This window comes from Sinohyriopsis cumingii, unplaced genomic scaffold (assembly GCF_028554795.1).
Source record: "Sinohyriopsis cumingii isolate HCF-2022 unplaced genomic scaffold, ASM2855479v2 utg001397l, whole genome shotgun sequence".
In the NCBI taxonomy this organism is placed as follows: Eukaryota; Metazoa; Mollusca; class Bivalvia; order Unionida; family Unionidae; genus Sinohyriopsis; species Sinohyriopsis cumingii.
In genome coordinates, this window is record NW_028315993.1 from 2,115,001 (window position 1) to 2,242,500 (window position 127,500).

Here is a 127,500-nt window from a genome sequence, read left to right on the forward strand (position 1 = left end):
TGTTATGAATTAGGTCTAGGACTATATGGTTATTTTACTGATGGTTGGAATTAGGTCTAGGACTATATGGTTATTTTGTTGATGGTTGGAATTCGGTCTAGGACTATATGGTTATTTTGTTGGTGTTAGGAATTAGGTCTAGGACTATATGGTTATTTTGTTGATGGTTGGAATTAGGTCTAGGACTATATGGTTATTTTGTTGATGGTTGGAATTCGGTCTAAGACTATATGGTTATTTTGTTGGTGTTATGAATTAGGTCTAGGACTATATTTTTTTTGCTGATGGTTGGAATTAGGTCTAGGACTATATGGTTATTTTGTTGATGGTTGGAATTGGGTCTACGACTATATGGTTATTTTGTTGGTGTTATGAATTAGGTCTAGGACTATATTTATTTTTTGCTGATGGTTGGAATTAAGTCTAGGACTATATGGGTATTTTGCTGATGGTTGGAATTAGGTCTAGGACTATATGGTTATTTTGTTGATGGTTGGAATTCGGTCTAGAACTATATGGAAATTTTGTTGATGGTTGGAATTAGGTCTAGGACTGTATGGTTATTTTGTTGACGGTTGGAATTAGGTCTAGGACTATATGGTTATTTTGTTGATGGTTGGAATTAGGTCTAGGACTATATGGTTATTTTATTGATGGTTGGAATTAGGTCTAGGACTATATGGTTATTTTATTGATGGTTGGAATTAGGTCTAGGACTATATGGTCATCTTGTTGATGGTTGGAATTAGGTCTAGGACTATATGGTTATTTTGTTGATTGTTGGAATTAGCTCTAGGAATATATGGTCATTTTGTTGATGGTTGGAATTAGGTCTAGGACTATATGGTTATTTCGTTGATGGTTGGAATTCGGTCTAGGACTATATGGTTATGTAGCTGATGGTTGGAATTAGGTCTAGGACTATATGGTCATTTTGCTGATGGTTGGAATTAGGTCTAGGACTATATGGTCATTTTGTTGATGGTTGGAATTAGGTCTAGGACTATATGATCATTTTGCTGATGGTTGGAATTAGGTCTAGGACTATATGGTTATTTTGTTGATGGTTGGAATTCGGTCTAGGACTATATGGTTATGTAGCTGAAGGTTGGAATTAGGTCTAGGACTATATGGTCATTTTGTTGATGGTTGATATTAGGTCTAGGACTCTATTTTTTTTGCTGATGGTTGGAATTAGGTCTAGGACTATACGGTTATTTTGTTGATGGTTGGAATTAGGTCTAGGACTATATGGTCATTTTGTTGATGGTTGGAATTAGGTCTAGGACTATATGGTCATTTTGTTGATGGTTGGAATTAGGTCTAGGACTGTATGGTTATGCAGCTGATGGTTGTAATTAGGTCTAGGACTATATGGTCATTTTGCTGATGGTTGGAATTAGGTCTAGGACTATATGGTCATTTTGTTGATGGTTGGAATTAGGTCTAGGACTATATGGTCATTTTGTTGATGGTTGGAATTAGGTCTAGGACTGTATGGTTATTTTGTTGACGGTTGGAATTAGGTCTAGGACTGTATGGTTATTTTGTTGATGGTTGGAATTAGGTCTAGGACTATATGGTTATTTTGTTGATGGTTGGAATTAGGTCTAGGATGATATGGTTATTTTGCTGATGGTTGGAATTAGGTCTGGGACTATATGGTTATTTTGTTGATGGTTGGAATTAGGTCTAGGATGATATGGTTATTTTGCTGATGGTTGGAATTAGGTCTAGGACTATATGGTTATTTTGTTGATGGTTGGAGTTAGGTCTAGGACTATATGGTTATTTTGTTGATGGTTGGAATTAGGTCTAGGATTATATGGTTATTTTGCTGATGGTTGGAATTAGGTCTAGGACTATATGGTTATGTTGCTGATGGTTGGAATTAGGTCTAGGACTATATGGTTAATTTGTTAATGGTTGGAATTAGGTCTAGGACTATATGGTTATTTTGTTAATGGTTGGAATTAGGTCTAGGACTATATGGTCATTTTGTTGATGGTTGGAATTAGGTCTAGGACTATATGGTTATTTTGTTGATGGTTGGAATTAGGTCTAGGACTATATGGTTATTTTGTTGATGGTTGGAATTAGGTCTAGGATGATATGGTTATTTTGCTGATGGTTGGAATTAGGTCTAGGACTATATGGTTATTTTGTTGATGGTTGGAATTAGGTCTAGGACTATATGGTTATTTTGTTGATGGTTGGAATTAGGTCTAGGATTATATGGTTATTTTGCTGATGGTTGGAATTAGGTCTAGGACTATATGGTTAATTTGTTAATGGTTGGAATTAGGTCTAGGACTATATGGTTATTTTGTTGATGGTTGGAATTAGGTCTAGGACTATATGGTCATTTTGTTGATGGTTGGAATTAGGTCTAGGACTATATGGTTATTTTGTTGATGGTTGGAATTAGGTCTTGGACTATATGGTTATTTTGTTGGTGTTATGAATTAGGTCTAGGACTATATGATTATTTTGATGATGGTTGGAATTAGGTCTAGGACTATATGGTCATTTTGTTGGTGTTATGAATTAGACATATGACTATTACAATTATGTTGCTGATGTTAGGAATTAGTTAGGCTTTATTCTCTATGATTATTTTGTTGATGTTATGAATTAGGCATAGGACTATTATAATTATGTTACTGGTGTTAGGAATACGTTTGGCCTAGGACTTTATCATTATTTTGCTGATGTTGGGAATTAGTAAAGCCTAGGATTGTATCATTACTTTGCTGATATTAGGGATTCGTTTGGCCTAGGATGGTATGATTATTTTGTAGATGTTAGGAATTAGTTAGGCCCAGGATTGTATCATTATTTTGCTCATGTTAGGAATTAGTTATGCATTGCGCAGATGTTAATAATTAGTTAGGTTTAAGGCTGTATGGGTATTATGTTGGTGTCAGGAATTAGACATCGATATTCATAATTATTATCACAATTTCTAAGATCTTTTTTAGCATCACACTGCAATTTAATAACATGAATATGCAGCGAGTTTCGAAGTTAGATGCTTGTGTGGTGCAGTACAATGTCAACAAAATTCTGAGGTGTAAACAAGTCAATATTTTACTGTTTTTTTTGTTTGAGATGATCGTATTCAAACTAATGACTTGACAAAAGGTACTCCATTAAAACTATATATTTTTTTTTCTTAGAGTGACTGTTATTATTGTCATGAGGTAGGTGGGCAGCATTAAAAAATGACCTTGACATAATTACACGACACCATGAGTAATCATTCAGAATTGACGAGAAAACAAAGATCTTCTCTCATTGTTTTATCATCTGTACAAATATTTTGATGCTTTCCAATTTTTTTATTTAATGTGTTATCTTTTGTCTATCCTCAAACATCCTGAAAGACTGACAACTTTATATCAGGGTTATACGTCTTGTATTACAAGTATATTTTGTCTATCTTATAGCATCCTCAAGGACTGGGAACTCTTATGTCAGGGTTAAACGTCTTGTATTACAAGTATATTTTGTCTATCCAATAGCATCCTCAAGGACTGGCTACTTTATGTCAGGGTTATATGTCTTGTATTACTAATATATACTGTTCATGCTAAAGTATCCTGAAGGACTGGCAGCTGTCTGTCAGGGTTATATGTCTTGTATTACTAGTATATTTTTTCTATCCTCTATCATCCTGAAAGACTAGCAACTTTATGTCGGGTTATGCGTCTTGTATGACTAGTATATTTTGTCTATCCTCTATCATCCTGAAAGAGTAGCAACTTTATGTCGGGTTATACGTCTTGTATTAGTAGTATATTTTGTCTATCCTCTATCATCCTGAAAGACTAGCAACTATATGTCAGGGTTATATGTCTTGTATTACTAGTATATGTTGTCTATCCTATATCATCCTGAACGACTAGCAACTATATGTTAGGGTTATATGTCTTATATTACTAGTATATATTGTCTATCCTATAGCACCCTGAAAGACTGGCAACTTTATGTCAGGGTTTTATGTCTTGCATTACTAGTACATTTTGTCAATGGTAAAGTATCCTGGAGGACTGGGAACTCTATGTTAGGGGTATATGTCTTGTATTACTAGTATATATTGTTAATGGTAAAGTGTCCTGAACGACTGGGAACTTTCTGTCAGGTTATATGTCTTGTATTACTAGTATATTTTGTCTAGCCTATAGCATCCTCAATGACTGGTAACTTTATGTCTGGGTTATATGTCTTGTATTACTAGTATATTTTGTCAATGCTAAAGCATCCTAAGGACCGGCAACTTTATGTCAGGGCTATATGTCTTGTTGTTGCTGTTGGTGTGGGGTTTAACGCCATTTGTCAGCACAAAATAGGCTATTATTACGGCTAGTATTAATGGTGGAGGAAGAACCCGGAAAAACCCCGTGAAGAACCACCGACCAACGAGAAGCTACTGGCAAGCTTTCTCACATACCCACATTGGCTGAATCCTAAACTCGAACCCATGCAGGCAGAGGTGAGATGACAGTGATCTGTAATGGACAGCGCTTTAGACCACTCAGCCACTTGGGGCCCCACGCTATATGTCTTGTATTACTAGTATAGTTTGTCAATGGTAAAGTATCCTGAATGCCAGAAAAGCTTATGGCATAGTTATATGTCAGTTATGTCTTATCTTTGGTATATTAATTATCTTAATAGGAAAGTCCATGACAAATAATTAAATGTATATGCTAAGATGAATGTGTTTGTATTGTCTTGGCCGGATATAACTCCCTACACACAATTCATATTGATCATCACAGTGCACACTAATTATGTCTTGGCCGGATACAACACCCTCCCTACACACAATTCATATTGATCATCACAGTGCACAGTAATTATGTCTTGGCCGTAAATTATATCCTACACAGAAATTAGTATGATTATGTCTTGACACTAAACCTAATAACATAAGCGGTACATGCAAACACTACTATTTACTTTTTAAGTGAACTTGAAACAAGGTTGTGGGGTCCTTGCCTGTACTAGGTACTTATAGCAACACAACTGTTGAGGAAGCAGATATTACAAATATATCTATTTTGGTCCATTCTGGGGTAGAAATGACGAGACTATTAAGAAGGTCATCATGGAACCAAACTCAATGTATGACTGACACCATTTTCATTTAGGATCAGCTAGGTATAAACTTGCTGGTAAAAACTCCATGTTCGTAAAGTCATCAATTAGCGGAGGAGTAGAGATAACAAGATATAAATTTACATTCAGCAGAAGTAGCAATAACAATATTTACAAGTCATCTTTTTGTGGCTGCAATATTGGACATCAGATCAGTACCATTCTAATTTAAGAACAACATGACATTCTAGAAGTTTTATGGTGTTAACACATTAACCCCCTGGCAACAAGTTTATTTGGCAGGAAGTAGTAGCCTACCGCCGAGCTCTGTAGCACCAAGATCATGTACGATGCAAAAGAGTGGGTCGTATTATAGAATGGCAGAAAAATATAGATCTACAATGATGCCAAATAATCTGGAAGTTATTATTGCACAACAAAACACAGAGGGAAAACTTGATTTTTGGACCCAATTTTGTTCCACCCAAAATTCGGAATCTGATTTTGTGTCCAGATTTCAGACTTTTTGGTCTCAAATCTAAGGCAGACCAGCATGAACTGCAAACAGATGAACTTTTGTAAAAAGTAGGATAAGATGGTCATTTAGAATAAAGAGTGGTCTCGATATGAAAATACTGGGTCTGTTAAACAAAAAAAAATAGAAAAGAACGCCAACTTTTACACTTCTACACATGAATGAGCCAAATAGCCATGAAAAACGATGTTTCTAACACAACAAGGCATTAGGTAATTGGAAAATCACCTGGAAGTTGATGCATTAGGATGTATTCAGAACTGCTTTCAAAATGTGTTTCCTACTTGTATTTCAGAGGAAAACGACAAAAACCTGCAGGGGTTAATGTGTTAGGATGTTTGACATGACTAGAAGTGTTATGGTGTAAACGTGTTTGTCGCCATTAGAAGCTGTATGGTGTTAACATGTTTGACATCATCATATCAGCACCATTTTAATTTAAGAACATGTCATGCTAGAAGTTCAGACTATACATCATTAGAAATCTTTTATTAAAAACCACAAGTTAATATGACCATCCATTAAACTAGCCATAACAATATGTTCAAAATGGATACCATGGTGGCCATATTGGATGTCAGAGCAGCACAATTTGATTTCAAGGTCAACTGGAAAGAATGTATATAAAGCTTGAAAGGCAAGATTCCAAGTAGTTTTGGAGGAGTGGGGATAGCGGTCTCACGTGAAGAGACAGATGGAAAACCAACTATCCCTTAAGCTCCTCTGGTATATTACCACTAGCGTTAAAAACAGCTGACATGCTTCACAACTCATGATTAGGCAGATTTTTAAACAAAGTTAACCATGAGCTTGTTAAAGGTAATGACGAAACAACTTTAATCTCATTGGTCTTCTGGTGGTAACAATCAATCATTTTGCTAACTGTAAAATCAGTATCATCATCATCATTTAAACTGGCATGTGGTTGCATGCTTCTTTCATATTTACTATTCAAGAGCAAACAAGGAAAGAACTTCCTGCACATCAACAAAGTACCTGTTTTATTATCAATAAGTAACTGTACTTGGAGGAGATAAAGGAACTTTCATTGGCTCAGTCAAACATCATGCAAGCTCACTTTGGCAAAAAAAAAAAAAAAAAAAAAAAAAAACAATGAACCATAATAGCAGTCATTGGCTATGCAGGCTTTTTCACCTTTACAGAAGGTAAAGAATTCTCTTCGCTTTCAGCTATGGCTGGTAAAGGAGTGTAATGGGTTGCTAAAAGCAATGACAACTCATGATTTGTGATTGTGACCCCCTATACCTTTACAGTTCATTGTTACAACCATCAACATGTCATACATGTTGTATAAAAATGCAGGCATCTAGTCAATGAAGTGCATACGAAATGAACATTGTACAGCTCTGATACAATCAGAGTCAAGATGGCTGAAACTCTTATTTAACGAGAGTTTTATATTCTTCACATACAACCGTAATATCAGACAAAATTGAAAGAATGCAGGATATCAGGGAAAGAAATGCAAGAAAAGTTTACTGACAGAAATGAGCAAAGAGATGACATAAAAAGATCATATCATTATTCTTAGCTGCAAACCCCAGAGTAAAAAAAAATATTTATGAAAAAATACTGATTTTCAGGAATGTATATGTAGTAACAGGACCCTATCTCCAGGCACTGGTTCTGTGATCTCTAAAACCTCATGTAGCAAAAATGCTACAAATATATTCCCCAAAACCATGTAGCAAGATTACCCTATTCTTACGTAACAGTAATACAATGACTTTGTTTTTTCCAAACCATGTAGTAAGATTACCCTATTCCCAAGTAACAGTACTTCAATTGAGTTGTGATCTCCACAGACATGTAGTAAGATTACCCTATTCTTAGGTAATAGTACTACAATGACTTCGTGATCTCCAAACCCATGTAGTAAGATTACACCATTACCAGGTAATCCTCTGGATTGGATGGGATTGGTCCACAAATTCTTAAAAATGCTGCACCACTAATACCAAACTCACTAACGCATAACATAAACTTAAGTATAATGAGTGGTAATTTTCCAGAAACACTGAAATGTGCACAGATTACACCTATCTTTAAGAAAGGAGGAAAGGACGGTCCAGGGAATTACAGACCAATATCAATTCTTCCTATATTGTCAAAATTATTTGAAAAGCTTGTAGCCATTCAGGTCTATAATTTTTTGTAAACACTCTCTATTTCATAAGCGCAATCAGGATTTTGAAAGTACCACTCGTGCCAAACAAAACTTACCAAATTAATTGATTTTTGGTTGAAGGAAATGGATAATGGACATATGACTGGGATTATTTTCCATGCCTTCAAGAAAGCCTTTGATCTTGTTGATCATGAAATTCTGCTGCGAAGGTTGAACTGTTGCAGGTTTGACAATCCTTCTTTAAACTGGTTTAGATCATACCTAAACCAAAGGTCTCAACAAGTAAGCATTAGCAATATTAGCTCTCAAACTCGCACTGTTCATTCTGGGGTCCTTCAAGGTTCAGTTTTGGGCCCTCTCCTCTTCCTTATCTCTCTCAATGATTACCATTAAATAATGAATCCACAAATACAGATTTGTTTGCAGATGATGCAACCTTGTATACATCTAGTTCTGATAGTGAAGTTACCCAAATGAGATTAAACTCAGACCTTATTAGATTCCAAACCTGGGCACAACAAAGTAGGAAGGTAATTAATGAAGGTAAAACCCAGTAATATATCTTGCAATAAATAATCATCCACATTAGAAAATGGCAAACATGAAAAGCTTGTAGTTGTCAACGTAGATAATAATGTATTATGGAATGACCATATTGATAAGCTTTGTAAAACACTGTCATCCAAAATTGCCCTACTCAGCAGAATCAAGAAATATTTACCTATGGAAACTCAAAATCTATACTACAAGTCATATATTCTTCCAACAATGGATCATTGTTCTAATGTATGGGGAAACTATGCTAAATCTGAGCTTGACAGGATGTATAAACTTCAGAAACGAGCAGCACATGTAATTTTAGATGCATCTGTTGATCATCCCTCAAAAGCATTATTTACAGAACTCAAATGGTTCACAATGTATGACAGGATAGATTTTCACAAGGTGGTTCTTTTATATAAATGTCTACATGGAACGGTACCAGAGTATCCTCAGGATTCATTCAGGTCTGTTTCAACACAATATCAGTTGAGATCAATATCACAAGGAAACCTTCTAGCACCAAAACCAAGAACAGAGCAATTTAAGAAGAGCTTCCAATACTCTGGTACAGTTCTGTGGAGCAAGCTTCCACTACATGTAAAATCTGCTGAAAATATTAGAGTATTTAAGAAGAGATATCATGACCATATTTGTGTTTCTAATAGATAATGGAATTTAGTATTTTAATACTAAACATGTTAAAATACACAATAATTATTGCTGTCTTCATATAATGTGCATTGTTATACCTTCCTTAAGAGGGTTTCACGGTAGAGTAACGAGTCACCCTCTATAAATAAAGCATTCTTCTTCTTCTTCTTCTTCTTCTTCTTCTTCTTATTATTATTATTATTATTATTATTATTATTATTATTATTATTATCATTAGTAGTAGTAGTAGTAGTAGTAGTAGTAGTAGTAGTAGTAGTATTAACAGTACTACAATAGCTGATCTCCAAAGCCATGTAGTAAATTTACCCTATTCCCATGCAACAGAATACAATGACTTTGTTATCTCCAAACCTGATATAGTAATTTATAACTATGGTGCCTCAAATACATATAGTACCATCACCTTGTGTGTGTGGTGTGTGTGTGATTAGGATTTTTAACGTAGCTTTAACAATTTCTCAGTCATATCGCTACAATGTCTACAGTGTGGCAGTTTATAATCATGTCTAGCACTGGGGCATCATGTTGCAGACACGTAGCATGACGTCCCACCCAGTCACATTACCTTGACATCAGGAAAACCAGTCCTAACACTAGCCTTATAACGCTGAGTGCCAAGCGAGACAGCTGTTAGTACCATTTTTGTAAGTCTTTGGGATGACTCGACCGGGGTTCAAACCCACAACCTCCCGCTTCCAATGCGGACGCTCTAACCACTAGGCCACCGGAGTGGTCACCATCAACATAAACATGATGTAATAATATTGCTACGAAGATGAAGTTTAATAATATGCATTAATAATGTTTGTTAATACAGTAAAATTAATAGTATCATGTGGTAAATATAAAATAGCTGCTTGATGAACTTCATAAGGAGTGCTGACGTCAGAATGTGCATGCAGAATTGTTTTGGTGGTGGTAGCTAAATTGACCTTATTGACTGTTGTGCTAACCATTTTGCAGCAACAGAATGTGTAACATTAGCTGTATCAGTGAGTTTACTAATCGCTGCTATACCTTTTCAATATCCTCTTGGGCTATAATAAATCAATTCTATTATTTCAATAATCGGTTGATTAATTACTGGCTCCGAATAATAACTTACATTTCATTGCAGATCTTACCAACCAATTAGCTAATAATTCTCTGAAAGATTTATTTTTTATGGAATTAAATGCATGAATCAAGCTTACATCTACAATATGTCTTTGTTGCAGATCGTTACTTTTATAAGCTACATCATGAATATGACATGCTTTATCAATCGCGTTTATTGAATATTCACCAGGGCTTGGTTGATCTCGCTCGTCAAGTCGGATATCAAGTCGGGTACCAGGACCACAATAATTATATCCAGGAAGATGTTTTTCTCCTGGGTATTTAGACCATGGAGTTCCTGGTAATTTTCCTAATGAAGCAGCGATATCGCCACCAATTTTTCTTGACTTGTCAAGGAAGATAAATTTATATTTATTTGTACCACATTTAACACGTTTACCTGTAAGTGCACGCTTTTTACTTTTTGTTATTATTATTGTTAATCCACTTGTGGGGGTGGATGGTCTACACCGAACACAATATAGATCCATATTATTTATTATATTTCTACAACACAGATTTATTTGATTTCTCAGCGACACGAAAACAAGAGCCAGTCAAACATATTTCAGCATTACCAAATTCCATCAATATGATAACAATAGGTCCATTTGGGTCCAGTAAAATGCAATTGTTACTTAATTTGATAATGCGAGGGTTCAAGTGGGACAAGTTATGTTTAGTAGCTCTGATCATCAGAGATGTTATTTTGTACTTAAAGATTTTAATGAAAATTCAAAATTGTTAAATGGTGATGACATTATTAATTTTATAAATGATATTGATGAAGCACCATCTGTAGACGACCTTGATGGATTTATGAATAATTTAGCTGTGTATGATGATGTTATGTTTAACAAACAAACCAATCCAGCAAGAATATTAAGCCGTGGAAGGCATACAAGTACAGATATTATCTATGTTACTCAACGATACAAATAAATACCTAAAGTAATCAGAGATAACTGTAATATTTTAGTTGTTTTAAATGGAGTTGATACACATACTCTGCAAAATATTCGTCAGACTTGGTGTAGTGGGATACGGACATGATTCAGTTCAAAAATTTATTTTCAAAAACAATCTGCTCCACACGGATTTATAACAATACATTAACATGATCCCAGAACAAAATATCATATAGGAATTAATAAAATATTTGGCTGATATAATACTGATTTAAATATAGCAGCAGAGAGGGTGCGACCTCAATGAAACATCCGGTTGGTAAACAAAAATGCACATACAAATTTAGAAAAACAATAACAACAAAAATAAAGTAACAAACTAAACTAACCCAATTAGAGAAACTCTCTGTAAAGACACTGGTTTGACATTATTGACCTTATTTGTTTCATTTTCTTAAGAAGCTTTATTTTTCAAAAATGATGTTTCATCAAAAGATCTGTTCACCATCTCTGCTGTTTAAGTCTTGGTGCTTCATATCTTTTCCCATGTAAAGTAAGCTATTAATTAAGTCTTGTTATTTTACACTGTTGCTATGTATAGTATGCCACTTCCCTAACCGAGTCTTGTTGTTTCACGCTGTTGCTATGTACAGTATGCCACATCCCTAACCAAGTCTTATTTTTTCACACTGTTGCTATGTACAGTATGCCACATCTCTAACCAAGTCTTGTTATTTCATAATGTTGCTATGTACAGTATGACACTTCTCCATCGAAGTCTTATTTCACACCGTTGCTATGTACAGTATGCCACTTCCCTAACCAAGTCTTATTATTTCACACTGTTGCTATGTACAGTATGACACTTCTCTAATGAAGTCTTATTAGTTCACACCGTTGCTATATATAGTATGCCACTTCCTAACCAAGTCTTATTATTTCACACTGTTCCTATGTACAGTATGCCACTTCCCTAACCCGGTCTTATTATTTCACACTGTTGCTATGTACAGTATGCCATATCCCTAACCAAGTCTTATTATTTCACACCGTTGCTATGTACAGTATGCCACTTCCCTAACCCGGTCTTATTATTTCACAATGTTCCTATGTACAGTATGCCACTTCCATAACCCCGTCTTATTATTTCACACTGTTGATATGTACAGTATGCCACATCCCTAACCAAGTCTTGTTATTTCATGCTATTGCTATGTACAGTATGCCACATCCCTAACCAAGTTTTGTTATTTCACACTGTTGCTATGTACAGCATGCCACATCCCTAACCACGACTTGTGATTTCATGTCTGGTGTTACATTAGACTAGTCACCTCCTTAACTGGTACAACCATTATGATGTGTATATAACGATAATGGAACAGGGGAATGGGCATAATGTAAAATACAGTATGACAATTTATCAAGAAAGAATCATGGCATCATTTATCACACACACACACACACACACACACACTGTCAAATAGCATTATCATGCTGATCAGAAAATTTTTAATTCATATACTATGGAGATTATGGCACTCATTGCCTTGCCTGCATGCACGAACCTCTATACCCCTCAACAATCCACACATCACTAAAATATGATTCTACGAAGTCACTTGCATATGAATTCATGTGTGGCAGACACGCATATCGACCTAGTAATTAATTCCCATCTAAGCACAGTCGCTGCAAATACCTATGACAGAAATCAAGATATATAGAGATTATTATATTTTTATTAAGAAATAATACTATCATATAACTTAGAGAGTTTTATATACAACAAACAAAGTTGAATGTGTTATCCCTGGATCCTACAGAAGAATACTTGATAATATGAAATAAATGTCTAAATATCATGTAGGTTATAGAATTTCCAAAGTTCTCAAAATGCATGGTAACGTCTCTTCATATTTATAAATGCACTATCAAACATTCTGCTATGGGATCCACATATCATAAAATTCTCTCTCTCTCTCTCTCTCTCTCTCTCTCTCTCTCTCTCTCTCTGTACACTTTTTTATACAAACTAGAATAACAAATACTGAAATGATGGATGTCAACAATTTTACAAATTGTTCTATTTGCATTTTAAATTTCACATGATGGTCATTTGCAATAAACAATATTTGTGTACAGCAGAATGTCATTTATTTTGCTGCTGTATTAGGATTTAATGCCACTTTACAGCACAATATAGGCTATACATAATGGCCAGTATAAATGGTGGAGGAAAATCCCCGGAAAACCCTGGAAAGAACCACCCACTCATAAGAAGGTACTGGCAAGCTTTCTCACATACCCATATTGGCCGAACCTGAGACTCGAACCCACGCAGACAAAAGTGAGATGGCAATGATCCATAATGGTGAGTGCTTTCAACCACTTGGCCACTCTGTGCCCCACAGTATATCATAGGAATGTACCTAATATAAACAAACCTGTACAATTCATTGCAGCCTAAATCCACAGAGTCCTGCATGTGTGCCTGTAATAACATTGTGTAGTTACCATTACCTTGTTTGTCATCTTCAGCTTCCCCAGGGACCAGTCCAGAAGGAAGCATTTCTGTAGCTACACTTGACTGCCCTTGATCTACCTAGACAAATGGAAGAAATTCTTGGTAAACTATGGCAAAACTTAATTGTACATAAGAACAATGGTCTGTAATACGATACTGGAGTCAGCATCAACAATTTCAATTTTGCTCATATAACTGACTTGAGACACAGGCATTTCTGAGGAAACACAATAGAGCATTACTGTACTATAGTTGAGAAAATCATTCCATGGCATTTACCTCTGCATATTTCAAGACTGAATTAAATTAAACTGGCTCATTAGGAAATAAAAAATGACATAGTTCTGTAATTGAAAATCAGTTTAAAAGATTTTAAAATTTTAGTTTCTGATTTACTGTCAAATAATAAACACAAAGAGTAGTCATGTTAGTTTTTTGTTTTTGCTTCATCGAAGAAATTTTTTTTTAAAATGGAGCAGCAAATGTTGTAAATTGTTCTGGTTTGAGGGTGTCTTGGAAATAAACTTGTGGAAGGTAAATAAAAATATTTCAGTGTCGAATCGGTTCTAGATGAATAGAATAATAATGACAGACCTTTATTAATGTGCACAGTGCGTAATACACTTGTGAAAGTGTCCCACATGGCTGACCTTTATTTGTGTGTACAGTAAGTGTGATTTTCCAATGATTCATGTGTGAAAGTACCACAACAACTTCATAGTCTAGATCTGGCACATGTCACCAAACATACTAATATGTGCCAACAACTGTCCTCTTCATGACCATCATAATCATACAAATTGCTATTGTAGCGTCACTAAATAAAAGGGACATAACTATCAATTGTGTTTGTAATTGTTTTCCCTCGATGTGTACTTTTAACCTACACCTGGGTCATCTCATGTTTTCTCCATATCATGTACAGCAATGATATAACCAGATTTCAAAAACATGGTATGAATATTCATGAGAAATCTATGAAGTTATATATCTGCTCCTTACACAAAGACTGGTGCTAAATTCAATGCATCATGTATCGATACTCAGCAAATGCAATGTAGCAATATTATTTTAGAGGGGTTGGGAATTGCTATTCAGTTTTCTGACATTAATCATTTTAAATATAAACATGTTCATGAAGAAAACTTGGTATAATGCATAAGGGAAGTTTATGTTACCAGAATTATTAGTATAATCACAGAAACAGAAGCTGTCTCCATTAAGTAAAATGAGCTCAAGAACTACTGAACAAGTGGTTCTTTTGTTCCATAACATCACATACAATGTTATATTATTTAAAAAAGATATTCATGAACAAATGTGTCTTTTAGAACCCTATCTTGTACTACATACATAGTAGACAGCTGTATTATTGAAATACATGTTCTCCAATGTAATGTTTATAGATCATTTTTATATACTATTTCTAGTTGGCCAAACCTATCCCACAGCTGCATCTGGTACAGTCATGCACATTTGACGTAGGGCAACTTGAGTGACCTCCACTACTTACATGAATAGAACTTTCTTCCTAGAAGACGACAAATGCCTCGAATAACTCCATCAAATATTCAATTTTAAAATAAAATAAAAATTACTATTAAAAGATACAATAATTGAAACGGGAAAAATAAAAAAAAAGAACAAAAAAATAAATAAAAAAAAAAATAAAAATTACATTATATATATATATATATATATATATATATATATATATATATATATATATATATATATATATATATATATATATATATATATATAGATATATATCCAGAAGATGGTAAAACACAAAATAAATAAAAAGAATACAGCACAACACAACCACAAGTAGGGCAGGAGGGCCTCCCCAAATGATCTGAAATGATCAACCGGGGAGACCACCCCCTAAAAAAGAATTGAACATTTATCATTATAGATCGCTGCAGATAGTAGTAAACAATAATATGCCAGACCACAAGTATAAGAGTTGAAATGTACGTTTCCATCAAGTATTTTTAACAATAAATGAGTATCTACTGCTTTATGTTACTGCATCGTGACTCTCATCTTAACTCCGCCCGCCCCTCTCTTATGACTGCATGGTAACGAATAATCCTAAAATAAACAAGTCAACTTGTCTAACTAGTAGCAAACAATGAACACCAAAGGCGGCACATCACATATTAAGCAGTTTCCTCAAATATTTGCCATTTAGTTAATAAATTAAATGGGAATGAATGTGAATCCCAAAACTGTTTTTGATACATTGGATTCACTAAGAAATTTACTCTCTCTCTCAATCTCTCTCTCTCTCTCTCTCTTTCTTTAGTTTGCAAATTCCTTGAAAAAAATATAGATAATACTGTTGAGTTAGCTCATCCTGCGATACATTTGCAATGGCCAGTTGCTTCAGTACTATCATCTATGTGTAACTCATGTGGCTTCTCGGATTGGGCTTGGGATCATATGACGTTGGCATTGATGATGCTGTGTTCACCTGTATGCATCCATCCACTATGAAATTAATTACATGCAGCGAAGAGATTTGTAAGTCATCATGTTTTCGTGAGTATATAGTCTTGAAAAGTCACCTAAATACACGCCAACTTGTACAAATTGTAATTCTGGTCACAAATGAAAATCGTCCACCCACCCCTTTCCTTTCAGAAATGGATCATACAACTTTTAAGTCCTATTCAGGACCGCGGACATAATAGGACAAATTCCTCGGGACCACAACAGTCAGCGGGTCCACCATTGTTTCAATTTGTGATTCATTTGGGCCTGCTGGATAATTTTTAGTAGGGCCCACAAATACTGTCCGCTGCCCTGGTCCTCTCTGATGCCTTTTGTGCTCATATCTACTTTTCTGTTTTAGGCAGGTCACTGAACTGTGTACTCATGGTTTTTAAAGAAACTTTATGTGAAGGGTGTCCAGATAGCAAACCTTTACAAATTTGTTTGAAACTTTCTTCATGAACTTAGACTATGTTCATGACAATTGCTTAAAAGTTGCCCTACGTTGATTGTGCATGCGTTAAATATTGGAGTGGAAAAACCCAGATTCGACTTCCTGAAAAAGGTCTATAAACATGATATACCGTTATGCCTCTATGCGTCCTCCAGTCAGCTGATTTCAGTCACACATTGTTATTGCAGTTGTGCTCGTATATTTTGGGTCTTGAGATGACCCCTGATAAATATAAATGTGCACTCCCCTTTCGCCTTATTTGTACAAATGCAATGTAGTAATTTTATTTTAGAGGGGTTGGGAATTGCTTTTCACTTTGATGACATTAATCATTTTAAACATACATATATTCATCACGAAAACCTAGGTATAATACATACAGGGAAGTTTATGTTATCAGAACTATTAATATAATTACAGAAACAGAGGCCGTCTCCATAAAGTAAAAGTGAGTTCAAGAACTACTGAATAAGTGGGGCTTTTTGTTCCATGACATCGCATAAAATGTTACCACACTATTAATTAAAAAATGATATTCACGAACAAATGTGCCTTTTACAACGATATCTTGTGCTACATACCTAGTAGGCAGCTGTCATATTGAAATACATGTTCGCCGATTTAATGTTTATACACATGATATACTGTTATGCCTCTATGGATCCTCCAATCAGCTGATTTCAGGGTCACACATTGTTACTGTAGTAGTGCTCAGATATTTTGTGTCTTGAGATGACCCCTGATAAATATAAATGCTCACTCCCCTTTTGCCTTATTTGTACAACAATGAAAGAGTGTCAAATAAAAGTGCCTGCTCAAGCAGTCAAAGACTGCATCCATATATTCGGGTATGGTTGTCATTACAGACATTGTCTCCAGTTATTGTACGAATTTCGTTGATTTCATATCACAGGTGCTCGATGCGAGCTTGATGTTAAGAAAAAAATAATAATCTAAAGGAAAAAATCATAGAGAGTGACAAAACTACCCTAGATTACCCCGATGACCCGTTCTGACATACGACCCTCCCTAACATAATATAAAAGAGAGAAGGTACGGAACTTCCAAATACTTCGCTCCACCCATGACCCTCGATTTCCTACTGCTGTTTTCGTTTTTAAAGGCACGCGACCATACTATATGGCTCGTTTTACTTCTGAAATATTTATCTATCCATCAAGCCATCATTGACTTTTCTGCGTTGTACCAAACTGAAGTTACGGGCTCCGAAACGATTTTCGCGAAGTTTTCCTTTGTGGACACTTCCGTGCTCATCCTAAAACCAGTGACAAGAGCGATATTGACAATGTTTTTAACTCTATGGTACATCCCTTTTTGAATTAGAGAGCAGCAGTAGATTCAAAAGTAAGTTTTTTACTTACCATTAACTCGATTCAACTTTAGGAATCCTGTTCCATGCAAGTATTATACATTGTCTTCTTCACTGCACAACACATCGTATACATCTCTATTTTCAAAATAGGCGGCACTAACGTCAACGCCGAAATATGATTGGCTCAAAAGATTATTCTTATCATCATAGGAGCACGGAAGTGTCCACAAAGGAAAACTTTGCGAAAATCGCACGTTTCGGAGCCCGTGACTTCAGTTTGGTACAACGCAGAAACGTCAATGATAGCTTTATGGATAGAAAAATATCTCAGAAGTAAAACAAGCCATATAGTATGGTCGCGTGCCTTTAAAGACGGAAATAGCTGAAAGAAATCGAGGGTCATGGGTGGAGCGAAGTATTTGGAACTTCTGTACCTTCTCTCTTATATATTATAATAGAGACGGTCGAATGTCCGAACGGGTCATCGGGGTAATCTAAGGTATTTGTGTCACTCTGTATGATTTTTTGTCCTTTAGATTATTATTTTTTTCTTAACATCAAGCTCGCGTCGAGCACCTGTGTTTCATATCACAGAATTTGTAATCACTCGCAAGCTTATCAACGGCCAAGTCGTTTTGGACTGGCTGACATTGGAATGCACACAATTCCATGCTTCGTTTACCACAATATTTGCACATGCTTGCTATCTAGCTAATCAGTCTGAGTTCAAAATTTCCCCCAACGTATGTATATCGACCTGTAAATAACTCTTCAAACCCAATGCTGCTTGTACGCGGTGTCGACAACACCTGACTTCCCAGTGGCATAAGTATGCGTATAATAACACTGCTTGAATATATAGTGCCTCGCAAATGTATACCCCTTTACCGGTATGTTGACTAAACGTTGATTGGTTAACAGGTACAAAGATTATACATCTTTGATTATCATAACCAATGAGAGGGTTGTTTACTCAATATTTTGATAAAAAGTCTGAAATGTAATATGTTAAGTTTAGTCACACTGGAAGGGGATTTTCCGCACTTTAAGAAATGTGTGTAGTTAAGATAAACAGAGATGGATTCAGGTTGAGATGTGAGCGAATTTGTAGAGTTTAATGGTAGCGATATACAAGAATGAAATGGATAACTCTTAGAAAGTGGAACAGTCATTGATGTTAGTCCAGTTTCAACACCATATGCAAGCAACTGTAAATCAGATGACAAGGATGCCACAGGACCAATTACACAATGGAGTGATAAAATCGCTGTGTTCGAGATCAATGATTTTGATTATGATGTTGAGTGAACTGATTGGAGTGATGACGTCGCCTTGTTAGAGATCAACGATTTTGAAACTGACATTGATTCAGACCATCTAAGTAAAGAGAATAATTTTCTCTAAAGTTCTTTTATTTTTCTCCCATGAATGCAGCAGATATCCATCAACCCCATTGCCTGGATTGCATCCATATATTTTGGGAACCCAGGATTACAAGAAATCATGACAAAAGTAGGCAGATATTTTCATGCTAATGGTAGAACACAGGCATTGGAACAAACTAATGTGTACACTTACCATATAACATGAGTTTACCCAAGAATCGAGTATTATGAATTAAAGTAGTGAGAGACCTTACAAGAAAAAGAACAAATTGTGTGTGTGTGTGCGGACAACGTGTTATCAAGTCTTCTGTTGTTTCAAGATATACTTCAATATGGACTCAGGGTGGCCTACTGGTTAGAGCGTCTACCTCAGATTCGGGAGGTCGTAGGTTTGATCTCCAGCCGAGTCATACCAAAGACTTACAAAACTGGTACTAACAGCTGCCTCGCTTGGTGCTCAGCATTAAGAGGTTAGTGTTAGGACTGGTCGGCCTGGTGTCAGGATAATAACTGGGTGAGACATCATGCTACATGTCTGCGGCATGATGCCCCAGTGCTACCCATCACTATAAACTGCCACACTGCGGACATCGTAACAATATGTCTTAAAAGGAAAAAAGACAAGGCGCCCAGCCAAACGGAATCATGCATGGATTAGCCATATAACAAAAGATAAGGAAACTAACATAAAATAAAGAAAAATCTTGATTCAAAATTATGTTTTCCAAATTATTTCTATTTTTGTAGATAAAATACCCAATCATCAAATAATGGACAGGGAAAAACAGACATTAATTTCAGAAAACATCAGGGGCATCCCTGAAGCTTTATGTGCTGGGATGGGGATGTGCGGTGTCTAGGGATAAGGAGCTTACAGATCTAAAATCTGAAAAGTAAATTTCATCTACAAAATTTCATAATAATTAAATTTTGGAAACTCCTAATTTTTCATTTCTAAAGTAGATGAACTCTTCATGTGAATTTCGTGTTTAGGTATTTGTACTTTAAACTATTTATCTTAAGTATTAAATTATCTCAGAGTATTAACTATTTACAAATAAGTCAATTTGTTGTATGAAGTAGGAATTCATGAAACTTTAGAAAATGTACAGATTTTCATGATAAGTTATTATACATAACATCTAACATTATTAGTATTATTATTATTATTATTATTATTATTATTATTATTATTATTACTATTATTATTATTAGTATTATTATTATTATTTGTTTTTACCACTCCGGTAGCCTAGTGGTTAGAGCAACCACTTAGGATGCAAGAGGTCGTGGGTTTGAACCCCGGTCAAGTCATACCAAAGACTAATATAAAGAAGGTACTAACAGCTGCCTTGATAGGTGCTCAGCATTAAGAGGTTAGTGTTAGGACTGTTCAGCCTGGTGTCAGGATAATGTGACTGGTAGGGACATTATGCTACATGTCTTTGGCATGATGTCCCAGTGCTAGACATCACTATAAACTGCCACACTGCAGACATCAAAGTGATATGACTGCAAAATTGTTAGAGCTACATTAAAATCCAAATCACACACAGATTATTATTATTAATTATTTCTATTTTATTACTATTATTATTATGTTATGTATGTTTAGTTTAATTGCCTGTCTGTTAGTTTTAAATTTTTTATGCAATTACATGTTATTGTAATGTAACATTGTTTACAGGAATTGACATTGTCCAAAATTGAGTTCAGTACTGTTTGACCTTATTGGCTTTCTTGTTAATTTTTTTTTTAAATTTAGGTAAACAACTAATAATAGCTTCATGATATTCTATGTGTGTGAGCTCATTGACCAAATTATTATTCACATAAACAAGAAGGCGTAAACATGTTGATCAGAGCAAGGATTTGAAGATCCCCAGGTGAACTGAATAAGCTGTTGTATTGTAAGTAAACAAAGATCATTCTATAAGTTATTTTCCATTAGGTAATGGTTGTTTGTAGAAAATGACAATGTGACCTGAGGTCAAGCAGAGAAATTATTATCTTGTGACTAAGAATTTTACTAGTTGTGCTTTAACATCTCTATCAGCAGAACTGATCCAAGCTGGGGAGAAACAATGCTCTGCATCATCACAAACATCTGCAACAAGATATGGCAAACAGGAGTATGGTCCTCGCTATGGACCCAATCACTGATCATCACCATGCCCAAGAAAGGAAACATGCACAACAGTGCCAAAACCACAATCAGTCTATTAGCCGTCCTTGCAAAGTCATGTTGAGGATACTGCTGAACAGACTAAAGCCACAGGCTGAACATATCATTACCAAGGAGCAGGAAGGTTTCAGAGCAGTGCGCAGCACAACAGAGCAGATCTTCAACCTCAGGATATTGTGTGAGAAGTACCTCCAGCACCAGCAAGATCTATATCATGTCTTTGTGGATTTCAAGGCATTTGACAGGGGAGCCTTGTGGGAGACCATGAGACTGTACAACATCAATGCCAACCTCATCACAGTAATGGAGCACCTCCATGACAAGGCCACCGTGGCAGTATGCTTCAACGTCAGCATAGAGAACTGGTTCAGAATGACAGTCAGAGTCAGTCAAGGCTGTCAGCTCTCTCCCTCGCTATTCAACATCTTTCTGGAGAGAATCATGGCTGACGCACTTGAAAAGCATGAAGCGACAGTCAGCATCATAGGCTGAAGGCTGAACAGTCACTAACTTGCATTTTGCCGATGACATTGATGGACTAGCAGGAACTGAGCAAGAATTAGCAACCTTAGTAGACAGCCTTAACATAACCTCTACAGCCTACGGCATAGAAATCAGTACAGAGAAGACCAAAATGATGACTTGTAACACTAAGGACATCAGCACTAACATAAGAGTCCAAGGTACGAAGCTAGAACCAGTCTATAGTTTCAAGTACTTGCGGGCAAGTGTAACAGATGAAGGATTGAAACCTAAAGTATTCTTCAGGATTGCACATACAACAGCAGCGCCGATAAAACTGAAGCCCATCTTGAACGACAAGAACATCGCACTCAGTTCATAAGGTCAGACCAATGCACTCACTGGTGATCTCCATATTTCTCTATGTCTGCAAATCATGGACCATAACATCTGACTTAGAGGAAAGGATACAGGCCACAGAGATGAGGTTTCCGAAAGACATTAGCGTCACATACAAAGACCATATCACCAATGACGAAATGCAACAAAGGATAAGACAAGCCATTGGGCCTCATGATGACCTCCTGATTCTAGTGAAAAAACATAAACTGCAGTGGTATGGACATGTCTCACGATCATCAGGACTTGCCAAGACAATCCTACAAGGCACTGTAGGAAAAAGAAAGAGAGGCAGCCAAAGAAAGAGGTGGAAAGGTAACATTCAAGAGTGGACAGGCTTGACATTAAATGACTCACTCAGAAGGACGTAAAACCAAGAGGAATGGAGGAAGCTGGTTGTTTGGTCTTGTGCGATGCCCCAACATTCTAACAGACTACAGGACCGATGATGATGCTTTAACATCTAACACTGTAAGTTGTGTTATGTTGTGAAAAGTGAGGGCTGAATTTTATTTTCTTCAAATTAAAAAATTCAAGTGATTATTTTCGCTGGAAATATAGAGGTGACTTGACAAAATTCTGGGATAAAGACATTCACTGGAATTTATGCTGAATTCAAACTTGGAATAATATTTCTGTGAGTCAGCAAGAGACTGTTGACACATTACTTTGCTGACTATAAGAGCCATCATCACCTTCCAATTTTGATCTCTTTCGGACTTGAACGGAGTTTCATTCAGGGCCTTTATTGCTTGGACTTATATTTTTAATTCTTGGTTTATTTTTGGATCTAATTTGCAATATCGTAGGCTCTTTTTTCTCATTTTTCACGTTGTATTCTAGGGAGAAAAATTATTTGTTAAATTTTACACAGCTTATTGTTTTCACTCTTTTCTGTTACTTATTTTAAGAGCATAGACTCCTAACAGAAAATTAGGTGCTCGTCCTTGTGATACAAACTTTACTAAAATATTTCAGAAAACTTTGCCTTTAAAATTTAAATTCCCCCAAATTTTGGAGTCTTTTAAATCTCAGGTATTATTTCACATTTTAGAAATCTTTAATGAAATCAGCAAGCTTTTTACAATGTCATCAAAAGTGAAGATCTTTATTTCAAATCCCACTCAGCAGTAGTTAGACTGTTTAGAAAAAGATGAATTGCTTCAACTCGACAAAAAGTATAATCTTTCTGAGGAAAAGGCTTCTTTAATGAAGCAAGAAAAAAAAATTGGTACAATATTTGGTGGAAACGTGTTTTGGTTTCGATCAGTAAGTATGTATCAGACTCTAACACAAAAGTAAAATAATTAAAATTAAGATACAAAATGGAATTAGAGTTAAGAAAAGCTTGAACTTCAGAAAGACAAAAGTGCTGTGACAAAATTCTTGGATAAATACATTCACTGGAATTTATACTGAATTCAAACCTGGAATAATATTTATGTGATTCAGCAAGAGACTGTTGACATATCAGCACTTTGCTGACTATAACAGACATCATCGCCTTCCAATTTTGATCTAATCAGGAATTTAACTCTGTGTCATTCAGGACTTTTATTACTGGGACTTGTGTTTTTAATTCCTGGATTATTTTTGGATTTAATTTGTAATACCATAAGTTCATTTTTCTCATTTTCACTTTTGTATCGCAGGGAAATAAAATTATTTGTTAAATTTTACAAAGCTTGTGGTTTTCACTCTTCTATGTTACTTACTTTAAGCGCATGGACTAATAACAATTATTATTAGCTTGGAATTATATTTCTGTGTTTATGACTGAACTCTTCATGACAAAATTGTAGAGTCAGTTTTGTAGCTTGAAGTTCTGTAAAGTCTAAAAATCCTGAATGATTTTCAAGATCAGAGAGGTTATAACACAAAAACATATTAAAACAGACAATGCTGGACGTAACATTGGAGTTTTGTTTCAAATTGCCATTGAGATGAAAAACAAGTGTCATTCAAAGAACTGCTGCTTTACTGACCCAAAGTTATTTACAGGAAACCAAGATAATACCATTTGACAACCATACTGGATTTAAAATTTTCACCAGTTTGACTTAGAACCAATTAAATATCATAAGACATCTTTCAGTGGAAACCAATGTCAATGTTACTTTCAATTAAGGAGTGTGTGTGTGTGTGTGTGTGTGTGTGTGTGTGTGTGTGTGTGTGTGCTTTGGATTTTTAACATAGCTTTAACAATTTGTCAGTCATAACGCTATGATGAGTACAGTGTGTTAATTTATAGTGATGTCTAGCTCTGAGGCATCATGCCACAGTCATGTAGTATCATGTTCCTCCTAGTCACATTATCCTGACACCAAACTGACCAGTCCTAGCACTAAATTCTTAGTGCTGAGCGCCAAGCGAGGTAGCTGTAAGTACCATTTATGTAATTCTTTGGTATGACTCTGTCAGGGATCAAACCCACGACCTCCCGCATCCGAGGCAGATACTATAACCACTAGGCCACCTGTGCGGTCACAATTAAGGAATATAAAGATTTTGAAGATGGCTATCCAGGCAGCCATATTGGAGGTCTCCTCTGTTTCACTTTCGTTTAGAACCAAACATTCATCATAAGAGGTCTTCAAGTGAAAATCGTTCGAGTCTCGGGCTCGGCCAATGTGAATGTGTGAGAAAGCTTGCCGGTAGCTTCTTGTGGGTTGGTGGTTCTTTCTGGGATTTTCCTAAACCATTAATACTGGCCCCCATGTTTAGCATATCTTGTACTGATAAATGGCGTTAAACCCTATAACAACAACAATTGAAAATCCCAAGTTAATAATTTTGATCCATTCATGAAGAGTAGAAATAAAATTTTCAAAATGGCCACCCAGCTATATTGGTCGTTATTACTGACTAAATGGTGGTATTGTGTACATGTATGCAATGTGTTTTTGGCATTTACAATACAAATTACAATGCTTGTAACTCGGCATTGAAGTCCTAAGTTTGTTTCAGTGACTTTAAACAATGCATCATTCCATTAATACTTGACTCCATTTGTTGGTTACAAGGTTTCAGTCATTACACAGACTTGGCTAAATTACTAAACCATGTCTAAATACAATATTGTACATGGTTTATTGGCTAAATTACTAAACCATGTCTAAATACAATTTTGTGCATGTTTTATTGGCTAAATTACTAAACCATGTCTAAATACAATTTTGTACGTGTTTTATTGGCTAAAACATTATGCAAACTTCTCAGAAAGGATGATCTGATTAAGGATCATATCTTTTTGTACACTAGCAACTTAACTAACAACAGTGTAATATTTGCTTGACATAATGCAAAATGTCTCGTGGTACATACCATGTGGACTAGAACAGCACTGTGCTGTTGCATCTGTACTGGGTTAAAATGAACTCTTACTGTACTTTCAGCCTGAAATTTAGCAATATTAAACTCGTGGAATGACTTAATATGCCCAAACCAGCAGTTATTAGTATCTGTTCTTGAGCTGTTAAAAAAATAGCTGCCTATGTTTAGTGGGGTCCTCTTATTAACAGTAGGGCTATCATAGTTGTCTGTACACATTAAACATGGGTTCAATTACTTTTGTCAATTACAATTAGGATGTGCTTGCAGGTGTCAGTCGCAATTACAATTTCAGTTACTGAAAGTTATGATAGTTCAATTACAATTGCACCATACTGGTGATGTTCAATTACAATTAAATTATTTGTAATTGAACCAAATTCTGAAACCCAAAGTATACCATGTAAAATCATTTCCAGTTTTCTTATCTAAAACTTAGGTTTATTGTTCATTCTATGTTAATTTCTATATTATTAGTAGAACACCTGGCAGTCAAGATAAATATGTATTTTTTCTCAATTTTCATAATTTGTTTGGATTTAAAAATGATATTTATTTTTTGTTTGTAACTGACATGTAATTCAGCAATTGCACGATTCTAAACCTAAATTACAATTATAGTTGAACCATATAGTCCTCATTTAGGATGTTTACAGCAGTGTTACGGGTGTGGGGGTGGGGCGTCCCTATGTGATGAGCATGTTTTTAAGAACAATCCAAGGCCGGCGCTACCATATAGGCAAACTAGGCAACCGCCTAGAACGCTGATTTCAGGGGGCGCTTTTCTCCAAATCAACAACAGTTTTGAGAAATAAATAAATAAATTTCGGTTTTATGGAGGGTCGTTTTTTATCCTGGTTTATTTCATACAGGGACAACCAATCGGGTAGATTCAGTCTGACCAAAACACCAGGTTGACCGGAACAAGCAAAATGAGTGAGTGAAAATCGCGCGTATCCGAAACTTTCGGGACGTAATAACGTTCGCGTGTTTTTATAGGCCACGAGATTTTCCGTGGAATCACGCACCTTCAGTTTGCCGCGGAAACCAAATTGAGGGGGGTAACTCCTTATTTTAATGGTATAAAGAAGGAAAGAAATGGCCTGTGTGGGGTATTTAAATATCCGTCTTTATGTTTCTTTATTCTTGTCTTAATATTGCAAATAAAATAGTATCAAGTAGCTTTTTGGGGGTGTCTGGACATTTGAACACAGAGGGTTAATTTGTTTTAAAAAGTATCCTTGGTCTGTGCTCAAATGTTGAAATTTTTTAAATTGTGTTTAATTGTTTATAAATTTTGAAATTGATATTTTCACTTCCGGGCCATTACTAGTTTTTGCATCGCGCCTCCGAAAAGGTTTTGTAGTAGGCTTTGTTTTCTTGTGGTTTTTTTAATGTTTTTTTATTTATTTATGTATTTATCTATTTATTTTGTTTTATTTCTCCGCAAAGAAATTGTGCTCCATGTGAGGTAATTATTATTTAATAAATATGTATTAAGTTAACGTAAAAATTACGTTGTTCTTCATTGAATATTCTTATTTTCTTAAATTCCGTAGTTGAGGTAAGATTTTTCGCGGTGGTTTTTCGCAGAATTCTGTATGAATTTTGCAGAATTCCTTATGCCTTACAGGATTTCGTAGGGTATATAAGCTAGAAGCTTGGCGGAATTGGGAGGATGTATTTTAAGGAACCTTTCCCATTTTATGTCAGAAAGCAAACATTACAGGCAAGAATATTAAATTTACTAGAATTTCAACTTGTACTCAATAAGACTGATTGTATTATAGTCTATTTTAGATAAGGTAAAGGGCAGTAACAAGTAAATTGACTGCATGTAAATGATTTCTCTAATAGTTAACGGCGGGAATGGCCACTTTGATTCAAATCCAGCAATATGAATTTGCGTCTCCAAGATTTAGCATTAAAATGAAAGTGCACCAATGGTAGGATATGAAAAAACATACATAAGGAAATATTTTAAAATTTAATTTTAGAAAACTGAAAGTCATTGAAAGAGATTTCCGTGAAGATGATGCAGACAATGTCTCGTACCTATCAAGGGAACATGCCATGTGAAACAAGTTCTGAAAAAGTGAACTGGATGACCAATGGAATCAGTACAATGATGGTATATACAAGAAGAAGTTGCATAGACAACCATTTGCCTCAAAGTACAGTTGACGTTGGTAACAATCCTACTTTCTAAGCTACAGCTATAATGGACACTGTGATGCCTGCTGGGGAACGTGTATTGTGTCATTATAGCTGTTTATCAAATCCAAGAGCATCATTATATTTTAGTTATAGTGATACTGGTGTTATTCCTTGGGTTACAGATGCAGACAATGTTGAGGCTTTCTTGTGACAGTATATGGAACAAGCTGTCTAGGATTTGGACTTAGCCAGAACTATGAAAGCGATAGAAAACAAGTTAGAAAACACTTTTATGGCTGTTGCAGATGAGCTGCTAGTAGCTTTGATAGAATTATTGCTGATGAAAGGAAGGTCACGGAGAAAGCCCAAAAGAGATAAAACCTCCAAAAACAGATCCGAGTTAAGGGCATTCAGCACAGGAAAATGTTTAAACTAATGGGAAGTTATTCCATTGGCCAAGAGACAGTCCAGGTTTTAAAGGAAAATGGCCTGATTAGTTATTAAATTCAACAATTGTCCAATGAAGAACCATTAATATACCCGTCAATATACCTATTCGTAGAGGTATAACAAAGTCAAATGGCGTATATGTTAAGGGTTTTGTACAGGGAGTCCCAGTTACATTTGTAGTAGACTTGTACCAAGAAAACTGTTCTAGCTGAACATGCATACAGGAAAACAAAGGAGTCTCAAAGACCAGCATCAAGGAGCAAAGGATGGCTTGTACAAGCAGCAGGAGAACCACTTCTGGAGTATGGGAAGTGTGAAGTCACCTTAGAACTAGACACTGTCAAAATGTATGAAGTGACAATTGTTGCTAAAATCGAAGATGAATTTTTCCTTGGTACTGATGCATTGAAAGGATCGGATCAGAAGCAAGCAGACATTTTTAGTGAGAATAAAATTTTCCTTGATGGCAAAGAGATAAAGTGTCAATAGATTGTTAACAATCAGATTAGAAGTGTTTGTTAATGTAGTAGCGCCTTCTTGATGTCACTGCGCTGTGGGGAATTAGTCACAAGCAAGAGGGTTTCTTCTTTTCTATATTTAATGGCATTCTTTTACCTCAGTTCTTCATGCTAGCTCCCTGCACTATGTTTGACCTGGCCTTCTAAACAATCCAAGCGGACGTCAGAGAAAACTTTCCAAAAGACCTATTCTAAACTAATCTTCTGATCTGATTGTGTTAGGTACAGACCCTTTATCTAACTCTTATCTACATATCAAAATGCACAGAGTCTAAATTATTTAATCCAAAATAAAGCCATATATGTACTCTCCATACACATTCTTTTCCCACTGATGCTGTGTGTTAGAATTTACAAAAATATTATTTTAAGTATGAAATTACTTGTAAACTTTATCCTTTTTGAGCAAATTAATTCAAAATTAAACTATAACCACCCAACCCTCTTTTAAGCACTTGATACCTACTAAAAGAGATTCAAATTTCCCTTCAACTGGTCACTAATTTTAATGTTTAAGTATTAAGGCAAACTTGCTATTATTGATTTTAATTAGCTTTACAAACACATCTTTCCAACTGTCCTACTGATTCCTTTGTTTCAATTTCTCTGGACTGTAGCTTGACACCATATCATTTGAATAGCTGCTGGTAACATGGTATTGACACCTAATCTCTGCCTCTAAATCTAACAGCAGACTGTAGAGTTACTCCTGTATCATAGACATATTGTTATTAAATTTATTTAGAGAATTTAGAAAAGTTATACACAAATATATCTTCTCTTCGAAAACTAATGTAAATACCATAGCACCTGAAATAAATAAATTTAGCCATATAAATTTAAGCTGATCATTACATAATACCTAGTTTGAGTGAACAGATTGTATATGTTTGTTAATTGCCATAATACTGATGATCATAAAGGTGAATGTGATGTTTTTATTGAATCAACACTGCTTTATGGAAAAGGTTATCCCCTTGTGATGGTTTCCAGCCTTGCTAATCTTAATGCTACTGTTACGTATATTGAATTTAATTGTGTGTCTGTTAGTTGTAATATTTGTTTTATTCCATGTTTTTGTAATGTAACATTGTTTGCTGGGACTGACCTTGTCCAAAATTGAGTTCATTTCTGTTTGCCCTGATTGACTTTTTTCTTTATTTTTTTATTCATTTAGACAATTAATAATTTCTTCATTATTCTCTTTGGGTATGAGCTCATTAAATTTATTATTCAAGTAAACAAGGTTTTGGACATCTCCATGTGAATTTAATAGGTTATTGTGGTGTAAGTAAACAAAGCTTATCAGATCATGCTAGAAAGTTATTTTCCCCTGAGTATTGGTAACAAATTGTGATTGTTTTTAGAAAATGCAAATTTGTGACCTGAGGACAGACAGAACTATATTATCTTGTGACTGTCAGGATTTTGCAAGCTGTGCATTAACATCTAGCTCTTTAAGTTGTATTATGTTGTAACCAGTTTGGGCTGAATATTTGTTTCTTCAGATTATTAAATTCAAGTGATTATTTTCTCTGGAAATACAAAAGTGCTTTGATAAAATTATTGAATAAAGACGTTCATTGGAATTTATACTGAATTCAAAAAGGAATAATACTCTGTTATTCAACAATAGACTGCGGACACATCAGAACTTCACATGCTATAGCAGACAAGACATCGCCTTACATTTTATATCTCTTCAGGGTGACTTGAACTGAACTTTTATTACTAGGACTTGTGTCTTTAATTCTTGGAGTATTTTTGGATTTGATTCGCAATACTAAGTTCTTTTGTACTCATTTTCCACTTTGTTTTCTAGGGAAATAAATTATTTGTTAAATTTGAAAAAGCTTGTTGTCTTCACTCTTTTCTGTTCTTTATTTAAGAGTATAGACTAGTAAAAATATATCTACCATAAAGGTAGGGGTCGTGAATCCTTTCCTGTCATCAGTCTCACTGAAAAAAACTGAAATACAAAAGCGCTCCTACAAAATTCTTGGAAAAAGACATTCATTGGAATTTAAACTGAATTCAAACCTGGAATAATATTTCTGTGATTCAACAAACGACTTGACACATCAATACTTTGCAGACTATAACAGACATGTCATCGCCTTTCATTTTAAGTCTATTCTGAACTTGAACTTGGTTTTAGTCAGAACATTTTATTACTAGGAATTGTGTCTTTAATTCTTGGATCATTTTTAGATTTAATTTGCTATACTGCTTTACTGATCTTTCACTTTGTATTCTACGGAAATACATTATTTTCAAAATTTTACTTAGCTTGTTGTCTTTACTCTGTTCTGTTACTTATTTTAAGAGCATATATTTGTAACACTAAATCTACCATAAAGGTGGGTGTTGTCAATACTTTTTTATCATCAGTCTCACTGAAAAAAGGAGCTGTGATCGTCACTATTGAAAAAGTTTCACTTGGATTGGTTATAAAGATGTTAACTTTAGAGGAAGATGAAAATGAGAAGGGGAATGACATTACAAACAGATGTATCAAGCTAATGGAGAGAAACATAACAGATACAGTGACCATAAGCAAGCTTCCAGATTGTACAAAATATAATTGCAAAGAATGGAAAACTTTAACCAGGAAAGCAATACAAGCTCAAAGAAGTACACAGTAGAAAATCCTACAAAAAAATATACCTGAACATTTGAAAGCCGTTTTTAGAGAATCATCAGATGGGAAGAAGTTTCTACAACATAAAGAATTGGCAAAACTACTCCTTGATTTCCAAGATATTTTCTCTCAAGATGATAATGATTCAGAACTTACTAATCTTGCAGAACACACGATTGACACAGGGTACACAAAGCCATTCAAAAGAGTAACAATAGCATTTGCTACTGAAGAGAAAGAAGTTATTGATAAACTGAAAGCACAAGGTGTAATTATTGAATCCTGTGCTCCATGGGAATCCAGCTCTTCATTGGCATCTCCAATAGAGTTGGTCAGAAAAAAAAATGGTACTATCCATCCATGGGCAGATTACAGGAAACTGAATGCTGTGACAAAAGTTGATGCTTTTTCTATACCAAGAGTAAATGAACGCCTTGATGCAGTTACAGGTGCAAGTTGTTTTTGTTATGTTAGATCTTACAACAGGATACCTTCAAGTGCCATTTTAGGGACAAAGATATCTCTAAGACTGTGTCTGTGACTAAGCATGGTTTATTTTTGAATTTACAGTTATGTCACTGGTTTGACTAACGGTCTGGAAGTCATGGCTTTTCCAGAAGATGATGGAACTTTTATCCTTGACACAGATGCATGTGATGCTGGAAGTGCTGTCCTGTCCCAGATTTATAATGCCCAAGAAAGTGTCACGGCTTATGCAAATCGGTCAGTGAGCAAACCTGAATGAAACTGCTGTGTTATAGGTAAGGAACTGCTGGCCTTGCAGTATAAGAGTCAGTCATGTTCCAGCTCCAGCTCAGAGACAACAGTATTATCCTATTCAAATAAACTGATGGACAAGGTGGGCAATGTTATCACTAGCTTTAGCAGGGCAATGGGTAAAAGATGGGCTACAAGATTCAGCCAAGGTTCACGAGAGGTGGCAGAAGCTCTAAGGGAGCAAAGGAAAATGTTTTATGAAATGAAGGCAACCATGTTACATATGATCAAGGATAAACCATGTGAGAGTGATGAATTGACAGAATAGAAGAACCTGGTAGAGAACAGATCAAAAAGCAAAGAAGATGGTAGAGAGGAGAAATATTAGATGAGAGAGATTCAAAGAAGAGGAGAGATAAAAGGCAACATCATACACATTAAATTAACATCACAATATTACTATACATAGAGAGATTAAGTGATTTGTTTTGTTGTATCATATCTGACTGGGTCTTATCCTAAAGTTCATTTAATTTTATTATATACGTATTGTAATCATTGTTAATCTGGCCCATACTGAAAATCACAACTCTAATGATTTTGACAGAGTGATATTGAAATTTATACATAAACCAACTTTAAGGAATATTTATTTAGGGCCTTTGCAAAGTAACTGAATTAAGTATTCCCATGTAATATATCCTATGACAGTGATTAAAAAAATATATTTTGTTCTAAATGTTTTAATTAATGTGCACAAGTTATTTTCCATAAAAGCGATATTTAATTTCTCTATGCATTTTGGATGATGGTATTCAATGTCAAGTTAATTTCCTTGATCAGTGGAATAGTAAATCGTGTTCATATTGTACACATTGGATCAATGGAATAGTAAATCGTGTTCATATTGTACACACTGGATCAATGGAATAGTAAATCGTGTTCATATTGTACACATTGGATCAGTTTATGTTGGAAGTTATATGCTCAGTTTCGTTACATATGGTTACAGTTGTCATGCTATTAATATAACTATTGCATCTTATCTGTTGATGGTTGATACTGATTGACTGTTTCATTTAACTGCTGTATTAGTTTATTGACAGTTTGTGTTCTTGTTTTTATGATTATGAATATATAAACAATTACATTTGTTGTAAAAGGTGATCAACATATTTTTACATGGCTACAGTTATATTTACGCATGATTTAAGTTCACAAGACAGTCAGTACCATGGAAAACTTTCTCTTATTGTTGATATTATATAGATACTGATTTATTTCTTAAAGGCTCACAGTTGTTTCTGTTTGGGATGTCATGATAATTGTATAGAACATACTCAATTATATATCTATTTAAAAGTTTATTTGTATAACCATGGCATAAATACTGTATTGTAATTTTTTATGTTTGTGAGGACACTTCACATTAAGGAGAGGGTAATGTGAGGATATAGCATGCTTACAGCAGTGTTACATCTGTTGGGGGGGGGGTCCCAGCGATAGGTGATGATCATGTTTTAAAACAATCCACATCAAAATTTCATTGGCAGTGAATGCAAGCAACTCTAACGTTATAAATACCTGTATCTGTTATATAATGTTCTTACTGTCTATTGTTTTAAGCCTCTGGTTGGCATTTGTTTTTCTACGGTTACTTCTTAGTGTAATCCAGTGCTTGACCTTGTTAGGGTTCACTTCTAAGTCATCCCTAGTTTTTTGTTCGCAATTCCAAAATTTCTTAAGTTTTGTAGAAAGCTTTGTTTTTATATTTCTCCACAAAGAAATTGTGTCCCATGTAAGGTCATTATTATTTAATGAAAATGTATTAACTTACCGTAAAAATTACATTGTTTTTCATTATAAGTATACAGCTTTAATTTTTATATAGCAAAGATTGACTGCCCATTTGAAAGTTTAGTGATTTGAAATTTTTATATTGTTTTCAACTGGTGTAATTGAGATTTCAGTTATCAACCAAAGTTGTATTTTCTCTGTTTTACTGTGATATTCACCCTTGTGCCAGTATAATCAAATAAGATGATAGTTTAAATTATTTTTCAATTCTTTGGGATATTGTTTAATTACATATTTACATCTGTTATTGTTGAGTTTGAATAAATTCTTTTTGCAGTAAAACTGAGGAATCTAAATTCAGAGTTTGGTTATTCAATTAATTTTAAGGTACCTATGCACACATGCATTCACTTGATTGCACTACAGTTACAAGTAACTACATACATCCACAATGCTGACAGTCACTTGTACACATTCTACCAAAGAACATCACAGTATTGGTGACTTGAAAATACAGTGTAATTGTAATTAATTACTCAATTACACCACTTACATTGAATCCAAGTCCGCTAGACACATTTATAACTCTGGTCTCTCTATTCTTGGAAATATCTGTTACCTCCATGTATACCTGCTGTAAAAGTGTGACAGAGACTGGGCTAATGGATATTGATTGTATACCAGTATGTGTATTTCACGATGCAGAAACATGATAAACAAAAGAGACACAGTGATAGTAAGATAACTGGTTCTCACATTCTTGATTTCATTCGCTGTATAGCCATGTTGCTATTGTTGTTATTGTTATAGGGGTTATTGCCACTATTCAGCACAAGAAGAACGAGGGAAAACCCTGTAAAGAACCACCAACCCATGAGAAGCTACTGGCAAGCTTTCTCATGTACCCACATTGGGAGAGCACAAGACTCTAACACACGCAGAATGAGTTAACTGTGAGCTTTTTAGACCACTCTGCCGCTCAGGACCCTGTTTATCCACGTAATTTGTTCCACACTTTCCCCTCTCCTGGATCCATGGGTTGCTGAGTGGTCTATTGCTTTCACCTTTACAGATCACTCACACGTTTCACCTCTGCATGAACTGGTTTCAGCTCAGTCAGTTTAGGGTGTGAAAAAGCTTGTTAATAGCGGTCTATGTTATTCCTCCATCAAATATACTGGCCAGCACGTATATGCTATCATTACTGAAAAATAGTGTTAAAGCCCACAAACCAAACCAATCATGTCTTCCTCTAACCTGAACCCCCAGGTCCTATACTAGGTTTCCTGGCTAATGGCTTATATGGAACATGGAACAGATACCATTCACCATGCAGCTATGTTACAAAGCAGGTTAGCATGAAAAAGATGGCGATTGAAAGCCAAAGTGTGAATAAGAAATCAAAAAGCAAGTATGTTGTAAATTGCATATAATTAGCATGGATTTTATCTTTGATGAATAAAATGGTTAAAAATGAATCTGCTGCAGACAAAACCCTATCTACAGTATACATTGTGTGATCCGCTAACTACATGTACAAACAATGATATATTCAACATAAAACACGCCTTTATTTATTAATAAAGCAAAACGAATACATTTTTATGCATCAACAAGTTAATCTTATTGGCAGGCAAAAATCAAGTCACACTCTTTAAAAAGTATGTACAGAAATATTTTGCAGCATTTCTTTCCAAAATGTTTATCCCAGCCATGCCATGTCTGTCTTCAATTCGTTGAGTACTGTTTATGAAAATTATATTTCAATAGCAAGTAGACCAAGTAAAGATTATAATGTCTTCAAATATTTGTGTTCATTATGGCATTTGGAAAGCTTCCAGAAATAACAAACAAGGAGTTATGAATTTTATGTCAAATAAAATTTGTCCGCAAATGGATATGCAATATAAAATCCAAATGATAATGGTCAAACTGCAATGGAATGAATATATTTCAAGTACGGTATTATATCATAAGTCAATTCATGTATGTGGTGAGTAAATATGATAATGCCATATCTATTAACCAAAAATAGGTTAATATATTGTAATGGACAGGAAATCTAGCTTATAATTTTTGTTTACAACAGTTACAAATCAATTGCATTGGTTGTACAGCTTTCGGTTGTAAAGCAGCATGAGTGGTAGTACTAATACTAGTGTCTCTACTTCGTAGACGGGGTTACGACATCGGAGCTAGGTGGGTGGGTGTTGTCAACATTGATAGACAATATTAATTTATTCATAAATATCCAATGTTATTCAATACCAAATTACGATTGGTATGATTCTCAGGTATATTTCATATTCCCATATAAATTGATAATAAATTATCCATTTAACTCTTTCATTTCAAGATGTTATTATGCCAGGAATGCATGCATAACTTTCCTAGGTATTAGTCTCGTTTTGAATTTTGGCACATTTGGAATACACCCGTCGTTATCTAGCATTATAGTTAGGGGGCGTTTATGACATCACTTATTTTAAAGCTAAAATGTGTATTCGTACGGAATAGGGTCACAATTAATATTTCCAGTTCAGTACCTCACGAATATAGTTCTAGTCTGCTTTTAGAACATTTTTTCCTCTCTCACATAAAAAAATATCCATACTTTTTAGAATGTTTGGGATCGAAAGTTTACATTCAATACATCACATAGGCTGACATTGTACCTATAGTGAATCTGTAAGGCACATTCTGGCTGTATGCACTGAAAATATCCCAAAATGTTATTTTCATCATGAATATTCTCATGTATGGAAGCATATTTCAATTTAGTACTTTGACAGAGCGCAGTATTGAAGCATCAGCTGATGTCTGATTCCATTGAATCAATGAGCTTAATAATTGGTAACCAACACTCTTAAAAGTACACTACAAATGTTCAAACAGATCATTTTAATTATGTATGCACATTTGATCTTGACAAGCACTTTGTATGTGTCCCACATATGCAAATTTCCGTCCTTGTTTACAAGTTATGGGGATCAGAATTTCACATTTAGTTGATGATATAGGATATATTGGTACCTATAGTTGATCTGTGTGACCACATCTGGCTGTATTCACTAGCAATATCCAAACTTGTTATTTCCCTCATGAATAAGATTGCTTATAGTAATGAATCCTAATTTAGTACATTGCCACTTCACTTTCCTGTATACTGGTATGTACTAATGTTTGCATCAATGATCAAACCTCACCACCCCAACATTGCCTTAAACTTTATGATACATAGTCTACCTGATTAGTTATTTGACCTGTAAATGGCTAAATATACTTTTGGAAACCTCATATTTTTAGGATGTATTTATCACTTTAATACATGACCATTGCTTCGCACTTCTGAGTGTCACTCAATTAAGTTTAATATTTTTATTCATGCTTGCAACCATAATGTTATTTTGAAATCACCGTATCTAACACATTTAACTTCATTTACCTAGATCTTATTGTTTTCTAGAATTAAGTGAAACATATTGTATCTTTTCAGGTCTAGCCTGGTATCTGGAACAAAGTGTTAGAGTTGGATCAGCTTTTAAGCTCTCCAGTAGTCCAGTGGTGATAGCACGGTTTCATAAGGGCATGTGCAGTGTAATGCCATAAGTGACCAAGATTAGTTCATATCACCACACTGATATATAGCACCTCAAAGACATGGCTTAGGTCTTCACGAGAGAGATCGGCACCATTTTTCAGTAAGGTAGAGCCTCCCTAGAAACAATTTTCCTATCCCATTGTCACCTTTTGTAGTTATCGACATTGAAATGGAATGCATTTTTGCTATAAAACATGGTAGTGGTCCCATCAGAACTTTAAATCTGAATGTGATATTAGTTATGGAAACAACTGCATAAGTACCGGACACAATAAATGTGGAACATAGCACCTGTCATTGTTTCTTTAGTGTGTATATCTATATGCATCTGGACAGGCATATTGCGGTTTGCTGCCAAAATCACTATGAGCTATGTTCCTTCACTATCCCTGGGAAAAATGTTATCAGTTGTACAGACCCAAACTACCATTTGTTGTAAATACCATTCATTAGTCAACTTTGCTGTCTAAAATTTGTCAAACTGTGTTTTAAAACTTGTATGAAAATTTAAGTTTTCAATAAAATTTAGTTTCTAAAATTTAAATGTTTATTTAAATTGCCATTAAAATTTAATATATCAATATTTGTAAACTTCAAACACATTTTCAACAGGTTTTAAGCTTGAATTAAAATTAGGTTTTTACTGCATTGAAAAATTCGTATAATTAAGGAAGATATAGCAAATTTAGTTTTGGTTTCTCAAAAGCACTTGGACGAAAACTTGCACCCTGTAGAAAACCAGCAATGCATACATTCTGATAGGTGTCACATGTTTTGTTTGCAATGAAATTCACAAAGACTTCAAGTTTTTTCATATTTCGGGCGCGATGTCGACGATCATAATTTCTCTTTTGAGTTTGCTTTTGATAGTTTTCCGATTTCTTCAGTTTCATTAAGTCTGGCCATTTCGGCTCCAAGTTGTTTGGTGCCATTGCCAAAGTAGTTTGTAATTTTCTTCCCATCAATAATTCGGCAGGGCTGTATCCCTTTGGCAATGGTGTTGCGCGATATGTCAAAAGAGCTATGTAAGCATCGTTTGCTTTTTTAAGCATTCTTTTAATTGTTTGAACAGCCCTTTCGGCGAGACCATTGCTCTGTGGATATTTTGGACTACTTGTTATATGCCTGAATCCATAACTTATCGCAAAATCTTTGAGTATTGCGGATGTGTATTGCGGACCATTATCTGAAACTAAAACTTCTGGTATACCGTGTCGCGCAAAGATCGATTTGAGCTGATTTACAATTGCTTTTGAACCTGTGCCTTGCAATTTTGCTATTTCGATGTATCGTGAGAAATAATCAATCGCCAAGATATATGTTTGACCATTCAGTTCAAACAAGTCTGAAGCGACTCTTTGCCAGGGTCGACATGGAAATTCATTTGGTATCATTGGTTCAGCTTGATCTCTTGAGTTTTCGATGCAATTTTGGCAAGACTTTACCAAGTGTTCTAGCTGAGTACTTAGTCCTTTCCACGAAACTGACGTTTTGGCGCGTTCTCGGCATTTAACTGTGTCTTGGTGACCATCGTGAATTCTCTCAAGGATTTCATTTTGAAGTGATTCTGGTACAACCAGACCTGTACCTTTCATTAAAAGACCATTTTGAATTGTAAATTCACCTCTATCTGCCCAGAACGATTAAAGATTTCCGTCAATAGCGGATGTCTCTGGCCACCCCGTTTCACAGAATTGTACAAGTTGTTTGCAAATCGAATAATTTCGATATTCAGACTTTATTTGTTCAAGTCGAGTATTTGATGCAGGCAAATTACTAACTAGGAAATCAACGAAGGGGTTATTTTTAGCCTGAAATTCTCTGTCACACTCAGAGTGATAAATTAAAGGTGCTTTGGACAGAGCATCAGTAGCTAATAGATTTTTGCCAGCAACATGAACTATACAAAAGTTGAATCTCATCAAACGCATTCAAAGCGTTGAATCCTAAGGGGTAAATCTCCCAAGATTTGTATGCTCATTAGTGGTACTAATGGCTTATGGTCAGTTTCAAGTTTGAATTGTGACCCAATTAAATAGCTACTGAGGCGTTCACAAGCCCAAGTGATTGCAAGGGCCTCTTTTTCTATTTGAGCATAGCGTTGCTCAGTTTCTGGCATACATCGTGATGCGAACGCCACCGGTCTCAGAGTGCTACCGTGATTCTGCCGTAGCACAGCACCTAGTCCAAATGAAGATGCATATGCAGATACAACTATTTTTCTATTTGGATCATAATGTGCTAAAGTTGGTGAATATATCAGTTCTTGCTTGATATCTCTAGAACCTTGTTCTTGATCTGGACCCCAAGCCCACGAGTTTTTACCTTTCAAAAGCTCTCGTAATGGTTTTGATTTTTCTGCCAAATTTGGACTAAATTTGCCAAGCTGATTTGCCATACCGAGAAATCGTCGTATATCTGTTACGCATTTCGGTGTTTCCATTTCATTTATAGCTTTGACTTTTTCTGGATCAGGTCGGCAACCATTTTCGTCAACAACATGCCCAAGAAACCTTATGGAAGGTCTCAAAAACTCACACTTTTCAGCATTCAAAGTGACGCCGGCCTTTTTAATTGATTTCATGACCATTTCTAGTCTTTCGTCATGCTATTTCTGCGTTTCCCCAGAAACAAGAACATCGTCCATGTGATAGAGTGTTCCGTCAAGTCGCTTCAGAGTTTCTGACATCCTTTTCTGAAACATTTCAAGCGCAGAACTAATTCCGAATGGAAGGCGATTAACATAAAACCTACCAAAAGGAGTAATGAAAGTCGTAAGGCAGCGTGAATCTTCTGACAGGTTTATCTGCCAAAAGCCTGAGTTTGCATCAAGTTTGGTGAAAAACTTTGCACCTGCTGGTTTTGCAAGGGATTCTTCAACTGATGGTAGTGGGTTGTTCTCTCTTTTAACTGATTCATTCAGTTTAGTTAGATCCACGCAAATTCTTACCGTACCGTTTGGTTTCGGAACAATAACCATTGCCGCGCACCACCCAGTGGGCTCATCTCCTTTTGAAATAACACCCATATTTTTTCCATTCTATCCAACTCCTCTTGAACTTTATTCAATAAATGGATATGAACCTTTCTTGGGGTACATAAGGCATAAGGTTTGGCATTTTTGTCCAAAGTTATGTTATAGAACCATTTTGTTTTCCCTAGACCTTTAAACAAGTTTGGAAGTTTCTCGCGATAATCCATATCTAAATTTATGGATTTATCGTAAATTTTGCTTGCATTTTGTGAGTTTAAATCTGAGGTATTTACTGAGGATATATTTACCTGTTCAATAATCTTGAGAGCCTGAATCGCGGGCCTGCCCAAGAGTGCTGATTGAGTCCATTTGCAACAAATATGTCTTGTACACTGAATGCATTGTTTGATTCCAGACCACATGTAAATTTTTCCAGTACTTTAAGTTCAGGTTTTCCAGGTCCATACAGTTTTCGATCAGACTTTGATAGTTGATGGTCTCCGATTATTCGTAAATCCCTCTCAGGAATTACAGACACATCAGCTCCAGTATCAATTGTGAATGCAAGTGAAGTGTTGTTCAATCGAACACGTGTTATCCAGGGCTGACCCTTATTTGTGCTAATAGTCCCAAGAAATCCAGATTCCGCTCTAGATTCTATTATACGAACTGTTGACTTTGGCAGACAGCATTTTGCATAGTGTCCTCTTTTCTTACACTTGTGGCATTCTGCTTCTTTTGCTGGACATTGGTCTCGAGAATGATTAACTTTCTTTCCACATCTCATGCATCTTTTTCTGTTGACATTATTTTGTTGAACATTTGGGATTTTATGTTTCTGTTTCCCATATTTCAGTGAAGACGATTTTACTGCATACATTTCATATATTCGTTCTCCACTTGCTCGTATCGTTGTTTGTTGCTTTTTCACAGCCTCACTTTGTCGAGCTTGACTTACGGCATACTCCAGAGTTAGATTTGTATCTAACTGCATTTTTTCTGGACAGTTTTGAATCTCGCAGTCCAACTACAAGTCGATCTCTCATCATTTCATCATGTAGTGACCCGAAATTACAATTATCTGCTAACACATAGATAGCTGTAACAAAACTGTCCACTGTTTCTCCCTCTTCCTGTTTTCTTTGATTAAATTTTGCCCTTTCAAAAATGACATTCCTCTTGGGAATGAAATATCGCATGAATCTATCTGTCACGGGCTTCCACTTCTTTTGATCTTCCACTGTCAGGTTGAACGAAGACAAAATGTCATCAGCCTCACTTCCCATAGAATAAATCAAGGTATTCACTTGAATTTCTTTTTTCACTACGTCCAGACGCTTGATGAAAGCGTTCAAAGCGCTGAAACCACTTTTCCCTAGTTTCAGGTCTCGAAAAGTCAAATTTGTCCGGATTTGTAAATTGAAATGAAGCCATTTTCAACTCTGATAAATTTCAATCCTGTGTTTTTACCGCTGCCAACATGTAATGTTTTTTGTTATTGAAGAATAACTGAAGAAGGCGTTCTATAGTATTTATTTTAAAAAAAATTGACACTCCATGGCCCCATCCCAGCATGTTTGACTGTTTAGAGACCTCGAAGTGACACCCTGATTTTCTAAAAGTGTGTATGCTATATGATTCCCTTTCTTTCCCAAATGTCTGTATGTGTCGGTGTTTCAAAAGCAATAATGCGATTTCAAAATTTTGCAGGGTTGATCTTTTTTCTATTCACCAAATCATTTGAGTTTTAAATTATCCCAATGAAGCTAAGTGGTGTACTCTCTTCCCTTTGTCCGGGCTGACAGTGGGCCTGATTTCTAGCCGGTTAGCTTCGGAATTAGGGCTGTACTCTTACCTCAAGGGCTATTTAACCCTGGGATAATTTCCTTCCCTGTTCTTATTTTTCTTTATTTTATTGCTATAGTGACTTTGCCAGAGTCATATGTCCATAACTTGTGTTGTTTCTTTCTTTTCATTTTCATCATCATTTGTTTTTTTGTATTATGTTTTGTATGGTGAAGGTTTGGACAGCCTAGCTATATCAAATTCTATGAGTTTCTTCTATCGAACTTCCCAAGAATAATAAGTGTATTTTTTGTTCTTGTATTATGAGTGCTTGTGTTGCGTCTGTGATATATATATACCTTAGCATATATTAAAGGGGCTTGTTGTGACTTGGTGTTGTATATTTAAGTTTGACTTGATTGAGCCTTAGCACGTTCTTTGGTCAAATTATGATATGCAATTCTCCATATTAATAAAGCATTTAAAGACTTTCTCTTAATTTGTAACATTCATTTGGGTATAGTACTGGCAAAAGTGACGGTTATACCCATAAAAACATATTGCTGAGTTATGAAGTGAAAACAGTTTTTAGTACAGGGTCACCTAAGACCAGATGATAACATTTTTGAATAATTTCGTATTATGATGGGAGGCCCAAGAACAGAATCTTTATTTAAAACTCTCTGCTTTGGTTCCACATCACGTCATTTTTGTTCCTTTAAATTGGAAATATATGGCCTCAAAGAAAAGGACTTTTACGATGAGTGCTCTCTCTACAAGACATCAATACAGCTTGGATGGGGAGTAAAATCTGCCCTGAGAGTATATTTCCCATAGAACTTAAACTCTAGTGAATGTATAACAAGCCAGCTGTTGGTGTATATCAGTTCTAGTCAAGTGTGGGATATCTGATTACTTTTACTGTCAATTGATATTTCAAAGCTAATTAGATTAAGGCTTACACTACATAGTTCTAGTCTATTTTTAGAACATTTTTTCCTCTCTCATTTTGGTGGTGATAGAAGAGTTTTATTTATGCATTTTTGGTAGGGATTTAAAGGTAACTGTTTGTTCTTGATAATATGAGCTCAGGGTGTTGTTGTCTGTGTGTATTTCGGCGACAGTGCACAGTGAGTAATAAGGCCTTGGTGATGATCCAGAAGTGAAAACTGTGCTCTGTTTACATGCTGCTATGATGACAATCCAGCATCTCAAAAAAGAGCAGGTCAACCTTTGACAAGAACTTCACAGTGAAGTCATCTTTGAAGGTAGTTTAGATTAACATATGATTTGCATTGTTACACAGTGGAAAGGTCAGTAATGAGAAACAAATGTAGAGAACATATAGTAAAATTAATTGTGTTCTATGTCCGTAATGCAAATTTTGACCATTGAGGAATCAATTTGTTGTATGCACACTTAACTAACATTGGGTTATATAGGGTTTCAGTTACAATTTTTAATTTAAGTGTAGTTTTGTTGCTGTCGGTAAGAGAGTACGGTTGCTCCTGCAAGCAAGCGCTCTGAAAATTTTTCCCCTGCAGTTGCTACCCAGCAAATGGCAGAATTGTTCCGGCAGAATTCCGCGGGAGGTACAAAAGGGTTTTCAGCATCTCTACCAGGACGTGTTCGGGTTTCCGAGGGTCACGTTAAGATCTCCGTACGTTTAAACTGAGCATGGGAACAAATATTTTACTATTTTTTTTTACTATGAATACCATATAAGGAAGTGCACAAAGAAAATGTAACTCTTTTATTTATTATTTTGCGCGAATCAGAATTCATAGTTATTTCACAATATGTACATGAATGAAATAAAATAATGGTTTTTTTTTATAGAAAAGTTTGGATAGATCTGAAACAGTTTTGAAATCTACATCTGTGTAATAAAACCTTTATAGATATTGTATTCATTGTCAGGATTTAAATCAGCAACTTCAGCTTAGATCTCTGTTCATCAGTTAAATAGTATTCAGACAGTATATTTTGGATTCTGTGAGGTCATGTCAAGTGTTTCTTGCAGATTTTGTTCAAATAATGGTGTATAATACAATTCAATATAAATAGGAAATATAATAATAATAGTAATAATAATAGCAATAAGTGCAGGTTTGAATATAGAGCAAATGAGTATTTATCAATGCTCTTTTCTAAAGTTCTTTGTAACTTTGTAAAGCTGTCGAGTGTTTCTCAAGGTTTTGTACATATGCTATTAGTTATTTGTGTTACAGCCATTGATTGTTTCTCACGGCTCTGTTTGAAATTAACCTAGATGAATTTAATGAAAGGTTAGCCAATGTTCAAAAAACTATATCACTAAACAATAATCTGAACATTAAACTTTGACACTGATAAATGCTATTATCAATTTCTATCATACAAACTGTTACTTAAATTACTTATGTTTTTCTAGTTGCACACAAACACTGTGATATAAAATCAACGAGTTATTACTTGAAAGTGATGCACCTGATATTTGAGTCTTGAAATGTTAATGCCATACAAGTTTGTGCATGTTAATAAACCAGATGAATCTTGAATTTGAGTCTGCATTTCATCCCTAGTCCCATTCTTATTGTAAGGGTTCACCACTTCATCAGAGAATAGGAGACTTCTTGGCAAAAAGGTCCAAGTTTAACTGGGCCTTTATTCAAATGAGAGTTAATAAGCCACAGAGAACATAGCAAGTGTTGAATTTTCACTGGAAGTTTAACATCCAATGCTACATTGCAAGTGTTTTAGTGAAAATCCCATGCTGCTATGATCATCTATTCCAAATTTCAGGATGGCAATTGTGGTGGCAACATTATATATCCAAGAGGCAATGCTTTTATATAAGATCAGCTAGTGTTGTTCCGATTATCAGTTATAATCGATCATCAGTTGCTTGAGCAAACTAATAAGATAATCAATTGAGACACTCCCTAATCGATTGTGTGTGAAGGGAGAATACTTATTTTAAGTTTGTATGCAAAGCGCAAAGGCTAGTAAAACTTCCAGCCAGTAAAGTTGATATGAAGTATTAGTTGCCTTTACAGCTATAAATATAAAACCATCGGATATTCCATAGGTGCAAAATTTCATAATTAGGAACATAATGTCATGATTACATTATCAAGCTGTTAAATTGTTGAGTTAATAAATTTAAAGACATTTCGATGATTTGTTTCATAATCGATTACCAGTTGGTTAAGTGAAACCGATTATTGATTGTGAAGTTCTGTCCAATTCCTATCACTAAGATCAACTAGATCTTGTCATGAACGTGTCAGTAAAGTTTCATGGCAATTCTCTATGAAGTTTAGGAATAGAATCAGATGATGGAAAATGGGCCATCCCATAAAATCTTATGGTCTATAAATATACCAGTAGACTGCTATACAAAATCACACCAAAAAACTGACCAAATGAAATTCAAGCAAGGTCATTATTTTTCAGCTTTAACTTTGTCTTCATTTACAACCTGTGTTATTTTTATCAAATGTTCCGTGACTTTCAAATATTAAGGGAAATTACCTCTCCTCCTAACTTTTCAGTTCTACTGTAGAATAGACCCTGATTCAAAAGTAAACATGCTTGATTAGTAGTAAAGGTGTATCATCAAAGCATCTCACACTTCAGAAGTTATGTTTTGTGATAGAGTCATACTGGAAGTGAGCTACCAATAGTGTGGTAAACTATATGAAATGCACGTATGAAACACTTACATTTCTCTGTCCTATCTGTGTGGCTGTCTCCTCAATGACAGAATGTCTTCTTTCATCGCTCACTAGGACTTCTGAAGCTTTATGACTTCCTACAGCAAAAGAAAATTTGTCACAGCTAATTAGCAATATAGCAAAACATTGGATGTGAATGAGGTATTTATTAAAATATATACAAACTAAAGTTTACAGTAACATATGTCTGGGAATAATTCAATTTTCATAACACAGCAGGGGAACTACTGGCCAAAAGTATTTTAAGAAATTCCAGATCAGACTATTCTTTCTTGTTTAAACTGCTTAGTACTGAAAGCATCTCAGAATGACAGTGGGAACTGGGGTAGGGTGGGGGTGTCTTGAAATAGCTCGAATTTCTTGATCAGCAAGATTTAAGGCTACTGGGCTCAACCTCAATTACGTAAACTAAAAACCAAATTAACAGCAGTCAGACTTAACTTTACAATGTTCATATAAGTATGTGTTTTATTTTCATTAAATTATACCTTACGTTTTCAAACTTAAGTCAGTAAGTAAAAATTTTAGAAAGTGACTGGTGGATATTCTTTTCTTTCTTCCTATTCTCTTGCAACTTTTTTTCACCACCCCACTGGAACATTACACGATGCTTCTCTGGTTTGGAGGGAAGGGGAGAGTACAAAAATTACACGTGTGTGTGTGATTTGGATTTTTAACGTAGCTTTAACAACTTTTCAGTCATGTCGCTACGATGTCTGCAATGTGGCAGTTTATAGTGATGTCTAGCACTGGGGCATCATGCCGCAGACATGTAGCATGATGTCCCACCCAGTCACATTATCCTGACACCGGGCCGACCAGTCCTAACACTAACTTCTTAATGCTGAACGCCAAGCGAGGCAACTGTTAGTACCATTTTTGTAAGTCTTTGGTATGACTCGGCTGGGGATCGAACCCATGACCTCCCGCATCCGAGGCGGACGCTCTAACCACTAAGCCACCGGAGCGGTAAAATTACACTTGTAACTAGGTTGATAAAGTTATACAAAACTATGACTTCCCTTTATATCTCTTTATACCCCGACTCAGATTCAATGTTTTTAAAAAAGAAAGAAAAACGTCATATAAATACTGCAAAAAAATGCTAATTTTCTGCATCAATTTCAATTTTCTAATCTGGGCTCAATGCCAATTCATTCACAAAAACCAGCTTAATGAAAATCAAACTTTATTTTGCAATATATCATTTAGGTTTGTTTTATTTACATCAATTTATTCCCCACATTTTCAAAAAAATTTTTGCCACCACTGTAAAATTGTATGATAATTCTCCAGAGGGGTAACACAAAATAATGTCATCTAGCATGACAAAAATTGTTGTTCTTTTTAAAAATTAAACAATCCATGCTTTTTGCATCATAAATCTAAATTGCATCAGAAACAAAAATTCCATTATTTTTTGTAAATCAGAACCTTAAAATGTCCTTATGTAATGTGGCAAGCATACAGTATCAACTATTAGTTCACAATTTCCGATGCACACAGAAACTGATCATTTTATTTAAAAAATGTAACAAGATGAAAAAGTTTTAAAATTATGGATGATTTCCCTATATATCCAACCTAAAGATTTTAATTAAATAAAAACGGGGAATGGGGGGGGGTCAGAAAAAATGTCATAGTCTTAGAAACAAATGTACAAAACTTGCTCATTTTATAACCTGACTGACATCATAGCACTACACAGCATTTTCCTTACTAATACAGCATCATATTTACGTGAGCGAGTCCATATTTTGCAAGACGTGAGATATTGTTCGCCGTCTAAGACAAATATTTCTTTTATTTTCGTACCCTTGGTAATTTTATTCTTTTAGTACACGCGTACACATGTACACTTTTTTAGTTTGCTCAATTCTTCTTACAAATGGTGTTAGAAATATTAAAACTAAGCATTCAAAATATTGGAAGTTTTTATTGCAAACAGAAACTAGGAAAGGAGCATCTTTCTGATTTTTGGCAACATCTTCCGTTTGGTTTTAAAATCTGCCTATTTAACCGATAATACCCCTAACATTATTTTTGTTCTTATTTTTTTTTTCACTGACAGTTAACTTGTGATATAAATTTCCAATTGCAAAAAAAAAAAAATTATAGATAGAAATTCGTTGCTAAAGCAAGGAAATATTAAGACATGGGTGTATAGAACAAGTGAAGACATCCTGCGGCCATCTTTGTAATCTATATTTAACCATATTGAATGGCACGCGCTTGGAATGAAAGCGAGACCTGGTGGATAAACTCGGTACAAAATGTCGTCGTTCTTTTAAGCCGTTGATAAATTATGTCTATAAAAAGTATATTATTATTATTTACATATAAATACATATATTATAAATAAATAGTACAAATAAATTTAAATTACTTAACAATATTAAAGTGTAAATAATATAAATAGTATAACAACAAAATACCGTTTTATGTATATCTAACCATATCAACATGACTAAACTGTCTTATTTGACATATTGTTTTCTAAATTTAAAATTAAATCTTTGAGAATTCTCAATAAATGAAGTTTGTAATTTAATTTATGACGTCATTAAAAGTTTTCAATGTCAATAAAATATAAGAAATATGAATTACCTTGATACACGGGTTGGAATATAGTAATGTCACTACTTTTAAAGCATGTTGCATACAGACATCCATTGTCCCAGAATAATGCATTGAGATTCCGTGGAATTCCTTGTGTGAAAATGGCGACAAGTTCACATGAAGCTGTAAGTTGATAAATACTGGAATAACGGAATCCATAGTTACATACGAAAATATTCCCGTCTTCATTTATAACGATTGATATCGGGTCTTGTAGACGTTGATGTTTGTATGTATATTTACATTGACTGGGATTCAACATGTCGAATCCATAGACACCAGTATTTGGGGATTCATTACCAACATTACACAAGACATAAATAATGTTATCTTTTGTTGTCACTCCACTCAATCCGTCCCCTTTACAAATCTGGTGAATTGTGCCAACATGTCCGTCGTCAAGTGACACAACACACCAGCACATCGTGCCCTGTTTTTCACCAGTGACAACAAGACTATCATTCAATCTGACAAAACCATTATATCTATCCAATCCTCCCTGTATACGTAATCTCTTGGTCGTTTTAATACGACGTGACATGACTTCAGAATCGATGGACATAATTTTTATCAGACCGTCTTCATGAATGACACAAATTGTCATGACGTCCATCAGACACATGTCACGTGGTATTGACTTCAGTGTGTCTGACGATGCCAGGAATTTTCCATCTTTGAGTCGATGGATCCGAACTTGATCCGTGTTGTCGTCTAGGACGACTATCTTGTCTTGGCAGGCGACAACAGAGTTGTAGTCCGGGGACTTGTCGGCTGTGGAAATAAAGTGATATAAACATGAATACACATCTACACAAAAATATTAGACATGTATAATTATATTAAAATATGAAATAACTTGAACATTTGAAGTGTGTAGGTATTAATACATTAATAATAGTTTAATTAATATATCTATGACTTTCAATATTCATTAATGTTAAAGTTGTTATACTTATTATATTGTTCTAAAATTAGCTCTCAAGAAACATTGCAATTGTTATGGTTGTTGTCGTATATTTACTAAATTTGCATATGTATATTTATATTAAAATACTAAAATAACTTGTATATTTACGTGATATAAACATTAAAATAATGCATTATATCAACACTGACACACATCTACACAAAAATACTATACATGTATAATTTAAATACTAAATGACTGACCATTACAATCGTCGTAATGGCGTCATCATTTTATTATTGTTATTACAAGATAGATTTACAGCAGACATCACACAGACCCAGTAATCACACTATTATAGTTCTGTACAGTATTTCAGTAAACTGAAGATACTAACAATAGTGCGTTAACAGGTTCTGTCTGGAAACTGCTATAACCCCTCATTTTGAATCATGTTACGTACGTGCAAATGTATATTTACATTAAAATACTAAAATAACTTGTTCATTTACGTAATATAAACATTAAAATAATGCATACTATAAATGTTGAGACACATATATAAAAAATTACTATAAATGTATGATTTAAGTACTAAACAAATGACCATCACAATCGTCGTAAAGGCATCATCGTTTTATTATTATTATTATTAATATTACAAGAGAGATTTACAGCAGATATCACATAGACCCAGTCATCACACTATTATAGTTCTGTGCTGTATTTTAGTACACTGAAGATACCAACAATAGTGTGTTAACAGGTTATGTGTGGATACTGATATTGTCCCTCATTTCTAATCATGTTACGTACGTGCGTACGTTCGTGTGTATTAATCTTATACTCCTCCAAAAATGGACAAGACACATTAAGACATGGTGTCCATTCTTACATTTTGTAACTCAGGCTAGGTGTCATTCCTTGAAAGGATTAGAATAAAGATCTTCATCCCACTACCGCGTAATAACTGTACGCAAAACAGGGACATACATCAAAATGAGGGGGAATAAATTTCTATGAAAAAAAAAGAATTTTAGTCAAAACGAGGAAACAAACTGATAGACTAACAGTTTTGCACATATAATAATGGCTGTCAATTTTAATGAGTATAACTATGAAAAGCATGATCTAAGACTAAATTAAACACAGTTAACTTAAGTTTGAGCATCAGAGAAGGTGAACCCACCTATTTTTCAGACAAAAATAAACGTTCCTACATAGGGAAAAAGATACAAGCATCAATAATGCTAAAACAGAAAGCGAATAGACCAATTTTAGAACAATTTTAGAAGCGTCCAAACACCGAAATAAACCTTCCTAAAAGAAAAGAATTACAACCTTAAAAATCAAAATAACTAACCACGTTGAGCCTATATTGGGATTTTTTTTCGGACTGAAAACTCGATGGAAAGGGTCCAAATGGTGATAATAATCACTAAGGAATATATTACAAAACTGAACCAACTTGAGATCGCGCATGCTGCCCGCTATTAATCAAAAAATTGTTATATTAAATAATGGTTCATCCGGAATCTTATACTGCCCGGTTAGCTCGAGAGCGACTTGAAGCAATTAAAAAATTCATCCCCGTGAGAGATTCTTTCAGGAAAAAAACTTACAAGCGCGGCAAGAAGAACAAGTTGAATTCGCAGAAGGTGCAGAACAGCTATGTAAACCCGTCACAAAAGTTACTGAAAAAGTTGCAACAGCTACTGAAGGTCTTCTTCCATCGCTTAAACAAACCGCCGAACAAAGTGAAAAACAAGAAAACAAAAACGATTTTACGAGAACTTCCAACTGAAATTGCTGCAGCTCAACCTCCACCTGTCGATGAAGAAATACTTGAAGGTATGGCAAAGATCGTGCTGAAATAGGGGATATAAAAGATCGCATAGAAGAAACAGAAACAGAAGCAGAGCAGGCCAGGGATAAAGTTGATGCAAGAGATAAATTTACCGAAAAAAGTATTAATTTAATAAGGAATATTGTAGGTACAAATGAACTAGCTAAGTTGGCTGCGGAAAGTTATAATCGACGAAAAGAATATTTAAAAGATGAGGATGCCAATGATGCTATAGGTCGCGAAAGTTGGTACTTCGTGTATACTTTGAACTTTATCAGGCTAGAAACAGTGATAGTAGATATATTGCATTATCTAAAGCAATAGATGAATATTTTACACGAATACAACAACCACAAATATAACTTTCCTTACCGCAGCAACAGACAAAACAACAGCCACAACCTCAAGCGCAGAAACGATAGAAACAAACTACTTGACTACAATTTCCGAAAGAAGAATTTGATGATGCACCTAGTGCCACTGGTAATGGTTTGGGAAGCGGTCTTGTTTGTCCTGATAACAACCTCGATGACGTACAACGGTTAGAAGTTCTCATAGGAGGAACGCGCGCTGGTAATAACTCACCAGAAATAATTCATGAAGCAGCTGATATTTGTAGACGATTATTTCAAGGTGGTATCATGGATGTTGGCGTTTACCGAGAACTCATCGATGAACTTGTCGACCATGACTAGTCATTGTTACAGTGATTAGACGTAACGATAACAAATAAAATGATCAGACACAAAAGTCAGCTTAGACCTGTAATGGTTAGGGTAGTAAACTCACGATTACCAACCTACAGAGCAATTTATGGAGATGGATTTGGTAACGTTGTTCAGGGATTATTCGCGAGGTTAGCTCCAAAAGTAGCACCTGTTGCAAAATAATTATCAATGAAGGCTATTGATGAATTTTCGTGAAAAAGCTCCTGGTGCAATTGTCAATTTTTTGGTAAGGAGTTATTGGCAATCAAAGAAAGACTAGCACGATTAATGCGACGAAAATCACAGCCGGTGAAATTACCACGGACTGTTTTACCGTCTACTGAAGTTATGCCTGCAGATGTCAGTAAAGTAATAAATCAAGCCGCAAATAAAAAATAGCATCCTTGATGGATCAAGGATCTGACGAAATACAAAAAAAAATATTACTGCAAATTTAATAGCAGGGAGTGGACTTTGTAATCGCTCGACAAAGTTAGCGCGGCGTTGTTTAAATCGAAAGTATATAATACAATGTTTAATCGCACGTCCGACCCAGCATTTGACATGGATGAACCGATTTACAAAGATGAATCATTACGATATTATCAATTTTACTCTTATGATGCAAGACAACCAAATCAAGGCGGGCGAATTGAACTTCAAGTTCAAGATAGAAGCTGATATTTCTTGCCCTGCGAGGCAATAATTGAAGTAGAATGTGAACTTGTAACGAATGTTGCGAATAATGTACCTTACGCAGCCAATTTGCGAGTTGGTTTTGTCAACAACGGGATTATGGCATTATTTCATAACGCTACATATATGATTGATGGAAAAAATATTGAATCAGTTCAGAGAGATGGTGATGTTGCTACAACAATAATTGGTCTAGCGAGATATTATGATGATTATACAAGATCAGCCAGTCCATCAATGATGTTTGCTAAAGATGTTACTGACCGCGCTGATCATGTTCAGTATATTAAGGTACGGACGCCACAAGATACTGCAATTGTCGGACAACCAGCTGATTTTGAACACGAAACTAGACCAGGCAGTGAATTTGATATTATAGGAAACATTAGTGCAAATTACAACTTAGGATTAGCAACAAGCCGAGCAATGCTGGAACGAAATAATAGACGATTTTCGTGCGCGATTCCATTATCTCACATCTTCGGATTTTGAGGAGGTGTTAGAAAGGTCATCTTTGGAGCTAAGCACACAGTTGTGCTCGTGAGAAAAGGTGATGATAATGATGTAATTTGGCGAGGTGCTGGTGTTGCTGAAGCTGGCAAAGTAAATATAACAAAACTCTCACTATGGATGCCCGTAATGACTCCATCAATCGTAAAGGAACAAAAATTAATATCATTCATGGATCAAGGCGATAAATCATTGCTATCATGGTAACCACAAATGCTATTCAAAGTACTGTTCAGGGTTTATTTACTTGGCATATAGCATCACAAGTTGTTTCTGCGCCACGACATATTTGTATTACGTTTCAATATACTAATCGGATCAGCAATCAAGAACTTTCTCATATGATATTTGATAATTTTAAGGTTACCGGGATTTCGTTGAGAATAAACGGACAACAAGAACCGTCTGAAGATATATCATTAAATTATGACAACAATCATGAGGCGCGCGCTTTTCACCGTTTGATGACATATATGGGTCGTGATCAAAACCTAGATACCGGTTTGCAAATATTACAGCTGGATTTTACAAAATTATATCCGATCTATTATTTTTCACTGGAGCATCTTGATTTATGTAAACAATCTGTTGTTGATGTACACTTTCGAGCTCAGGTAAACCAACCTCCCGAGGTTGCGTTTTGTCCACCAGGTCCTTACAGAGCAATCGCGGTTATACTTAGCGACAAAACGATGTTACTTGAAGGTGGTAGTGGTCGAATAATGGTCGTTGATGCACCAGTAGAAAATCTGTAATTGTACTATTTAAAAACACGAGTATTATCATAAATGTCATATCATCACGTTAGCGTTAGACTGACTCCTGGTCAGATTAAAATAAATTCAATCAGATTCAGCAAAGAACTGCGGAATGAAAATTTCACTAAATCAAGATCAAATAACGGGTGATCAAAATAAACTATCATTGACACAACGTCAACTTAAACGTTTTAATGACGCTAAACAATCAAAGCAGGTATCAACCTTAGCCTTTCTGCGGGCGCGATTAAAGACACAATGAAAACAGGTGGTATTTTTCCACTTCTCGCAGCTATTCTAGCATTAATTTCAGGAGCCGCACCTGCCGTAGCGAAAGCAGCAACATTAGGTGCTGTTGGAACAGCTGCTGGAATGGCATTAAAGAAAGCAACATGAAGAGGATTGAAAAAAGGGAAAGGGTCTAAGATTACTAGAATTGTGTTGGGGAAGAGGTCTAGGGCTTGCAGCAACACCTTGTTAACTATTCCAGCATCAAATTTTGATTTACCTGATGCTGCTAAACAACTAAAAATAAAAACTTCAGGGGTATTTTCATGCAAGATCGATTACAACAACGACCAAACAGCGCTTAAACGGGTATTATTAATCTCGATGATAATTTAGGACCTGGAACTCTGGACCGCATACGCAATTGATCCACGTGGAATCGTTTATTTCAATTCATACGGATTAGCTCCACCAAAAGAGTTTATGCATTATATATTGATCAGTTAAAAATTCCAGTTTGGTATTCAACCCTACCAACACAAACAACGACAGATCCGCCAATATGCGGCCGTGAAGTAATAAAGTACTTGACGCTATATCAAAGTCATCCGCGGCACCTCATGAAGTCGTGCATGATCATACGACTAGCAGCTTCGTTTTAAACAGATCTCGAGATCGTAGATAAATATAATGCTTGATATTTGCGGAAGATCATCTCACAGCATCGCTAAGGTTAAGAAAAAATCCCATGGCATTGATCTATCCAAGTACGCAACTAAAGATGATCTTGCTGATATTATGAATCTTGCTGCAGTTGACCGAGATGAAGTTGTTGCTTTTCAGGACCGATATGGTGTTTTAAAAACGAGCAACATCAAATGGTATGATATAGTTTGACGAATACTTGGTGCGGTCAAGGATAACATTCCAGTGTTTACCGACGGTTGTGGAATCAGCGACTCGAGTATATCGTTCACAACTATCAGGGATGAAATCACAAAAAGCGTTGCTAATCGTTTGAAAAACACTGGCGATACAATGACGGGTGAACTCAGCATGAGCGGGAATAAGATTGTGGTTTTGAGGGATCCAACATCCGAAGAAGTTGCCGCGACAAAAAAAAAATACGTTGACGTTAACTACAACACCGTAGATGGTAAATTATCTACGTTGCGGGCCGAGTACGATGTTCACGTACACGCGCTTACAAATCTCCGTAGAAATTTTAGAGAACCTAATGAAATCGCAGATTAATCTTTTTGGTAATCCGATAACCATTGACGTAAAACTCTCTGATATCAAAACAAACATTGACACAATTTAAAAAAAAAAAAAAAAAAAAAAAAAAAACCATTCAAAGACATCGTTAATAAAGTTAATCTAATTAAGATTCCTCCGGGAATAACTCCCGGGCAAATTACCAACATAGCGTACACAGTGTCATCCGGGTTCACATCATGGTTGCAGCAAAATAAAACTCTCAAATATACCGCAACGGTTACTGGTGTGTACAGGCTGTCTGTGTTCAGTGCTGCAAAATTTGAAATATTTACAACGTATCCATGGCGTCATTCAACCAATAAGTTCTCTGGAGTTGTATCTATCATATTAAATAGCGGAAACGAAGATATATTTGTTCTTGAGGCAGCTGATAAGAAATTAATCGCAACATCTTACTGGTGGAGTCTAGAATTCGTAGCTGAAACACCACAATTGGTTACTGCATAAAGAATAATGAGTATCACGAATTATGTTGCATCGCAACATTATAGGTATAATCAAGTTTGTGAATGGCAAATAAAATTAAAAGATACCGTCGAGCAATACACAGTAAAATAAAGAAATATCGTAGACGAGTAGTTATCGTTGATGTAATCGTTTATTCAGTATCCGCTGTTGTTGCTGGAACAGGCGTATTATTATCAGTAATAACGATGATGGCTCCAGCAGCCGTAACCATCTGTATTTCAGCTACATTGCAAAAAAAAAATATGTACCTTCATGAATGAGAAATTAAATGATTATATCATAAAGTTACATGCAGCGACAACAGGGTACTCCAAATTATCATCGTTGTTATCAGAAAGTCTTAATGATAGAGTAATCTCTGATTCTGAGTTCTCAGAGATGATTAAAATATAGCACGATGGCAATGGTATTAAAGGTACAAGTATATCTAATAATGGCATTACAGACAATGTCAGGAAAGCTACTTCAACATATTGTAAAGAACAAAAGTCCGCCCAAAACCACGATGATCTCTGTAAGTTCGACTATTCCTGAATTTAACGTTAACTTTCCAACCGCGATTCTGGTAAAAAAATATCGGACTATCACAATTACGAGTATATCACAGCTGGCCAAATATCAAAATCATGTATGGATCAGCGGCAAATAATTCACTTGTATTTGCTAATAAGATTAAACCGGATGGAACACCTGACCGGCAGGTCGTTGAATACCTACTGGCAGAAATGAGATTGAACAAATCAAAGATGAATTTGCGCGTAGAATACAATCAATAATCGGAAGAGAAGCAAAAAATCGATTAACGTTCATTAACCAACTTTGTCCTCGCCGATCGAGATACGTGATGTGATGTGATTTTTTATTTTTAACGTAGCTTTAACAATTTTTCAGTCACATCGCTACGATGTCTGCAATGTGGCAGTTTATAGTGATGTTTAGCACTGGGGCATCATGCTGCAGATATGTAGTATGATGTCCCACCCAGTCACATTATCCTGACACCAGGCCGACCAGTCCTAACACTAACTTCTTAATGCTGAACGCCAAGCGAGGCAGCTGCTAGTACCATTTTTTAAGTCTCTGGTATGACTCGGCTTGGGATCGAACCCACGACCTCCCGCATCCGAGGCGGACGCTCCAACCACCAGGCCACTGGAGCGGTGACAATCGAGATACACTCGCCTGATTACGCTGTTGATATTTATCAATCATCAATAAGATCCGACTTAGGTTTGCCTGAAGTAGCACCTGCGTATGAAGGACCACCAGGACCGAAGTTAATTGAATTGATCACCGATGAAACAAAGTTTGCAACAACTAATACATATCGAGAAGAAGAACCATGGGTTTATAAAAGATATATTTCCCCTGCTTTTGAGGGTTTAATATACCCTAGAGTCAGATTTATTTTTTATTATGATAATGATACTAATAAACATAAATTTAATAAACAACATGTTAATAATTATTCTCATAAAATCACTTCGGAATTCAAATATACATTGAATCGTCTAAAAAAAATTGTTTTTAAGTGCCACACAACATTACAGTGAGGATATAAAACATCAGATCATCGCAATGATACAATATTTAAATTATGTTATAGTTGATCTTGAAACCGCCAATAAACAAATTATTAAAAACATAACTGATTCTGCTGACTGAGTAGTTTATGTTTCAACATATAAGGAATTATTTCTAAAATAAGATATGATTACAGAAAAACAATTACCAAATTTTATAATGCCAGAATTTGCCACAGACGGACAAAACAAATTAATTAACTATATTGGAATTTTCCTAAAATTATCGAGGCGTGGAGAAAGATAGATCCGACGCCGGTTATTCTCAGACACAATAATAATCCATTTGGAGGCCGTCGACATGTATCTCCTGGAATCGTTAGTATAACATCAACGATCGCGATTAATCTTGTTTGTGATGTAATCGATGGCAGCTATCAAATAGATCTTGGAAAGTCAATTCAGGCTAAACAAGGATACGTTTTATACTTATTCACTCCCCATGTCCCTCCTGGGTATTCGATGGCACAAGAACCACTCAATGGTGTTTATCTACGGTGTCATAACAATCTATTGTATAGAATAAATTTAAAACTTATCGATCACTTGGGGCGCTTAATTGACCTTCCTGGGAAAGAATTGATAATAAAGCGGTATGTGATTTTTATCTTACAATTTCTAATCGTAGATTAAAATTTTAATTCTCTGGTTTTTATACCTCTGAATAATCAGAATAAAAAAAATAGAAAATGGTTAATGAGTATAAGCAGTAAACCTATCGGAGATAGTTTATCGCTAACATTAATGGAAAATATTTTTTTGTTTATATTTTTTTTAAAATGCAGATTTGTATATTTTATTTGCTGCGGAATATATTGAAAACCTGCAAATATAAAAATTTTTACCAACTACATATGTCGATCGAAATATTTATTCTTCGCCAGTCTCTAAATTTGTGGACACAATTGCTTTGGCGCTCTTATCATTACAGCCACTATTACCGGATTTACAATTCGGACTTTGTGTGGCAAATCTCAGATTGGATAAAGAATTGTTCTGAGGGTCCGAGTCAATAAGATCGATCACAAGGCCGTCATCGATCAATCCGTTGAAACACTCGAATATAAATCGAGGACATTACTAATTTTTCTTCCCAACACCAAACATGAGATAACCAGTATTAGCAACAAAACCAACTGGTTTTTTCAAACCTACTGTGTCTGATCACACCATCACGATTTGCTTCGTAGTTCGGTATTATAGGATGCTTCACAAAATCTTGGTGTGATGTGTTTTCCATTTTTCATGTAATAAAATCATTTGTTTAAATCATAATTTCCCAAAAATAATTACTTTGAAATTTTAGATAATCCTCTACACATTTTACGGCCCTGTCACTGTCATTATTTTTTCATAATATCTTTTGAATCCCTGTATTTATGTTCGCACATTGTAAACACAGCTGTGTTTTTCCTCTGACCCCAAAACCACATCGCAGACAAGTAATTGGTCCTAAACTTCCATTACGAACGCGCTGCAAATGATATCCGCAGAATTCTTTTCTGCAGGATTTATTACATGGAGTTAATGAGCCTATCATCAACCATTTGCATTCATCTCTTGCTTGACACATTATATATATAATATTTAAATTTAAATGTTTGCCTTAATTATACTATGAACGAATTCGAGAGATTATCCAAGATCAAGCCTTGGAAAACAGATAAATTTGATCTTGACAGGATATCTCGTGACTAACCGATGCGAGGTCTGGTTGATCCGAAGAATAAAAGCTTGGTTAATAAAATTCACAACGCTAAGAAAGAATTTCACAAAGATGGTGCAGCTCACGTATGATCAACGTTCAAAATTATACGCGACAGAGGTGTCGACGGTGTCATGAACGACAAACGAGCGGCGACAATCATTAACTACCTTGACAATTGAAAATATGTTTTCGGAACAAAATTTATTGTACTAACATAAACAGATAATTGGATTATCCGTGACAAATATGATCCTGTCCATCATAATAAAAAAAATTGTCATACTGAGTAAAAATTCAATACCAGGAATGTTAACCGCTATGGACAAACCGTATTATGAGCAAGCGTATCCTGTAACAGTGGTTATTTATGGAAGCTATCCGATAAACGAAAACCCTCGCGATGATGATCTGAAGCCGATGAAATTTTCATCCTTGACTTTGTCAAGGCTAACTTGTGTAGCTGAGCGAATAATTGAACATTTTACAAATGCGACACGCGGTAATAAATTAACGGATACACGACGTGAAATAATAACCAAAAGGGCTGATTCAGTCAAAGATAAAGGAGCCACTATAAACAACGTTTCTCGGTTGGAGAAGAAAATAAAAATTCCAGTAATCCTAACAACAATAACAGGAGAAGTGTTGTACGAATCGAAACATTATAAAAAAGGAGGAGCTCCGATAAATAGTGTTGATCATAACGCACATGCGTGGGCCAGTGCAGTTACGGTGTATCCACGAGATCGAACTGTGAGAATTTACTCAGATAACATATTTGATTTTATCCACTAAATAAGTGAAAACGATTCTGTGTCAGTGTGGTTGTTTTCAAGTTCAGACGATGAAAAACATGGTCATTTTGTACGACCTAGCAGCGAAATATATCGGAAAGAATCTTTTCACGAAACGATGAAAAAACCTGCGCATAAGTTTTCGGATAATATTGATGAAAAGTTATTTAGTAATTGCTTCACAGTTCAATCAGTTGCAGCACACGCTAACCGAATAAAGAATTCATATAAACCAACACGATTAGAATTTCTTGAAGACGTACAGACTAGTTGTTGTGAATACAGACACGACGGATTATGGAATACCAAGCATGACCGTGATGATATGATATCAGTTGATATGGCCGCTTGTTATCCCGGAAGTTGTCTTGGAACGGGTGAGTGTGCTGAGTATTTTAAGCTGTTTGGACACCCCACAGACGAAATGACGCGAGTAGCAATTAATAGACCATTATCGGATTTTGACCTGACCGGGAATGCTCGTATTGTATCATTTGAGTTTGCTGAAGGTCTCCATGCGATTTGTTATTGCTGGTTTGGTAGTCATTTTTCAGGAAAATGCTGGGCACCGATAGTACTATTAGGATATATGATTGATTGTAAAATACTGACATCGCTGACGGTCAGTGAAGCAATTATATCATATCGGAAGCAGACCAAAGTTTGATTACCACCATCAGAATATATCAGTCTCGATGACGTCATTAAAGAATTTGGGGAAAAATGCCCTGATGCTTTAGAGGATGATATCATCAAAGAAGCTCCTAAAATTCTTAAGATTAAACTCAACAACAGCGAAAAAATAGCAAAGGATCTCGGCAGAAAATAATCGGTAAATTCACTCAAGGTGGAGCATATGATCATAAACGACATTCTGTACGATTAATTATGGACGATGTTGAGTATGATTTTATAACAGCTGATGCAACGGCGAAAAATATATTTGTAAGTCGAGAAAACGCCTATTTATATGACGGAACAAAGTTGGGTACAATTGTTAGTTATATGGACTGAGATTCTCCTCAGTTTACTCATTTAAGACCTTCAATGCTCGCTTATGTTTCCATAAATTTAGTATCAGTGATGAACAAATTCCCTGACACCGCAGGTAGAATTGCAACGGATTCATTTTAAATCGATTAAAAATATAAAGTACTAGTGAGTACGTTTATTAGCGATGATGCATCATGGGGTTCGTGAAGAATAAAAGAAGAAATGTTATATGATTATACTGAATCAGCAGATGTTGCGATCAAGGATATTTATTGTAAAAATAATCGGATATCAGAAATGTCGTCTGCGCCATCCGTACATGATCCAGTATCCTGATACAAGACCTTTTATCTAAACGGATCGGAAATTCTGGTAAGACAACTCGTGTTATTGAATTATTTAGACAGAATTCAGATATGCTTTAACTCCTACACACAGACTTGCACGAGAAATGAAAGAACGAGGAATGCAATCCTGTACTTATCACAGCTTTTCTCTATGGAGCGGAGACCCATGGACTCCTGATCGAATGTGAGAAAAATAAATTCCTAAAATAATAATTTGCGCTGATATATGTCCAGTATCTAAAGATATATTAAAAACATTTCTCGATTGGTCATTAAAAAACTGCAGCTGTGATAATGTGCGGCAACTACGGTCAACCACCACCCTATGTTGGACAATCTCCACATTATTGGCTAAAAAATTATGTTAACCACTACAAAGTAGTGGCCGATGATCATAGAGCACTTGAGAGTTTAAAAAATTAATCAGATTGCTGTCGAATACAATTCAGTGTGAAGCAATGCGCGAAATAATTTCAGAGACTTCCATAAATGATTTTTGGGATAAATGGAGACCAAATGATGTGATAGTTGCAAGTAGAAAGATAGTTCGGCACCCATGATCGTTTCTTTTTGGTCACATTCTTTCTGAATGTTTTTCGTGGGGTACACTTCATGAGACGTAGAGCTTACATTCATGCTACTGTATATTTTTGATGGGTGCCAGCTTTCTCTGACTGTCTATGCGTTTCCTGTACATCCCCCCAAGAAAAATCCCGGGGAGTGAAAAAACTCACTCACCATATAACTTGCGTGGTAAGGGATGTACACGAGGGGCTGGCCCCCAATTATAAAACTATAATATCGGTACCACCGACAAATATGCCGTTGCGAGATTTGATCTGCAGTCTTAGACTCTCTCGGATTGAAAATCCGACTCGTTACCACTGTGCCACAGACCTCGTCTACGACATATACGCGAAGAAGTTATTATGTACTCGACTACCTGGAAATTGTTGATCACATGACAAACTGACTCAGTGATCTACGTATTTTATCCACCTGTAGACAGCACGAACCTTACCTGTAAACAAAGCAGACGAACAGACACTCGCGTGGATAGTCGCACACAAAATGTACCTGTGAAAGGTATACAAATTATGGACCGGGAGAATAATTTACCCGTGAAGGTATAATTATGGACCGTGAGAATAATTTACCTGTAAAGGTATGCGAAACAGAACAATGGGCCGGCAGAAATAAAATTACCTGTAAAATACGTGTCGTCTGCTGACCCGGAAGATCTTCCTATCTGTACGCGGTAAGGTTCGATAAACTCTACTAACCAGTCTGACGGTCGCACGGCGTTATCTCCCTTCGGTTCGCTATAATGACTCTCTCTCTCTCTCTCTCTCTCTCTCTCTCTCTCACTCTCTCTCTCTCTCTCTAACAATACTGACAAATGATCCTCTGTTTATATTTGTTTGAAAAGGTGGATTTTTATATATTTTCCGCGACTTTTTGTACTGAAGGCTGGCAGATTTCAAAATATTTGCTAGCAGCATATATCGATTGAAAAATCATCTCTTCACCAGTAACAGTATTTTTTGATTTAACTGATCTTTTACTAGCTGTCTTAAATTTACCAGTCCATCCTCGTGCAGTATTATCACTTTGCGTAATAGCTTGCAAATTAGATAAATTCTTATCACTTTTTACACTGTTGATGTGATCGATAACAAGATAATCTTTGATTTCACCACGAAAAACCTCGTAGACGAACCTGTGACAGTAATACTTTTTTTCAGCAATAAATCTTAGATAACCAGCATTATCAACAGTATCAACTGTTTTGTTCAACCGACAGTGTCTGATTATGCCATTACGATTTGCTTCGTAGTTTTTTATTGTTGGATGTCTCAAAATTCCTCGTTTGTTGGGTTAGCAATATTTTGTTCCATATATATAATATCATATATTTAATTCATTATTTGTCTGGAAACTTGATATATAATCCTCAACACATATTATAGCTTTTTCGCTGTTAATATTTCTTTATCATAATATCTTTTAAGTCCTCTGTATCTGTTACCGACTCAATTTAAACACAATTGCGTCTTTCCTCTCACCCCAATGCCACATTTCAAGCACGGTATTGGACCAAGACTCCCCCTCCGTACACTTTGCGAGTGCATCTAACAAAATTCATTTCTGCAGGATTTATTACAACGAGTTGATGAGCCCACCATTAGCCAGTTACACCGATTCATCGTATATACAATATATTTTTATTTAAATACTTGTTTTAAACATATGGAAGAATTTGAGATCGTTGAATCTAGATTTGATCTCGATAGAACGTATACTGCTAAATTGCAAAGGCAAGCCCTGATTGCTTCGAAAAATAAGAGTTTAATCAATAAAATTCGTGACGGTAAGAAAGAATTCCTTGACGAAGGAGCATCTCACGTATGGTCAACATTCAGGATTGTAACCGACACAGGGAACTTCAATGAAGTCATGAATGACGCGCTAGAGGAAACTGTCATTAACTACCTCGATGATCGAAAATATTTTTTCAAAGTAAAATTTATCGTGCTAACAAAAGCAGATGATTTGGTTATTCGTGACAAATATGATCCTATCCATCATAATAAAAAAACGCTACGTTGAGTAAAAATGCAAGATAAGGAATGTTGGCCGGGATTGACAGACCGTATTATGAGCGAGCGTATCCTATAACCGTGGTCATTTATGGAATATATCCGATAAATGAAAAACCGAGTACTGATGATCTGGCGCCGATGAGAATTTCATCGCTGAACTGTGTAGCCGAACGAGTATTCGAACATTTCACGAATGCGACACTTGGCAATAAATTAACACAACGACGATATGAAATAATAACCAAATGGGCTGATTCAGTCAAGGATACGGGAGCAGAAATAAAAGATGTCGCCGAGTTAGAAAAGAAATTTGTTTCCCAATAACGGTTAAAGCAATAACAGGAAAAGTGTTATACGATTCGAAACATTATAAAAAGGGAGGAGCTGCAATAAATATCACTGATCATAACGCTCACGCGTGGACCAGTGCAGTTACAGTGTTTCCAGGAGATCGAACTCTGAGATTTTATTCTGGCAACATGTTTGATTTTATTCATCAAATAAGTAAAAAAGATCCTGCATTAGTTTGGTTATTTAAGAGTGATGAAACCGACATATTTGATCAGTTTGTATGACCAATGGCATTATTTATCGAACATAATCTCTCCATGAAACTATGAGAACTCTTGCGCAGAAATTTTCGGATAATGTTGAAGAACAATTACTGAGCAACTATTTTACCGTTCCGTCAGTGGCGGCTCATTTTGCCAGAGAGAAACATTCGTGGACGCCAAGTCGGTTTGATTTTCTCGAGGATGTACAAGTCGGTTGTGTCGAATACGGACACGGTGGATTCTGGAATACTAAATACGATCACAGAAATATTATTTCAGTTGATATGGCTGCATGTTATCCGGGGAGTTTTCTTGGATACGGCGAATGTTCTGATTACTTTAAGCGATTTGGACATCCCACAAGCGAGAACACGCGAGTGAGTATAAACAGACCACTACCTGATTTTGATTTAACCGGATTCGCTTGTATTGAATCATTCGAGTTTGCCAAAAATCTTCATCCGATTTGTTATGTTTGGTTTGGTAGACATTTTTCTGAGAAACGCTGGGTACCAATAGTTTTATTACGATATATGCTTGATTGTACAATGTTGATATCGCTGAGGGTCAGTGAAGCGATTATATCATATCGTCCGCAAAAAGAAATCTGGTTACCACAGCAAAAAATAAAAATATTCTGATGATGAAAACCCTGATATAACCGATTACGAGAATAAAACCGCAAAAGACCTTGGTAGAAAAATAATCGGTAAATTTACTCAAGGTGGAGTATACGATCACCGGCGACGTTGTACAAGATTGATTATGGATGATGCCGAGTTAGATTTTATAATCGCTGAAGCAACGAAGAAAAAATACGTTTATAAGTCGAGAAATAGCTTTCTTGCCAAATGGAACTAAATTAGGTAAAATTGTGAGTTTTATGGACGGCGTGTCACCGCAGTTTTCTCATTTAAGATCTTCAATGTTAGCCTACGTTTCGATAAATCTATTATCAATGATAAATACAGTTTCTGAATTTGCCGACAGAGTCGCCACGGTTTCGTTTTATATAGACAAGAAGACAAACTTGCTAAAACAACTAAATATCTACAAGCATGCGTTGTGGGGTGAATGGAGAATAAAACGCGAGAATATACTCGATTATACTGAATCCGCTTATGTTGCGATTAAAGATATTTATTGTAAAAATAATTGAATATCAGAAATATCGTCTGCACCATCTGTACGTGATCCAGTATCCAGAAGTAAAACCGTTTATCTAAACGGGCCGGGAGGGTCTGGACAGACGACTCGTGTTATTGAATTATTTAGGCAGAATTGGGAGGATATGATTGTGCTAACTCCAACACATAGACTTGCAAGAGAAATGAAAGAACGATGAGTGAAATCGTGTACTTATCACAGCTTCTTTCGGTTGAAGGGTGACGCATGGACTCCTGATCGAATGGGATAGAAATATGTTCCAAGGATCATCATTTGGGATGAAGTGTGTATAGTATCGCTAGAAATATTAAAAATATTTCTCGGCTGGTTGTTGCTGAAAAATACAGCTGTGATAATGTGTAGCGATCACAGTCAACCGCCACCTTTTGTTGGGTTATCTCCGCATGGTTGGCTAAATAATGTTGTGGATTATTACGAAGAAATAACCGATGATCATCAAGCGCTTGATGCAGAATTGCGCGAATTTAAAAAATTAGTCAGATTGAAATCGAATAAAATTCAATGTGAAGCAATGCGCGAAATAATTTCAGAGACTTGTATGAATGATTTTTGGGATAAATGGAGACCGAGTGATTTGATAGTGGCGAGTAGAAAGCCTGTCAGAGATACACTTCAGTGGATGCTGTTTCAGTTGCACAAAGAAAAATATCCAGAATTACCAGCACCATTGTCTTATAGACCGACAGATACGCGACTGCGAAATATTGATGCTGATATACCAGGACAGACAGAAAAACAAAATCTTGTATTAAATGATATTGTAATGGTTGATATCAATGTTGTCGAAGATGCTAGGATAGGATATGCAATGACAATTCACTCATCTCAAGGACTAACTATTTCTGATAATATAGTTTGGATTGTAGACGATCGTATCGAATGGTAGAATTTAGTTTATCTCGCAATATCCAGAGTCAAAAGAGTATCTCAGCTACGAAGAATTGTCATTGCTGACTTCGTCAGCGCAGAAATCACTGGCGATGATAGTGATATAATAAGAAAAAAATTAGCCGGTTATAAACAAAGCGACAAAAAAAAAATTAATCGAGAATTTGACCTTGATGCTGAATTTATTATGGTGTTAAGACAACAGCAGAGTAATCATTGTGCGAGTTGTAATTGTATAATGTTGTGTCATTATTCGAAAAACGATTAAGACAATTCACTGTAGATAGAAAAGATAACCGTCGTGGTCATACACGTAAAAATGTGATGCTGACCTGTCTTGAGTGTAATCGGCGTAGAGCTGCTAGTTAAGTGATCTTAGTGGTAATTGTGTATCCTCGGGAATCACTTGTAATTGTTCACGTGTGAATCCGCGCTGAGGAGCAGTTGAATCTAATCTGTAGATTGCGAGTCTACCAGTAGATCTTTTCATGTCAGATATCTTGTGTGTGGTAATACTCTAAATAGGATCAGTCGCTCTCGCGCTACCACCTTCGAGTTCACCTGGTTCGTATAAATATCTGACAGTAACACACCTAGTATTTTTTGTTATTCAAAATCCTTTCGTTGTGGGGGTATATATTTTTTTGTGATCGCTTTAATAGGTTTCATGTTGGTTGTTCGAGTAATTTCATTATTTATCACACTTGGTAATCTTGCAGCCCATTCACGAGATCTCGTATCCTGAATTATTTCTTCCGCGTATTGATATCTGGATAATCGCTCAGCAAGATTTTGATTAAATCGTTCAACGATTGCTTGATCACGATGAATTGCAGTGTGTCCTCGTCGTATTGTGACATTATTTCGCTTCATCAGTGATGTTACCGCACCTTGAAATTCTTTGCAAGGATCAACTTGTAGCAGCTGTGGCCATCGTAAGGGTCCTCGTTGATAAATTCGCTCAAACGTGGAAGCAACTTCTGCAGCTGTCTTTGTCAATACGGTTCTGCTTCCTTGTATCTACTTGCAACATCAACGACAGTTAACGCATATTTGTATGTTATTTGACGTCTACCAATTTTGATGGTATCATGCGGTAAAAATAAAATATCAGCCTGGTGAACTTCATTAGGAACACTGACATCAAAATGTGCATACTCGATTTTTTTAGGAGATGCTAGATATATCTGCCATATTGCTTGTCGAGATAACCTTTTTTTGGCACTAGAGTGGGTAACCTTTGCTGCTTCCGCGAGTTAACCAATCGCTGAGTTACCATGCCAGTATCATCTTGGGGAATAATAAATTGACTCTATATAATTATTTACCAGCTCCTAATACCAGTTTACTTTTCATCGCATTTCTCACCAACCAACTCGCTATTTTTTCTTTGAATGATTTGTTTTATGGAATTTAGCGCGTGAATTAATTTCACATCTGCGATATGCCTATCTTGTAGGTTTTTACCTTTATAAGCTACATCGTGAACGTGACATACTCGATCATTATCATTTATAGGATATTCACCTGGTTTTGGTTGATCTTGATTGTCAAGTCGAATATCGAGTCTGGTTCCAGGGCCACAATAATTATATCCTGGAAGGTTTTTTCTTGGATACTTCGCCCATGGAGCTCCTGGTAATTTTTGTTAATTTTGCTGCAATGTCACCTCCGAATCTTTTTTTTTTATCAACACGGGGAATAAATCTGAATTTTTTTTTGTACCGCATCGTTCGCATTTACCAGTAAGTGCTGACCTGTTATTTTTTGTTGTGATAGTTGTCATTTCTCCTGTAGGAGTACGCGTCTTGCATTTCACACAATATAAATCCGTAATATTTATTATACATCATGGATATAATTGATTTTTCAGCGACAAGAGCACGGGAACCTGTTAAGCATCATCCGGCGTTACCCAACTCTATAAGGATGATTACAATAGGGACATCTGGGAGTGGTAAGACTCAACTGTTGCTTAATTTAATAATGAGATGGGATAAGTTGTATTTGGTAGCGTCATCAGTACATTATCAGCGATGCTATGAACTGCTTAAAGATTTTAATGAAAATGCAAGATCGTTAAATAAGGACGATGAAGATGTCCTTGATTTTATAATAGATATTGATGAAGCACCGAGTGTTGATGATTTAGATGGAAGGTTAATAAATTTAGTTGCATACGATGATATTATACGATGATATTATGCTGGACAAACAGACCAATCCAGGTAGAATATTTTCTCGAGGCAGACATAAAAAACATGTGATTTACGTTACTCAGAGATATACACAAATTCCCAAGGTGATCAGGGATAACTGTAATATTCTTGCTGTGTTTAATGGAGTTGATACTCATACGTTGAAATATTCACCAAACCTGGTCAAGCGGTGATATGGATTATAACAAATTTAGAAATTTCTTTTCACGAGCACAGTCAGCTCCATATGGATTTCTGACGATGAATTTACATGACCCAAGATCAAGATATCGTGTGGGTCTTGATAAAATCTTTGGATAAAAATTGCAGCAGCAGGGAGGGCGAAGCATTGCAAACGCGGAGACATATGAACTCTGTAACAAAGTGTAAAAGATACAGGCTTGTAAATATCGAAATAAACATTCCTTCGAATGAAAGAGTACAAAATCCCTACAGGGTAACCAAACCTCCGTGGAAGCTTTCATTCATTTTAGTCCACAGTGAAGTTTTTTTTTCGATATTTACAAGCCTGTATCATTTACACTTTGTAAGGGAGTTGTGTATTTGCCTAAATTTGTGGTGGGTTCGCCCTCCCTGCTGCTAGAGGAAAATTCCCAGGTAGATATGGACTCACCGCGGATTTTTATATGAAATTCCGCAGCGAGTTGTCGCCCATTCTGGAAGGTTTATACAATAATATTCATTTGAGAAATGATACTATGACGGAAGGCACGAGAGAAGGGATCATAACACTTTGTATATAAAGGGAAGGAAGATAGGGAAGATCTAAAAAGTTGGGGGCCCATCTCCCTCCTAAATGCTGATTATAAAATACTAAGTAAAATTTTAGCAGAAAGAATAACAAAGGGAATGGATAGAATTATAAACATAAACCAAACATGTGGGGCCAAGGGAAGGGATATACAAAATAATATTTTAAGCATAAAAACAATCATATAGTACATACAATTTGACCAGGAGAAAGCATTTGACAGATTAGAACACAACTATATGCAAAAAGTCTTGGAAAAATTTGGATTTGGAGAAAATTTCAAAAATGAACCTGTACAACAAAAAAAACTCAACACGAACACGGGACAATTCAACATACAAAGCTCAGTGAGGCAAGGATGCCCACTATGTGTGCTATTATACGTAATAGCGATTGAGATCCTAAGTGTAAGAATAAGACTGAATAGTAAAATTGAAGGTATAAAAGTTCCAAATATAAAAGATGACATCAAGATGTTACAACATGCAGACGATTGCACTAACTTTATAAAAGACCCAAACACCTTTAAACATCTGGAAATAAATATTGAAAAATTTGGAAAAGCCTCATTGTCTAAAATAAACCACGATAAAACAAAAATTCTAAAGATAGGCAACTGGTGGGGCAACCACCCCGGATTACTCCTCCAACCTCATTAAAGAACGAGATAAAGCGGGAGAAGAGACGAACAGGAATATTGTAAAAATATGAAAACGAGAATAGAAGAAAATGTTATGATCTGGGCACGAACGCCACTGTGTATTATGGAACGGGCTCAGGTGGCCAAAACATACATGTATTCTAACATAAATTATATTTTAAAATCTACAGAAATAGAGAATGCCACATTAAACAAAATAAACAATGATACTATTAATTTTATATGGGATTATAAAACACTACGTAAATAAAGAAACTTTATATAGAGCGAGGGAAAGAGGAGGATTAGCACTACGTAATCCCATTTCAATTAAACATGCTAATATTTTAAATAGGTTTAAAAGACTTAAATCTGAACCCATGCTACCGTGGGAAGGGTATACATATATTGGTATGGTTTTACCATGAGAAACAGGAGATATACCACAATAATATTTTTTTTTTAAACTTGAATTACGAAGAAAATTTAGACTTATTAAGGATTATTATTTCAATAACGCGATAAAACGCAGTTATGAGAAAAAGAAGAGAAAAATACATACCAATGGATTAAAGAAAAAAAAAAAAAACAAGAGCAAGACAGAACAAGAAAATTTACAAGTTAGCTGGGAAAGGACCTGGGGGCACTGGAATAAGCTAGGATCTCTAAAATGTCAAAGCCTCTGCTTCAAATACACGCATAATGCATGGTTGACAGGAGGGCTGGCAGTGAGACGGCATATGATCAGAGTATCGCCAAAATGTCCACTGTGTAAAAATGCCCCCTTTAGTGAGTACCACACTACGACACAATATGATAAGAAAAAAGAAGATAGAATAAAATAATTCGGCAAATATGAAAAAAGGGGATATATAAAAGAGAAAGTATTTTATTTTTAGACGGTAATTTCGATAAAATCACACTCTATAAAATTACGGATTATATTATAGGAATAATGAGGGCCAGTGGGCAGATAATTGTAATAAGTAGATAACAATGAAACATTTTAATAAAGAACTGGTACCTTGAAGTGAGGGAGAATATGGAGGGAAAGGGCGATGGGAGGGGGAGATCTGGTTAGCTACCACTAGGAGTGTGATACTGCCAGTGAGCAGGCCAGAGCCTCCAACTCATCCCTGGACCCGTACATGGATTCTACAAACTCCAGGATCCAATTCAAATTTTAAAATTGTTAAAAAAGCAACAATTTTTTTTTAAAAAGATTGAAAATATTTTTTTTTTAATACTAACGTCTCTAAACCCCCAACCAAAATACCATTAAATAAGAACCTAAAACCATTTGATTAAAAACTACATAGAACTTAAATTTCTAAATCAACAATATCTTTTGGGAAATGAAATAAAAATAAAACTAAAATCTTTTCCCAAGATATCAATATGATTTAAAACTTTTAAAATTTCTTTTTAAATAAAAAAAGATAAAACAAACAAAATATTTTTAAAAAATACAATTTACATTTGAATTAAAACATTCTTAATATATAATATTATAATATATTCTAAATAAGAACCCAAGCAGCAGAGAGACTGGGCCCACCAACTATTTCGTCCAACAGGACCATCTATGGAAAACTTTTCTGATAGAAGTTCTTATTTCACAAAAATAACCCTTCTATCCAGAAACTACGATGACTAAATCCTCTTTTCTGGCTAGAAGGGTTATTTCGACAAAGATAACTCACTATAAAAAATATTTCTTCACGTGGTGACATCGACGAAAACGTTGAGGGCCCAGTCTCTCTGCTGCTAGCGATGTAAATATTGTAGGATTTTTAGTTAAAAAATGTATCTAACCCAACTCGGTATCGTGTCCGAGGATCATGTAAATTTATCGTCACAAACCCGTGTGGTTTTCGTTGAGCATGACTAAAGAAATTTCTGAATTTATTAAAGTTCATGTCACCGCCGCACCAAGTTCGATGAATATTTTGTAACGTGTGTGCGTCAACTCCGTTAAACACTGCAAGAACGTTACAGTTATCTCTGATCACTTTCGGAATTTGTGTATACCGTTGAGTTACCGTTGAGTTACATAAATCACATCGGTGTTTTTGTGCCTGCCGCGGGAAAATATCCTGGCAGGATTTAATTGTTTGTCCAACATGATGTCATCGTACACGACTAAATTATTAATCGATCCATCGATATCATCGATACTCGGTGCTTCATTGATATCGGTTATAAAATCAATAACATCTTCGTCTTTTATCGATTTTGCACTTTCGTTAAAATCTTTTAGCACTTGATAACATCGCTGATCGTCCACAGACGGGGCTATCAAATATAATTTATCCCACTTCATCCACTTCATTATCAAATTAAGTAACAACTGTGTCTTACCCGACCCAGTTGGGCCTATAATAATCATTCAAATAGAATTTGGTAGCGCTTGATTGGCTCTCGTCGCTTTGTCGCGGAAAAGTCAGTGATTTCCATTTAATATATCATAAAATAAATATGGATTTATATTGTGTGAAATGCCAAGCACATACCCCAACTACGGATACAACAACAATTACAACAAAAAAATAATCGACAAGCGCTTACAGGCAAGTGTGAACGATTTGGCGCAAAAAAATTTAGATTTATTAAAAAAAAGGAGGTGATATCGCAGCCAAGTTAGGAAAATTACCAGGAGCTCCGTGGGCTAAATACCCAGGAGAAAAACATCTTCCAGGATATAATTACTGTGGTCCAGGAACCCGACTTGATATCAGACTTGATGCTCAGGATCAACCAAAACCAGGTGAGTATCCGATAAACGCTATTGAAAGCGCGTGTCATGCTCATGATATAGCTTACCGAAGCAAGGATTTGCAACAGCGCCATCTCGCGGATGTGAAATTGATTCATGCGTTAAATGCCATCCCTGATAAATCTTTCAAAGAAAAGTTAGCATCCTGGTTAATAAAATCCGCAATGAAAGGTAAGTTAGCGTTAGGTACTGGTATATAACGGAGTCGATTTATTATTCCCCAAGCGGATACTGGAGAGGTAACGCAGCAATTGATAAACTTGCCAGCGCGGCATCAGTAACACGAGCGGTTGCCAAAAATTGGTTATCCCGACAGGCAATATGGCAAATTTATCTACCGCGCCCTAAATAAATACACTTCGCGCATTTCGATGTTAGTGTGCCAAATGAGGTTCATCAAGCTGATATATTATTTCTGCCACAAGATACTATCCGAAGACGCACATACAAGTACGCGTTAACCATAGTTGATGTTGCCAGTAGATACAAAGATGCGGAACCGTTAACAACTAAAACAGCATCTGAGGCTGCTTCTGCGTTTGAAAGAATTTATCGGCGATTACCTCTGCGATGGCCAAATTTATTACAAGTTGATCCTGGCAAAGAATTTCAAGGTGCAGTATCATCGTTGATGAAACAACATAACGTCACCATACGACGAGGACACACTGAAATTCACCGTGATCAGGCAATTGTTGAGCGATTCAATAGAACACTTGCTGAGCGGTTATTTGGATATCAATACGCGAGGAAATTCATTCAGGATACGAGATCGCGCGAATGGTTGCAAGATTACCAAGCGTGATAACTGCGCTAAATAATGAAATAACTCGAACAACCAACATGAAACCTTCCATTGCGATCACGAAAAAAAATATACCACTACAACGAAAGAAAGAAAAACAGCAAATACTGGGTAATGTCACAGTTAGATATTTATATGAACCAGGTGAACTTGAAGGTGGTAAACGAAGAGCGACTGATCCCATTTGGAGTGTTACCACACATAAGATATCCACCGTGACAAGATCCACTGGCAGACCAGCAATCTACAGGCTGGATTCAACTGCCCCTCAACGCGGATTCACCCGTGAGCAACTCCAGGTAATTCCCGAGGACACACAATTGCCGCCAAAATCACTGAAGTGACTTAACTAGCGCTGGCACCCCGACGTCGATTACACTCAAGACAGGTCAACATGACATTATCACGTGTATGACCGCGACTGTTATCTTTTCTGTCTACGGTAAATTGTCTTGAATTTTTATTCGAATACTGCCATAGCATTATACAATTACAGCTCGCACAGTGATTATTCTGTTGTTGTTTCAGCGCAATGACGAAGTCATCGTCAAGATCAAAATCGCAATTATTTTTTTGTCACTCTGTTTGTAACCGGCGAGTTTTTTTTCTTATTATGTTGCTGTTGTTTTCATTATTATCAGCGTTTGAATGAAAATCCGAAGGATTTTTCAAGACAATTCTTCGCAGTTGAGATATTCTTATGACTCTGGACACCGCTAAGTAAACTAAGTTTGACCATTCGATTCGATCATCAATGATCCAGACAGTTGTATCTGAAATGGTCAGTCCATGAGAACAATGAATGGTCATTGCGTATCCTAGCGTCCACGGGGATTTATTCATCGCTAGTGCATCCTCGACAGCATCGATGTCAACTAACACAATATCATTCAATACTAAATTATGTTTCTCTGTCTTTCCTGGAATATCAACATCTATATTTTGTAACCGCGTATCAGCTGGTCTATAACATAACGGCGTTGGCAGCATTGGAAACTTTTCTTGTTGTAATTGAAATAGCTCTTGTTGAAGTGTGTCTCTGATTATCTTTCTACTTGCCACTATCAAATCGTCTGGTTTCCACACGCGTAAAAAGTCGCTCATCGAAGTTTCAGGTATCATCTCGCGCATGATTTCACATTGAATTTTATTCGGTTGTAGCCTGATTAGTGTTTTAAATTCTTTCAGCGTTGCATCAAGTGCTCGGTAATCATCAGACACTTCTTCGTAATAATCAACAAAATTCCTCAGCCAATCATGCGGAGATGCGCCGACAAACGGAGGTGGTTGACCGTGATCGCCGCACATAATCACTGCGGTATTTTTCGTTAACAGCCAATCAAGAAATGTTTTTAACGTTTCCAGCGATACCGTACATATCTCATCCCAAATTATTATATCATTGATATATTTTGTTCCCATTCGATCTGACGTCCACACACCGCCGCTGTATTTGAAAAAGCTGTGATAAGTACAAGAATTGACTCCTCGCTGTTTCATCTCTCTGGCAAATCTGTGTGTGGGTGTTAGCACAATCATATCTGATTTTCGAAATAATTCAATCGCTCGAGTTGTTTTACCAGACCCGCCCGGCCCGTTCAAATAAACAGTTTTGTGTCTGGTGATTGGATCATCCACAGACGGTGCAGAAGATATTTCTGGCATTGTTGATTTATAATAATCATCCTTAATTGCAACATCAGCGGATTCACAATACTCGTGCAACATCTCGGCTTTTATTCTCCACGAACCCCATTCATCTCCGCCGCAGAATTTCATTATACCGGTCAGTGATTCTGAATATTTCTTGTCGATGTAAAATGAATCCGTGGCAACTCTGACTGCCATACCAGTATGGTATGGGTCAGGAAATCGATTTACCATCGATAATAAATTTATAGAAACATAAGCCAGCATTGAAGATCTCAAATGTGTGTATTGAGGCGATTCTCCGTCGATATAACTTACAACTGTGCCCAACTTTTTCGCGTCGGACAAGAACACATCCTCCCTGTTACAAAATATGTCTCTGACAACCGCGTCGGCGATTATAAAATCCAATTCAGCTTCATCGATAACCAACCGCGAGTGATGCATTTTATGATCAAATGCTGCACCCTGAGTAAATTTACCGATTATTCTTCGTCCGAGATCTTTCGCTGTGCTTTCACTGTTTTTGGGTTTGATCTTAAGAATTTTAGGAGCCTCACTGACAATGACATCCATCGGGGTATTTGGACACTCTCGTGCATACTCGCCGATAACTTCATCTACACTGACACGCTCCGGTGTTGGTAACCAAACTGAGGTCTGCGGTCGATAACATATGATTGCTTCACTGACAGTCAACGATACCAGTATGCCGCTGTCAAGCATAAATCGCAATAACACTATTGGTACCCAGCGCTTTTCAACGAAGTGTCTGCCAAACCAAACATAACAAATCGGATGAAGTCTCGTGGCGAATACAAACGAAGTCACACGAGCAAATCCTGTCAGGTCAGCGTCGGGTAAACTGCCGTTTACGGCGACTCGTGTCATCGAGTTCGTGGGGTGTCCAAACCGCAAAGTATTCGCGGCACTCGCCGTTCCCGAGAAAGCTTCCTGGGTAGCAGACAATCATATCCACGGAAATCATATCCCGGTAGTCATATCGGGTATTCCACAACCCGCCATGACCATACTCGACACAACTTAATTGTATATCCGAAAGAAACTGACTTCGGGTTGGTCTCCACGAATTTCTTTCTCTGGCGGCGTGAGCGGCAACACTTGGAACTGTAAAACAATTAACCAATAACTGCTCATCGCTAGCATTTCTCATATACGTTTTTTGCGAGTTTTTTCATTTCCTGGTGCAACGTTTCTGTTCTGTATAATTCTCCGTTGGGTCTCACAAATTGATCATACTCGGAATCTTCGGAGCTCCTAAATAACCACACCGACACAGGGTCGGTTTTACTCAGCGCGTAAATAACCTCGTATATGTTTCCAGAATAAAACTTGACAACACGGTCTCGTGGAAATATTGTAACTGCATCAGTCCACGCGTGCGAATTATGATCAATAATTTCAATCGATTTTCCTGACTTTTTATAATGCTTCGAACTGTATAATATTTCCCCGGTTAGTGTTTTTACTGTTATTGAGCATTTTAACTTACTTGATAGCGCAGCAACATCATTTATTGTTGCCCCGGTATTCTTAACCGATTCACCCCATGATGTTATTTTTTCACGTCGCAGATCGGTTAAACCGTTTCCTCGTTTTGCGTTTTTAAAGTGTTCCATTACTCGCTCAGCTACACAATTCAGCGTTGAAAATCGCATCGGGGTGAGTTTATCAATTTTTGGTTCTTTTACCGGATATATTCCATAAATGACTGCGGTTACAGGATACGCTCGAGAATTGCTGCTTAACAGAATTGTCTTTCCGTTAGCAAGAACAGGGTCGAGTTTGTCACGGATAATCCACGTATCGTCTTCAGCGTTGACGATTAGTATTTCTTTTTACCCTGATGAAAATCAATATAATCAATAATTGTTTTTGCTCGGCCATCAGTCATTGTAGCATCGATGATGTCCTCATCACCGAATAAGAGTTCGTCAGCGACATTGACATCGTCAACGTCGCGGATAATTTTAAATGACGACCATACATGAGATGCGCCGTCGTCGCGAAATTCTTTTTTACCCTCGTTGATAATATTAAACAGATCAGTTAGATGCCGTCGTCGTGGATCCGGGTTTGGCCTGTCAAGATCGAATCTCCCAGCGCCAACTGCGGATCATTTCAAAAACTCCTCCATTATTATATTTAAGACAAATATTTAAATAAGAAAATATTATATATACAATGAACAAGTGTAAGTGGTTAAAAGTTGGATCCGTAACAGTCTGTGGTAAGCCCTGCAGGAAGGAATTCTGCGGTGAACACATACAGAGCATCAAACGAGGAAGCACAGGACCTATTCCCTGCCTGCGATGTGGCATTGTGTCAGGGGTAAAACACAGTTATGTGCGGGGTGCGGGGGGAAACGATACCGTGAACTCAAGCGATATTACAATAAAAAAATAACGGAGACGCGCTAAAATCCGAAAGTGATTATATAACTAGGTTTTCAGACAAATTATAAATTAGACAAATATATTATTATATAAATGAATCAAGAATTTGTCTCACATCCAACCATTAAGAATTATGAAGCATCTCGCGAGGGAATAGTGAGACATTGCAGGTTGAAAAAACCAGTTGGTGTTGTTACTAATGCTGGTTATCTCCGATTTAAGGTTTCTGGACGTAAAAACTATTATAACCACAAGTTCGTGTTCGAGTGTTTCCTCGGAGAGATCAAAAAAGGTCTCGTAATTGATCACATTGATGGACAGAAACTTAATAATAATTTATCCAATCTGAGAGCTGTGACGCAGAGTGAAAATTGTAGGGCTGGTAATACTGGGGGAGGGAGAGAGTCTAGGGCAGTTGCTTCAATAAATTTAGGCACGAATGAACAAATAATATTTCAATCGATATATGCAGCTGGCAAGTATTTTGATATTTGTGCGCCCTCAGTACAAAAAGTTGCAGAAAATATTACCAAATCAGCTCTGGCAAACAAGTATACTAATCAGAAAATTATATTTCGTTATTGTTAGGTAATTTACTGTAATCCGAGAATTTTCCAAACGGAGATAACTCTGCAGTGACTGCGTGAAAATCAATGATACAATTATTTCCCCCCTTGAAAAGTCAAGGTGACAGGTGAAAGCAGACGATTTTCTGCACAAGGAAGTAAATAACTTTCCTTTATTTCCCTTTGACGCTATCAAGGTGACAGCGCAAGAATGACAAAGTACTTGATGAAATCAAAGCAAACGTGTATTTATCTTTTTTCACAGACAATATCGCTATTTTATTACACTTGTTCGGGTTTATGGTTCATCTGTATTTTTCATACGATCATATTTAAGAAAATACGTTTTAAACAAATCACGCTGAGCTATTTCTGAACTTTCAGGTATCAGTCAGTTTATATACAATATCGTCCTGATATCATATTGGGGTTTCGAAACCCAACGAAGTTGCACAACTTTCTCCGTTATCGCCCCGTTTCGGGGTAACCTTTTACCCCAAAACAGGGTTGATTTCAGGGGTGGGTGTGCAACGTGTTGGATGTAGAATTATAACCCCGCATCTGTCTGTGTTGTCTATATGTTTGTACCGTCCTAGGATAAGTTATATGTTTGTGCCGTCTTAAGATAAGTTAGAATTAAGTTATATGTTTGTACCGTCCTAGGATAAGTTGTATATACAATTGTAAAATACAACTGCTGTAAATATTGTAAATACTTATGTTTGTGCCGTCTTAAGATAAGTTATACTACTGTGTAAGCTTGCTAAAATGCGGTGGCAATTTAAGAGCTTTACAGATGTAAATACTACATGTTATGTGTTGTCCCCATATGAGCCTTGCTAGCATATCAAATGGTAAGCTAGGAGGTTCACAAATGGGGAATGTCTCGTCGTTTCGCAAACACACCCTCTGGGCTTTCTAGACTGTTATTTGGCAGTTTAGGAGCTCAATCGGGGGTCGTGTTTCCGCCCCCTCCTGAGTTTGGTAGGATGTCATAAGACACCCTAGAGACTCAAAGGAGATGTGATGTTTTTTTATTTTAAATATTTAAATATTTAAAGATACAAAAATATACATAAATATGAATCAAGAAAATATCAATAATGTGATTGATGCTATTAAAAAATTAGAAAAACAAGGATTTAAAATATTACTACATGTTGAAACTATTCTGTCTGATTTTGAATCATTATACGAAGCTAAATGTGCAGGGCGTTATATTCTTCCTGCTCAATATCGATTCATAAAGATGATCCAAAATAATTTGTAAAATCGCTAGCCAGCGTAGCGGAGACACAAATAAATGAATTTCTTCCACTGTCTCGTGCAATCGAAAAGATCAGGCTGGCACTGGCAGCCGAGTATGAAACAAAGAAGATAATCAATAATCGGGTCAGAAAATTAAAGCATTGTATGTCCGCTGACTTCGTCAAGGATGAAAGCAATGATAGCTTCGTCACGGATGACGAAGTCATTCACGAGGAAGTAAATACCTCACCTTGATTTCCTTGACGAAGTCAAGGAAGTGAAATCGGGTACCTGGAAGTGAAATCGAAAGTAAAAAAAAAGTAATATTTTTTTTTTACTGTGTAAATTATGCAACTGTCCGATTTCACTGATTGCTACTAGCAAATACCCTGTCAGGATCAGTGAAATGGTCAGTGTTAAAAAAAAATATATATATATAATAAAATTATGCAATTGTCCGATTTTGTTAATTTTTACTAGCAAATACCTCATCAAATCCGTGACTTTGGTCAGTGGTAAAAAAATATATATAAAGTAAAATATTTTTAAAGGATTTTCACTGCAGTATCTTATCAAGATGATCCCGTGAAATGCAAGAGTGAACAACGTTGAGGATTTGGTCTGCGTCACAAGTAATCATCGTGATATTGTTTTCGCTGAATTGCTTCAGCTGAAATTCTGTCAGTACAAATTCATCATTGCCGTACTTATCGATGATTATTTTAACAACGGCCGGGAAATGATTTCCGGTAAATATTTTTCGGATGAATTCTTCAAGCGCGCGCTTGTCAACGATGGAACATTTCACGTGCTGATACATACTATATTTTTTTTATCATTTAATATAATTTATTACGACAGTGCTGTCATTGATGGTGATGTCTCTGGCGCTTCCCACAGTGCTATCATTGTCGTCGTTGTCACTGTCAATAAAATCACTGTCAAAGAGATCTTCATCACTGACAACTAAATCACTGTCGTCGGAAACACCTTGTGTTTCTACCCTAGTGTCAGAACTGTCAGAGAGATTTTCATCATCATCATCATCATCATACTTCTGGTAATTCGAAGATTTTTTGGACATTATTATGATATGATATTATTAATTGAAAGTCTTAAAATCGTTTCTGAAATTCCCTAAATTTCCATTGAAAATCCTTTAGGATTTTACCAGCAAATTAATACTAACAGTCTCGCCACGTAGGTCCAAAAGTCTACCCTGCTGGTCAGTGACTTTAAAATTTATCCTTGTCAGCATCGGGTTATGACACCGCAGAAATACAGGATTGATTGGCTCTTGCACAATCAAAAATCCAGGTGGTTCTTTAGGAGTAAATGAGTATAGTATAAACCCTTGCTGGGCTTGATTTGATATTGTTGTGTCTATGTTGTAGCTGCAATCGATTACGTCACATACAAGATTGACCGCGACGACATCAGTGATATTTACGATTCCCGGAGAAATATGCCGGCCATCGTTCGCTGTGGAATTATTGTGTGTTAAGATAGTTGGCGGTGGCAATATTCGCTTGTACTGGTCAAGAATATCCGGGAAGTATTTATCGACGATATCAGTGACGTGTTTTCGTATCGTGGCCGGGGTAACGTATCCTGGTAATTTAAAATTCGGTAGTTCAGCTTCGGTCAGCGAGTACTTATTCAGAAATTTTTGTTTATCGCTGGGTTCACTGCCAATTACTGTTTGAATCATTCGCTGGTTATAATATTCCATATCCGCGGCAATCTGATTTAATATCTCAATTCGTTTAATAATTTCTTCACGTGAACCTGTTACATCGGAAAGATGTTCTTGGAATCGGTACCGTAGATGCGCTAGTTGTGCTCGGTGCAACACATTAACAATTTTAAAATATTCAGTAATTTCGCTTAGACGAATTCTAGCCCCCCCTACCCCCCCCCAATCCCTATCTGTAAAAAACTCCAATCAATGTCGCGGCCGTCTTCATGTGAGGGAATCCAGCTAAACAACTTTGCTCCTTTTAGATCATGCTTTTTGTATGACGGTGTAATTCCATGATATGACTGCGCGTCTGTTACGTAATCAGACTTCGTTGGTGTTGGTGGTGTCGGTGGTGTCGGTGGTGGATTTTCAGGCCATCCTAATACTGTTCTGATTGAACTGTTATAAATGTCTACGTGGTAACCCGGTGTTGAGATTTCGATGATCGTGGACAACGTTGGCTCGTGTGCTGATATATTGATTTTTGATTCGGTGACACGTTTTATTTGACGCTGTATTTCTTTGTTGATTTCTTCTATCTGATAACTCCCAGTGGGAAGTGTAATAGTATTCCAATCTGGTGTGCCGTCAGGTTTATTCTGATATGAAAATACAAATGAATTATCTGGCAACTGTCCGTGAAATGATGTCGACCTGATATTGGGCCAACTGTGATATACTCGTAATTGTGCCAGCGCTATTTCGGTAACTGGAATTGCAGTTGGAAAATTAACATTAAATTCTAGTTGCGTCGAGGATATTGATATCATCGTGGTCCTTACCGGAGTTGTATTTGCGGCTATCTCTTGAAGTATCTCCGTCATTATTTATCTTCATCGTTTTCAAATAAAAATTCTTTGCACGCTCGTAATCGTTGTATATGCCAGACATCAACGTGAATTCGGAATCTGATATTGTTGTGTCGTCAAGGCTGGATGATATCAACGAGGACAATTTCGAGTAGGCGCTGTTGGCCGCGCTGTTTAACCGCTCATACTCGTGTAATTTTGTTATCGCGCACGAGGATATTTTTTTTGCAATTATATTAGCAACTCCTGCGATCGTCGTTGATGCTGAAATTGTGATTGTGATCGCGATTGCAGTTGTCACTGGTGTCAGCGCAGACAATAGCACACCCGTGGATGCAACTACCGCGGATACCGAATACACTATTGTGTCTAGCGATGTCACACGCCGTTTGTATTTTTTTATTTTTGTTACGCATTTGTCAATAGTGTTTTTCAACGTTGACTGCCATTCGCGTACCTGATCATACCGGTATTGCTGAGCGCCTAATGTTGTCGTTGATGCTGATTTCATTTTTATTATTATTTACGTTGTGACTAAATCACAGGGTAACCAACTGAGGTGTTTCTGCGACGAATTCCAAACACCACCAGTAAGATGTTGCGGTTAATTTCTTGTCTGCGGCTTCAAGTATAAATATTTCTTCGGTTCCGCTGTTTAGTATTACAGTTACAACCCCGGAAAACCTGTCGGTGGAATGACGCCATGGAAACGTTGTGAAGATTTCAAATTTAGCGGCGGAAAACACAGACAACCTGTACACGCCAGTGGCTGTTGCTGTGTATTTGATAGTATTATTTTGTCGGGACCATGTTGCGAATCCCGATGATACCGTGAATACGATGTTGGTGATATGCCCGGGGGTAACTCCAATGGGGACTTTAATCAAACTGGTTTTGTTAACGATCTCAGGAATTCCCGATACGATATCCTGCTGTGTTTGTTTGATCGTGTCAATGTCGGTCTTGATTTCAGAAAGTGTCATGTCGATGACTGGAGGAACCCCAAAGAACTTATCAATGGACTCATCAGCTTTTGCGAAGTTTCTTCGAAGTCTTGTAAACGCGCCCACGTGAACATCATACTCTGCCCGCAACGTGGCTAGTTTACCGTCAATGGTGTCTACATATTTTTGTTGGTGGCATCTTCGGGACCTTCCGGATCTCTTAAAACTGTTATTTTGTTACCGTTCATGCTGAGTTCACCTGTCATTGTATCACCGGTCTTCGCTACACGGGCTAGTGCAAGTTTTTGCATATCATCTCGGAGAGCTGCAATTGATATCGACGAATCTCTGATTCTGCCGCTGTCAGTGAATACAACGATGTTGTCCGTGACAGCTCCAAGAACTCTGCGAATTATGTCATTCCACTTAATGTTACTGGTTCTTAATTTGCCGTGTCGGTCTTGAAAAATAACAACCTCATCTGGGTCTACTCCTGATAGATTTAAAAGATCATCAATTTCATCTTTGGTCGCATACGCTGATAAATCAATACCTTTTTTTTTCTTCCTTGGTTCTGCTTGATCTTCCGTAAATATCAACCATTATTAGTTAAAGGGTTGTTTAAATTTGGAAATCACATCTGTGGTGTATTCATGCACGACTTTGTGAGGAGGACTCGCTGATTTCGAGATCGCATCAAGAACATTTAATACTTCACGGCCGCATATCGGAGGATCAATCAGTGTTTGTGTTGGTAACGTTGACCGCCAAACTGGAATGTTGGAAAATCTTTGGACGTACCTGAAAAACTCAACTGGCGGTGCTAGCCCGTACGAGTCAAAATAGATAATTCCACGTGGATCGATCGCGCAAGCAACCCACTGAGTTCCTGGCCCATCGCTGTTATCAAGATTAATAATTCCTGTTTCTAGATTATTCGGTCGTGCTGGTAATTGATCTCGCATAAATACACCTCTGAAATTCTTTATATGTAATTGTTTAACAGCATCAAGCAAATCAAAAGTAGAAGCTGGAAGCTTCAACATCGGTGTGAAAACGCTAGCGTTTTTCAAAACACTTAAAACTTTTTGGGGTACCATGACGCCGGAGTTCCTGGAAGTCTTAGACCGGATCCCTTTTTTTGTATCCTCGCCCAGTGGCTTTCTTTAATGCCATTCCAGCAGCGGTTCCAACAGCTCCTAACGCGGCTGCTTTTGCGACTGCGGGAGCAGCAGCAGCTATCAGTGCTGGTATCGCGGCGAGAAGAGGAAATATACCTCCTGTTTTAATGATATCTTTGACTGCGGCCGGAGAGAGATCAAGTCGGACTCCAGTCGTTGCTTGTTTCGCTTTATTGAAATGTTTTTTGTTGGGTTTTAGTCAATGACAGTTTTTTTGGACCGCCCGCTAGCTGATCGTGTTTTAGTGTTATTGATGTCCCACATGTGCTCGCGTTCTTCGATTGTAATTTCTTCACCTGACCAGGAGTCAGTGTGACATTAACATGACTGTATGACATTTTATTTAATACGATGTTGATCTAATTGTGTTTTCGGAAAACTACATATTTTCCACAGGTGCATCAATGACTCTCATTCGACCGCCAGCACCTTCAAGTAACATTGCTTTATCGGAAAGTATGACCGCGATTGCTCTAACACCTCCAGGAACTGCTGGTGGACCAACTACCGCAGCTGGTACTTGAGCCAGGCGAGTCCGAATAACTATATCAACGACAGATTTTCTGAATAAATCCAAGTGTTCCAACGAAAAGTAATAGATCGGATACAACTTTGTAAAATCACGCTGGGATATAGGCAGCCCAGTGTCAACGTTTTGATCACGCCCATCATAAGACATCAATTGATAATATGCCCGTGCAACATCATTTTGTTCAAAATTTAGTTCGATATCCTCAGCGGGTTCTTGATGTCCCTTTATTCTTAATGAAACTTCAGTAACTCCAAGTGTGTCAAATATCATTGGACTTGCTTCCTGGTTATTTATTCTAGAATTTACCTGAAACGCGATAAATATATGTCGCGCTGCGGGATCTCCCTGTTGTGATCCCAATTGCCACGTAAACGGTCCAGGAGCATTGATAGAAGTACTATCTGTTGTCATTGCTAACCATGATAACAACGATTTTCCACCTTGATCCATAAAAGAAAGTAACCGTTGTTCTTCAGCGATTGATGGAGTCATTGTTGGCATCCACAGATATAGTTTTCTTAACTCTACTTTACCAGGATCAACTCCATCAGCTCGCCATATTGCATCATTATCAGAGTTTTTTCTGACAAGCGTTACTGTGTGTTTGGCACCAAATATAACCTTTCGGACACTTCTGCAAAATCCAAAAATACGAGATAGTGAAATAGCACAGGAAAACTCTTCGTCGTCGTTCAGCATTGCTCGACGCGTAGCAAAACCCAAGTTGAAATTTTCGTTCATGGCTGCAACTGCATTCCCGGCCGCGTTCATCGTTACATTTCTATTTTCGGGATGATCAGATGTGTCCTTTACAAACATCATTGTTGGACGAGCTGATCTTGTGTAATCATCAGAATATCTTGCAAGACCAAGTATTGTCGTGGCAACATCAACATTATCCAAACACGACTCAATATCTTTTCCATCAATCGAGTATGTGGCTTTGCTAAATAACGCCGTCACACCATTATTAACAAAACCAACACGATCGCCTATTCCGTATCCAGTACCATCCGCTTTTAAGATTCTACCTGTGACTTCAATAAAAGCCTCACAAGGCAGAAAATATCTACTTGTATCATGAATTTGAAACTCAATTCTCCCCGGCGCGTTAGGTGTTTTTGCATCATAAGAATAAAATTGATAATCGCGCAAGAATTCATCCTTTCTGACTGGTTTAACCATATCAAATGCTACGTTGGATATGCGCTGAAACATCTTATTGTAATACATTATTATCTAAAACGAAGACCACTTCCCGCTGCTAAACTTGAAGCTATATTTTTTTTTTATTTCTTTGGAAGGTATCAGTGACGCTAGTTTTTGATTCGCAGTTTCATTTATTATTTTGCTAACATTTGCAGGCATATCCGCAGTGCTTGGTAATTTTACCGGCGGAGGCTTTCTGCGTATTAATCGTGCTAGTCTGTCCTTGATCGCCGTGAACACTTTGCTGGCAGCATCACCGATTACACCAGAAGTTTTATCTCTAATAACATCAATAGCTTTTGACGATAATTGTTTTGCAATTGGCCCAGCCTTTGGAGTTATTCTTGTAAACAATCCTTGAATAACATCTCCAAGTCCATCTCCATAATATGCACTGTAAACAGGATATCGCGAATTTACCACTCTCTCTTGTCGGGTCATATGATGAGAGTCATGTATGATCATTTTATTTAATTAGTTATTTGTCTAATCGTCGATGAGCTCATCAATAAGTTCTCGATAGATATGAGAATCCATGATGCCGCCGCGAAATAGTCGCTGACAGATATCAGCCGCTTCATTAATTATTTCCGGTGAGTTATTTCCGGCACGTTTTCCTCCGATGAGAACTTCTAGAAGTGATACATCATTGAGAACATTATCAGGACAAACAGCTAGACCAGATCCGGTTTTTGGTTGTTGTTCTACAATTCTTGGGGCTAAAACATCTTGCGGTAAACTTTCAGGAGATGTTGTTAAACCAATTATCGGCGACCTAGTTGGCTCGGATTTTTGACGACGTGGACTTTGTTCAGATGCAACCTCATATTCACTTAACGGGACTAGGTCAGTATCTATTATCCTCCGCCGTTGTTGTTGTAAAGGTGTAGAAGGTTTCTGCTGGGGGAATTCTAGTTGTTTTACCTGTTCGTTATAAACTCTTTTTACTTCTTCAAAGAGACCTCTGTATTCTAAATCATCGTCTCTGTCTTGTTTTTTGTTTTTATATATGCGATATATCCATTTAATAAAATTATCATCATTCACGTTTTCAAAACCGGGTTTTAAGATACTAGATTTATTAAACATACCAATTAATATTTTTCTGGGCAATTCTTCTCTTGTAGTATTTCTAATATCTTCGACAAACCCTTCTCTAAATTTTTTAATCATTGCAACATTTTCTTTTATTGGCTTGGACGCGAGTTCAGTACGAATTTGCCCAATACCTTCAAGTATTTCTTCGCCGACGGATGGAGGTTGAGCTACAGCTATATCAGCTGGAAGATCTCGTAAAATCTTTTTTGTTTGTTTGGCTCGTTTAGCGGGTTTTTGTAACACTGGAAGAATACCCTTTCTTCGTTCCTCCTCCTCTTTGATATCATCCTTAGGTTCTCCTAGTAAAGCTCTTTCTGTGACCACCGCAGCCTTTTCAGTAGCTGTTGTAACCGGTTTAAATAATTCTTCTACACCTGTTGCAAATTCAACTTGTGCTTGCTGCCGTGCTTGTAATTTTTCTCTGACAGAATCTCGTACAGGAAGAAATTTTTTATTGCTTCTAGTCGCTCTCGAGCTAGTCTAGCGGAATGTGATTCTCCTATGTTGGCCATTATTGTTAACTTAAATTTTTAATTCATAACAGAAATCCTAAAATATTTACATCGCTAGCAGCAGAGAGACTGGGCCCTCTACGTTTTCGTCGACGTCACCACGTGAAGAAATATTTTTTTTATAGTGAGTTATCTTTGTCGAAATAACCCTTCTAGCCAGAAAAGAGGATTTAGTCATCATAGTTTCTGGATAGAAGGGTTATTTTTGTGAAATAAGAACTTCTATCAGAAAAGTTTTCGATAGATGGTCCTGTTGGACGAAATAGTTGGTGGGCCCAGTCTCTCTGCTGCTACCCATACTTATTAAATCTTCAATTAACACTTGAAAATTCAAAAGACTCCTATGATGTCATACTTTGGAAAATCAAAAAAAAAACTACTATCAGAAATAAGGAACTATAGGAAATCCACAGGGAATCTATATGGCGAAAGTACAAGGCGGTGACATCATGGGGCTACGTCGCAAGGCGATACGCGAAGTGGACAGGCCCATGAAAGAGTCCTGGAAAAACACCCCATATAGAACATAAACAGACCAAACACAAACACAAATATATATAGTATTACTCCCACTAACTATCTTCCTCTTCTCTAACCGTACAGCTCCGTCATTGTATAGTCAACCGACCTACATTCTTGTAGTGTCTTAAACAATTTTGAAAATTTCTAAGAAATACTTTAAATTATTAATGGAGGCCTAACTCTAATCAGGAGAAATACAAGGAGAATCAAGAAGTGTGGACCTTGAATCGAGCACAGCCTGCCTATATATTTAAAGAATATATACGAGGAACGACACAGATTAGCACTCGAATAAAACAATAGAAATTTATTTTTTCTTAAAGTAATATAGCACACCGTTCCGATCTCTAAAATTTTAAACTGAATATAAATTAAGGGATAAATAATACAAAATATATTAAAATGGATTCTATATCCAAAGATTTGAAATAAGACAACTGGGGAAAAATTCTGACTTACACTTGCTGTCTCAAACATGCAGAACATATAGCATACACACAATATAGCATTAACATAAATAGCAAACACTGAGACTTAGGGGACCTCTAGAAAAGGTCACAAAATTTTCAGGGAAGGGACCCCGAGCAAGGTGAATAAAACCAGGCTTGGACAAACAACCCCATAGATAACACTAGGGAAAAATAAATAACCTATCACACATTAAAACTAAAATTTTCGATAACAAAATTCTTTTTAAACAAAACACACAACATATCTGAAGGTAAATATACAAACATAAAATACTTTTTATATTTTGGGGGAATGGAGGGGACATCTGTCTGGTCCCCCCCCCCGAACTTAACTGACCAACCAAAACAGAGACAGTAGGTAGGGGGCACCTTTCGGATATTTTGATATTTAAAAATAATTTTGTTTTAACAACCTAATTATAGGTTTAAGAAAAAACAACAGAAACAAAAACAAGCATTAAATAAATTGCAATGTGTGTGTGTATGCCTTATAAACAAGAAAATTACCTTATAATTTCTTCAGATTATTGCGAATTTGTATCAGTGATATTATGAACACTGTAGATAAATCCCATGGATAGTATACACATACCATTACAACTATCCACGTTATCGAGGGCTACATGGTTAAGGTTCAGTTTCAAGGGTTTCATCAAGCCCAAATACGTTTTCTCTCTCACTCCAGATTGCTGCGTACTGTCTTTTATGAATGAGGTGGGTGGGTGGAAATTCTTAATATTTGTATCGTTATTTTCTTACGTCACTAGTGACTAATCAGTGATCAATGAAAATTCATGACTGATCTATAGAATTTATGACAGGGTCGAAACAATGTTTATAAATGCCATAGGCGGATCATAATTTAATAAACAATAACTTGCACATGCACGTGTGTGCGCGTGTGTGTGTGCGTGCGTGTATGTGTGTGTGTAATATGGTCAAACTACAGGAGTCTGACGTTCTGGCTGACGATAAAACGCAGACTTCTGTGGTCCAACCGACATCAAACTGGCTGGAGGTCAAGGTGTTAAATGCGTTTATGAACCTCGGATTGCACGACTCAAGAGTGTGCTTGACCAGTCCACATTGAAGGTTTGTAACCCTGGTTGATGGTTGTACGAATCGGGTGAGTATTAAATCGCTAACTCCTACAAATTTCAAAATAACAATACGTAATATGGCGGATACAACATATGATTTTATGATATTCATATATAAGTCTAAATATTTTGATCATCGAATCATATTAGACCTAGTAGTATGAGGCGCCATTTTACCCTTTTTCCTTATTTTATGATATTATATTTATCTTGTGATATTATATCAATTAACTGAATTTGTAGTTGATATTTGACGAGTATAAAATCTTAATTAGTGTACATGAAATTCCCAAATTTAAGTTTTAGTCGCGAGTTTTTTCTTCACACCTGAATTCTCTTTTTAATATTGGGAAATATCGCCTATATCCAACACGTTTCACTCAGTTCGGACGGAATGTAAATCATTCATTAGACAAATTTAAGATATGCATCTAATTTAATAAAACAATAAATTGAAAGGAATAATAATTTAATGAATTTGAAGTTATGCTATCATACACGAGACTATGTATATCATACACCGAATGTATTATACAGCATTCAATAATAAAACGGCACCTCATATGATTACACGATCAATGCACTCTTATGTTGCCATCTTGCGGACACATGTTTGTGATAGATACAAATATTAATAACAATACAATTTTGAGATGTATGCCAACAAAGTAGACTATAGACTAAATTATACTGGATTTGGATGACAGGACTTATTGTATGCACGACATGTTCTTGGAGACCTTAAACTAGAACATTATTCCTCAACGTAATTCTACTCAAATATGAACAAAATGAGACTCTTTGGTTTAGATGTTTGTTAGTTGAAAACATACAAATGCAAAGTTTTATTCTTGTGATGTCTAATTTCCAATCTTTTAATAACGCGCATGCATAACATCTGCATGTTTTCTTTAATCTACTTTGTGCCACAGACAAACAACACATATGTTTGGAATGCTTTATCAACAAAATCGTCGTCATCGTTACCTCAGTCTTCATTGTGTTCATAATATCTATACTACGTAAGAACAGCTTCTAGATCGAGAGCATCCCAAGAAAGGTAGTCTGAACATCGTCCGTGCGAGAAAAAGAATACAAAGATAGTTGACCCTTTTCTTACAAAAATCTAATACCTCTCTACAGGGCAGATATTTTGGCGCTGTACATAAAGGTAAATACTTCTTTAAGCTCGGTAAAAACGAAACCTAGCACTGCGGTGGTAAGATTAAATGCCAACAGTGACAGGAACATGTTCATACCTGTCATCAAGCAGTCACAACCGCTATCGGTCGGTTGATGTTGCATATGAATACACATTATGTAGCCACACGCTACACTGAACAAATAGAGTATATTCAGTTAATAATCTCTTTTATATGTGTATGTATAACCACCAGACTATGTCATCTTACAGAAAGCCATTATAATAGGTGTCATGGTGAAAGCTTACACGCATAACCGATGAAAAGACTTGCATTGAAGCCAGTTGGAACATCAAATTACCAAAACCTGAGCTCATGGTTTTACATTATAGTTTTAAGGTTACTTAGTAATTCCATATTTAGGCTTAGCCAACTCTGATGTGTTTCCCACTGGCTGTTGTATTGCTAGTACACACGGTCATTCCTGTCTTTCCTTTCTAATATTTGTATTAAAAGTATCTGTATGCAGAGTATGAAAATATTTACTGACATCTTCTATTAAGTATGCCCGACATTAGGTAAAAATAGAATATGAAACTAAGGTCGAAATTCAAAGTATTCACTGAAATACTCGAATAAATATGCCAGATTTATGTAACAAAGACTATAAAATATGAAATTATTAATTGTCATAATATATTACATATACCAGAATTAAGTAACAAAGACTATGAAAATATCAAATTATTAACTGTCATATTATATTACATATGCCAGATTTAAGTAGCAAAGACAATGAAAATATGAAATTATTAACCGTCATACTCCATTAATCTAATACCTCTCTACAGGGCAGATATTTTGGCGCTGTACATAAAGGTAAATACTTCTTTAAGCTCGGTAAAAGGTTGACATTGCCCGGGGTGGGACTGGAAGACAAGCGCCCCAATCCTCCAAAATGCCCCATACGGCCTGCGTCTCCTACTGCCTCTGTCAACTAAAATCCAGCTCCTGGCCTTCGCGAGTGGCTTAGATTTGAAGCCCGGCAGACCATGTTTTCTACTAACAGGAGAAGGGGTGAAGGCGGCCCACTGGCGCCTTAAAACCAGTTGCTTCGGGTAGATGGGACTCGTAAACCTTGGATGGTAGCTCATCTAGGAGAAGGAAAACTCCGATTCCAAACCTCTGCTGCCTTGTGGCTATACCCACTCATGGGAAAGGCTAAGGGAGTAAACCCCGACAGAAAATCCGGAGATGGAGTCCCTAAGGCGGTATGACATTGACTTCAACGTCATTCCGGCAACTCCTGCGACGCCGTTGGTGCCAAGCTGTATCGGCATTCGTCGTTCCCTTGGGCACACCAGCTGCGTGGAGAGGGGGGATCTGCTGCATGGGCAACAGCTGATTCTCCATACCACCCTGCCCAGGCTTCATAGCTCCACTGGAGAGGACACTCCAGCGTCGTCGTCCGGCGTCGGCACAACACGAGAAGTAGCAGTTTACCGGTTCTAAGTCAAAGCTCGATTGGCGTAGAGCTTGGCGCCAGGGGTTACTTCTGACGGTGGGAGAGATCATCAGGTCTCACTGGACAGCTACCGCCCGCCTCAAGCTGGGCAGCCCCCAGTCAGTAAGGTGCTGCCCGCCATGGCCTGCCTGCTTCACTGGGTGCGTGGAGCTCAGAGAACCATCTCGACAAGTGGACCACAAAACTCTGCACCAGGAAAGACTAAAAGAAGAAATAAAAAGACTCCAACTCTTCGTTTTGCAACCTGGAACATCAGGACCATGTGCCCTGGATTGACCACTGACCTACAGCAGATCGACGATGCACGGAAGACTGCCGTCATTGACAGAGAACTCTCCCGACTGAACATCGACATTGCCTGCCTCCAGGAGACCCAACTGGCTGACAGCGGCACCATCAGGGAAGCCAATTACACATTCTTTTGGCAGGGGAAGCCCTTGGATGAACCTAGGCAGCATGGTGTAGGCTTTGCCGTCAAGAACACGCTAATCGCCTTCATTGAACCTCCATCATCAAGTACTGAGAGAATCCTTGCCCTCCGGCTGTCAACATCCTTAGGCCCGGTTAACATCTTCAGTGTGTACGCCCCAACCCTCTACTCCACCTACGAGGAGAAAGACAAGTTTTATGAGGCTCTGGATCAGGCAATATCCAGTATCCCCAACAATGAAAGCCTTTACTTACTAGGAGACTTCAATGCTAGAGTGGGAGCTGACCATGAGGCCTGGTCCACCTGTCTCGGTTTTTACGGAAGGGGCAAGATCAACGAGAATGGTCAGCGACTGCTGGAGATGTGCTGCTCCCACAGCCTATGTGTGACAAACACTTTCTTCAAATGCAAGGAGATCCACCAGGTGTCGTGGAGACACCCACGTTCACGCCACTGGCACCAGCTAGACCTCGTCATCACCAGGCGTGCAGAACTGGCCAGTGTCCTCCTTACCCGCAGCTACCACAGTGCCGGTTGTGACACGGACCATTCCCTCGTGGCCAGCAAGGTGCGAATATTACCCAAGAAGCTGCACCACGCCAAGAAGAAGGGTCACCCACGTATCAACACCTGCTGTGCAAGCAACCCAGAGAAAACACAGCAGTTCATCAGCAAACTGAAGGAAGCCCTCACCAAAGTGACACCTGATGACACCATTGATTCCAAGTGGTCCCATATCCGTGACTCTGTGTACAAATCAGCCATCACAGCTTACGGGAAGAGGGAGCGAAAGAATATCGACTGGTATGAGGCAAACTGGGAGGAGATGGAACCCGTGACTGAGGCAAAGAGGAAAGCCCTTCTGGCATACAAGGCTGCACCTAGCCCCAGAACACTACAAGCCCTCAGGATTGCAAGGAATAACGCCCAGAAGACCGCCCGCCGCTGTGCCAACACCTACTGGCTGAACCTTTGCAACAGTATACAGACAGCTGCTGACACCGGGGATACAAGAGGAATGTATGAGGGTATCAAAAAAGCGACAGGCCCCCCAGCTACAAGACCGCCCCCCTCAAGTCCAAGACGGGCGAAGTCATCACAGACCAGGGGAAACAACTTCAGCGATGGGTTGAGCACTATCTTGAGCTATATGCAACCCAAAACAAGGTCAATGGAACTGCCCTGGACGCCATTCCAGACCTGCCTGTCATGGAGGAGCTAGACACACAGCCCACCCTGGAAGAGCTCGGAAAAGCCATCGATTGCCTTGCCTGTGGGAAGGCTCCTGGAAGCGACGGCATTCCGCCTGAAGTCCTCAAGAGCGGAAAACCAGCACTGCTCCAGCCCCTACACACACTCCTCTGCCTTTGCTGGGAACAGGGATACATCCCACAGGACATGCGTGATGCCAACATCGTCACTTTGTACAAAAACAAAGGAGACCGTAGCGACTGCAACAACTATCGGGGCATCTCCCTCCTCAGCATCGTCGGAAAGGCCTTCGCCCGTGTTGCCTTGGCACGCTTGCAGATCCTAGCCTCCCGCGTCTCCCCAGAATCCCAGTGTGGATTTCGAGCCGGCAGGTCAACTGTAGACATGATCTTCTCACTACGTCAGCTGCAGGAGAAGTGTCGCGAGCAGCAGATGCCCCTCTACATTGCCTTCATAGACCTGACGAAGGCGTTTGACATGGTTAGTCGGAGTGGACTCTTCAGACTATTACAGAAGATCGGCTGCCCCCCACGTCTGCTTGCTGTCATTATGTCGTTCCACGAGAACATGCACAGCACAGTGTGCTTCAATGGCGCAACATCTGAAGCATTCCCAGTCGTTAGCGGAGTCAAACAAGGCTGTGTCCTTGCACCGACGCTCTTTGCCATCTTCTTCTCCATGCTTCTCCAGTACGCATTCAAGGACTGCAGCGAGGGAGTGTACATCCATACCAGGGCTGACGGCAAGCTGTTCAACATCGCCCGTCTCCGTGCTAAGACTAAAGTCACAGAGGTACTCATTCGTGAATTGCTCTTTGCCGACGATGCAGCCTTGACATCACACACGGAAGATGGACTCCAGCAGCTGGTATGCTGCCTCTCCCATGCATGTAAGGAATTTGGACTGACCATCAGTTTGAAGAAAACAAATGTCATGGCACAGGACACAGACTCCCCTCCCTCTGTCTCCATCGATGGGTACAATTTGGAAGTTGTCGAGAACTTCACATACCTCGGGTCTAACATCTCCAGCTCACTCTCCATTGATTCTGAGGTGGGCGGCAAGATTGCCAAGGCAGCAGCAGTGATGGCCAGACTTAACCAGAGGGTCTGGAACAACCCCAACCTCACAGAGAAGACCAAACTGCGTGTCTACCAAGCGTGCGTGCTCAGCTCACTTCTCTACAGCAGCGAAATATGGACCACCTATGCAAGACACGAGAGGAAACTCAACAGCTTCCACCTGAGATGTCTGCGGCGCATTCTGCACATCCAGTGGCAGGACAAAGTACCCAACACAGAGGTTCTAGAACGCGCCAACATGAACAGCATGTTCTCCATACTCAGCGAGAGGCGCCTTCGCTGGCTCGGCCATGTCAAGAGAATGGACCCAGGTCGCATTCCCAAGGACCTGTTATATGGGGAGTTAGCAGAAGGTGCACGACCAACTGGACGACCACACCTGCGCTACAAAGATGTTTGCAAGAAGGATATGAAGACAGCAAACATCAATGTCAACGACTGGGAGAGCTGTGCAAACAACCGTTCCAGCTGGCGTCTAGCTGTCAGGCAGGGAGTTCAAAACGCAGAGGAAAAGAGAAGAATAAAGCAAGCTGAAAAGAGAGCTAAAAAGAAGGATAAGCAAAAGCGTACTTTGGAGCTATGCCATCGTCTCTCGTAGACGGACGGATGCCAAGAAGACTCCATTAGGTATGTCAGACCTTAGGAAACAAATGAGTATAAAATAGACACTGACATTTCCCACCATGTAATGAATATAGTACAAGTATCCGTATGCAGAGTATGAAAATATTAATTGACAAACTCCACTTGATTTTATATGTATCTTATAGATCACTTACCGTTTTTTAGTGTCAAAGTCCGAACTTTGACAAGACTGTAACCAACTTTTTCCTCTCCTCCTGTTGCCATTTTCTCTTTTCAAATGATTGTGCTTCAGGGTTATTGACTCCAACTGAAATGAGTTTTCAACCTAACACAATGTAGACACGATGACTGGGCTGCAAAATATAGACAGGAATATTCTAGCCGTATCAATGTAATATAAATAACTAATATTTAGTTATGACTTATTGTACAGATATCAACATGCTTGTAAAATGAAATATCTATAAAAATGAAATCGCGTAAACATTTTGGTGTTCAAAGGGCTTATCAAAGCTGCAATTACATCAACTCTCTTTTTTACACGCAAAATGTAATCATCTTTAAGTACCCTAGTCATCTTAGTGTTTATGATATTAATGATATTGTGTCATCTTAGTGGTGTTGTGTAATCTTAGTGGTTTTGTGTGACCTTAGAAGTGGCATGTGATATTAGTGATCGTGTGCTATCTCTTAGATGTGTTGTGTAATATTAGAGGTGTACTGTGATCTAGTGGTTTCTTGTGATCTTAGGGGTGTTGTGCAATCTTAGTGGTTTTGTGTGATCTTATAGGTGTTGTATGATCTTAGTGGTTTTGTGTGATCTTAAAGGTGCTTTGTGATCTTAGAGGTGTTGCGTGATCTTAGAGTGTGATCTGTGATCTTGTGCCATCTTATAGGTGTTGTGTGATCTTATTAATTTTGTGTGATCTTATAGGTGTTGTGTGATCTTAGAGGTGTTGTGCGATCTTAGAAGTGTTGTGTGATCTTAATGGTTTTCTGTGATCGTGGAGGTATTGCGTGGTTTTAGTGGTTTTCTTCGATTTTTGAGGTTTTTGGTCTTGTTATTGATCTTGTACCGTCTTAAAGGTGTTGTGTGATCTTAGAGGTGTTGTGTGATCTTAATGGTTTTGTGTTACCGTAGAGGTGTTGTGTGATCTTAGTGGATTTGTGTGAACGTAGAGGTGTTGTGTGATCTTAGTGATCTTGTACCATCATAGAGGTGTTGTCTGATCTTAAAGTTTTTATGTGATCCTAGAGGTGTTATGTGATTCTAGTTGTTTTGTGTGATTTTAGGGTAGTTGTGTGATTTTAGTAGTTTTGTGTGATCTTAGAGGTCTTGTGCCATCGTATAGGTGTTATGTGATCTTAGTAGTTTTGTGTGATCTTAGTAATTTTATGTGGTCTTAGAGTTGGTGGGTGATCTTAGAGGTGTTGTGTGATCTTAGTGGTGTTGTGTGACCCTAGAGGTGTTGAGTGATCTTAGTTGTTTTATGTGATCTTATAGGTGGACTATGATCTTAGAGGTGGTATGTGATCTTAGAGGTGTTGTGTAATCTTAGCGGTGTTGTGTGATTTTAGAGGTGTAGTGTGATCTCGGTGGTTTTGTGTGATCTTAAAGTTGTTGTGGGATCTAGATGATCTGGTACATATTAGAGTAGCTAATGGTTACAATGACTGAAGGAAGCATTGTGCCTTTGTGTTTGGGGAGTTATTGCTTAGTGTTAATAATGTAGGTGTGGAGTTATTGGTGAGTATAAATACTGTAGACGGAGAATTAGAGGTGGGAAAATGCTAGATATTTGGAGTTAGTGGGGGTAAATGATGTGGATGGGGAGATCAGTTTTATAGGTAAATACCAAATTATATGAGTTAATTAGCGGTGGGTGTAAATGATGTAGTTGAGGAGTTAGTGGGATCTGTAAATACAATGAATATGGAGTTAATGGTGGGTACCTATACTGTAGATGCGTAGTTAGAGGTGGGAAAATGCTAGATATTTGGAGCTGGTGGGGGTAAATAATGTGGATGGGGAGATCAGTTTTTAGGTAAATACTAAATTATATGAGTTAATTAGCGGTGGGTTTAAATGATGTAGATGAAGAGTTAGTGAGATGTGTAAATACAATGAATACGGAGCTAATGGTGTGTGTGTCTGTGTGTGTGTGTCTGTGTGTGTGTGATTTGGATTGTTAAAGTAGCTTTAGCAACTTTTCAGTCATATCGCTACGATGCCTGAAGTGTGGCACTTTATAGTCGTGTGTGTAAATAGTGTGGATGGGGAGTTAGTGGTATCTGTAAATAGTGTAAATGGGGAGTTAGTGGTGTGTGTAAATAATGTATATGGAAAGTTAGTGGAGTGTGTAAATAGTGTAGAAGGGGGGGTAGTGGTGTATATAAATAGTGCAAATGTGGAGTTAGTAATGTGTGCAAATAATGTAGAAGGAGATTTAGTGGAGTGTATAAATATTGTAGACGGGTAGTTAGTGGTGTGTGTAAATATTGTAGATGGATAGTTAGTGGAGTGTGTAAATAGTGTAGATAGGGAGTTAGTGGTGTGTGTAAATAGTGTAGATGGAAAGTTAGTGGAGTGTGTAATAGTGTAGAGGGGGTTAATTGTGTGTGTAAATAATGTAGATAGAGAGTTAGTGGGGTGTGTAAATAGTGTACATGGAGAGTTTTTGGAGAGTGTAAATAATGTAGATGGTGGGTTAGTAGTGTGTGCAAATAGTGTAGATTGGGAGTAAGTGGTGTGTGTAAATAGTATAGATGGGAAGTTAGTGGCGTGTGCAAATAGTGTAGATGGAGAGTTTGTGGAGTGTGTAAATAGTGTAGAGGGGGAGTTAGTGATGTGTGTAAATAGTGCTGATGGGGATTTAGTGATGTGTGTCAATGGTTAAGATGGGAAGTTAGTGATATGTGTAAATGATGTAGCTGGGGAGATAGTTGTGTGTGTAAATAGTGTAGATGGAGAGTTAGAGGTGTGTGCAAGTGGTGTAGGTGAAGAGTTCGTGGAGTGTGTAAATAACGTAGTTGGGGAGTTCGTGTGGTGTGTAAATAGTGTAGATGGAGAGTTAGTGGTGTATTTAAATAGTGTAGATGGATAATTAGTTGTGTTTGGGAATAGTGTAGATGGAGATTTAGTGGAGTGTGCATATAGTGTCGAGGGGGAGTGAGTGATGTGTGTAAATAATGTAGATGGAGAGTTTGTGGAGTTTGTAAATAGTGTAGAGCGGAGTTAGTCGTGAGTTTAAATAGTCTTGATGGGGAGATATTGATGTGTGTAAGTAGTGTAGATGGGGAATTAAAACTGTGTGTAAATAGTGTAGATGGATAATTAGTGGAGTGTGTAAATAGTGTAGATGGAGAGTCAGTGCTGTGTGTAAATAATGTAGATGGAGAGGTAGTGGAGAGTGTAAATAGGCTAGAGGGGGCGTTAGTGGTGTCTAGATAGTATATATGAGAGTCAGTGGAGTGTGTAAATAGTGTAGAGGGGGAGTAATTGGTGTGTGTAAATATTGTATATGGAGTGTCAGTGGGGCCTGTAAATAGTGTAGATGGGTTGTTAGTGGTGTGTGTAAATAATGTAGATGGAGAGTTAGTGGAGTGTGTAAATAGTGTAGATAGTTAGTGGTGTGTGTAAATAATGTAGATGGAGAGTTAGTGGAGTGTGTAAATAGTCTGGGGGAGTTAGTGGTGTGTGTAATTAGTGTAGATGTAGAGTTAGTGATGTATATAAATAATGTAGACGGGGTGTTAGTGGTGAGAATAATAATAGTGGAGGTTAGCAATCCGTGTAATTACCAGTAATGATTTCTTTTAAAGAATCTTCATCTACTCTTATTGACCTCATAGTCACAGGAAATGACGTGCACATGATATTTTTACCTTATAATCGCACTCACTAAAAATAAACAACTCTTTCGTGCATTAAATAACCTACGTGTGAGTCAACCGGGATTTTCTATGTGAACATCTGACTCACTGAGACTGTAAAACTCTCTGTATCATCAATAACATATGTTTGAAAACTTAAAAACTCTGCGATGTGAATTCAATTTATGATGTATCATTAACTGAACAACTCTCGGAGAGACTAGTGTCAGTGACCTTAATTTGAGTAAATGTAGGACTCTGCACATTCAATGCAACGTTATTCCATTTTCATGCATTGACTCAATATAAATTAATGTTTCATAAAAATAAATAGTAGACTAATACTTACAGAATATCTATAAATCCCTTAAAATACAACTTTCCGAAGTTCACCTTCGGTATTGCCTATAATGAATGTACTTGTCTCCAAGCAAATTCTTGTTATCATACACAAAACCAACCAATCATTGCATGACAACAAGCCATGTTATTAAGTGTTGACCTTATCTGGCAAGCTATTGGCGTGTGTAGACAAATACTACAATGGATATTCAGCTGATTTAGTTACAACATGCCTATCTCCTTCTTCGGGTTTACTTGAGCAAATAACATGGCTGCTAGAGAGAATAAATCTGAAAAATAAATACATTCAAATAATAACGGAAATGTGTAGGGCTGGAATGCAAGTATCAGTGTGTAATAGTAGTTTCCTAAGTCTAGGTTTCCGTCAAGTTAGTTATACAGGTAGGTAGCTCAGGGGAGTGTGTTTTGGGTTGGGGAATTTTAATGTAGATTTATAGATTTTAGTCATATCGCTACGATGTCAGCAGTGTGGCAGATTATATGTGACGTTTAGCACTGGGGCATCACGCCGCAGACATGTAGCAGGTGCTAGTGAGAGGCAGCTGCTAAGTATCATTTTTATAAACCAATTGTATGATTCTGCTGGGTTCGAACCCGCGACCACAAGCATCGAGACACTGGAGCCGTCTAGCTAGCTCACAATCATCTGTTTACTACTACTACTACTACCACCACCACTGTTTTGACGATACGACGAACAATTACATATAGAAGTTACCAACACATACATACATACATACATACATACATACATACATACATGCATGCAAGCATGCATGCATGCATGCATACATGCATGCATGCATGCATACATACATACATACATACATACATACATACATACATACATACATACATACATACATACATACATACTTTTATTATTATTATTATTCTCTCGGGCCTTAATGTTCCAGCGTTACCCCAAAACAATGGTTCCAATTACTTGTCGACCGCTAAAGTCTGACAAGTCATATTAAAACGAAATATGGCCTTCCCCTACTGGGATGGTGGAGCGAATAAGGCAAACAATCATATATGACGGCATTAGGCTATGATTGTAAGGAAATTTGTTTCCACTTTGTGTTATATCATCCTAATTTTGATGGCGGTATCTTTATATAAAGCATTCATTCGGATTCGTAATCACAGGTCAGCTGGGTTATCTTTATATAAAGCATTAATTTTTGGATTAGTAATCGACGGTTAGCTTGTTATCTTTTATATAAAGCATTCATTCTGCTTCGTAATCAAAGGATAATTAGGGTGTTACCGACTAGATAAAGCCGCGTGGATTACATCTCATTGCGAAGGGAATTCAGGTGTCTCGTCGCTTGTGAATCGGTTTGTTCAATACAAAATCGAAAAGTCACAGGCCTTAAATATTCTACAGTCAGAACTTAGCTAAGCTGTGGAATTTGGATGTCTTTTGTAATAAGTGAACAATATTGGACAACATGGAAGAAAAAAAAGGTGAAAATCCTGAATCATCATAAGACGATAAACGTATGTAAACAGGATAATTATCTACACCAAAATGGATATGAAACTGATGCCAGAGAAAAATACTTTATTCATAATTTATCCACAATTCGCTGCTTGACCGGAATCTGGTAACTCATACCGCCTTCCATACGGGCATATTGGTCTCGATCTGTCCTGCACATGCCGATTGAGTTTTAACAGCGATGAAAGCGACTTAGGACGGGTTCATTCAGTGATCGATCTGACGAAGTCCAGTATGTTGTATAAGAAGATGTGACATCTATTAAATATCATCTGTAGTGATCACACGCTATCTCCGCAACCGGCTCCCATCTAGAAAATGTTTCCTTATCGTCTCAAACTTATGTCTTTCGAAATCATCAGGAGGCTACCCGTACATGTATACGCATCTATAATCATCTGATCTTTGCTTCCTGTAACCTTTATTAGGGTAATTTGAACTTTTATCTTCCCATCAGAAAATTGTATATCGTTCAAAAAAAAACAAAAAAAAAAGTTAAGCCACCCCCATTCCCGTATGACGCGCAAGTGAAATCAGATTCATGTGATTCCGTAATTATTATCAACGTATTCATTCTGAATCAAATTAGATGATGATTACGGTATCAGTTGACTCGGGTTTTGGCGACGAATTAATGCTCTTTCCAAATAGCTTGTATGTAGTAGTGTAGGGTGATCTTGCAAGTCGTTGATTGTAGTATTGTCAAAGAGACTTGGTCCTGATTGTGAAGAATGCAATTACCGTAAAGACTAGAAAACTGCCTGTTTCATTACCGTCTATGTTGTGTGCAGAGTCCATGCAAAACCTTAACTCCAATTAAGAAGAAGCATCTCCCTTGTATTTTTTATTTATTTATATCTTTTACTGAGCAGTGTGTAATATTTTCTTTTAATAATATAGCATTGAAAAGGAATTTAATGTAAACTTTCTGTTTCCACTATTCTCATGATTTTTGCGTAATATTCATGTTAAAAATAACGATTTGTAATAATGTATTCATTTCAAAAGGTAAATTTTAGTTTAAAGTACATCCTTAAGTAAGTGCAGCACAGGTTGACGCAGAAGGTAATTCATTATAAAAGAGAAGAATTGTTATCAAATCACCCAATTATATTTAATTTGGATATTGATAGCGTGCAGCCAGCCTTCTTGTGACTCCTCAAATTTAACAAGCTGCACAGAAGTTAATATGTGGTAAAGTCGTTGATGGCAATATCTCCTGTTTTGAGTCTATGGTCTTAAACTAAGTAACAGAAAACAGTCAAATCAATCAATTTTGTTAGATTCAACAAATGATTTATTTCCATATATTACAAAGTGAAAATTTAAAAAGCAACTTACAGTATTGTGAATTAAATCTCAAATAGTCCTAACAAATTCTGTCACAAGTTAAAAATTTAGATTATTCAGAATGAATTTCATTGGTGTTCCTAATAAATTCCAGTCTTGTATGTGTTATGTGCCATTAGCCTTGAATAGTGTTGATTTGCTAACAATCTTGATGTATCACAGTGATAAAATCTAAAATGTTCATGAATGAATTCACAATAATTCCAAGAGTATAATTTAGCAACTGATATTAAGATATGGATTGAGTAGTTCTGAAGTAAACAACTTCTTATAAAAAGCTAAGACAAAAGCTAAGACACAACAGCAGAACCATGATAATGTCCAATTTTTCATCAAATTCATAAATAACTTGCTTCTAGAACATGCTTGATTTCTAAAACTAATAGACTTTAACCTCAGTAAAAATTTTCATCTCAAAGTAATAATTATTTTAATATATCAGTTAAAATCATAAACAAGTTAAATAATAATTACTTAGCTGACGTAGTTAATTAGGCGTAGGGTTGTATAATTATCTTCCTGATGTTAGGAATTAGGCATAAGGCTTTATAATTATTTTGGTGTTATTTGAAAATAGTTAGGCCAATGACTTTTTGATTATTTAGCTGAAATTATAAATTAGTTAGGCCAAGGTTTGTGTAATTCTTTTGTTGGTTTTAGGAATTAGTTAGGTTTAGGACTGTTTGATTATTGTACTGATGTCAGGGATTAGTCAGACATTGGGTACAAGGCACATGACCCATAGTCACCATTCATGAACCAGTAATAATGATGATGTGGTCCCATTCATTAAAATGTAAAAACCATGTTGTAGTTGTCATTAATTCACTAATAACAATAATGATGTATTTACGTAAATTGTAATGTTTTTCATGGAAATATCATGATATAATTAGCAGTGAAACAAAAGGCTATTACTGCAGCTTCATAATTTTATATGGATTTTATTTTGGGGTTGAGAGTATTCAGTATGATTATAACAAATTATAAAATGCGTGGACAGCATTGATTATCACCTCTGAGAAATGTGACCTGGAGACTGTTCATACGGCATTGATGGATAATTCAGATTTGATGAGTCAACAGAGTTATTTTCTTAGTGTGGTATGATATGTCAAAATATTTTGATTTATTCCAGTGTTAATTATAGGAACTATTTTCTAGGCTGAAGGTTGATAATACTTATAACATAGTTTAATGACTGTGTGTGCTTATTGCTTAATTTAATGTCTTTATGTGCTTATAGCATGGTTCCATGTATGTGTGTACTTATGACATGGTTCCATTCCATGTCTGTATGCTCCTATGGCATGGTTTCCATGTATGTGTGTGTGTACGATATCGTTCCATTTCATGTCTGTGTGTACTTATCGCATGGTTTCCATGTATGTGTGTGCTTATGACATGGTTCCATTCCATGTATGTGTGTGTTTATGACATGGTTCCATTCCATGTCTGTTTGTTCTTTATGATATGGTTCCATGTTTGTGTGGGACCACCCCAGTGGGCTAAGTGGTACAAGTGTTTGCCTTGGATGCAGGTGATCATGGGTTGAAACCCCGGCTGAGTCATAGAAAAGATTTATAAAAATGGGACTGGCAGCTGCCTTGTTTAGCGCTCAGCATTAAGAGGTTAAAGTTAGGACTGGACGGCCTGGTGTCAGGATAATGTGGTTCGGTGGAACATAATGCTTCATGTATGCAGCATGAGGCTCTAGTGCTAGACATCACTATAAACTGCTACACTACAAACGTCATAGCTACAAATCCAAATCACACACACATGCTCCATGTCTGTGTATGCTTATGGCGTGGTTCATTGTCTTTGAGCTGATGGCATGTTCAGTATCTATTTGTGCTTCTGGCATGGTTCAGTGCCTGTGTGTGTTATGTAATGGTTCAATGCCTCGTTTGCTGATGTCATACTTCCCATGTATGTGTGTCCTCATACCATGGTTCAGTATCGTCGTGTTCTTCTGGCATGGTTTCCATGTATGTATGTGTTTATGGCATGGCTTAATGCCTGTGTGTGCTTGTGGTATGGTTCAATATGTGTGTGCGTATGGCATAACTCAATGCCTGTATATGCTTATGACATGGCTCAGTGCCTGTGTGTGCTTATGGCATAGCTCAGTGCCTGTTTGTGCTTATGGCATGGCTTAATGTATGAGTGTGCTTATGGCATGGTTCCATATCTGTGTGTGCTTGTGGCATGGCTTAATATGTCAGCTTATGGCATGGTTCAGTGTGTGTGCTTATGGTATGGCTCAATGCCTGTGTGTGCTAAAGGCATGGCTCAATGCCTGTGTTTGTTGATGACATGGCTTAATGTCTGTGTGTGTTTATGGCAACATTCTGTGTGTGTGCTTATGGCATGGCTCAATGTCTGAGTGTGTTTATGGCATGGTTTTCATTTCTCTGTGTACTGATGGCTTGCTTTACAAGTCTGTGTGTGCTTATGGCATGGTTTCCATGACTGTGTTTATGGCATGGTTCAGTGTCTTCCTGTGCTTCTGGCAGCTTAAAGCATCTGGAATGTATTTTTGTAGTTGTGGCATGGTTAATTGTATGTGTGTGCTTAAAGCATGTGCAATGTATGTTTGTGGTTATGGCATGGTTAATTGTATGTGTGTGCTTAAGGCATGTTCAATGTCTGTTTGTGGTTGTGGCATGGTTCTTTGTATTTGCTTATGCCTTAGTGTCATGTCTGTATATGCTTATTGTTAAAATGGATCCATGTGTGTATATGCATATAACATAGTTCCATTGCATGTATATTTATACATATGATATAGTTCCATTGCATATCTGTATATGCATATGACAGTTCCATTGCATGTCTGTATATGCATATGACATAGTTGCATTGTATGTCTGTATATGCATATGACATACTTCCACTGCATGTCTGTATGTACTTATGGAATGGTTTCAATGTATGTTTGTGTTTATATGCTTAGGTTATAGCCCTTTTTGGTAACCTCATTATCTGCCCTTCTTTCCGACCTCTTTAATGTATAGAGGTTGAACTAGAAGCATTTCTTGTAGGTATTGCCGCTGGTCGATAATGACCAGTTTTAAGAAAGAATGAAGTGAATTAAACTAGAACCATTTCCTTTAGGTATTGCCGCTGGTCAATATTGACCAATTGTAAGACAGAATTAAGTGAATGAAACTATATTTATCTTCTTGAGCAAACGTTCCAATTAAATGCTCTAAATAAGTCCACGATAAAGTACGTATTGGATAATTGTTAGGCACAGTGGGTATTAATCACGTATCAAAGGGTATTTGTATAACCAGTGCAGATACTTGTGACTGAAATTATGCAACAAATGTTGAAGAAGATAATTTGGAAGTAATAAAATAATGAAACATAATTCCTTGGCTAATCAACAATAACAATACAAACAAATAAAGAAAGCAAACAAAAATTAAAGATAAACTGAATGTTTAAAATATCATTCTATTTAATTAAGTCATTTATGACCTTTCCTTCAGGATTGTATTCTATATTATGCATATTGCTGCTGATGAAATCCATATGTTATCCTCCCTAAATTATAATGAATAATCCAGCTGTTATCATTCCTTAAAAAAAATGAATAATCCATATGTTATCCTTCCTTAATTAATAGTCCATCTATTAACCTTCCTTAATAAAAAACATCATTTGCAAATAAAATAAATAATCCATCTGTTAAACTTCCTTAATTAAAATAATCAGTTGCAAATAAAATACATAATCCATCTGTCAACCTTCCTTAATTTAAAAGAAAAAATATTTGCAAATAAAATAATTGCCATTTTGTTAACATTGCGCTAAAGCTTTGTCCTTTCAAAAATTTGGCAATGAACATCATTTCATGAGGGATCATTTCCATTTGCATGTGGCGATTGCATACTTTCTCAAATGCAGATGTTTCATACAATTATTAGCTTCAGTGTGAAAGTTAATTATATTTACTATTGCACAATTCTCGCATATGTATGCATCTGCTGTTTAAAAACTTTTTTTGAGTTTTTGAAATGAAAAACTTAAAAACAAAGGAAAATGATTTTAATTGCTTATTTTAATTCCATTGCCTTACATTTTTCCATTGTATATTTTGATTCCATTGCCTTACATTTTTCCATTGTATATTTTAATTCCATTGCCTTACATTTTTCCATTGTATCTTTTGATTCCATTGCCTTACATTTTTCCATTGTATATTTTAATTCCATTGCCTTACATTTTTATATTGTATATGTTAATTATATTGCCTTACATTTTTCCATTGTATATTTTATTTCCATTGCCTTACATTTTTCCATTGTATATTTTATTTCTGTTGCTTTACATTTTTCCATTGTATATTTTATTTCCTTTGTTTTCCATTTCTAAACTGAGTATTATAATCATAATGATCTATAATCCAGCAATTACGTTCCACAACAACTCCATCGTTCATCAAAGTTCATTTACAAATGGTGAACTGTATACTGTTTTATTTGCGGGCAATTCTTGTCCTTTAGTTACGTAAAGCTATTGACCTTTGTAGTGTCCCCCCTACAGCCATCAGAACATTTGAAAGGCTTTAATATGTTTCTGTATTCCCTATAGTTTAGGTGTATGCTTTTTTAAATAATCAGAGAATTTGGAAGGAAAAATTATTATTTTTGTTCAGGTGTTATTCCTTGCTATGTTCATTTTATTATTTCACAGTAGTTCATACTCACAAAGTCACTGTAGATGGTCCCATTGTTTTCATTCTATATTGTGTTAAGACTGGTCATTTTATATATTTTAATTTATATTTAAGCTTTTATTTATTTAATTTTTTTAATTTACATACAAAAAAGAAAACAAATGAAAGGTATAATAGATGTATAAAATTATCTGGTTGCGATGGTTCTCCGGTGTCAGTCTCGGAATTCTTTTCGAGATAATGATGAGACCGGAGATTGTGTGTGTGTGTGTAAATATATATATATATATATATTCTTTATAGCATTACTATATAAATATGTATTCCCCCAGTCGATTTCCCCATATTAATTGTTTACTGTGAGAGGGGTTATAAATCGCTCAGCACTGCATCATGGTTAACATAACTACATAGTAAACACTTAGCAGAGACAGATTCGTTAGTGACAATATCAGTTATCTTCTTATCCAGTGGCTTAATTATTTACTGGATGTAGTAAATAACTAATACTAGAAGAAGATAACTAGAGTACTGAAAGCGTCAGTATTTTCATGTATGTGTGTGCTTATGGCATGGTTTTCATGTCTGTCATGTTTATTTTTTATGAACATTTCATTACCATAATCATGGAGAAGTTAATGTGTGTTCTTATGGCATTTGTTTAGGTCTTTGTGTACCGATGATGTGGTTCCATTATATGTGTATATGTGTTCTTATGTCATGGTCTAATGTCAGTATGCTTCTAGCATATTTCCCTGTCTGTGTGTGATGGTATCATGATTCAGTGTCTATTTATGTCATGGTTCATTGTCAGTGTGTGCTTGTGGAACGGTTTCCACGTTTTTGTGCTTATTGCACGGTGTAATGTCTGTGTGCCTCTAGCATATTTCACTGTCTGTGCTTATGTCATGATTTAATGACTGTTATGTCATGGTTCATTGTCAGTGTGTGCTTGTGGCATGGTTTACATGTTTGTGTGCTTATTGCCTGGTTTAATGTGAGCGTGCGCCTCTAGCATATTTCACTGTCTGTGAGTGCTTATGTCTTGATTCAATCTCTGAGTAATTATGGCATGTCTCCGTGTTTTTGTGTCCTTATGATTCAGTGTAAGCGTATGCTTGTGACATGGTTTCAATGTCTGTGTTTGTGCTTATGACGTGTTTCATTTCCTGTCAGTGTATGTTTATGGCATGGTTCAATTTATGCATATTCTTACGACATAATTCAATGTTTTTTGCATCATTACGACATAGTTTGATGTCTATTTTTGTGAATGTGAGATCATTCCATGTGTGTGCGTGCTTTATGACATGGTTCATTGTGTGCACCTGTGGCACGGGTTCCATGTGTGTGCTTATGGCATGGTTCAGTGTGTATGCTTATGGCATGATTCAATGTGTGTGTGCTTATGGCATGATTCAATGTGTGTGTGCTTATGGCATGATTCAATGTGTGTGTGCTTATGGCATGGTTCACTATGTGTGTTTTATGGCATGATTCGATGTGTGCTTATGACATGATTCTGTGTGTGTGCTTATGGCATGGTTCACTGTCTGTGTGTGTTTATGGCATGGTTCAATATGTGTGCTTGTGGCATGGTTCAATATATGTGTGTCTTTATGGCAATGTGTTTGCTTGACTGGCACAGTTTCTATGTTTGTGTATGATTATGGTATGGTTTAATGGGTGTGTGTGCTTATGGCACGGTTCAATTTATGTGTATTCTTATGGCATAATCTATATCTTTGAGTGATTATGACATGGTTCATTGAATTTGTGTGTGCATATGATATGGTTCCATGACTGTATGCTTGTGCCACGGTTCATTGTGTGTGATTGTGGCTTGGTTTCCATATCTGATTATGCTTATGACATTGTTCAATGTCTGCGTGTACTTGTGGCATGGTTCAATATATGTGTGTATGTGCTTGTGGCAGGGTTCAATATCTGTGTGTGCTGTGATATGGTTCAATGTCTGTGTGTGCTTGTGGCATAGTTCAATGTATATGCTTGTGTCATGTGTTCTATGTCTGGGTGGCTTATGGTTCAATGTCTGTCAAGTGTATATTTTTGATGATTTGGATATTTTTTAAAATATATCTTTAACAATCTTTCAGTCATATTGTTACGATGTCTGCAGTGTGGCAGTTTATAGTGACGCCTAGCACTGGGGTATCATGTTGCAGACATGTAGCATGATGTCCCACCCAGTCACATTATCCTGACACCAGGCTGACCCGTCCTAACACTAACCTCTTAATGCTGAGCGTCAAGCGAGACTGCTGTTATAACAATTTTTGTAAATCTTTGGTATGATTTGGCCGGGGATCGAACCCATGACCTTCCTCCAAGGTGGCAACTCTAATGACTATGCCACCGGAGCAGTCTATATTTTGATGAACACATTGTCCACACTGTTTCTCTAGTTCAATCATACCCTTCTCTAATTCTATCATTTCCTTCTTGGTTTCCCTTTTTCTCTTTCTATGTGTTGTTCCCTTTCAAATTTTTCCTTTTCTATGTGTTGTTCCCTTTCAATTTTTCCCTTTCTATGTGTTGTTCCCTTTCAGATTAATCCCTTTCTAATTCCCTCTCCTTTAATCTTTGGTCCCTCTCCCGGGCTTGTTCTTCACGAACGAAATTTCTAAGGGACTCCCCTCATAACCAAACTGTTTTCCCAGTTCTACCCGTTCTTTCATAGAAGACATTTCAAAAGTTTGGTGGTGACCAACCTTAAAGTGCACTTTTAAACAAAACACGAAATTACCACAAACCGTATTTTCTTTCTCGAAATGCAACACAAATATTAAATAAATACAAAGAATAAAGTATATTAGGTATCAAGCGCGTCTGAAACACACCAAAAGCATACAAATATAATAAAACAATTTCAGTGCTCTGTTATATCCGAAATGATCCCACTTCTGACACCATTTGTAACAAGATAACCGGGTGGGATATTTCGGATTCACAACAGGACACGTTTTGACGACACATATATATGGTTTAATGTGGTGATTTATATGAGCAGTAGATTATGAAGATGCGTGCGAATTTATAATCCAAATATTGGATTTATTTAACATAAAACGCACAGATTCAAAGATGGAAAAAGATACGAATAAACTAGTTCAGTAACACAAAAAAAAACCCACAGGATAAATGATTCATAAATGATTCAATAATGGAAAGATGAATATAGTTCACTCAAATAGTAAACGATGTAAGCTTTTTACTCATAGTAAAAATGTATTCACTCAGGTAGCGAAATTATGTTGCTAAACACAAGAACGGATATACCATCTATCTTTCCAGTCCTGAATGATACACTGGGTCTTACTAACCCAAAATTAGCCTACAGCTAATAAAATACATGTATAGAGATACACTCCGTTACCCGTGCACCATACCCGCTCCACAGCTCCCACGAATCAATTTCACAACTGCTACAGACTCTGGACCCTCGGAATACTATGATCACTCGGAACATTAGACTCTCCGGACACTCCAAATATTAGACCCTCCGGACACCCTGGTCCTATGACGGCTCTACAGCTGGGTCACTTTAGTCACTCTTGACATTAGACACTCCGGACACTAGACATTAGACACTCCAGCACCTTAAACGCTCTGGACAAACTGACGTTTCTACACTCAGACAACACCGAACACCCCGGATATTCGTACCTTCAGAAAACACCGGACACCCCGGATATTCCTACCCTCAGACAACACCGGGCACCCCAGATATTCCTACCCTCAGACAGCTGAAAATATACCCGATACAGTGTACTAAACTTGATACAGACATAATAACGTAAGGACGTCAAACGTGGCAAGTTATAAAGATTATATTATTATGGCAATTACAAAATGACAGGTTCAATGGTAAACCTAACCCTGCTCGATAAGAGTATAGTAAACAATTCTTTAAAAAATGTAGCTTTACATTACCGATATAAATCCTGTACTACGTCGCAACAAGAATACAAAAATGCACGCATTATGCTGTATAAAGAAAACTATATAACAAACATGCAAAGGTAAATATGGTAATACACTAGTTATCACTTAAGACCAAAAAATTACCTACCCTTACAGCTGGAGTTGTGAGAATCCTTTAAGCAGGCCGCTTGCTGACAAAACCATTAGTATTGTAAAAACGCCTTACATACAGTAAAGTATTTATACGTTTAGACTTTTCGTTTTGCCGAATCGAAAACACCTTGCACGTGTGGCATAGGACGAATCGTACTCACGATTTCGAAATACAATAGACCATATACATAATCACCCTCGGGTATCGTTGTACAGCGAAAAAAACGAAACCCGAGTACATGTATTTAATGAATAACATTTACACTATTCCGTGACAAAAGCCATATATAGTATGCAAGCTACCAAACAAAGTTTTGGGTGATTGTAATGCAATTATGTAAAGCCATATATATTATGCAAGCTACCAAACAAAGTGTAAGTGATTATAATGGGGATTATGTAAAGCCATATATAGTATGCAAGCTGCCAAACAAAGTGTAGGTGATTGTAATGGGATTTTGTAAAGCCATATATAGTGTGCAAGCTAACAAACAAAGTGTAGGTGATTGTAATGGGATTATGTAAAGCCATATATTGTGCAAGCTACCAAACAAAGTGTAGGTTATTGTAATGGGATTATGTGAAGCCGTGTATGTTAATATCTTAGCAGACAAGGAGATTATAACAGCTGTTATTGATTGCTGGTTCCTAATGATCGTTTAGATCAGAAAATGCATATATGGTTTGATACCTCTCAGATAATTATTGCACAACACAGTGTTAATCTATTGTATTAAAAATCATTTCATGATGTTTGTGACACTTGCATGCTATCCTTTACCCTACTTCGAAAAATATTCCCAAGATTTTGGGATTATTATCTGTTTTTCAGTGTAGTTTTCATATGTGTACTACCGGTATTCCAATTTGTACTATTCTACTATTTGTACTGTTCTCTGTTTCTACTGTTCATTGTTTTATCATGGTAATATTGTTCTCTTCTACTATTCTTCTCATCTGATATTTGTACTATTTCTACTATTTGTATTATTTTACTATATATACTGGCTGAGTCATACCAAAGACTTACAAAAATGGTACTAACATCTGCCTCGCTTGGCACTCAGCATTAGGAGGTTACTGCTAGGATTGGTTGGCCTGGTGTCAGGATAATGTGACTGTGTTGGACATGTATGCAGCATGATGCCCCAGTGCTACACATCACTATAAACTGCCACACTGCAGACATCTTAGTGATATGACTAAAATGTTTTTGAAGCCACATTAAAAATCCCAATCACACACAGTTACTCTTATACTGTTGGGCAGGTACTATTCTACTTTTTCTACTATTCCAGGTTTTACTATTGTGACATTTGTGCTTTGGTTTCATTCTCGTTATTTGTTGGACTTTTTGTCGTATTAATCTGCTTTATGGTGGGTATTATTTTCCTTGGTGTGAAGTATGACTTTGATATTTGCCATATCCTAGGCTGCATTATTACGATCATTCTGGCCATCAGCTCCTGCAGGGAGGAGTCGGTAAGTCTAATCTTCGTGAAGTCTCATACACGCTTATTTTGTGTATGCAGGAAGAAGTTGATAAGTACTGTCCAACATAACAAGAGAGTACAGTCAATGGTTAAGTGATATGACATCTCAAGAGTGTACAACCAATGGCTAAGTGAGATGACATCACAAGAGTGTACAAACAATGGTTAAGTGAGATGACATTACAAGAGTGTACAACCAATGTATATGAAAGATTTTATTTAAAGTTGGAGTTGAATTACATATTACAAAGAGACATTAGCTTGCTAGATCTATTTTACCAACTGTTTACATGCATAACCATTTACATGCATACCATTTACATGCATACCATTTACATGTATACAATTTACATGCATACCATTTGCATGCATACCATTTACATGCATACAATTTACATGCAGACCATTTACATGTATACCATTTACATGTATATCATTTACATGCAGACTATTTACATGCATACCATTTGCATGCATACCATTTACATGCATACTATTTACATGCAGACCATTTACATGCATACCATTTACATGTATACCATTTACATGCATACCGTTTACATGCAGACCATGTACATGCATACCATTTACATGTACATCTTTCATAGTGTTATGTATACTGAATTTGTATTATATGTTTGTTTTTTTTTCCATATATGCTATGGATAATTTTATTTTGGACTTGACCTTATCCAGAAACAAATTCGTTTCCACCTGACCTGAATCATTGTATTGTAAGCAGTGTGTTTATCTCAATCTGAGTCGGGAGCCCACGAGTGGCCGAGTGGTCCAAAGCGCTCTCCGTTACGGATCACGTGGGTTCGAGTCTCGTATTCAGCCAATGTGTGTATGTGAGAAAGCTTGCCAGTAGCTTATTATGGGTTGGTGGTTGTTTTTTTTCCGGGGCTTTCACGGGTTCTTCCTCCATCATTAATACTGGCCGCCATGTATAGCCTATTATGTGCTGAAAAATGGCATTAACCAATACAACAACAACAACAACAACAACAACATCAATCTGAGTCCCGTACAATGGAATTTCCCATGTAATGCTGTCTGCCAGTTGTTTACCACATTTTGTATTATAGTTTTAGTAATAAGTATAAGTAAGATTTCATTTTGTAAACAGTTGGAACCTTTCAGAATGAAAATTTCCATAAGGTATTAGGTTAGTTTTGAAATGCTAATTGTGACCTGAGGTCCAGTAGATGACTGACAACGTTTAATAAAATTTCATGACATTTACATTAATCATAATGTCATGTACAGAAGGATTCTTTGCTCTGTCTTCACCTTGCTGAGTACATAAAAAGGAGGATTATTTGATCTGTCTGCACCTTGCTGAGTACAAAAAAGGAGGATTCTTTGCTCTGTCTTCACCTTGCTGAGTACATAAAAAGGAGGATTCTTTGTTCTGTAGTCATCTTGCAATGTACTGTTGCGCAAGGGTACTCCATTTAGAATTGTCACATCTATATGGTCCAAGTTATGTTTTACTGTTTGGCAAGCACAATACATTTGGATATCCATTAGGGTCACAAATAATGCGGCTAAGTACCGTTTTAATGCTTGCCAAGGAAATAAGTGTCACAAATCTGGAATACTGTTCTACTATTAGTCACAGACACCCCATTATGAAGTGTCATGGCTCAGGAGGCAGAATATTGTTTTACTATTTAAGTGCTTGTAATGGAAATTCATGTTCCAAGTATCATGACTTGGGGTCATGAATAATATTGTACGTTTGGTATGGACACTTGTTTTGGTTGTCATAATACTAGTATACTCTTGGCATAGACACTTAGTTTGGGGTGTCATGAATACTAGTGTACTCTTGTCATGGATACTTATTTGGGGTGTCATGAATAATATTGTACTGTTGACATAGACAATCGTTTTGGGTGTCTTGAAAACCCGGGCACTGTTGGCATGGGCACTCATTTTAGGAGTGTCTTGACTACTATTGTACTGTTGATATGGATTCTCATTTTGGATATAATGACTGAGGATTCATGAATATTATTGTACTGTTGACGTGAAAACTTATTGTTGGTGTCATGAATACAAGTGTACTGTCGTTATGTACACTTATTTTGGGTTGTCGTGAATACGACTGTACTCTTGTCATGGGCACTTATTTTGGATGTCATGAATTCTACTGTACTGTTGGCATGTACACTTATTTTGGGAGTGTCACGACTGGTGGTCATGAATGTTATTGTACTGCTGGCATGGACACTTATTTTGGGAGTCATGAATACTGCTGTACCTTTGTCATGCACACTTATTTTGGGAGTGTCTTGACTGGGGGTCATTAACGTTATTTTACTGCTGGCATGGAGTGTCATGAGGGGGGTCAGGAATACTGTTTTGCTGTTTCGCACGGACGGTCCATATAGAAGTGCAGTTATTCTGATTCTAGGGTTACTGTTTTAATGTCAACTCAGGCATTGGAAGTGTCATGACCAGAAGGTTATAGCATTGCTTTACCCTAACACAAGGACGCTCCATTTGGAAGTGTCATGACTATAGGGTTAGGAGTACTGTTTTGCTATTAGCCATATATACTTGATTTGGATGTGTCATGACTCTGAGGTAATTAGTTGTTTTACCAATTGCCATAGTCACAATGTTTGGAAGTGTCATGACTACGATATTAGGAATACTGATTTTTATGTTAGACATAGAATTTCGATCTGAAAATGTCATAACTGTGGGTGTCATATTATTATGTTACTGTTAGGCTATTCAGCTTGTCCCAAATGCCAGTTAACCATAATTGAAGTATCACAGATCTATTTGAGCCAATCAGCTTGTCCCAAATGCCTGTTAACTACACTTAAATTATCACTTAGGTCAGGATTACTGTTTTACTGTTAACCCTAGTATTGGAAGTGTCATGACCAGAAGGTTATATTATTGCTTTATCCTAACACAAGGACACTCCATTTGGAAGTGTCATTACTATAGGTTTAGGAGTATTGTTTTGCTATTAGCCATAGATACTTGATTTGGAAGTGTCATGACTCTGAGGTAATTAGTTGTTTTACCAATTGCCATAGTCACGATGTTTGGAAGTGTCATGACTACGATATCAGGAATACTGATTTTTATGTTGGACGTAGAATCTCGATCTGAAAATGTCATAACTGTGGGGGTCATATTATTATGTTACTGTTAGGCTATTCAGCTTGTCCCAAATGCCAGTTAACCATAATTGAAGTATCACAGATCTATTTGAGCCAATCAGCTTGTCCCAAATGCCTGTTAACTACACTTAAATTATCACTTAGGTCAGGATTGCTTTTTTACTGTTAACCTGCACATTCGAAGTGTCATGAAGTATTTGAACCAATCAGCTTGTCCCACATTCCAGTTAACTATACTTGATGTATCACGGATCTATCTGAGCCAGTCAGCTTGTCCCAAATGCCAGTTAACTACACTTGAAGTATCACATATCTATTTGAGCCAATCAGCTTGTTCCAAATGCCAGTTAACTACACTAGAAGTATCACATATCTATTTGAGGCAAACGGCTTCTATTGAATCAAATTGCAGTCATTAATGATTAAATATCTAGCAAATTTTATTTTGTCTTCCTGAGTAACTGTACCTAGCATTTCTTCCTGAGCAACTGTACTTAGTATTTCTTCCAGAGCACCTATACCTAGTAGTTCTTCCTGAGTAATAGTACCTAGCATTTCTTCCTTAGTAACTGTACCTAGTATCAGCAACGGTATCAAATATCAGGAACTGTACCTAATATCATATGTTTTTTTGTATATGATATTCAGCTGTATACAAGAAACAAACTTTGTTTTCTCAGGCTTGTCAGTCAGCTGTGGTGTAGTAGTCTCTCCCAGTCAGCTATGGTGTAGTAGTCTTTCTCAGTCAGCTATTGTGTATTAGTCTTTCCCAGTCAGGTATGGTGCAGTACACATTCCCAGTCAGCTGTGTGTAGTAGTCTTTCTTAGTCAACTATGGTGTAGTGGTCTTTCCCAGTCACCTGTGGTGGATTAGTCTTTCCTAGTCAACTATGGTGTAGTAGTCTTTCCCAGTCAGCTATGGTGTAGTAGTCCTTCCCAGTCGCGTAGTAGTTTTTCCCAGTCAGCTGTGGTGTAGTAGTCTTTCCCAATCAGATGTGGTGTTGTCGTCTTTCCCAATCAGCTGTAGTGTAGTTGCCTTTCCCAGTCAGCTATGGTGTAGTAGTCCTTCCCAGTCGCGTAGTAGTTTTTCCCAGTCAGCTGTGGTGTAGTAGTCTTTCCCAATCAGATGTGGTGTTGTAGTCTTTCCCAATCAGCTGTGGTGTAGTAGTCTTTCCCAGTTAGCTATGGTGCAGTAGTCTTTCTCAGCTATGGTATAATAGTCTTTCCCAGACAGTTATGGTGTAGTAGTCTTTCTCAGTCATCTATGGTGTAGTATTCTTTCTCAGTCAGCTGTGGTATAGTAGTATTTCCCAGTCAGCTGTGGTGTAGTAGTCTTTCCCAGTCAGCTGAGTTGTAGAAGTCTTTCCTAGTCAGATATGGTGTAGTAGTCTTTCCCAGTCAGATGTGGTGTAGTAGTCTTTCTCAGTCAGCTATGATATAGTAGTCTTTCTTAGTTAGCTATGGTGTAGTACTCTTTTCTCAGAATGGTAGTACATAGCCTTGAAGCCAATGAACTGTGGTGAGATGGAGGATGTCTTGTCAGTTTGAGAGACCGGAAGTTCAGAAAATACAAGATAAGGTATGTTAACATTTTTTATATTTTGATCCCAAAGGATAAATAACAATAAACACATGCATTTATAATCTGATTACAGTCTTCAAAACACTTTATACTATATTTTGCAGTTATACATGATGTGACTGAAGGGGATCCATCCAGAGCCTGGTTATTGTGATATGTTTGATATGATACAGTGTGGCTGTAGGCGATCCATCCAGAGAATGGTTATTGTGATAAGTTTTATGAGACATTTGTTCTGTTGTCTCACTTTAGCTAAAATAATATGACATATATTTCTCTGGTACCCCAAACTCCTTTGTTGCTCTTCACTCAAGGCCAGGCATGACCTCTCAATGGCTGATATCTTAGGAGAAATTACAGTTTGCAGAATGAATCCAAACAATGCATTCGCAATAAGGAAATAGGATTAAATTATTATGTCAGCTGTGTCACCAACACCTTTTTCGTTGCATTAGTCAAAATTGTGTCAATTAAAAAGGTTCTCATTCTTTGCTTAAAGTGTCACTATACAGTTTTGTCATTTTAGATCATTATGTGTGAGCGAGTTAGTACAGTGAGAGTGTGGAATTGTTTGGTCGTGCTTTAATTGTGTCAGAAATGCTTATTTGAATTAATGTTTTTCAGTTGTGTTTTACTGCCAGTTTTTTTATATAAAACTTCAACGAATGAATTTTCAAAAATTTTTTCTATTGACAAATGAATTCATGTTTATGGATTAATGGCTATTTCTTTGTCATATGATGGAATGCATTATGCTGCTCCAGATCACTGTGACTTGTTGCTGTGACACCACCCTTGTTGTGAGGAATATTACCTTATACTACTTTAGACCACTGTGTCCTGCTTCTGTGACACCACCCTTGTCGTGAGGTTTATTACATTGTACTACTTTAGACCACTGTGACTTGCTTCTGTGACACTACTTTTGTTGTGAGGTTGATTGCATTATACTACTCTAGACCACTCTGAATTGTTTCTGTGACACTACCCGGTAGTGAGGTTTATTACATTATACTATTCTAGAATATTGTGACTTGCTTCTGCAACACTATCCTTGTTGTGAGGAATATTACATTATACTACTTTAGACCACTGTCACTTGCTTCTGTGGCACTACCCTTGTTGTGAGGTTCATTCCATTATACTACCACAGACCACTTTCAGTTGCTTACGTGACATTGCCCCTGTTCTATGTTCATCCCATTATACTACTCCAGACCACTTTCAATTGCTTACGTGACACTGCCCTTGTTGTGTGATTGATTGCATTCATGTGCTGGCTTGAATTATTTTGTTGCAGATGCGTGTTCAAGTTTCATTTCATCATTATTAATGTGTTGCAGCAACAATACTGAACATTATTTGAAACTACATTGATATTATGTGTATCCAAATATTGTACTCAATACCCATGAATCAACAATTGGAAGTAAATAGTGATGCAGGGTATTAACTAGTGTACACTGTGTGCTCACCTAGACAATGAAACAATTATTTCCTTATGTCCATCCCGATAAGGATGTTATTTCCCTTGAATCAGGGTGATGTACAGGTGCCAGTTGAATGTCTTATTGTGGCTCAGTGTGCTAACAAAGTGCTAATTGAATATCATGTCTTGCTTTGGGGAAACACCTTAGTGATGATTGAAAGTCTTATCTTGGACCATGTTACTGTCAAAGTGCTATTTGAATGTCCTATATTGGATCAGTGTACTATCTAAGTGCTATTTAAAAGTCTTATCTTGGAGCAGGGTAATATCTAAGTGGTAACTGAATGTCTTATCTTGGATCAGGGTACTGTATAAGTGCTAACTGAATGTCTTATCTTGGATCGGGATAATAGGTGCTCACTGACTATCAAATATTGGATCAGGTTACAAACTGACTACTAAATGAATGTGTTATCTTTGATCATGGCACTAAGTGCCAATTGAATAATGTCTTATCTTTCATCAGGACAATAAGTGTCAATTGAATAAGTGCTAGTTGTGCATCACGGAACAATCTAAATGCTAATTTAATATCAAATCATCAATCGGGTACTCCCTAAGTCCACAATGAATGTCATATCTTGGATCAGGGTACTAAGTGCTCATTGAAAGCCTTATTTTGGACTAGAGTATTATCAAAGTGGAAATTGTATGTGTTATCTTGGATCAGGGTACAATCTAAATGCTTATTGAATGTCATATCTTGAATCAGGGCAATAAGGGCTAATTGAATATCTTATCTTGCATCAGGGTACTATCTAAGTGTTAATTGTATATATTATCATGGATCATGACACAAAGCGCTAAGTAAATATCTTAAAATGGATCAGGGTATTATCTTGTACCAGGGTATTATCAAAGTGCCAATTGTATGTCCTGTCTTGGATCAGGGTAGTATCTAAGTGTTAATGGTATGTCTTATCATGGATCACGGCACTAAGTGCTAATTTAATACAAGTGTACCATCTAAGTGGTTATTGAATATCTTATCATGGATCAGTGTATTATCTATGTGCTAATCTACTGTCTTATCTTGGATCAGGGTACAATCTAAATGATAATTCAGTTCTTTGATTGAGGTACTGTGTAAATGCTAAATGAACATCTTATCATTAATTAGGGTACTATTTAAGAGCTAATTGATTGTCATGTCTTGGATCGGTGACCTACCTTAGTGATACTTCAATGTTATATGGTAGATCAGGGTACTATCTAGGTGCTAATTGAACGTTATGTCTTGGATCATCGACATAACTTAGTGATAATTGAAAGTTTTGTATTGGATTAGGGTACTGTCAAAGTGCTATTTGAATGTCTTATATTTGATCAGGGTACTATCTAAGAGCTAATTGAATCTCCTGTCTTGGATCAGAGAAGTATCTGAGTGGTTATTGAATGACTTATCTTGGATCACGGTACTATCAAAGTGCTAATTGTATGTCTTATCTTGGAGCATGGTAATATATAAGCGCTAATTGAATGTCATGTCTTGGATCAGAGACATATCTTAGTGATAATTGAAAGTCGTATATTGGATTATGCTCTGGATAAGTGAGTGTCTAATCATTGGTATGGGTACTATATAATTGCTAATTGAATATCTTATCTTGGATCACGGTACTAAGTGCTAATTTTATGTCTTATGTTGGAACAAGGTACTATTTAAGTGCTAATTGGATATCTTATCTTGAATATGGGTACTAAGTGCTAAGTGAATGTCTTATCGTGGATCTAGGTACTACCTAAGTGCTATTGGAATGTCATATCTTGGATCATGGTGCTGTCTAGGTCATAACTTAATGTCTTATCTTGAATCATGGCACTTAGTGCTAATTTAATGTCTTATCTTGGATCAGGGTACTATCTAAGTGCTAATTTATTGTTGTATCTTTGATCATGGTGCTGTCTAAATGCTAATTGTATATGTTATCTTGGATCAGGGTACTACGTAAGTGCTAATTGAATGTCTTATCTTGGATCAGGGTACTGTCTATGTGCTACTCAATTTAATATTTTAAATCAGGGTACTATCTAAGTGCTAATTATATGCCTTATCTTGGATCAGGGTACTATCTAAGTGCATATTGAATGACTTATCTTGATCATGGTGCTGCTCAAGTGTGAATTTAATGTCTTATCTTGGATCATGGTAATATCTAATTGCTAACTGGATTATTGATCTTTCATCAGGGTACTACACAAGTGATAATTGTAGGTTTAATCGTGCATCAGGTTACTATCTAAGTGCCGTTTGTATGTCTTAATGTGAATCAGGCTATTGTGTGCTTATTTATTGATCAGGGTACTATCCAAGTGCCCATTGAATGTCTTATATTCGATCAGGGTGCAATCTAAGTGATAATTGAAAGTGATATCTTGGATCAAGGAAATACCAAGTGCTAAGTGAATGTCTTATCTTGGATCAGGATCTATCTAAGTCCTAATTGAATGTCTTATCTTGGATCATGGACATACCTTAGTGACAATTGAAAGTCTTATCTTGTCTTAGGGTACTGTCTAAGTGCTAATCTAATGTCATATATTGGATCAGGGTACTATCTAAGTGGTCATTGAATGTCTTATCTTGGATCCAGGTACTAAGTGCTAATTGAATGTCTTATCTTGGATCAAGGTACGAAGTGCTAATCTAATGTAATATCTTGGATCAGGGTACTATATAATTGCTAATTGAATGTCATATCATGGATCAGGGTGCTATCTAAGTGCTAATTAAATGTCCTATCATGAATCAGGGTACTATCTAAGTACTATGGTAATGTCTTATCTTTAATCCGGATACTATGTAAGTGACAATCGAATATCTTATCTTTCATTAGGGTACTATTTAAGAACTAATTGAATGTCATGTCCTTGATCGGGGACCGACCTTACTGATGATACAATGTCATCTGGTGGATGAGAGTACTAAGTACTAATTGAATGTTTTTTCTTGGACCAGGGCAATAAGGGCTAATTGAATATCTTATCTTGCATCAGGGTACTATCTAAGTGGTAATTGTATATCTTATCATGGATCATGACACTAAACGCTAATTTAATATCTTATCATGGATCAGGGTACTCTCTTGGACCAAGGTATTATCAAAGTACAAATTGTATGTCCTGTCTTCGATTAGGGCTGTATCTAAATGTTAATGGTATGTCTTATCATGGATCACGGCACTAAGTGCTAATTTAATACAAGTGTACCATCTAAGTGGTCATTGAATGTTTTATCATGGATCAGTGTACACTCTAAGTGCTAATCTAATGTCTTATCTTGGATCATTCTACAAGCTAAATGATAATTCAGTTCTTTGATTGAGGAACTATGTAAATGCTAAATGAATATCTTATCTTTAATTAGGGTGCTATTTAAGAGCTAATTGAATACCACGTCTTGGATCGGTGAGCTGCCTTAGTGATAACTCAATGTTATATGGTGGATCAGGGTACTATCTAGGTACTAAATGTGTGTCTTTTGGATCACGGCACTATCTGAGTGCTAATTTAATCATTTATCAGGGTACTTAGTGCACACTGAACATCATTTCTAGGACCAAGATACTAAGTGCTCATTGAATGTCTTATATTTAACCAGGGTATTATCAAAGTGCCAATTGTACGTGTTATCTTGGATCAGGGTACTATATAATTGCTAATTGAATGTCTTGGATCAGGACAATAAGGGTTAATTGAACATCTTATCTTGGATCAGGGTACTGTCAAAGTGTTAATTGTATATCTTATCATACTATCTAATTGCTACTTGAATGTCTTTGATCAGGACAATAAGGGCTAATTGAATATCTTATCTTGGATCAGGGTACTGTCAAAGCGTTAATTGTATATCTTATCATGGATCACGGTACTAGGTGCTAATTTAATATCATATGGATCAGGGTACTATCTTGGACCAGGCTATTATCAAAGTGCCATTTTATAAGTGCTAATTTATATTTTATGTTGGATCAGGGTACTATCTAAGAGCACACTGAATGTTATATCTTGGATCAAGGTACTAAGTGCTAATTGCATGTCTTATCTTGGATAATGGCACTATCTAAGTGCTAATTTAATATCTTTTCACGGATCAGGGTAATATCTGAGTTCCCGAGTGGTCTAAAGTGCTCACCGTTACGGATCACTGCCATCTCACCTCTGTCTGCGTGAGTTCGAGTCTCAGGCTCGGCTAACGTGGGCACGTGAGAAAGCCTGCCAGTAGCTTCTCGTGGGTCGGTGGTTCTTCTCGGGGTTTTCCAGGGTTCTTCCTCCACCAATTATACTGGCCGCCATGTATAGCCTATCTTGTGCTGAAAAATGGCGTTAAACCCTACAACAACAACAATATCTGAGTGCAAACTGAATATTATATCTTGGATCAGGGTACTAAGTGCTCACTGTATGTCTTATCTTGGAACAAGGTATTTTCAAAGTGCCAATTGTATGTCTTATCCTGGATCATGTTACAGTCTAAGTGATAATTGTATGTCTTACCTTGGATCAGGATAAAATCTAAGTGCTATTTGAATGTCTTGTCTAATATCAGTATAATATGAAAGTGCTAACCGAATGAGTCTTCTTGTATCATCAATATGGTCATTGAATGTCTTATCTTTGATCAGGGTACTGAGTGATAATTGAATGTCTTATCTTGGATTAGGGTACTATCTAAGTGTTAATTGTATGTCATATCATTGATCACGGCACTAAGTGCTAATTTAATATATTATCATGGATCAGGATACTAAGTGCACACTGAATGTCATATCTTGGATCAGGGTAATACGTGTTCATTGGATGTCTGATCTTGTACCAAAGCATTGTCAAAGTGTCAGTTGTATATCTTATCATGGAATGTCTCGTCTTGTTTAAGTGTACCATGTAATTGCTCATTGCCTGTCTGATCTTGGATCATGGTATTAAGTGCTAATTGAATGTTTTATCATGATCAGGTTACTATCTAAGTGCTAATTGAATGTCTTATGTTGGATCAGGGTACTATCTAAATGGTCATTGAATGCCTTTTATTGGACCAGGGTACTATCTAAGTGCTACTTGAATGCCTTATATTGGATCAGGTTACTATCTAAGTGGTCATTGAATGTCTTATCTTTAATCAAGGTATTATCTAAGTGCTTCTCTAATGTCAAATATTGGATCAGGGTACTATCTAAGTGGTCATTGAATGTCTTATCTTGGATCAGGGTACTAAGTGCATACTGAATGTTCTATCTTGGATCAGGGTAACAAGTGCTCACCGCATGTCTTATCTTGGATCAGGATACAATCGAAGTGCTAATTGAATGTCTTGTCTAATATCAGTATAATATCAAAGTGCTAACCAAATGAGTCTTTTGTATAAGTGTACCATATATGTGGTCATTGAATGTCTTCTCTTTGATCAGAGTACTGAGTGCTAATTGAATGTCTTATCTTGGATCAGGGTACTATCTAAGTGTTCATTGAATGTATTATCTTTGATCAGGGTACTAACTAAATGGTCAGTGAATGCCTTATCTTGGATCAGGGTATTATCTAAGTGCTAATTGAATGTCTTATGTTGGATCAGGGTAATATCTAAGTGCTAATTGATGGCCTTATCTTGGAATGCCTTATCTTGGATCAGGTACATTCTAAGTGTAGGTGATTGTAATGAGATTATGTAAAGCCATATATAGTGTGCAAGCTACCAAACAAAGTGTAGGTGATTGTAATGAGATTATGTAAAGCCATATATAGTGTGCAAGCTACCAAACAAAGTGTAGGTGATTGTAATGGGATTATGTAAAGCCATATATACTATGCAAGCTGCCAAACAAAGTGTCGGTGATTGTAATGGGATTATGTGAAGCCATATATAGTATGCAAGCTACCAAATAAATTGTAGCCACATATGTTAGCACTTAACAGACAAGGAAATTAAAACAGCTGTTATTTGATTGTTGGTTCCTAATGATCATAAATCAAATGCATGTCCTATTTGATACCTCTCAGATAATTATTACACAACAGTGTTAGTCCATTGTATTGAAAATCATTGTATGATATCCTCTACCCTATTTAGAAAAATATTACCGAGATTTTGGGATTACTAACTGTTTTCAGTGTCGTTTTCATATGCGTACTATTCCATTTTGTACTGTTCTACTATTTGTTTTGCTCTACTGTTTCTACTGTTCATGGTTTTATCATTGTAGTATTGTTATCTTGTACTATTCTTCACATCTGATATTTGTACTATTTCTACTATTTGTATTATTCTACTATATGTACTGGCTGAGTCATGCCAAAGACTTACAAAAATGGTACTAACATCTGCCTCGCTTGACACTCAGCATTAGGAGGTTAGTGCTAGGATTGGTTGGCCTGGTGTCAGGATAATGTGACTAGGTTGGACATGTATGCAGCATGATGCCCCAGTGCTACACATCACTATAAACTGCCACACTGCAGACATCTTAGTGATATGACTGAAATGTTGTTGAAGGCACATTAAAAATCCCAATCACACACAGTTACTCTTCTACTGTTGGGAAGGTACTATTCTATTTTTTGTACAATTCCAGTTTTCACTATTGTACCATTTGTACTTTGGTTTAATTCTCCTTATTTGTTTGACTTCTTGTCATATTGATCTGCTTAATGGTGGGTATTATTTTCCTTGGTGTGAAGTATGACTTTGATATTTGCCATATCCTAGGCTGCATTATTACGATCACTCTGACCATCAGCTCCTGCACTGTCCTGTTTAAGCAGGGAGGAGTCGGTAAGTCCAATCTTCGTGAAGTCTCATACACGCTAATTTTGTGTAGGCAGGAAGAAGTTGATAAGTACTGTCTAACATAACAAGAGAGTACAGCCAAGGGTTAATTGAGATGACATCACAATAGTGTAAAGCCAATGGTCAAGTGAGATGACATCACAAGAGTGTACAACCAATGGCTAAGTGAGATGACATCACAAGATTATACAACCAATGGTTAAGGGATATGACATCTCAAGAGTGTACAACCAATGGCTAAGTGAGATGACATCACAAGAGTGTACAAACAATGGTTAAGTGAGATGACATTACAAGAGTGTACAACCAATGTATATGACAGATTTTATTTAAAGTTGGAGTTGAATTTGATATTATAGGCTGCATTATTATGATCTTTCTGGCCATCTGGAGGCAGAATATTGTTTTACTATTAAAGCATCAACACCCCTTTTCAAAGTGTCATTATTATGCGATCAGAAGTATTCTTTAAGTGCTTGTAATGAAAATTCGTTTTGGGTATCATGACTATGGGGTCATGAATATTATTTTACTTTTGGCATGGACACTTATTTAGGGCGTCATGAATACTACTGTACTGTTGACATGGATACTTATTTTGGGTGTTGTGAATACTACTGTACTGTTGACATGGATACTTATTCTGGGTGTCATGAATACTAGTGTACTGTTGTCATGGACACTTATTTTGTATGTCATGAATACTACTGTACTGTTGGCATAGACACTTATTTTGGGTGTCATGAATACTACTGTGCTGTTGGCATGGATACTTATTTTGGGAGTGTCATGACTGGGGGTCAGGAATACTGTTTTGTTGTTTGGCAAAGACAGTCCATATAAAAGTGCAGTTATTCTTATTCCAGGATTACTGTTTTACTGTTAACCCAGGCATTGGAAGTGTCAGGACCAGAAGGTTAAAGTATTGCTTTATCCTAACACAGTGTGATGTGATGTGATTTTGATTTTTAACGTAGCTTTAACAATTTTTCAGTCATATCGCTATGATGTCTGCAGTGTGGCAGTTTATAGTGATGTCTAGCACTGGGGCATCATGCCGCAGACATGTAGCTTGATATCCCACCCAGACACATTATCCTGACACCAGGCCAAAAAGTCCTAACACTGACCTCACAGATTTATTTGAGCCAATCAGCTTGTCCCAAATGCCAGTTAACTACACTTGAAGTATCACAGATCTATTTGAGCGAATCAGCTTGTCCCAAATGCCAGTTGACTACACTAGAAGTATCACATATCTATTTGAGCCAATCAGCTTCTATTGTATCAAATTGCAGTCATTAATAATTAAATCTCTAGCAAATTTTATTTTGTCT

General features: G+C 36.8%; 2 protein-coding genes and 1 non-coding gene across 3 annotated transcripts in view; all 3 read right to left on the bottom strand.

Moving 5' to 3' along the window:
• LOC149772541 (uncharacterized) overlaps nucleotides 1–13,607 on the bottom strand; it is a 108,537-nt gene extending 94,930 nt beyond the window's left edge. Inside the window, exon 1 of the mRNA XM_089947672.1 lies at nucleotides 13,532–13,607. Within this exon, the coding sequence (XP_089803798.1) occupies nucleotides 13,532–13,580 (49 nt within the window). The 5' untranslated portion in view covers nucleotides 13,581–13,607. The remainder of the gene's footprint in view (nucleotides 1–13,531) is intronic.
• Nucleotides 13,608–45,501: 31,894 nt separating this feature from the next.
• On the bottom strand, nucleotides 45,502–100,074 carry LOC149772542 (uncharacterized). The gene is made up of 5 exons (XM_089947646.1): nucleotides 100,008–100,074; nucleotides 95,980–96,138; nucleotides 48,549–49,331; nucleotides 45,930–46,018; nucleotides 45,502–45,576 (listed from the first exon to the last, which is right to left on the bottom strand). The coding sequence occupies exons 2-5, from the start codon at nucleotides 96,047–96,049 to the stop codon at nucleotides 45,502–45,504; spliced, it is 1,017 nt and encodes a 338-aa protein (XP_089803772.1). The 5' UTR covers nucleotides 96,050–96,138; nucleotides 100,008–100,074.
• Trnap-cgg (transfer RNA proline (anticodon CGG)) lies at nucleotides 46,837–46,909 on the bottom strand. Its single transcript has one exon. It is a non-coding gene; the product is annotated as a tRNA-Pro (tRNA).
• Nucleotides 100,075–127,500: the final 27,426 nt, after the last annotated feature.

Bases quoted from the DNA above. Each gene is read 5' to 3' on its own strand.
- LOC149772542 (XM_089947646.1), bottom strand. From the start codon at position 96,049: ATGGCAACAGGAGGAGAGGAAAAAGTTGGTTACAGTCTTGTCAAAGTT. The intron at 49,332-95,979 runs GTAAGTGATCTA...TTATTTCCACAG, and splicing joins GACTTTGACACTAAAAAACG to CCGACAAGTCCCCGGACTAC. The intron at 46,019-48,548 runs GTAATTCATATT...CTTTTGCTGTAG, and splicing joins ATTCCAACCCGTGTATCAAG to GAAGTCATAAAGCTTCAGAA.